Source organism: Rhynchophorus ferrugineus, unplaced genomic scaffold, assembly GCF_030347505.1.
Source record: "Rhynchophorus ferrugineus isolate W39M unplaced genomic scaffold, kcgeb_rfMv2 rfM1, whole genome shotgun sequence".
NCBI classification, from domain to species: Eukaryota; Metazoa; Arthropoda; class Insecta; order Coleoptera; family Curculionidae; genus Rhynchophorus; species Rhynchophorus ferrugineus.
This window is the reverse complement of record NW_027472580.1, coordinates 15,572,122-15,716,300: the sequence shown is the minus strand read 5'-3', so window position 1 is coordinate 15,716,300 and position 144,179 is coordinate 15,572,122. Positions and strand designations below refer to the sequence as shown.

Here is a 144,179-nt window from a genome sequence, read left to right as displayed (position 1 = left end):
CTTCATGGTAGTCACCCTTGGACTTACAGAAACACCAATTCTGCACCAGAAATAAAACCGTTCCTGTTTCCAGCATGAAAAACTATATGTCTGCAATGAATAAATGTTATGACTAAAAAAATCTAATCGATAGTTATTCCAACGTTTACCTTTTTCCTTGAACCTTTGTTGTCTTTATACTATATTACTATATTATCATCTTGCCAGGAGCCATTCTGAACCCAATATATTATTCTGAAATATTCATGGCTTTTTTCAATATCTAAATTGATGTAATTCTTCCTTGATTTTGTTATGTTTTTAAAAATTGTATTATTTTAAAAGCAATCTCCGGAAGTTCCATTAAACCCCTTCGTGGGTTATCTTTAAACCACTTAAACCCTAGATTATCCAACAATGTATGAACGGATGTTCTATATCTCTCAAATAGCTGTATATTTTTTAGCTCTTTGTGGATACTTTTCAGAGAAACAATTTTCTCGGAAAGAATTGTACTAAATTATGTTTCGATCGAAAAAACTACTTACGGTTTTATATATTTCATATATTTGATCTCTGAAAATCCAAGACTGATTTTGATTCTTCACCTGTTTCCCATAAACACGGTTTCTTTTTGGCGAATTTAAGGTTATATTATTTTTTATTTTTTGGGATATTTTACTGATCGCGTCCGTACTAATATAAAGTGCAGCTGCAAGGCGCAAAAAATATTTTCAACAAAAACCGCGGCGATTTCAATTTTATTAAAACAACGTTTGCCGGTTTATATGTCGCAATTATAATATTTTGAAGACTTTTCAGAAGTTTTGCAAACGGACAACTTTTGCAGGCTCATTCCATTACTTGTTCGAACTTCTCAAACAGCATTCTATCTCTTTTTAAATAGAATAATATGGCAAGGATAATATTGTCTGACTGTAACTGTAACACGAATTTACAACTTTAGACAGACATATATTGACACTGATGTCACTGCTATTTTGAATTGACTACACTTATATTTGATACTCTGAAGTTGTTGCAGTTTTGAAAATAATCTTAGTCAGGATATTTTTGTTATAACGTTTAGTGATGTAGTAGTAATTTAAATTTATTAATACTTTGTTTGTTATTAAAACTGAATGGATATTAGATTTAATTAAACGCCATTTAAAAAAGTTAGTCAGTGTTAGTTCTTGAGATAGTCTGCATGTATATTAATATACATACATATGTTACTCTAGTGTTATATATCAAATATATTACTAATATAATATTGAAAATATTGTCAAAACAAGTTTTAGTAATATTAACATATCATTTTAAGTTATATCATGCCGAAATGCTTTAAGTTCACACATTTAAACACAACATTTTATTCAACCCCAGGGCTGTTATTAGTATAAAATATAAGACTTTTATTTTCATATATTTAAATTTTTATTATACTAATAAATAAATAATAAACATTAAAAACAATATTACTTTACTAGTAAACTATTACCATGATTATAAACATCTATCTATGCTACTAATAACATCAACATTAATCCCCCAAAAATATTTTAATCGCTTTCTAAGCTCTTTCGACCTTCGCCTCATTGATCCTCAACTACACAACTTACTTTTGTGTACTGATTAAGATACATAGACCAGTGATATGAAGCACATAAACCATTGTTATTAAATATTAATTCCGTATTAAAACGGCTACTAGGAACAAGTCAATAAATTTTCGTGTAGATCAGTGGGCGTGAATAAATTGTTAGTTCCTATCTCCTTTTATATACTGACAATGGTTTCGAGTGCCTTATCAGTTATTTGACTGTATGAAATAACATTTATCAAAGAACGAATATACCCTTATCTATATGAGAATACAATAAAAATAAAATGATAGTCGCAATTAAAATCACATCTACTAATTTATGAGAGGTATTTGGGAACTAATAATAGTTACGTGTTATTGTTAGTTTTTGTTGTAAATTATTTGACATCTCTGAAGTAGGAACATAGAATAGTTTGTTTGTTATTACTTTTTTTTAGCTGACTTGGCTGGCGCTGCAGTCACGGGTGCAAATCCTGCTGGGGAATGAGTGTAAATTTATGATTATTGTTGTTTGTATGTGTGTTGTTGTGATTGTTCATAAGGCAATAGGGTAAAATCCGACAAAAGAAATCATCCCAGTAACGCCAGTAACCAGGCTGTGTAAGACTGGAGGTCTGACAATGAGTTGTACAATGATAAGTCGGCCACTAGGCAGTCGGTAGGTTCAATGTCGAAGGCCATGGTTCCTGTGTCAACCCTAGTTGGTAGAAAGAGATTATAGCCAAAAATTAGAGGACGCTTAATAGGGTAACGAGTAGAAAGACCACTGCAAAAATTGAGACAACATTTTTTATTTTTGCGATGTTCCTTTCTTTAGCTTTGTGACAGGTTTTTGTTTAATTAAACAAAAAGAAAGGACTAATTTAAAGTTATTATATGCTGCACTTGCACTTATCAAAATATTTAAAAATGTAACCAAATACCGATCTGTAAACAATTATTTACCTATGAGGCCAACTACGTTTGATCAGATTACAACAATAAAATATTCCTAATAACGTTTTTAAGGTGTGTCCAGTGTAGATTTTACTAACTAGCTTATTATAACAGATAAATTTAAAAGTCCCCTGCACATAGATGCTTCTACTAGAATTAAATTCATATGTTTTTTTAGTTAGCCCTAACTCTCAAAAGATGCATGTAAAATTTGACAGCTGTCGGATCATTAGTTTGTGAATTATAGAATTTTGAGTGAACCAACTTTTGTTATTGTGAATAAAATGGATAATAAGGAATTTCGCGGGTTCTTTTTTGAAGGAAAAAATAGAGTTGAAGCAAATACTTGGCTTGATGCCGAGTTTCCGGACACTGGCTCAGAAAAATCAACCATCAAAGATTGGTAAGCTAAGTTTAGCGGTGGTGAAATGAGCACCGAAGATGGTGAAAGTAGTGGATGCCCAAAAGAGGTTGTTACCAACAAAAACATTAAAAAAATCCACAAAATGATTTTGAATCACTATAAATTAAAATTGAATTAGATAGCAGACACTCTAAAGATATAAACTGAATGTGTACATCATATGATTCACGAATATTTGGGTGCCGCGCGAGCTCAATTTTGACCAAAAACAATGACGAGCTGATGATTCGGACCCGTGTTTGAGGATGATCAAGCCTAATAAACTCGAGTTTTTGCGTCGATATATGACAATGAATGAGACATGTCTCCATCATTTCACTCCGAAGTCCAATTGACAGTTATCCGAGTGGACTCCACATGATGAACTCGCTCCAAAGCGTGGAAAGAAGAAGCTGTCTACTAGCAAGGTTATGACCTCTATATTTTGAGATGCGCATGGAATAATCTTGAAAAAGGAAGGACCATCAACAGCGACTATTACATAGCATTATTGGACGTTTGAAGGATGAAATTGCCGGAAAACGGCCGCTTTTAAAGAAAAAGAAAGTGCTGCTTCACCAAGGCAATGCACCGTGTAACAAGTCAGTGAAAACAATGGCAAAAATCCATGAATTGGGCTTCGAGTTGCTTCTTCATCCCCTGTGACTATTTCCTGATTCCGAATCTGAGGCCTATTTTGAATCAAAGGACAAATCGTACTACAAAAGTGGTATCAAACAGTTGGAGGGTTGCTATAATCAGTGTATTACTCTTCAAGAAAAAACTACTTTTGCCAAAAAAATGTGTTTTACTCTGGTAGGCCGGGGATTTTTCAACTGATTGTTATATCTTTATTGTACTATCTTATATCTATTCATCTAAATAACACTTTGGATCTATTGAATAAATTAATTATATACAAAGAATAACAATTTTTTTGCTGTTTTATATTTGGAATCCGCATGTTACCCGAAATATAAACTAACGTTGCAGACAATGGTATATATATATATATATATATATATATATATATATACATATATAGTGTATATAAGAATTATAATGGTTTTTGTGTAATAAAGCATTAGAACTGTTCTATTGTAATTCATTCGACTTTGTTTCTAATTTTAATTATGACATTTAGTTATTTAATTTATTTAAATTTCACTATTTTAGTATGTAATGTTTAATTTCCTATGAGAAAGAGATATGAGATTATTTTCTTGATAAAGTGACAAAATAGCTGCTTTGCATAAACGTAGCACAATAAGAAATACTATACAATATCCCAAAAAAAAATGCGTGATTTCGCGAAGAGTTTTAAATCACGTAATATTTGTGCGACTTATAAGATAAATACCAACTAGTGACGGAAAACTAGCGATAGGTAGAAATGATATTAAATAAACAATATTTTGCGAAATAACAACTTAAAACATTTCTGACAAAAAGCAACTCTCGATTTCCCAGAGATTTTCTCCTATAATAATTTGATTATCCCGTCAAATGGGTGTCAATAATTTAAAACTGAAACGCTGTCGAAATAATGGAGTTAATGATCTGTGTTGTTTTAATGAACAATCGTTGTTTACTAAGTAGCCCGCCATGAAAATACAATTAAGAACGACGGTTTTAGTAATTGTATTAAAGGTAGCCTTGCTTTTGTTCTGTTCAATATATCTTTTTTGTTTCAATATCGTCAGACTGTTAAAAATATATTACCATTAATAAGACTAATAACTAAGAGTAACAAGTTACCATATCAATACTGATAATTATGTCGACATAATGTTTTTTCTTTTCTTTTAACCAGTCTATCCATGTTAGCTTGATTTCTTGATGAAATTTAAGGAAATTAGTAAAAACGTAAAAACGTCTATTAGCTAAAATATAAAAATTTAAATTCAATATATTTTTTTATTACTCTTCGTGAATCCACAATCTGCCCTATTGGCAATAAGTATTTCTTATGTCTATATTACATATACATGGCATGTAGAAAATCACTTGATTAAGCAATCTTTTGTATAAAATATTATCTTAATTAATTAGTCTTATTCTAAAGCTTATTCTAAAGTCTACATATGTCCAGTAATCAGATCAGGTGGTGTTAAACGTTTTAGTCTACGCACTTCACTATCACGTGGCATATTTAGCTGATTAGCGAGTACATTGGGATGCACTGACACTCTTTCGAAGTACTTCACACAAACACGTTGAATTACACTCGTTATAGGTTCTAGAGGAATATCGCGTTGTATCACTTTATTTGAAATATTGTACGGAGCATCAAGAATGGCACGCAACATCTTATTTTGGAACGGTTGAATGATGGATATATTAGATTTGCTAGCGGACCCCATAGTTGGATTCCATATGTCCAAATGGGCTTGAGCATTAACTCATACAGCAATATCTTGTTATTGATTGATTGATTGATTTTGTAGCTATTAGTTTCAGGCATTAGGCAAGTCTGCTGACGACGGTTGTGAGTAGACCAAGCATCGTACTCATTTGATCCATCAGTTTGGCCATCATGTTTTCTAATCTAGAGATGTTGCTAGTTTTAGTAGGTTGAGAGTTGTGCTGAACTATTTTCAACCATTTGGGCATAAGTTATGTCTGGTTGACTTGGTCTGGTGGGTAGACTGTTAGGTGTGTATTGTTTTTGTTGCTGTTGATGCCTTTTTTCCCATAAGGCAGGATAAAGTTTCTGTTGTAGTTGCTTGTGAACTGCGCAACCCTTGCAGTTCGCTGGATGATTTCTGTTACAGTTAGTACATTTCACTTTTTCATCGCGAACTTTACGAGTACAATCTCCTGTTTTGTGTTCTCCTGCAAATTTTACGCATCTATATGTTTTGCGACAGTAAGTCTTTGTGTACCCGTGCGTTTGACACCTCGTGCATTGTGGTATAATTCTTTTTATATGTGGTGGTCCGCATTTAATAATATTATTTTCCAATTTGGTAATTTCATACACCGCCTTATTATTTCCATTAGGTTTCGTGTTAATATAGAACATAGACAGAGGTTTTTTGCTGTGCGATGTCATATATTGTGAAAATTTACGACCTTGTGGCCTTTTTCAGCTAGTGCTACCTTGATGGCGTTAAAGTCCGTCCCGTGATATAAACCTTTAATACGAATTTAAATGTTCTGATGTTCGGATTTTGGCCTGAATGTATGGTATTAGGTGGTTCTTTCATCTAATTCTTTTACAAGAACTTTATAGTGATCCGCTTCGAACAATTGGATTTCATAGCTCACTGTTTTAGTTGTGTAGTTCGTAGTAATGGTTTTCAATAGGTCATGGATGTGTTTTATTACTCCTACCGTATAGACTGTTATTGGTGGTGGTTTGGGAACAACTTTTTCGGGCTTGGTTGTATATTCTCTTCAATTTCTTCCGACAGGTTGTTAAAGCTGTTTTTTGTCTCTATCGGTTTCTGTAACCAATAGTCACTGGTTCTTGTTTGTTTCCTCGTGATTTCTTCTTCTGGACTTCTCAACCGTTTTTTGTTAATGACTGTAGTCCATTCTGATGGTGGAGTTTGCGTTATTGCTGATGGTTTTAATCTTATATCAAAGGGTGCAGGTGATTTGGTTGAATCGCTGTGGTTTGCCATTTTTAGATTTTTAATATTTTATTTTATTTACTTCCAGAGGATAAAAAAATAAAATAAATACATTGTTTATTTCACGCACTTCATTTTTCACTTACGTTATTTTTTGCACTAGTTTTTGACCAAAAATACTAGAAATGAATTTCAAAAGGACTGTTGTAAAATAAGGGGAAATAATTTTAAAACACTAAATTCAGTATAAATATCATTAGCTATGTTTTACTAGGAAACACCGCTGGTCCTTCTCTAGTCGATATTAAGCCTGAAAATTATTGCTGTGAGGAAGACTGTTAGAAGAAGATCATATGATAGACAAAACCTGTTTAAATTCTTAGGAGCAGTGATGGCGGTGGCTGCAGTTAGTTTATAAATACAGAAGACCATTACTATTGAAGAATATGGTTAAAATTATTTTATCTTTTGAATAAAATGTTTTGCAAACGATTTATTCTATATTTATCCAATCCATCCATGCTTGCGCATTTCTGTAACCAGAAATGTCGGCTAATTATTTTGCTTTTTTTGTTAAACCTGGTATTTCAGCTAGTACCAAATGGTCTTTTTTTGATATCGCTTCAGTTCAGGGAAATTTGGATTTTCCGGGTATAACTGGGTTTGTCGTATTTCAGGTACCTACCGCGAATGGTGAAAAAGTGCGGCTTTAATCAGTGGACTTGCATATTTTCAAGGAAGAACATCATATTGAATATATTCATTACGTTTCTTAAGAATAGGACTCCTGACTTGAGATGGGTGTTCACATTCCTTATAAATCATGGGGCATTGAGTAACACGCGAACTCTTTGGATTGGAATACTTCGACTGGTGCAAACTATCTCTCGGAACCATATTAGTACCAAAACTGTACTCCATAGAGGCAGACTGGTCAAACCAGATTTTATATAGCGTTGTTTTCTGTGGAATTGGGAGTTTGCAGATAGTGTGATGGATTTGGGATAATTACTGGAAGCTGCGGTGGATGGAGAGGAAGATCGAGAAATGTAGCCTTCCCGAGAGCCAGGGGATAGGGTCTTTTTTGATTTGAAGGCATTACCCGCGAAGCCCCTTCGGACGATGGGGCAGAATAGCCTGAATTTTACACGGGTTGATCTGCCGTCGCCAGAATTTTGTACCATACGATCGCTTGGTTGAGTTAGGCTTAGGATATGTTTTGCGTTGCATCAGGATAGTATCCGCGAAAAATTCTGTGTCGTCTGCTTAGAATGCTGTGCTAGATTGCTTCGGGCGACGAAAATTGGCCATGTACAAATTGAACAGAACAGGGGCTAATGGAGAACCTTGTGGGACTCCAGTGTACATTTGTTTCTGAGAGGAAATTGCGTCTCCAGTTTTTACTTGAGTGGACTTTTTCATCGAAATATTAGTGATACTATAATTAAACTGTCGCACCAAAGCTTTGGTTGCAGTCCAAATTTTTCTTGAAATATAATCATTTTTTAGCTCTAGGTGATATACATATATTCATTTACAATTTCATGTGATGTACCATAAATAAATCAAAATCAATATCGATACACAAAAATATATATTAATTTTTTCACTGACAGCTATAGTTTAAATATTCTTAATATACTAAATTAGAGAATAATATTAAGTCTTCAGGTAAGAAATGTTCCTTTGGAATTGAATTGAATGAATTTTAGAACATACTTGAAGAGCTCAAAAAGAAAACAAACTAATATACATTGCTTTGACAAACCATGGCGTGTATCAAATTATTTATTTTCTCTTATGTCAATAGCAGAATGTGGAAAGTGTCACTTTAGTCAATAGTTTTATTTTTCTGCTTCAATTCATTAGTTTGGAATTAAAAATCATGCGGTAAAGTATTAAGGCGTGGAACAGGTCTACGGGTCAAAGTGAATAAAGAAACGAAAATTCAGGTGTCTATTTAAAATATTATTTTATTTATTCAAGAAAGATATGTTATCTAAGGAAGAAGTGTGCATTATTTAGTATAAATATATGTTAATTATTTTTAAGCTCTATACATGTGTCATGCCACAAAAAGAAAATTTCATTATGGTTACATTTGCTGGCGTCACTGCGATATTTGCTAATGGAGGCAATAGCGAAGACGCAAATAGAAAACTGCAACACGTGGGCAATAATATTAATAAGAGGACCCAGACATGGAGAATAAAAACCAATAGAAGTGAACCGCTGCATATAGAATTCACTTACAACCGAACTATTCATATAACAATAAATAAATGAACAATACTATCATCCCATACAGTAACAATGCTGAGTACCTTGTGAGTCATGTAAGCAATCTTGATGCAAAACTTCGTTGAAAGGAACATATTAAAAAGAAACGAAAAAAACAAAAAATGTACCCGTATATATTAAGTTACTGCTCTACAAGCGGGTACAATAATCTATATGGACCTGTGGAATTTACTTATGAGGATGTTCTGAGAGAAGCTATATCAACATAACCCCCTGTTTCAGAATAAAATCCTGAGAACTATTGATGATGCACCCAGATATTATACTACATCTTATTACTACACAGATCTTTACTCTACAGGTATTATACAATTATCATAGAGGAAATTAAGAGATTCGCAAAAAATCATGCAACAACAGTGCTGGAACTCTTGGATAATACTGAGCTAGGACGCAGTCACAAGAGAACCCATTCGTGTGATCTTGTATAATTGTGAACTGAAGTGCACTAAGTGGTAAACATACCGAAAAGTGTTAAGCACTTTTATTTTAGTAGATACCAAGTAAAGGAAAATAAGTCTTCCTAGATAAATATTTACTGTAGAGACAAGTTGTAATTCATGAAACCATATATAAAAAGAATATATTATTTATAACAGTATTAAGTATTGAAATATAATAAAAATGTTAAGCGCTACATCTATATTATACAAATCCTTTTTTAATTGAGTATTAAGTTAAATCACTAATAGAAGTAAAATAACACCATTTTTATTTATAGCCGGTATACAAAAGCACGTCCAAAATGAAAAAGGATCAAAGTTGCATGTTAGAAGCTGAATATCAATACAAGACTGTCAAATGCAATAATGGTCGTCCTATTTGAAAACAAAAAACACACACACATATCGAGTATAGCGATTTATTTCGTAACGAACGATATGTTCCGATTGCTATCAGATAGATTTGTCTGCGAACTAATGGGAAAAACAGATAAAATCGCGACTGGAGAGGAAAAAATACAGTCCCGCCGTGGATATGTATAGTGATGTCAATTTGTTGTATTAGCGCTTTCAAATGCATTAAAAAGCTTTTTACATATTCTAGGATAAACAAATGTAGGTTTATAAGTCGTTATGACTGTTAATTTCAGTTCAGTATTTCAAGGCAATTTGTATTTTGTTTTTCCCTAGTATTGATTAATCGATACTCATAATCAGCAATCCATAGCTAGAGCTCGAGAGGGGTTCTACTTTTTAACAAATTAGCTTATGTTAGTTAGCTTATGTAGTGTTATAGGAGAGAAATATTCTCCATAAAATCTCACTACAGTTTATTGTAAGTGTTCTGACTTGAGACAATGTTATTATTAGATCTGAATCGTTTCTCAGTCGGCTTGGTTGGCGCAGTGGTAAAGGCAACAGGATCCTCTTATAGTCGCGGGTTCAAATCCTGCTGGTGAATGGTAAATGTACACGCTAGTAACCAGGCTGGGTAAGGCCGGATGTTTTCTGGGGTGAGTTGTACTAGCAATACAACTTTAAGTTTCTCACAGAGTATTTTGAGATAAACTTATTATCAATGGAACTCTTATGTTGTTAAATTTTGTTGAATTAATAACAGAACCCAGTCTCTTTTGAGTATCCTTTTTACCATCTAAGATTGATTTTTTTAGACTAAATTTTCTCAAATAGTTTAGCCATAATCGCCAATAAAAATTAGAGCGGACAATATCTCAATTTTTGCTTTCTTAAATAGCTGAAATAGCACTAAGGCATTTAAAGTGGGAAACCAGTTAACAAAACACGATAATAAATATGGACTTGGTGCTGGAAGTCTAATTTAATTTTTCTTTCTAACTTAATTTTGAATAAAAACAAAACATCTCTATCTGCTTCAACGAATATTATACAGAATATGACTTTCATGTTTATTAGTGGCTTGCTTCTTTTTAATAGTAGGAGATTATAATATAAGCAGAGCCTAACAGCCTTGGTTGTACTGAATATGGAAAAACATTCTATATACATTTGTTTCTTGTTTTTTTTTTATAGAAAACTGGTTCTAATTTAGTTTTATGAACTTTTGGACCACTGGAAGGCTACCTAATTTACGGTGGCACCTTCGGTTGAAATATTGTTATGTAATGAGGTCTTAATCCTTAAGTTCTACATATTTTTTATTATTACTATTTTATTATTACTATTACTTATTATTATTACTTATTATTATTATTAATACTTATTAGTATTATTACTATTATTACTATTTTAGTCATCCACAATATGTCCAAAGGACAATAAACATTTGATTTATGTTGACATTGATGATGACATGTAGAAGACACTTAAATAAGTCATCTTTTGTATAAACTTATGTACTAATATTATACTTAAATTAATGACTATTCTATGTTATTATAAAAACTATTATATAGGTCTATTAATCAGGTCGAATGGTAGTAAATAGTTAGCCTATGCACATCACTGACATTCTGCATATTTAATTGTTTGACAAGTGCATTCGTGTCTACTGACATTCCTTCAGAGTACTCGTTATGGTTTCTAGAGGAATATCGCGCTAAATTTGTTTGTTACTGGTATAATATGGGGCGTCAACGATGGCACGTAGCACTATATTTTGGAAGCTCTAATGGATGGCTATATTGTATTTGCTAGTAGTACTCCACAGCTCCATACCATACGCTCATATATGCCTAAGAATTAACTTTTGTAATTTGTATTTACGCCCTATGAGTCAGTAAAAATTATATATAAATATTAATTATTTGCATATAAATTTTAAAGGAAAATTAATTAAAAGCCAGTTTTATCCACGGATAAATCTTACCAGGGATTTATTTTATTTTACATCATATTTTTAATTATCTTAAAAATTAAATTTACTTATACGAAAATATAATTTATATATTAGGGATATAAATTAGATTTAAAAATTTTTTAAACTGGAACTTTATTGTGTAAAATCAATACATTGTATTATATTTAAGGAGTTGTCTATCGATAGCTGCTATTTGTTCCAATCTCTTAGATAATTTGTGGATTTGATTTCGAAAGAACGATGTATCTTTTGAGGGTATTCACGGATCGAGCCATTTTTAGGTATCTCCATAAGTACTGAAGTGCTGTTCATATAGATGACGACTCGTATGTTTCAGCATGTAGTAATCATAAGGAGCAAGGTCCGGTGAATATGACGGTTGAGTTGATACTTCTAATTTCAATGTTTCTAAGTATGTTTTCACCGGTTTTACAATATATGGTCGAGCGCTGATTCTTCACCATGAATAACGATGTTTTATCTGCTCGATTGCAGCCATTTTCGCTCAATGTTCGACTCAAACGCATCGATTGCGATAGCGATCTCCATTGATGGATATATCGTCCAAAAATTTCATGTCGAAGATTTTCGGTGTCAAAATTACTATTAAAAAATGAAATTTTAAGATTGATTCATTTGAATTGAGAAGTAAAACTTCCCGCAAATGCAGTTTACTGGGTACACATTCAGATATTTTCAACCTACTAAAAAGCAATTTTGTTCACACTTCGATGAAATGACAAACTGAAAACAGAAGCGTGCCAATGAAGCTTCAACATGAAGTTGGTTACAAATATACCCGAAGCAAATTAAGACACAGTAAATATAAGATAAACGCAATTTGTTGTGGTATGATAACCATTTCCTCTATTAGATAATTTAATGAGATAAAAATTATATAAGCTGTGCTAGTACATATATTAAAAAACGGTTTTTAATCAAACATTTTGAATAATTCACCGAAAAATGGTATGTCAATCATTTCGAAATGGTTGCCGATCAGAACCGAGCACTGGTGTTTTTTAACGAATACGTCACCATCACTTCTTTTTATATTGCATAACGTATTAATGTATTAAAGATAATCATATATTTTCTGTTGATATTTCTATAAATACGTGAAATCAAATTTAATTTCGATATCTGGCAAAAAGTTTATGTCAAATGTAAAAACGGTACAAAGTTTATAACCAGCTACCTAATTTAACACCGACTTTCTTAAATACGGACGTGTCGTCGAATATATCATTTTGTCGAATGACCCCATCTACCAGGATTGAAATCGGAAATCGGCAATATCAACCATAAATAACGGAGGAGCTGACTTTATGGTGGATTTTATTTTCAAAAGGGCTTTTATCAAACAATACTCGTAAAACATGTCTAAGAAAAATATTAGCGGTCTCGTTGAATACATGTATTTCACATATCACATTTATTCTTTATTATTATGCATTGAAAGCAAAACAAGCTCTACTTATGCTGATTCGATCTGTTTTAAGGCATTTTGGTGTACTTAAGTTTTTTAAGTTTAAAGCTAACCAAGTTGTCTCACACACTAGTGGTTTCTGGCGTATACCATACTTCTCATATTTAGGTTTTACTTACTTCTATTCATCTCTATCGTTTGGGGACGCTTTTTATGGGGCTTAAAGTTATTTTAAATATTTATTCCTGTTGTACTCCATTCGTATCCATTTAAAGAAATACGGTATGATAGTATTCAAAAGTGAAAAAATTGAGATTAGGACGTAAAAAAATTATGTTGTTGATTTTTGTATAAAATAATAATGCAGTAAGTTATAACAATCCAATTATATCATGATAAAAGACGATGAATGCTATTTAACGAATGCTTAAAATTTTATTGAAAAAAAATAAAAAATGATATGTGAGGTACTGTTAATTCATTTGTCAGTTGAACTCAATTTAGAATATACTGAAGTGGTTTAAAATTGATTAAAATTGTGAATTAAATTAAAAGTAATTTATTAGCAAACGACGATAACAAACTCTCTGAATTTTTCAATTAATATATAGCAAAATGCAGCAATATATAGCAATGGCACGTATTAGTGGTATACTCGTTTTGGTTATTAGTTATTTTTTTTTATTACTCTTCGTGAGTCCACAATCTGCCTTATTGGCAATAAGTATTTCTTCTGTTTATATCATATATACATGGCATGTAGAAAACCACTTCATTAAGCAATCTTCTGTATAAAATATTATCTTAATTAATTAGTCTTATTCTAATGCTTATTCTAAACTCTACATATGTCCAGTAATCAGATCAGGTGGTGTTAAACGTTTTAGTCTACGCACTTCACTATCACGTCGCATACTTAGCTGATTAGCGAGTACATTGGGATAAACTGACACTCTTTCGAAGTACTTCACACAAACACGTTGGATTACACTCGTTATAGGTTCTAGAGGAATATCGCGTTGTATCACTTTATTTGAAATATAGTACGGAGCATCAACAATGGCACGCAACACCTTATTTTGGATCCGTTGAATGATGGATATATTAGATTTGCTAGCGGTACCCCATAGTTGAATTCCATATGTCCAAATGGGCTTGAGTATAGACTCATACAGCAATACCTTGTTATCTAATGATAACTTGGATTTGCGCCCAATGAGCCAATACATTTGATATAATTTTAGTCCTAGTTGTTTCCGTTTAGAGAGTATGTGCTTCTTCCAGGTTAGGCGTCGATCTAAGTACATATCAAAATATTTAACATGCTCTGCTTGGGGAGTTGACGATGATTGACATTCACTGGTGGACATGTTCTTCTACGCAGGGTAAACGTTATTTGCGTGGATTTTGATTCATTGGCTTTAATGCGCCATGTCTTCAACCATAATTGTATTTGCTCCAGGTGGGTTTGTAGGTTTATTGATGCTGTGACTGGATCTTCATGGGATGCTAAGATTGCTGTATCGTCTGCATATGTTGTCACAGTAGTTATTTTTGTGGTGGGCAGATCAGCCGTATACAGAAGATACAGTACTGGACCCAGTACACTACCTTGCGGAACTCCTGAATATATGGGATTTAATTCGGTATGTTCATCGCCTTGATTTACAATAAAATGTCTGTCAGTGAGATACGATTTTAGTAACTGATAGTCCGGATGAGGGAGAAGTTTCTTTAGTTTAACCTGCAAGCCCGTATGCCATACTTTGTCAAAAGCCTGAGATATGTCTAGGAAAGCAGCCGAACAATATCTTTTGGCATTTAGGTCAGCGTTTATTTGGTTTACAAGTCTATGCACTTGTTCTATAGTCCCATGCTTATTGCGAAAGCCAAACTGATGTTCTGGAATAATTTTTCTTTTTTCTATTATATAGTTTAGTTTTTTTTATGTATAATTTCTCGAAGACTTTCGAGATTATTGGTAATAAACTTATAGGTCGGTAGGAGGTCACATCTTCTGGTATTTTTCCTGGTTTACGTATCATTAATATTTTAGCTACTTTCCAGATACTAGGGAAGTAATTAATTCGTAGCATATCATTAAATATATATGTTAATAGTTTTATAGCCTTTTCTGATAGTTCTTTTAAAATTTTGCCAGTAATTAAGTCATAACCAGGAGCTTTTTTAATATTAATCTCTCTCATTATTGTATGTTTAACTTTTTTGACCGTAAATTTCTCGTGCGGTAAATCCATTTGAAATGGCGAATCTAGAAAGCTAGTAATTTTATTTTCGTCATCTTTATGTAGCTGAGACTGGAAAGGTTTAAAAACATTTTTTAAGTGTTTTGAGAAAATGTCGGCCTTCTCTTTATTGCTTCTCGCCCAATTATTTTCGCTTGTTTTAAGAGGTGGGTTATGCTGCTGGGATCTCCTAAGCTTTTTTGTTGCTTTCCACAACGAATAGTCTGTAGCCTCAGTTGATGTCAAGTTTTCTAGGTATTTTTGAATGCCGTGGTTCTGTTCGATTTGGATTAGATCTCTCAGCTCTTTTATGGCCCTATTATATTTTCTTTTATTCTCTTCAGTCCTTTGCTGTTGCCAATTTCGTCGTAACTTTCTTTTTCTGCTATCTTTTTCTGTATTGTACATGATATATGTGTATTTTTCTTGGAAATGTTTCACTGTTGGGAGTCGCGGAATGTGCTGCCTCCTGTATATTTTTTGTAAGATTTATTGCTGCTATTTCTATATCCATTTCAGTTTGTAGCGGTAAGTTTAGAGAGATATTTTGGTCTAAGTTTTCTCTAAATGATGGCCAGTTAGTTTTATTATTGCACAGAGATGGGGGTTTATCTTTGATGGTAATTTTTGAAGAAATTGTTACTATTATTGGTGAATGATCAGAAAACAGGTCGAAACATGATTCTGTCTGACACTTTTTTGGATCAATATTTTTTGTAATACAGAAATCTATTGTATCTGGTTTTTTATTTCTGTCTGAAGGCCAATATGTTGGTTCACCAGTATAGATATGTTGTAAGTTACCTATCCTTATGGCTTTGAGCAGTTCTCTACCTTTTGAGGTTATTATTCTTGAACCCCACATTAAATGTTTTGCATTATAATCTCCTCCTGCTATAAATCTATTACCTAGCGTACTGAAGAATTCTTGAAATTGTTCTGCCTTGTTGTTATGTTTGGATGGGCAATAAATCGCAGAAATTGTTAATGGTCCATGGGCTTCCTCTACGGTTATACTGGTGGCTTGCAGGTAGTCTTTGCGGAATTTTTCTTTTTCGAAATGCTTTATATCATCTCGAATTATTATGGCTGTAGGTTATTAGTTATAAAAAAATTATATTTTTTTCAAAATATATTCTTCTTTTTTTATCACGTATTAGTGGTATACTCATTTTGGTTATTAGTTAGCATTATAACATAACACAGTCAAATATACATTAGGTGTACAAATAATTTTTTAGCGACTAACAAAATTAAATGCAAGGAAAAAATTACATTTAATTGATTATTGATGCCCTTGAATGGATATATAGTAAGAAATAATGCACATCACATATATATTTTATATAATTCTTATTTTTTAATTCCACGTTATTTTCCATTATAATGAAATATTTTGGTATATAAAAATATAGTTATAAATAAGTAATAAAATTTGGTTCTAGAGGTGAAGTTATTAGCAACATAATTCTAGTTAGTTCGTAGTTTTTCTTTCCCTACTACTATCGGGGTTTTGCAAGAATTCCTTTTGACATTTCCGCCTTAGCTTTTTTGCTGGAGAAAATTATAATTATATTACTAGTTTTTTTATAATTTTCAGGAGGTAGTGGATATAAATTCGGATTACTGCAAGGGATTGGTTTTGGTCTGTTCGTATATACAATTTTTCTAGGAAACTAAAATGTCATTATTTTGCATGGCAGAGGTTACTGAGGCTTTCTCCAAATTACTAGCACCACTGTCATAGTCTTGTGAATATTTTCAAGTCAATATTTTAAAGTTCTTAAAAACTTGTACAATATATTCAATATATCAACTCATATATCAACCCCAAAATTATTTGAAAAGCTCTTTTACCAGATGAGTTATTGCAATTTATTTGTGGTAGTTTTATAGTAAATTCACAGGAAATAAAAAAAAAAATTCAAGAAAAAATATTTTATGGCCTAAAATAAAATAACAATTGTTATAAAATTATCTTCAACATAGAGATACATTTCACATACAGATATATAGTTTGTGCAAAGATTACCAATATGTTAAGATAGTAAATTATTGAGGTGCTGAATATAATAAAGTTTAAGAGAATACGGCATAGTAGTAAGGAATTTATTTAGGATTATTTATTTCTTTCTCCCTTAGAATAAGATCAAATTAGCTTTATATGTATAGGTCTTATTTAACAATATTTGAATAATATAAGGTAATATAATGGTGGGTACAGACCTGATCATTCGAGGCGAATTTCGTTGGAAAATTGAAAATGCGCATGAGCAGAACTGAATTCAGTGAACATTTGTGATGAACAGGTTTCAAAATTAGTTAAAAGTCGTAGTGTGCATGCACTGTGCTTAGTGGCAGTGTTACCACAATGACTTTCAGCGCTTGGCGACGAACAGAGTGCAGTTCCAGGAGCGACGGATCTGGCCAGCAAATTTGAGCGAACGTCGGAAAAACTGGCGGGATTATAAATGACATGTGTTTAGGTTTCGAGCAAATATCCCTGTTTTCCTTGTAATTTAATTATTACTATAAAGATGTTTTTGGATAATAAATATGTGTTTTATATCTATTAATGATTAATAATAATGCATATAATTATATAAAAACCTCATTAAAATAAGGAAAATAAAAATATGTCTATTTTAGTTACAGGAATCTGATTATGAAATCTGAAATAATATTTAACATTAATTCCTCTTTTGCAAATGGTAATTATAAAAAAAAACGTGTCAAAATTATGAATTGTTTTTCTTATCTTTCATTGAGGGGAAGTACATTTATTCATACTCTCCATAGTATAAACTTTATGGAATAATATGGAAAAAGTATTTCACAACTGGTGAGGGAAAATATGTCTAACAATAATCTCATGTAAAATAATTATTAACAACATGAAAATATTAAGTTTGCCAACTAATTTTATTTAATTCATAGAATAATACAAATATTTTAAAATGTGACGTGAATTAAACATCTCAACATGTAAAAATAACCACCCATTAAAGGCACTATAGTCAACAATCGCTTCTTAACTTCTTTCCAAAAAGAACCATATCTTCGACCTAAAATAGATATAGAGTAAAACTCATTAAACACAGTAGTTGTAGAGAAAAGAGTTTTAATGAAAATGTGTTACTCCTTCATTTTTCCCAAAATATATCTCAAATGTGCTCGTTAGCAAGTTTATTTTTTACTTCATAATTTGAAAAGATCCTAGCATACTATCCACTTATAAGAACTGTGGCTCATCCATCCAAATAATCTTGCACTTGTCAGATTTTAGTTTTTCATACTACTTAGCCATTATGTCTGAAATAATTTAAACCCATTTAACAGATATTTCACCAATACATCATGCATTAAATACAAATTCATACCTGTTTATATAATTTATGTCTTTATCATTGATGGATATACATGCAGCAGCTCCATTTATATATTTTGTGCCACCGAATAAAGGTAATATTCTTAACTAGCGACCCGCCCCGGCTTCGCACGGGTGCAATGCTGATACTAAATTAAATACACTACAGAAAAAATATGAACGTTGTATATAAAAACATAGCGGCCCGCTCTGACTTTGCACGGGCATAAAATATATATGCCTATGTCACTCAATGAAAACATGATTAAAATCGATCCAGTATTTTTGGTTCATTCATTACTGCCCTTGGCCTGCACGCATTAAATTTGGAGTAAAACAATTCCTCTTCCCCTATACTTACTATGAAGATTTCCTGCTATCTTTGGAATATCTAAATTCATACAATTTTTATTACATTACACATTTTTAAACGCAAATTTTAAATTTGTAATATCTCCGAAAATATTTGTTTAATTTACATGCTGTAAGGAACCATATTGATCTATATTAATTGCACACTGTATTTAAGGTACTTAATTCGATAAGGATTAATGCCGTATTGCTTAAAATAGCTTCGTAAATAAGCCATTTTCTCCCGTAAAAAGTAAACAATAAAAATGGTTAATGTGGGTTATCCCTAAAAGATAAACATATACCATCGCGGACTTTTTTGTAGACCTTTTTATGGTGTACAATACTGTAGTACATTAATTTGATCTAACTCGTAGGGTTAGGCAGCGTTTTTGCTAATTGCTAAATAAGCCTAAAAAAATAGGTTAATTTACGACATCATGTTAGAAACCTCTAAAATTAGCAATGTTGCCTTAGTATATTATGCATGTGTTATACACATAAACCTTCCTCTTGAATCACTCTATCTATTGAAAAAAACCGCATCAAAATCCGTTGCTTAGTTTTAAAGATTTAAGCGCACATAGGGATATAGGGACAGAAAAGGCGACTTTGTTTTATACTATGTAGTGATGTAAGGTTTTATTATATCTACCTCATAGTGAAATTTACACATATACATTCTTTTCTCTTGGGACTGAATATATCTTCTGGTGATTTTGGATCATTTTGTAATATTTACAGAATTGTAAATCTTTTAAATCTCTTCACGAATCTATAAATAGATTGCTGAACCCGTATAAACATAAGAGTTTTATGTTGTATTCTTGCCATAAATTTCTAACGAGTTGAATTTCAATATTATTCGTATTTTCATCCTTATCATATCTTATCATGTTTATTATATTACCGGCCATACTTATAATAAGATAATAATTAATTTGCCAATAATGTGCTACTCTTTTAAAAACGATTAGATGGTACATATTAATTAGCAATAAACATTGCTTTTTAGGAAAAGAACACTACACGTACCGTCGAAAAATGATTCACAAGACATTTTATTTTGGCATGCCATTGTGAAAAGTATGGATACAAACAAAAGAATACAGTGCCAACATTTCGAACCAAACGATGAAAACCGTCAAATGATTTTTGGAGACCGAAACTTTCCGAGAAGAACCGAACGCCCCGCGAATTGATTTCGATCAGCGTGAACGGAGAGATTTTCGCCGAATCCATGCCAAATCTTCGCGCAGTTTCTCGCGCAGACCCCGAACGTTCGTTTCGTTCAACTCTGTACTCACCATAATAGACAAAATACCACAAAATTCTATATTTACAGGGATGGACAAAATAGCATGAATAAAATACACAAAATATTTGTTTATTAATAAGGTATTGAGAAGTAATTTACTTTTAAAACCGCTACGTTCCTCGTGAAATAGATTCGTAGAATATTTGAATAGTTTCCAATGGAATGTTGTGCTACTCTTATACCAAAATATCCTCCAATGGCTAAAATGTTGTTGGAGGTGGAAATCTAGTTCTTACTGTGACCTTAATCTCGCCATAGTTGTTCAATTATGTTGAGGTCTAGTGATTGTGTTGGCTAGGGGAGATTCTGATGCTTCTCGTACGAAAACGGAACCTGTTTGTCTGCGTGTATGCTCTTCGAAAATTAGAATATTTAGCAGGGTCTTATGCTAGTCATATTAAGAATTTCGGCCATTTCTAGGAGAAAATGTAAACGATTATTCATTGGACTATACCACAATCTTCCAGTCATCATCCTGTATTCATGTGTTTTGTCCATGTTCTTTGGCAGCTTATCGTTGACTCATAAAGGGCTTCACAATAGCCAGTTTTCCATTAATGATAACTTTGTGGAGCTTTTGCTTTACTGCATCTGTACAGTATTGTTAGAAATAGTTTTACTCAAGTGAGAGCAGGGTTATACTCTTACCATTGTCGCAGTTGGTTTATGTTATCTACCCACAATCCTGTTTAATGATCGTTCAATTTCTGTCAGTTAATTTAATGCATGTTAAATGACTATTTACACAGAAGTAGTGCAGCCAAGATATACTACATTGAGTTATGTTCATATTGGCCTATTTTTAGTAAGTTTTAGTATGTTTTTAGAGTAAGAATAGAAAGCAGATGTATATTTTGGACAGTTTTAATTTTTAGGGTTTTTTTGAAAATTTTCAAAAATAGACATTCTTTCTTAATAAACTCACAATGCTTTATAAAACCGACGCAGCAGCATATCTAATAATTAAAATTGCTCTTTTAGCTAGGAATTGCTACAAAAATATTAAACCAAGCGATTAATTGATCACTTGTAAAAGGAACGTTACATAACTTAAAAATAACATCGACTAAAGTTTTAAAAACACTTGGATATTAATAATTTAATAGTCAACTCAGGAAAAGTATTTCCGGGAATTCTTTACGCCGAACAATAATACAATTATGTCTTAACCTGTTTGTATTATTGCTCTTTTTGTTTTATGTTTATAGCCAAACATAATCGAGAATTACGCTTTAAGTTATATCTTATCGCGGAAACGCCGGATACCGTACTCCGGAAAAAGTAGATCGGTCCTGACTCGTGTTTTCTTTCCCATTATCTGTATTCACCGTGTAGTATTGCGTAGGTTTATATTAAAGCACCAGGTCTGATATAAAAATAACGACGCTTATTTTTATTCTCGTTTTTTTCTCCACTAGCCCCTTCAGAATGTCCGCGCTGTTTTTTTATTATTTCTTGGAACCCTGCAAATTTTCTGATAGAATGCATTTCAACCGGTATATTATTTTATATAGATTTGATATGTTCTCTATAGAAACAGGAAATTTGACCGTATATTATTATGGAATATTAGTGTGTTTCCGGGTTTTCATACATGTGAAAGCCTTTGTCGTATTGATGCCGTTTTGGCAGAGTCACCATCATCATATTCAAGCCTTTTCTTTTTAAAGAATTAAAATAAATTTATATGCAAATACCTTTGTGTCAGAAAAATCACAAAAAATTTAAATGTTATTTTACATTAAAGTTGTGTTAATAGTTTGACCTTATCTAGAAGCAATTTGGAGGCAATCCATGTACAAAATTATTTTTGTATTTCTAACTAAAACCCCCGCTGATCACTTATTAGTAGCGGTGGGAACTATTGACTGAAAACAGTCGAAACAGTCGATAATCGCAAAAAGTCGAAACAGCCGATAGTCAAAAAACTAGCGACTGAAAATAGTAATTATTATTTTCAGTCCAATGCACGGATCGGCTGTTTTCTCCTATTCGTGATCTCAGATGAAGATATACGAATCCTTTCCTGTATAAATTGCGAGAGAGGAAAGGACGGAGATAATTGCTTGGGTCATTTAGTTTTATATGTGGTTATATTTTCCAACGGTAGTATAAGAGAGACTGAGATTTTTAAACAAAGTAGAATTACTTTTGTATTTGAATGTTCGGTAGATATGTAAAAAGGAATGGAATTTTTTTATGGAATGGAATAATACCCCACAAATATTTGATTGTATTTTAATGTGCTAATTACTATTTTTAAATAATATACTATAACAAATACACGCAATAGAACTTAAACAAAACCTAAAAATGTACAATAACCTTAAATACCATATAAAGATATACCTAATCATATAAAAAAATACTCCATGATATAACTAAAAATGATCTGAATGAAATGATATAAATGTATTATTTATTATTGAACAAATTAAATATTTTTAACAAAAATCGAGAGGGTAATCAAAATATTACCTATTATTGTCATAAAAACAGTCAAAATTATTTTACTATTTATCATTTACAATTTTAATCTTTTTACCTTATTACATTCATAATCTTGAAAAATATTTTAACAAAATGCTATATTATTAATATACAATATATTTTTAGTTACAAGCAAACTACTAAAAAATTATAAACTATATATATTACATATACATCTATATAAGCATAAATTGAGTAAATTTTAAATTTTTGTCAAGGTCGTGGCTAGGACGACAGAGCCAGAACGTTAAAATTCATTCGAATTAGACAAATAGAACCAAAAATAGTAACTAAAAGTACCACTAAAATAGTTGATAGTAATTAAACAAAATCAGTCGGATCGAAAATAGCGACTGAAAACAGTCGACTGAAACAGTCGGTGGTAAAAAGTAGTAAAATCAGTCGGATCGAAAATAGCGACTGAAATAGTTGATAGTAAAAACAGTCGATAGTTCCCAACACTACTTATTAGATATTTTCTAAAAACTTACTGGCATCAGAACCCAAAAATTAGGTTCATATTGCTACCTAATCCATTGTACACATTTCGCAAAATTAAGTGACGTAGGCGTCTTTTATTTGGTGTTTATTAAAAATAAAAATTCGACAGTTTCTTTGATGTTTTTGTTCGATATTTCTAATTTCGGTCAGGGTTATCCTTTAATCTGCAGTGTTTCGCTGATATCTTCTTCCACGGTTCATTTAAGTCGTTCTTTGGTTCTTTCCTATTCCGTACTGGCACCCCAAAGGTTTTTAAGCTGCCTTTTTTCTTTCGTGCGCTATAGTTGATCATATTAATCAAGATGCCTTCATTTTAAATGTACAAAGACCTATTTAATTGAAATGTTTTTTATAGTTACAGAATGGGACATATTAAGATTACTAAATTAATAATAATAAATAGATATAAATAGGTATAAATTCATAAATAATGCCCGTTTGTTAAGAGGCTGCTTGTTTGATTCAGATTGGTGTGAAGAAAAACTGCTAAGATTCGAATTCGGACATTATCAGTAGCACGCTGAACGTTTATTTTTTTGTTGTCTTACCGTAACGCTTACAAAGTAGTGCAAGGTCTGTACTATTGTGTGCTAGTATTAGATTCAATGTAAATGGATACTAGCTTTGTTACGAACACAGACCGCTGTACGTTTCATAGTCGTACTTATTATGTACTTGTCAGTAAGCATTGTTGCTCCTCTTAATTCGGATGATACCTGTAGCTGACTGCTTTGTTTCGCCGATTATTTAATGAAAATAAGACATCATCTATTTTTTTTTGGCCAAAATTGGTGATTTTGGTACTGATGAGATGGCTACATCTGCTTTTATTAGTGACGCTTCTCTCTAGGAGTCCTACTTTATATTCAGTAAGTTGGATTAAAAAGTCCTCGATTCTTAGGTTTGTTAAGTATTTTCAATGGACAAAAATCATATTGAATTTTGTATTTTTGGGTCAGTTTGTTAGAAATGTGTGATTTTTCCTCAAATTCAGATAACTCATGCCAGACAATTCTGCTTGACAATCAAAAAATTATACGGTACCTTTTATAATATACTAAAATACCAAGAGACATTAATGGTAAGCTTTAAATGACTCGCACTCTTTGATATAATGTTAAAAATACTTGATCGTTGACCAGAAAATTTTCAATGAAATCAAATTTCAGTTTACTTAATTTTTTGCTATATTTAGTTTTCCCACTCATACAAAATACCTTGAGTTATCTTTGTCTTGAGTTTGACATTTAACAAGCTTAGTTTCGTCTAAAATATAATTAATTTACTATTCAGTCCAATTTACAAAGTTAAGATAAATAATGGAATAGATGTTCACCAGGATGAAATTTCCTCAAATACCTGTTTGGTGATTGTTTGACAACATTCACATCTGTATGACTAAATGAACAAACAACCATATAATACCTAACTCTATATGTAAAATAAATGCATAGGGACAATACAAGTGGTATATTCAAATCAATAGACTAATCACTACATAGTATAAAACAAAGTCGCCTTTTCTGTCCCTATATCCCTATGTGCGCTTAAATCTTTAAAACTACGCAACGGATTTTGATGCGGTTTTTTTCAATGGATAGAGTGATTCAAGAGGAAGGTTTATATGTATAATACATGCATAATATACCAAGCCAACATTGCTAATTTTAGAGGTTTCTAACGTGATGTCGTAAATTAACCTATTTTTAGGCTTATTTAGCAATTAGCAAAAACGCTGCCTAACCCTACGAGTTAGATCAAATTAATGTACAACAGTACTGTACACCATAAAAAGGTCTACAAAAAAGTCCGCGATGGTATATGTTTATCTTTTAGGGATAACCCACATTAACCATTTTTATTGTTTACTTTTTACGTGAGAAAATGGCTTATTTACGAAGCTATTTTAAGCAATACGGCATTAATCCTTATCGAATTAAGTACCTTAAATACAGTGTGCAATTAATATAGATCAATATGGTTCCTTACAGCATGTAAATTAAACAAATATTTTCGGAGATATTACAAATTTAAAATTTGCGTTTAAAAATGTGTAATGTAATAAAAATTGTTTGAATTTAGATATTCCAGAGATAGCAGGAAATCTTCATAGTAAGTATAGGGGAAGAGGAATTGTTTTACTCCAAATTTAATGCGTGCAGGCCAAGGGCAGTAATGAATGAACTGGATCGATTTTAATCATGTTTTCATTGAGTGACATAGGCATATATATTTTATGCCCGTGCAAAGTCGGAGCGGGCCGCTATGTTTTTATATACAACGTTCATATTTTTTTTGTAGGGTATTTAATTTAGTATCAGCATTGCACCCGTGCAAAGCCGGGGTGGGTCGCTGGTAATATATAAAATTATTTAAAAATCTGTTATAATATATCTCAGCATATAGTATAATGATACATTGGCAATAGCACACAACACAGGAACTAGATAATATAAATAATAGCTTTATATCATTATACATAAAAAATCCAGTGATATTACATATCTCGAAGTTTCAGCGCCAAAGCGAAAATATATCCATTCCGCTGATTGGATAAAATGGTAAGGCCGTACATTTACGTGAAGACTGGCGATTTTAATTAAGTACTGACAAAGCATTATTAAAAGGAGCTATTATTCCGGTTTTTATTAGCATATGGCCCTGGCAACTGTCTGTAGTAGTCTGCAGTAGAAGTCGTCACAAAATTAGCTTAGGTGAATCACACAAATATGTTCTAATTTTATTACAAATTCAAATACAATGTCTATATTTTCCTACTATTTGATGCCCTTCTTTTAACGCATGAACTATTTGTTATTTTATTTATTGATGCAATATATAAAAATAAAAACATAAACATTTTAAATACATTATGGTTACCTATTAATCAGGAATAAACTATAACTAAAAATAGCGAATTTAACAAGAAATAAAGTATTTTTGCTTCACATCGCAGTTTTATCCATATTTAATTAGTAGTAACTCGTCAAGAATAATTGAAAATGGACTAGAAAAGCATATACTCAAATAAAGGTTTTTATTTTAAATGCTTTGAATATTTTTTAGCTTCGGCGTCTACCTTCATTGAGATATACATATTGTAAAGGTTCTGGTATAAGATCTAAGAATAACTGATTAGTTATGAAATAGTTATACCTTAGTCTTCATTGCCTTGTGCCTTAGAAACAGGAAAGAACTTACATATTACCTAAGCCGTCTAGTAAATTGCGAAATATACGTAAAGTTATAAGAAGCTTTAAGTTGTAATATTCCTGTACTTTATTACAAGTAAAACTTTAAACGAATTAAAAATTCGTTTTGAAAACAATTGCTTCTATTGAAGTGAATTAGACATTTTCGATTTTACAGAGAATTAAAATGAAAGTTAATTGACATATACATGGTAAACAATGAATGAAGAAAAAATGAATGAAAAGGAAATACCAGAAACTCATTAGTTTTTCTGTGATTAAATAAATATATTAGAATGGGGGACCTAGTCGCTTGGACCATTTTTCTAACAGGTTGAATATTTTATTTTAAATCAACTGATAGATCAATCATTGAGACTAGAGAGGCGACGATTTTTTCATTAAAATTCTAAGCTTTTATAGATCCTGTAAGGATTTTTCAATAAGGGCTGGTTGTTGCATCGGAATTAAACAACATATGGGTAAGAATTTAACGAATATTCATATATATCGTTATTATTAAGTAATTAACATAAAATACGCCTGAAGTTAATGGGGAAATAACGTATACATATTATAATATATTTAGAGTCCCCCCAATATACTTCTGAATCCGCTTCATTAACCGTAAGAACATTAAGTGATACTAGTATACTAAGACACCAAACTTGAAGGTTTACAGTTTCTGGCAAAATACGATGATTTGCTTTAGCACGTGTTATAATATTTATTCAGGAATACCAATGAATTTTATTTTTGAAATTATTATGCACTATTATTTTTTAAATTGCTGATATGTATCAATTATGTTTACTGATTACTGAGTTTGAATCCCAAGCGGAAAAATAGGAATATTATTAGATGTTTACATGTATATTAATGAATGTTATCTATTGGTTAAGGACCGTTAAACTTAACTCTTAAATTCAATGGTTTTGACATATTTTTATATAAAATAACAGCTAATTTTTAGTATTACTGAGTTATTCAGTTTGTACAGATGCTAATCATTGTTAAAAATGGTAAAAAAATCATTAGTTAAAAAAAAACGTTAAACTTTAAACGAATTAAAAATTAATTTTGAAAACAATTGCTTCTATTTAAGTGAATTAGACACTTTCGATTTTATAACGAATTAAAATGAAAGTTAACTGACATATATATTGTAAACAATAATTAGTGAAAATAATGAGTGAAAAGGAAATACCAAAAACTTCTTAGTTTGCTCTGTTTACATAGACATATTAGAATGGAGGATCTAGTGGCTTGGACCATTTTTCTAACAGGTTGAATCTTTTATTTTGAATCATCTGATAGATCAATCATTGAAACTTGGGAGGCGACGCTTTTTGCTTTTATAGCTTATATAGATTTTATAGTAAGGATTTATCAATAAGGGCTGGTTGTTAAATCCGAATGAAACAACATGTGTGTAGGAATTTAACGAATATTTATATATATCGTTATTTAAAAGATATATCAATACATTACCTCGGAGATCAAAAAAAGGTCTTTCATCTGGAAAATATATAGGTTTATTGAAAAAAAAATTAGTTTTTGATGCTTATTCTATATAGATTTATTTTTATCGATATATTGACATTGATGTTAATGTTCATAAAGTTAAGTGTTCTATATTATTGTTATTTCCGCACCAGCTTTTTGCGTGTTTAAACTCAAAGCAATATAATATTACTGATACTGTTTTATAGTGAAGCAATATGTTCCTTAATCAGTTGTAAGAAATAAGTAATTAACATAAAATACGCCTGAAGTTAATGGGGAAATAACGTATACATATTACAATATATTTAGAGTCCCACGGGATACATACTTCTGAATCCGCTTCATTAACCGTAAGAACATTAAGTGATACTAGTATACTAAGACACCAAACTTGAAGGTTTACAGTTTCTGGCAAAATACGATGGTTTGCTCTATCACGTGTTACAATATTTATTCAGCAATACTAATATATTTTATTTTTAAAACTACTTTCTACTATTATTTTCTAAATTGCTAATATGCATCAAATAGGTTTATTGATTACTGAGTGTGAATCTGATGCGGAAGAATATAAATATTATTAGATGCTTGTATTCATGTGTTTTGATCTACGTAATCTATTGGTTAACAACCGTTAAACAACCTAACTTAACTGTTAAATTCAATGATTTTGATATATTTTTAGATAAAATAACAGCTAACTTTTAGTATTATTGAAGTGTTAAGTTTGTATAGATGCTAATCATTGTTTAAAACAATTGCTTCTACTGAAGTGAATTAGACATTTTCGATTTTACAGATAATTAAAATGAAAGTTAATTGGCATAAACATTGTAAACAATAATGAGTGAAGAAAAAATGAAGGAGATGCTTTTTGCATTAAAATTCTGAGCTTTTATAGATCCTGTATGTGCTGGTTGTTGAATCGGAATGAAACAACATGTGTGTAAGTATTTAACGAATATTCATATATATATCGTTATTTGAAAAAGAATATATCAATTCATTACCTTGGAGGTGAAATAAAGTCCTAAAAAATAGGTTTATTGAAAAAAAAAATATGGTTTTTGATGCTTATTTTACATAGATACATTTTTATCGGTACATTGATATTTTATAGATATTTCATAAAACACAATTTAATAAAATATTTCATTCATGTTAAATTTCATAAAGTTAAGTATTCTATATTATTGTTATTTCTTTACACCGATCCTATACATTCTAAAATATTTAGTATCTATCTGGGAAGTTTGTAACTATAAATATTCATTGGTGAAAATGTCTTCTACTTATTGTAAGAGTTGCATTAAATTTTGTGCCATTAGCCAAAGTTCCAGCCAATTGTAGTTTATTTGCAGGTTTTTTGATGCTATTATTGGATCCTCATCAGATAGTAAGACTACTGTGTCGTTTCCGTATGTCACCATGTATTAATAGTTGTTGTGATTGGTAAATTAGCAGTGTGAAGGAGATACAATATTGGACCCAGAATACTGCCTTGTAAATTTCCTGAATATATTGTATGGTCTTCAGTTTGTTCTTCATATTGCTCTTTGTTAAATTATCTTACTGTAAAATAATATTTCAATGGATGAAAGTACATATGAGTGAAATAATTTTGTATGCGTTTCGTCCTTATTACAAGAATAAAATGAATGTTCATGGATAATATTCTATTATTGTATTAACGTCTTTGATGTACGATTCCTCAAATTATTTAGAAATTATGTTCAAGAATCTTATAGGTGCAACTTCCTCTTATTTATATTGTTACTCTTTATGATATAGGTGATTTAATTGATTTGGCAATATTCTTTTATATCTGTTATTTGTATACTATAGTGCGTCTTCACTTGGTGTATAGGCAAAGATATAGTTATTGTTATGAGTTCATAGCTTACCATTGAATGCCCTGGTTAAATGAGGTGGTTTGTTATTATAAGGAAATATCCTGTAATAACAGATGTTTTGTGAGAAATTATGATAAAAAATAAAGTAATTTTTATCACTGTAAATGAATATCTTAACTCAACTATCATCAATAATTTCAATCTCTATATGGCTAATAATCGAATGTACATTTAATAAGAAAATAATTAAATTATTCAGGGAGGTGATTAAATAACTAAATAATGTCTAAATTCGACATGAATATTCTAATATGATAGAAACGGGATCCAGCAACGCCTGTCAGGTAAGAAACGATTACTAATTTGACATGCGTGGTATTTTTTGTAATGATTGATTACTCTGGATCTATATATCTTATTACCGATGATCGAATACGTCGGAAAATTAATAATTATCGCGTAAAGATAAGAATTTAATAACATTCAGAATGGTGAAGATTAACGTATTTACTTAAAGAAATATATAAATTAAAACTGTAGAGCTAATAAAAGTCTACTTTACGCGTTATCATGATTTAAATTGCTTTTTTATATTAAACGCTGGAGTATAAACTTTCATTCGCTCTTGTTGGTGAAAGATCTTAACTTTTCATTTATTGCGCTCCGATATTTCGACGGTCATCAGAGGACATTCATAAAATTTCTTTGTGTAAAATGATATACTCCTACAAATATATATAAATGTATTATATATATATATATATATATATATATATATATATATATATATATATAATATATATATATATATATATGTATATATGTAAAATATGACGCAATTCTAAACCTATACAGTAATGCTAAACTTAACTGTTCTTTATAGTTTCAAAGATATTGAATCAAATAATTAATCTTATTAGAATTTAAGTCTGTTTAGCTAATTTCAAATAAATAAAACTATATTAATCTATGATATAATGAACTTAATATGGTATTAGAGGAACTAACTTTTAAACAATTAAAGAAACAGGAATTCACCACACCTTCGACCACAATTTATAAAGTTGACCAGGTTTCTCTCATAATAGGATAAAGAGCATAAATTAAAAATCAGATGTAGATATAGATTTCAGTAACAAATATCTGTACGTAAAATACATATACTAATTCAGTAAAAAAAAATTTAAAAATCAACAACGTATTAACAAGTTTTAATTACTACATCACTGAATATTATAACAAAAGTATCATGAGTAAGATTATTTTCAGAACTGCAACAACTTCAGAGCATTAAATATAAATATATATGATTTTTATTTGCTTTTATGTCATATCATAAACATGAAACATTAAATAAAATACTACATATTTGTATAACAACTAAAACAATAGCGAATTAAGCACTTTATATTTTACAATATATAAACTATATTAAAGTAATGTATTTATTATAATTAAAAGAACTAGTGACTTCTCAAAACGTAGGTCTATAAAGTAAGTAACTAAAATATTAGATTGATTGAATTGAATAACTAAAATAATTGATAGATCGTTTAAATAATAGATCATTCAAATAGCTGCATATTTTATTACAAATCGTTAAAGATCTTAACATTTATCAGTGATCTATTACAGGTAGCTATCTTTAATATGTCTTCTATGGCTTTTGTTAATCTGCGGCTTTCTACTTTGTCTTGTGTTTAACATGAAGTCTAAAGACTCTCTACAGGTCTACAAATTATTGTATTACCTGCAATATTTGGTTACAGCTTTATTATGAAATGCATTTACTAATCAAGCCTGAAATGGATTAGACGTTAATACTTATAAAATTTATAGAAATATCTTAATAAATCTTACAATTACCACTAATGTAACGCTAGACTATATGTCCAGAAACGTATCTCTTACTACCAGTTCTTAAGCGAAAGTAATAATTTTTCTCAATTGTTCTTGAATTCTTGAATTAATGTACAATATTATGAATACAAAAAAGCTGCTTGAGATAATCTAAATGCCTTATAAAATATACTGGATACTCGTTATTCTGGAATATTGTTAATCTATATAACCGTGTCCATATTTATCTTTCAAATAATCAATTTGAATTCAGCTTAATGCTCCTTATTATATTTAAAAATTATATACCTGAACTGAGTTTTAAAAGTTTAAGGAAAAATCAGAAGTCCGATGATGTTAAATCGGCCGGTTATGTGATGATACACGTTTTTTTACAATTTTTTTAGGTTCACCTGAAGGCATCATAGCTCTTAAGTAATATTCTTTGATAATGATTTAGTCCAGAATTCATAAGGAACAACATCACATTTTTAAATTTCAAGTATTTATGTATGGTAGTTTATACTTCAAAATATTGTAATAGAGGAATGCTTAATCTTTGCATGAACAAACATTGCTGACAAAACACGACTATATTGGGTAGGTAAAAATCGTAAATAACATATGCTTGGCAATGTCAAATTCTGCTATCTGAGTCAATATTCTTATTATTCTAATACTTTAAAGTATAATATATATTACATAAATGAGATTAAGAGCATTTACGCTAATAATTGTTTCGCTTCTTTAGTAAGATTATTGTGCATTATATATTCAGCAAAGTATTTCCCATAAGTTTCTGCAATTTTGCTTCATATATCTAGCAACATGGAGATACCACGTCAAATAATGATGCCGGTTTGGTAGCAATCCAATCATTGATAAATTTTGGTATTTCTTCAGCAATGTGAATCTGTGTGCGAGCCAAGCCATACTGCATCCATCTGAACAAGTCGTTATCAGAAGGCCCTAAGTCTAGTGGTATATTTAGTATTAAAACAGTGAGTCATTTACAAATTTTGCAGTGTATGACTAAGCTGCAGTAATAAAATTTGTGCTTTAAAAGCTAACTATATCTGAAAGATTTGAAATTGTTTATAAAAAGTATGAATTTCACATCCGACGCTATCGTAACTAGTCATTTTAGAGAATTTTTCTTTCTTAAATCTGTTTAGTTTTAGCTTTAGTTTCTAATTAATTAAAATAATGTATTATAAAAGTAAATGGATATGTATATTGCATCAATATAAACGTATAAGGATTGATTTTAATGCTTCAGAGGAAATTATTTTAACAAACAACATTTCTAGTTCTACAATACTAGAATGTCAGGAATTGGAATCTTAAACCAAATGAGATAATTTGGAACTATAATACTATTTTGGAACGTAGAGGAAGTATTCGCTTGAATATTAGAAAAAAAATTAAATAGAACATGTTACTCCTTGAATTTACTAAACGCTGTGTCTTGTCCACACAATATTGTTCTTTGATAGCTCCAAAGGAACTGTCTTTTTTGAGCATTGAGTGTAAATGCCGATTGTAAAAAATAGGGATAGTCATATATACTAATTAATGTACACAATTTTATCCAACAATAATATATTTATAGAAAAAGATTTAAAAATAAATTTATAGTTTCTATATTTTAAGATTTCTATTCCATTTTCATAGTATTGCGGTACATCACTCGTTTGTAATAGAATCTAAAATTTCAACGCATTCCTCAAACCCTCCTGGCACAAAAGTAAATTGTAAAGTCTACTAAGATAACGACCCTATATATATGCAGTATGTCATACAGATATGACATTTATACTACTGTTTTACGCTCAAAGTTTATGCAGATAATCTCATCAAATATTTATAAAGAATATGATTTTGACTTTGTTAAAGTACGTTACATATTTCAAAATAAGATCAGCAAGATTTCCAAATTTAAAAAATCTTGCGTCTTTGTACCGATCATTATGTGTTATTCTAGTAAGTTTTAAAAAATGTTTTATAAAGTATAGTATTGTTAAAAATTATTAATCTTAGACTGGTATTATGGTAATATTTTAAGATAAAATATGGACTTTTGAGTAGTCATACCACATTATTCATATTTTTTAGTTATTTAGATGATGCTAATAAAGAATAATTTTCAAGGTATTTTGGACAAAAACTTTACTTTATTTACTCTTCAACACTGCAGCTTTTTGATATTTTTTTACCGTAAATTAGTTTTATTTTGTCAATATAACGTTCATTAATAAATCATAGGGTGCATATATTTTTATAGGTGACTTTGAATTATATTTTCATCTGGTAATATTTGATCGTAGTTTTTTGTGTTAAAATAAATTGGAATCATTGAAATCATGGAAATGAATTGGAATTATCACTAAAAAATGATTATCTAACGAAAGCATCATTTCTTCTCTTCTTTAGCTCGGAGGCTGTAACCAGAATTCTAATGAAAATGCGAGTGCTGCCGATTCGTTGATAAAGCTGAGTAGCTGAAATCATATTGAGTGGCAAATGCCGCCGATATTGTAACTAATAGGGCTGCAATATTATGGAATGACAGTGTGGTTGCTGCTGGAGGTTATTACAACACTTCAATTATATCTAACTCGAATTATATAATTACTATAGAAATTGATCAAGATCGGTTTGTCAGTGAAGGGCATGAAGAAGAATTAAACTAACTAAATGTAAATTAAATGAAAACATGATAAAATATAGTAAAGGTAAAGTAGCAGTCCACTATTTTCTTGAATCCACCATTTTCAAAGGACTTCTACCATAACTAACAGAATTTTAATTGGTATGATTTGAAATTCTAGATGTATATTCTTAGATAAATGATACTGTAATGATAACTTTTACAGATAAATTTTAAGACTGACAAATAATTAGTAATAAATAATAACAAATAAAGATTAAATTTTTTTGTTGTTTCAATTGTTTTGTGTTATTATTTGTTAGACCATTTTTTTTTCTAGAAAATAATACTATCGCTAACAAAAATTGATTTTTGTACTATTACGTGTATTTTTTAATTCAATTTGATCATACTTGCAAGCTTACGAATATATTAATGGATTTATATAAAATGTGTTATTTATTATAGCAACAATTAACAAATTGAAGGATAAGACTAGTAGCTTAATCTACAATTCAACGACAAACTTATTGAATAATGTGTTATATATATATATATATATATATATATATATATATATATATATATATATATATATATATATAAAATGTATGGCATTTTAGATATAATGAAAATAAATAAGTATTACTAAGATTATTACTTTTATTTAATTAAAAACAGTCTTGAAATTTTATATAGGTTGGTTAGTATACTTACATAGTAAGATTTATATTTTGTTCCAATTCGAAGCTGATTATAATTTGTTTATGTTGAAAATTGTACCTTTAATATTAATTAAATATCAACCAAAGGTGAATCAGAACTAGTGGCCTTCTTGTCGATAGCAGATCAGCTAACAGATGTACAAATCAAGCATGTTAAATGCGTCATCGTCACGCTAACTCAACTTTTTCTTTGCAACCCACAGCGATTCACAGGCGAATTAATGCAAAAAATCTGTTCCGCCACCCCATTGGCCCGACACGGCGAAACGTCACGTACGGCGGTCGCTTCGATTGGCCAAAGACAATATAAAACCGAAAACGGTATTCCATGTGGCTTCATACTGTCGCTTTAAGAGTGGTGGCAACTTCCGACATCCACAACAACGAGCCAGCTATCCCCAGTCGGTCGCTTTTGCAGGTTGTTCTTCGCAGATTTCCATTTCATTTGGTAAGTGTCAGCATATCTTAAAACAAGACTTTACTCTTTACCTCGTTATCATTGTTAGTTACTGGAATACATTTTTCCTTATTTTTTTTTCAAAAATGTAAATTATTTTAATTTTCGGTATTGTTGGTGTACATAAAATCAATTTGTTGTTAAATATAGTTTGTATTAATATTTAGAAAATAACTACCTCTATTATTATCAAGATATAGATTTAATATAAAAAGTGCGAATCATGTATTAAAGAATTAGGAATTAATCTAATTTTTTCAAATATATTGAAGTTTAAAAATAATTACATTTAATTAAAATATAAGTTCATAACATTAATTTCATTGTTATGAGGAAGTGATACCTCTAATAATTTATATTATTTTATGTCTGATTATTGCTGATAGACATTATTATGAAACTCTAACATATGAAATATAGGTTATTGAAATTAATAAACAAAAAGCTGCTAAATATAAACATAACTACTTATAATTGTATTGAAATATGATTTTCTCTTAAATTATTATCCGAATATATATACAATAAATTATGTTAGTTTCAAACTTTTAATATTCCTTTTAATTCTATTCGTAATACTAAATCGTTTAACTTACGTTAGCTGAAAATATGTCCTATTAATAAACTAAGTAAATGTTAATAAGTAGCACGCTATATGAAAACAGTTTAGAGAGTGTTACTATTCATTCATACGGTATGCGTTAGTTTGTTTTTACATCAAATAATTGATGTTGAGAAAATAAAATGAAAGTGTTAATCATATAATGATAAATTATGATCAAAAATACTAAATTTTAAATGATTCAATTTAAATATAAATGTCTTTAATGCAGTATAATACCCTTTAAAATCTTTCAAAATTTTAAGGAAATTAAATTCATTCATCATTTATTTTACGTCAAAATGAAAATACTTTCTTTATTATATTCAATTGTATATGTACATAATTAAATTGGAGTATATCATTAAGAAAATTGATATTGATTTTATTTGTAGATTTTAATTTTTTTTTTGCTTATTAATTCATTAAATAACTTGAGATTTAATTACTTATAATGGACAAATATTGATATCAAATTATACATTATCTTTATTAATTTAATAGGTTTTTCTATAATGAAGTCAGACCTACTTTTATGAAAAAACATGTAGTTTAGTTTTTAATAAATTATGACTGAAATTATTAGTTAAAACAAAATATATTCAGATTGTTTCAAAAACAATTCTTACATTAATTATTATATTAGAAAGGACTACTTATAAATAATTAAAAAATTAATTTTTGTTTTTGTTCAAAAATATCCGTAAAATAGGTATTGTTGCCTATCTGAAAAATGAGAGATCTTTTGAGACTATCCAAGAATAATATATTTTGGTTAATAAAGTTATGCTAAATGAAGTTTAGCCAGACGATGTAGTGAAATAAAGGTGAAAATATTGACTAATGTTGTAAGATCTATGTTGTTGTTTTTATTTTTTTTATGTAACGACTTTATGTCTTTTCTTTATGTTCTTTGCAAAGAACGGTGTTTTAAATTAAAAAACAAGTAATGTATTTGGTGAACTTTATTCTTATCGTTGTATCAAAATCGTTATTTTAAATTAAGAGCAGGATTTTAAAAGTACTCTTGAAACTATCTAATAATTTTTTGTTGATCATAAAGGTAATGCTCAAGTTTTTTGTTTGGCTATAGAATATATCGCTCGATGTTAATTATGAAGATAAAAACGATTTTTATGTCGACGTAGTTTATTTTTTAATATATCATATATATCGAGATTACGTATCTATATCATAATCGTTTTATTTGAAATTATAGAATAATGAACGCCACGGTAATAAACTTGATATATTATTTATAACTGGTTGTATTTCATTGATGGGTTTGCATGAATGTATTTCATTAATAATTGTTATGACAGTTATTTATGATATTTAATAATGTGCTTAACTGAGTGCTGACAGATTTATTCTTATAATCTATTAGGTGTTTACGTTGATTCGTTTCCCTTTTTTATAAAACTTTTATTTTCAAAATTATATCATACAAATTAACACTAAACATTTTGTTCATCATTTGTTCATACTCCATTTTCTGACAAGTCGTTGTATTTATAAAACTTCTCATGAATGAATTGATTGAATTCCATTCATCTCTATAAGAAACTATTATTGATGCAACAGTTTATATAACTGGCTTTAAAATGTAGCAAAATCTGAAGAATAATGAAGGTGGATGTTAGTTGAGTAGGATGTTATATTGGGGCGATTTAAAATGTTTTAAGCAGCTTTACGGTGTACAAACAGTTACCGAAAAATAACTAATGTCTTTTGGAATATTCGAGCATTTTTTCCTCATTGCTTGATTGTAGCGATAGCTCTTTCAGTTTTCTGTCTTCAAAAGCTCATGATACACTTTTCTAATTTCTAATTCTATACATATCAGATTTGCATCTAATAAAAACAGGTTTCTCAATAGTTTTACTGCTCATGTGAGTTAGTTTTCCTTGACTCATCATCTCTTCACCATCCATTTTTGTCGGTTATCTGGTTTTCTGCAGTCGTTGAATATAGAACAGCTTTCCACACTTAGTTAACTAGCGCATCACTGAAATGAAGAGGAGTACAATAAGACTAGTTAAAGACTTTATTTAGCATAGAATGAAACATGTATGATAAAGTATGCAGCATTGGTGTTTATGAAATCGTTTTTAACCCTTGATGTTGATAATCTATACAAAAATGAAGGCTTCCGTGAATAAATAATATTTTAATACCTTTCAGAAATATTATTAGCCGTTTTTTATTATATGCTAATTATAATGAAAACTTCCAACAAACGTTTTTAATACCGCCTAGGTCTGATTAAATGATATACTTAATAAGAAATGATATGAAAATACCTCTTGAAAATGAAAAGTGATGTAGAACAGGAGAGTCAGATATCAAATTTGATAAAGCTGGCCATAATTTAGGTCTGACATATTTTGCTCTCAGTTTTTTTCATGGTCGTTTTTATATGTCGTTTTATATAAAATTTTATAACAAACTACTTAGATATAACTTCTGGACACTAAATTTTGCTGAAGAGGGATGGTTATCCCGTGATGCCATATTTATTATTCATTTTAGGCATTTACGAAGAATTCTATTATATGAAACACTTTTTTTATTTAAATATATTACCTACTTTTCATTGTTATTTATATTTGATTTATTTATTTTTATAGATTAAAACTTTTTTTAAATTATATACTACTTATCATATTTTATTTAAATTTGTATAAAAGGTTTCTAAAATATGAAACCAACCAAACGTAAAGCAAATTTCCCATTGCTTGATAGTTGGGTTTAAAGTTGGATATCTCTAGTAATTTTTAGTCTATGAATTAGTACAATTTCAAAATAAATTGATTTTCAGTGTTTTCTTATCTAATAAGAGCCTGACATGTATACACGTTTCCACATAAAAATAAATATTTTCAGAAAATCAAAAGTTTATACTGTTGTTATTTTGACGGAACGTAATATATTTAGTTTTGAGGTTGACACCAGTAAAATAAAACGACTTAATTAATATTTATTAAATCATAACATTGAATAAAGACTGGAAAGTAATTACCGACAAAGCGAGCATTTCTTGGCTATTTTCAATTTCTATCTCAGATTTGGTAGGCTTATATTATTTTTTTCTATTGTGCTGGTAGTGGTTTCTTTATTGTGCTTATCTTATCTCTTATCCCTCTTTTACAATGATGCTTTTCTTAATGGTTTATCCCTATTTTCTTGTTTTGATTTCAAAGTATTTCGAAAATTACTATTCGAATTCATATTCTTCCCAACTTCTTTTCTATTTTGTGTATGAAAAGTTAATATACTCTAAAACTTAGAGCTAAGAATACTTATATAAAATAACCCTTATTCCGAACTTTGTTAGTATTTATTTTCTCGTAACTTGTAACATATCTATAAGTTCTCCCTCGCTCATACGTTCTAACCGCCCTGCAAAATCTCCGTTAGATATGGAGCCATTAAATATCACGCTAGAAATATTTCCGAGCATTTTCGAGGTTCCGAGACTAAATGTGTATTATACACAATAGACAGTGAGAACATGACACCACTGATTGTTTGATTGTGAAGCGAAGTATTCCAGATAAGTTATTATGATAATATTTAAATTACGCCTGTATCCTTTGATGTTACCATATTTATATTTGCGTATTATCGTATATGTTTTACTACACTGTAAATAACGAAAAATAATGGAATATTTATTTTATTGATTTCTCCACTCGTGTATTTCTAATAAATAAAATTTATTGTTTATGTTATTTATAATATTTAAATATAATAAATCTATCTAAATAGTATTTGTAATCTTATATCTATCTATGCTATATTTACGATTTCGAATCTCTTTGAGACGTGGGACTTTTTAGCTTTTGTTTTTGGTCACTTATAGCTAACAGAATATAATTCAACAAGGATCAACTGTAATAGTACCAATAAGCGGTTTGGGATACTTTATATGACATCTGGGGTGGTTTCTAAGTTAGTTACTTCACGATCACAAAGATCAAACTCAAAATCTTTTTTACGATAAATGTACATGAACTAAAATGAATAAAAATATCACCAGTTTAGGGTTTCTTGTGATATTATTGGGTGGAGAATAATCCTAAACTTTCTTTAATTTGATTTATCAATTATTTATCCCTATTTTATTCTTTTGCTTTCAAAATATTTTGAAAATTACTATTCGAATTCATATTCTCCCCAAATTCTTTTCCATTTTGTGTATGAAAAGATAGTATACTCTAAAACTTAGAGCTAAGAATATTTATATAAAATAACCCTTATTCCCAACTTTCTTAGTATTTATTTTCTCGTAACTTGTAACATATCTATAAGTTCTCCCTCGCTCATACGTTCTAACCGCCCTGCAAAATCTCCGTTAGATATGGAGCCATTAAATATCACGCCAGAAAGATTTCCGAGCATTTTCGAGGTTCCGAGACTAAATGTGTATTATACACAATAGACAGTGAGAACATGACACCACTGATTGTTTGATTGTGAAGCGAAGTATTCCAGATAAGTTATTATGATAATATTTAAATTGCGCCTGTATCCTTTGATGTTACCATATTTATATTTGCGTATTATCGTATATGTTTTACTACACTGTAAATAACGAAAAATAATGGAATATTTATTTTATTGATTTTTCCACTCGTGTATTTCTAATAAATAAAATTTATTGATTATGTTATTTATAATATTTAAAGATAATAAATCTATCTAAATAGTATTTGTAATCTTATATCTATCTATGCTATATTTACGAGTTCGAATCTCTTTGAGACGTGGGACTTTTTAGCTTTTGTTTTTGGTCACTTATAGCTAACAGAATATAATTCAACAAGGATCAACTGTAATAGTACCAATAAGCGGTTTGGGATACTTTATATGACATCTGGGGTGGTTTCTAAGTTAGGTACTTCACGATCACAAAGATCAATCTCAAAATCTTTTTTACGATAAATGTACATGAACTAAAATGAATAAAAATATCACCAGTTTGGGGTTTCTTGTGATATTATTGTGTGGAGAATAATCCTAAACTTTCTTTAATTTGATTTATCAATTATTCATTAAATATACAATTAAACCATTTTAACTAATTATAATGAAGAGGTATATCATGATAAGCCACATTATGATCATGCAATATCTTGGACTTTGGTAATGATAGTAATTATACTTACAATACATTTTATAGAACATTCCGTCTTATTGCAGAAAAAGGACTAATTTTTAATAAGTAATAATAGTACAGCTAATTTTATATGGTGAAACCTTGTATAAAAATTTCTTTTATTATATTGCTGATTTAGTTTTCATATAACTTATATTTGAACTTATATTTGAAAATATTTTATCTAGATATATATATTATCTGCTAATAAATTTTATAACAAAAGTGATTAAAGTTTTACAACTAAAAATGACCACATTTACTGGAAACTACTATAATGCGACTTTATGAACAAGATTTTGCTATAAATCGTTATCTAAATGTAATATAAATAGCTAGGAAGACTAGCTTGTTCCAATAGATATTACGACAAACTCAATTTCTTAGAACGACCTTATTCATAGTAATTGGTCTGGATAGAATGTATGTCATTCAATCGATTTTGCTCTGTATAAAATTTCCGAAGTACACTGCGATAAAATAATAGTTGTAATAACTTTTTTAACACTTGGTTATTCTATTATGGGATCATATATTAATAAAATATAATTTCACCAGTGTTACTTACTAATACAGTGTCGCTGTATTAAAATATTGAAATAAGGGTTGCTGCTAGTGGCTTAGTTCGTACTCTTAGGTGGTACTAAGCGTACAATTAAGTCGGATTTAATAAAAGTTCAATCTTACTTGTTATATTCAGAAGACATTGCATCGTATTTCTGGCAACTGCTTGTTTCAATTCAAGATCAATCTCTCTGAGCATCACTTTATAGTGTATAATATTATAAGTTGGCACAGTTCATGGGTAGGTTTAAAAAATTAACCATTTTTTTGAAATAGTATACTTACGCTCTAAAGAAAATAAGCGAAAACAATGATGGATATTAACATATGGATATATATGTGTATGTATTAGTCATTTCTTTAAAAAATGTATTAGTTAAGTTTTAAACCATGTTTATTAATCTAAGCATTTCGACAATATGACCAAAGCATGGTTTGAATTAGTTTAAATTAACAAGCGTCTGCTGCTTTGTATAACGTAGGTTACTGATAGTTCTTTAACTTGATAATAGTTCAAGGGCATTCCAAAATTGTCTTTATTTGACGAAAAAGCTGACTGGACTATGTAAATATATAAAATATAGATAAAATATTGTTTTAATGGTTTTAATATATTTACTGTTTGTTCTATGGGCATGGAATCAAACAAAAATGTATTGTGAAAAGATATAAAATATTGCAAAATTGTAAAGTTATGGAAGATGTAAGCAACAGGTGTACCGGGTAATTTTCTCGTTAATAAATATAGAATTACACTTATTTATTGTGAAATAAATGTTTGAGTCAAATATGAGGGGACATGTTAAGTTGAAGCACTTATTACACTATTAAATCATCACATGCCAAAAGTACTCTTGAACGACCTGAAAGAGACTGTTTGTGAGAAAACCCTTTGAAGAGATTATGACTCTAAGATTTGTTCTTTTAACCGTTAATTAAAGGACCGTGATGATCTCTGATGATTTTGTTTTGTTAAAATACCAAAGAAAGAGATGACCGTAAGTGAAATAATTACTTCAGATTGATTCATCAAAATATCAATTCAAATATAATTGAGAGTAGACGAAAAAACTCTGTACATTGTTTAAAAATCCAATAACTTACATAATTTTCTATTATGACTCCATCATTATAAAAGTTCACTTATGGTTCTTTCAATAAAACAGCTAATGCACGTCATCAACAACGTCGAACGTATTGCCAAACTCGGCTCATTAAACTGTAAAATTCCTTTTAAAGGTGAAAAGTATTTCTTTCTCAATTTACTAATTAACATTACTCTTGATAAAAAGAGACAGAATGAAATCAACGTAAAATTCCTTTTAAAGGTGAAACATATTTCTTTCTCGGTTTACTAATTAGCACTACTCTTGATAAAAAGATACAGAATGAAATCTGATGAGTCCAAACTTGTAACCAAATCAGTCTACAAAATTCAATTTGTGTTGGTAGTGATCGACACCGTTGTGATACTTCAATGTATATATAAAAAAACCACTCTATCCTACAAACTATTGTGGCTATTTAATTAACTGTAGTTTAAGTCCTTCAACAGATATGCATTAAAGGTATTAAAATGTTAAAATACATTATATCTTATATAAAGTAATTTTTGTTTCATTATTATATTTACATTAGTATTTTGTTGTCAGAGTCAAAATAAATGAAAACTTAAAATTGCTGCGGCAACGTTGTTGGTTATTTTATTGGAAGGACTAGAAATTAAATAACATTTCTTACAAATCAAATCCGGACAAAACTCGAGACATGTGAGGAACCAATATTCGTCGATTAAACTGATTCGAAAAATTTTGAACTATTCAGATACATTATGGAAATTCGTTCGATTCCTTAACACCAATTTTTTATTCATCGAGCGAACGAAATGAAATTTTGACGCCCGAAAATGTACATTATTAAATTTGTCGCTTATACGCATATATATTGAGGAAAAATTAAATGCGAACAGCTTTATCGTGATGCCGTGGAGCCGCGAGAAATAAAAGTAATGAAAGAGGATAACATGTAACCTAATATCGCGTGAAAAATTTGAACAGTGACGTAAGCCGGAGGCGAAAATATTGAAATTGGCCGCAAAAGACCTAAGTGGGAAATAAATAAAAATGCGATTGAATAATTGTATTATTGTAATACCCTGGAAAATAAAATACAATTAACTGGTCGTTATTATACTGAAATTTTATATCACCTAATTTTATTTTAATTTTTTATGGATACATTTTTTGAAATAAATACCATTAATATAGTATCAATTTATTGATCTTCGGGGTGTTTCTATATTTTTACATTTTATAGTTTACATTTATATACAAAAGGTAATATTTATTGTAGTAAATTATTTACCTATTTTGTGTCCTCTATGTCATGTAACTATCCCTACCAACCGAGTTGTCTCCTTTCTATGTAGTCTTCTATTGATTCAATATTGAGATTTTTTCTTACTTCTTTATTTCTCACTCTGTTCCTGACCAAATTCTTCTGAGATATTTCATTCCGGCTGCTTGTATCTTACTTTATATTTCTTTGATAATACCCACGTCTCTCAACCGAATCTTAGGGTTGGTTTGTAAATTGCTTTGAACACTTTTTCAAAAAAGTAAAGTACAAATTCATGATTTTTTCAATCCTGACAATATCATTTCCATCTCCTAGCTCCTATTAGTTTTAATTTCTATGCCATGACATTAAAATACAATAACTTGTTCTGATTTAACAGAAATAATTTTTTTTTAATAATTTTAAATCCTTTATAATTTTTAATACTTAAATTTGTATATTTTTTACTTCTGACTCCCGCATTACTATCACATTCGTTTTACTTTCATTAGTATCATATTCAATCTGTTTTTGGTCTATTGGTGTTTATTATTAGTGGTGTTTCTCTTTCTTACATATTTTTAGTCTTGCTATGTCTATTTGACATATCTTTATTATGTAATCTATTAATATTGTAAGGAGGATTAGATTCAAACTTCTGCCTTGTCTTAGTCCTGCTTGGATATAGGAAGTTCTTGATTTCATGTTGTATGTATACTAAGTGTATGATCTTCTTCTTTCGGAATCAAGTCAGCGAATTTGCTAGTTCTCTTAATTTTTATAATATTTGCCATTAGGTATTTCATGTCTCATATGTTTTTCCAGAATAGAGCTTTCCTGACCATTGTGGTTTAATAACTTAAATATTGTACACTCTGATTTCACATCCAATAATATTTTCAACCAATAAATTCAACTCTTCAACATAGATCTCCATTACTTCTCATTGTGATTTACTTTGGCCTCAAAAATAATTTTAAAGGATTACCATAGCAATAATATAAGTAAAGTTTAGGCTAATAATTATAATATATAATATATAATAATAACTATAATTTAGGCTAAAGGGAAATTGAGGCTCTTGTTTTATAGGAGTTTAATATACTTTGGCACTTGTTTAGGTGTACTAATGAAGCTAAGTTTAAAGAAGAAACTTAATACTTAACAGCGTAAAGCAGTAGTTAGTTATCTTATCACTCCTAAGTGTTACTATTGATATATACCTTTCTTTTTGAAAAGTCTTAAATATATAAACCTCAATATTTTTCGTATGACATTAACTATTGCTTCAGACTTCTACTTAGATAATGTAAAATTTGAACACACCAAACAACTTCACAGTTACTTTCAACGTGGAGATTATCTTGAATATTTCTGCATGTTGAATAATGTTATATATTGGCAATTTATTGAAGAAATTTGTCATGAAGGCAATGTATTTTAAGCCGCTTTAATGGCTTCACAAAGTCATAAGATCATATTGTCGTTACTGTGGATTGATAACTAATATCAATCATCGACATTCATTAGCTGATCTTATGAAGACAACTTCCACATGGTAGATATCTATAAAAAATTAAAACTTTTTACTATATAAAATAATTACTAATTATTATTATTACTATTATTTTATTTAATTAACATGTTATTTTTATATAAAAATATAAATCATAAAAATAATTGCCTCTTTACGTTTAGGTTTAATCAAGTTAATGTTATTTTAAGTTCATTAAGTCGATAGCAGACTTGTGTTGTTTGAACAATTTTTATAAATAGATGAAAACGTTTGTAGATTATGTTTTTGGCTTTATAGTTTATATAAATATAATGTTCTGGTTTACAACAAATAGTTAAGTCACAAGCAGACGTTGAAGCAATTTTGTTTAAGTTGAGTTGAATCACAAAAACCAAGAAAGATTTCAAACAATTCATAGGTATATTATAAAAGCCGTTTAAATTTGTATATTTTCTCTAACTAAAATTAGTAACATACTCTCTGGTCATATTGAACATACGGATCTCTAAATATATGTTGCGTATTATGTAAAGTTATTTGTGCTTATACTTATTCTTAATTTTTTTTAGTTTCCAAGTTTCTGAATGAAATATATATAATAATAAATATTTTGATGCTCTATTTAGCTGGGATTTTAAAAATTTTCCATAAAATGTTTAATGTTTACGATTTTATTGCATTAGAGTTCTCTCGTAGAATATCCAGAATAACTGAATCAAATCGATGTTATCCAGAAATTGCATTTAAAATGTATCGAGTTTCCAAACAGACAGTTTAAAATTAGGTTTCATATTTGATTTGACGTATTTTTGTATATGAAGTAGAATGATGCTAAAATATATGTTTTTAATTTAATGTATATGTTTATAGGGTTCATCAATATATTTATAATATATGAATATTCTTATAATATATAATACAATATAAATTAAAGACTGGTTATTTTATTCATAATAATAAATAAAATAACCAGTCTTTAATTTTATTCATTATAAATTAACTAGCGACCCGCCCCGGCTTCGCACGGGTGCAATGCTGATACTAAATTAAATACACTACAGAAAAAATATGAACGTTGTATATAAAAACATAGCGGCCCGCTCCGACTTTGCACGGGCATAAAATATATATGCCTATGTCACTCAATGAAAACATGATTAAAATCGATCCAGTATTTTTGGTTCATTCATTACTGCCCTTGGCCTGCACGCATTAAATTTGGAGTAAAACAATTCCTCTTCCCCTATACTTACCATGAAGATTTCCTGCTATCTTTGGAATATCTAAATTCATACAATTTTTATTACATTACATATTTTTAAACGCAAATTTTAAATTTGTAATATCTCCGAAAATATTTGTTTAATTTACATGCTGTAAGGAACCATATTGATCTATTATATATATTAAGGTACTTAATTCGATAAGGATTAATGCCGTATTGCTTAAAATAGCTTCGTAAATAAGCCATTTTCTCACGTAAAAAGTAAACAATAAAAATGGTTAATGTGGGTTATCCCTAAAAGATAAACATATACCATCGCGGACTTTTTTGTAGACCTTTTTATGGTGTACAATACTGTAGTACATTAATTTGATATAACTCGTATGGTTAAGCAGCGATTTTGCTAATTGCTAAACAAGCCTAAAAAAATAGGTTAATTTACGACATCACGTTAGAAACCTCTAAAATTAGCAATGTTGCCTTAGCATATTATGCATGTATTATACATATAAACCTTCCTCTTGAATCACTCTATCTATTGAAAAAAACCGCATCAAAATCCGTTGCGTAGTTTTGAAGATTTAAGCGCACATAGGGATATAGGGACAGAAAAGGCGACTTTGTTTTATACTATGTAGTGATAAATTAATGAATACCATTTGATATTTTTAAAGTTTACCGTTATTTCCACTGTAACGATTATAATAAAAATTATAAATAATTTTCACTTTTTCACTTGACCAAATGGATTGATGGAAGGAATTAAATCTATTATTCGTCTTATGGATATATGTACTTAGATTTCGTCAGAAATTGAGATATTGAGATATAAGTTAATATAAAAAGTGGTGTTATATAATGTAATAACAATAAAATGTAACTGTGATGATATTATGGGTATTAAACATGTAACATAATGTAGATATTATAGTTATTCAATTGAATATTCTATTTGCGTATGTGGACATATAACCTGAAAATACTGTCGACATGATACATAATATTTGATTTTTATAGCAATGATGACCGAAATAGGTCTCAATTTTAATATCTAACAAAAGATACGTATACATGGTTCGTAAACACTGATTCTTAGCGGCAATGTCCAAGTATAACGATTATATATAGAGAAAAATATATACCAACATCCATATTGTCTTTAATTTTTTATCTTTCTGTAATTTTAGTTTAATAAATTTTAAAACAATGATGTGTATTTCGATGATAATAATTATGTGTATTAAAAAGGACAACATGTTAGACACAATCAACTGAAGTAAACAAGGCGTTCTACCATCTGTAATATATTGATTGATTAATAAAACTTCGTCATAATGAACTCATTAATCACTAACAGTTTTTTTAGTGGGCAGACATCAGAATAATTTAGAATTTTCAGAGAAATTGTTTAATAGTCGTGTCACATCGTTTATGAATTCATTATTAAGTTATAGGTAATCATTTTAGAAGTTTTAGTTTCCAAGAATATTTTTCGAATAAAAATGTTAAGTTTAAAGAAACGAGTCAAATATGACATGTAATCGTTTGCTGTAAACGCGTTTTAATATAAATGAATGTATTAATTAATTATATAGAACTTCATAATACAATACGCTAATAATACACTGTATAGGAATTGTATCTGAAAATTTATTTTGCAATAATATCATATTATTCCACAATTATAAGACAGTCTAAGGGATAATTGGAACAGCTGCTTTTTATTATAGAATATAATAGACGCGTTTTAATGCGAATTATAATGTAATTAAGAAGATTAGGGTAAAATTGTTTCAAAATATAAGAGTATTATTATAAATGAAGCGTGAAGCTAGAATAAAAATTAAACAATACTAACTACTATTACCCTACTTGTTATGCATATATAACATATATCATTTTATATTTTTAATTTATCATGTAACAACATCAAGAAAAATTGCATTAGATCTTTCCTCCGTGCGTTGGTATTTCAGTATCATTTGCAGCATGTATTCTGAGATTGAGTTTTTATTGGGTAATATTATCGAGATATTAACCCTACTATTAATTAGCAAGCGCCTTCCTGCCTTCCCATTTTTCGTGAATAAGCAACCATTATTATTTGAAGTATAAGGCATTGTTACCTCTTCTATTTCTGTTTCTGCCTTTTTATTTTGGAACTTCTATTTGCACAATTTCCTGCATTTTTCTGGTCTGCAATTATTTCTATATTATCTCCTTCAAAAAGAGTTCCACCAATACTGCAAGAACTAGATCTGTTTCGGCTGTGGCTTCTCTTTTGTGATTGTCGTCCTTACGTTACGGCGCAATATTGCGATTGTTTTATATCAGCTTAGAGTTTACAGAATCACTAGTCCTATAATAGAATTAGTTTTAAAAATTCAGATTTTACATTAATGCCAAATGTTTTATCAGATCATCCAGTTCTTTTATAAACTTTCGTATCTAATAATCAGGATAGCTATTCTATTTCTAAGAGATATTGTTCTTATATGTCAAGATTTGCCAGTAATTTCATTCGTCTCAAAAATTGGCTTGGTTTAACTACACCTGGACTCTATCTGGTCATAAGACTTTTTAATATATGCGAACGCTCAACTTGTTTTTAAACCCAATTATGTATATACATACGTACTCTTTAGGAAACGAGACTCCAACTTAGATACTAAGTGGAGAAATTTAGCTTATTGTTTGAATATATTTAGGGAAAGTTTGCTTCCACCGGATCAAACCAATATTTTGGCTTGTTTGTCCAGAAAGAGGGAAGTTTAACCAAGCTTAGAGAAAACGTTTAGAATTCTCGATTTGGTTTATATACGTATCTTCCACATATGTTATAGGATAATTAATCTAAAATTATCGAACATGGACACACACTAAAATAAGTAACATAACATTATAAAATAATAAACAATAGCGATGTATATATGCATCTTTTATCCCGACAAGTTAAACCACAGTAGCTTCTAAAAGAATAGAGCTGGCTTTTAGTATTACAGAAATGTACACTTTTATAGTTTGTAGCTTTACTTTCTGAGTTTTACAAATTTTTGGAAAAATTTACCCACAATATCTCATAATACTTAAATATAATCGAGGTATTAAAATAATTATCTATTCTTCCATCCATCAGGCTTCTCACTTTTTTGGTTCTCAGTCATGTTAATAATGGGGGTAGTAAGTTCACAGGTAATGTGGATTCGACCTGATGATTATCTTTTCTTCCATGTATTATATGTTTTTTAGTTTCTCAGTCATAAGAGTATAATAGCACATGGAGGAGGTAATAAGCGCGAAATGTGTATATTGTGGCTTCTAGAAGCTTACACAAAATGCTCAAAATTAATCGAGACATTTTTCGAGTTCTAGAGTATTATACTTTGGTATTTTACATGCTAGTATAGACCATAAATATTATATATTATATGAAACTCCATTTACAGTTTGTAGAATATTATACTTTGTGTAAAAAATAATCCAGATTATTAATAAATTCAAATATTATTAATTCATTGAAATTATCTAGTTCAATCCAACTATTTTAGCACTTATCAATTTGCAATATATTATTGTAAATCTGTTTAAAATTAAAATATTAGTCATGGAGTTAGTAACGAAGTTAAAAGATTTATTTTGAATTAAGGGCTCTAGAAATTTAAAGAAATCGATTTTTATTTTTCATTAATTATATGACCTTAAGAGTATTTTTCAAAATTTATGTTACTCTCGGAGATATAGCTATTTTAGTGATATCTAAATCATGACATCTAAAAACTAAATTTTAATACGTTAATACGTTTTTCTTTTTGCTTTTTAATTTATATTTTACAGTATTTTTAGTTTAGTTAAAAAATGGTAAAATATATTAGTCGTAATTTAAGGAAATATTTTTGTTTAACTGTTTTACCTTACACGATGGTAACTTATATTATTGTTTGTTTTCTTATTTCACATGAAAAATATTCATATTTCTAGATTACAGCACCCCCTTACCTTGCTAAGACTGCCATAAAAATTTATGAGCAGTAACTTCATTTTGTTGTTCTTGATTTTGTTGATACTAACAATATATCAGAACAGTCTTGATGATATTGTACTATAATGAAATATATTGCAAAATTTGTATATAAACTATTAGTTTTATGTATACTATTGTCCATTGGAACACTCTATCCATTATTGTTAATTTGATCAGTTGATTCTATTTTAACGAAGCACGATATAATACTGTTGGCACAATTACGAGTCGAGTTTTACTTTTAAATGTTATTTATAAATATTTTTTTAAACTTTCGACAGTTCTTTTATCTGCCTTAAACTATAATGGATTTATAAAATAATTTATTATTTTATTGTTTATCAATAACAATATCCTAATTAGTAGGTCAGATATTGTTTTTTTTATATAACGCAGACCACATAAACAGATGGAAATGATTGACTGATTGATTGATCGGGTCTGTTTCAGTCAAGTAATTATGAAAACCGATGATTTTTTCCTTAATTTAGGAATCTAATATTAAAGCTAATAACTTAGACGTTTTAAGGCAACTTTAAGCTCATAATCTTGGTGTTTATGATGGACGTGTCAATTAACAACTCGTATTAATAACTGGGTTAATTCATTGTTTATCAAAGTTTCTTTTTGTTTCATTGACATATCGATAAGTTGTTTTACCAAGAGTTCTTACGTCGTGCGGTTTTAATTAAATTTTTTTTAAGTTAATATTATTTTTATTACTCGGTCGAAGCTTATTGCTTTTGGAAAAGGTTTTCTGTTGCCAGCATTGATTGTGTGGCAGTGTTTTAGACCCGATCGATCGTTAGTCATATTTTTGTCATGTAAGTGTTCTGACGGCGTGCTCTGGCCTGTTTGCCTGAAAGCTTTCTGTATTTTATTGACTTTGTCATATGGTTCCATACCAGTTGTTCCAATTTATTACCTATTTCGAAACTGCTGATGTTTGCAACAAACGACTGGTCGATAAGTAATGTATTTTATTTGAAAAGAGATTTATTTATAGGTAACACCTTGATTAAATCAAGATATGAGATATGACGCTAAAATTTAGAGAATAATTTTAGAGAATATTTTTTAAAATAATCTAAAATAAGTATGAAATAGTATATTCTATGGCGGCATTGCTGTTATTTGTTAGAAAAAACATATTCTGTGTATTACGTTATTGTAGACCTTTATTAACCGAACTTTTTATAATTGTTATATCAGTTCATAAAACAATATACTTTCTTGATTTGAACTCAACTTTTTCATCATGACTGTTGTTGATTGTTGCCAATGGGACTATTAAAGTCTCGTAATCAGATATATTTTCTGTATTAACTATGTATCAGTATTTTACAAATCACTAAACACTCTTCTAAATATCTTTCTTTCAGACCAAGTCATTATATGTTTTAATTTCTTTCCTGAATTATTACCTTACTGCTTTTTATTATATGAATGATTATTTTGCGGCATAGAAGTTGCGCCAATTCCAACCGTTACATTCGTTCCTTATATTAGATTTTCTCAAGACCATCAAACCAGGGGTATGATTCAATGATGACCCGGCGTATGATGATGAATGAATTCTTTTTCCATCCAACTATTTCTACTTATTTGGAAACAGAAAATAGTTCCGGTGTGATAAATCTGGTTATGCGAGCATTCAAATGAAATAACATTGATCGGTCAACATTTTTTACCAGGGGAAACCCATTGTTTTGATTGTTCATTGGTCACCGGTGTTTCGTGATGTATTCGTGTTTCATTAACGGGTATGAAACGGCTCAAAATCTCCATCATATTATACGTAAATACCGCCAAGCATTTTCTTGAACTAATGGTCAAGCCACTCGAGGACATACCACCTGGGTAATATTTTAATATCCACATATTCATGTAAAATATACTGTACCTGCTCGAGTTGAGATGTTTATAGCATCAGCTACTTCACGTACTTCAGTTAACCGCTTCTTAACCATTGAAATTAATAATAGTGTAAGGTCCTCTTAATAAATGCTATAACAAGATTTTATTTAGATTTAGCGTTGTTTTCTTTTTGCAATAATAATGCTTAATTGCCACATGACACAATGCTGTCATGGTACTAATAGTGTTAAAGGTTGTCAAACATAAACTAAATGATGCAGCTTGATCAAAAATTGTTGAGGGCACCAATGACGCATTTTAATTTAATTTCTACTTGGGGAATTCAAGAAGACACTAACTTATCAAACTACTCTTATAACTCTTAATAAAGCATTAATTTGCTTTAAAATTATCCTTATCATTTATATTAAGTTCTTATCTCTAAATTCCTTAAAATAGTCATGAGATTGGAATTGGCTATTCTCGAATTTAATCAAACTTGCAATGATTTTTGAAGTTAATCAACTTAAAAATTTTAGTTACTTATTAATTTAGTGCTCCATTTTTTTCGGCTATATGTCAATTATTAATATTTAGAGTATTGCAGCCTAAATACATAACAGCATAGTACTATTAAATAAATAATTAAACTTCAGTACAAAATCATAATTTTGAAAGCAATAAGTTCTCCTTTTATGTACATATATTTTTAATGAAAATGTGTTTCCGGATAAAGCCAATTATACAGTACTGGATGTATTAAGGATCCATTGTCGAAACCGAAATAAAATCATCGCTAACCATCCTTACTTTTTGTTAAAAATAGAGCAAAGGTTCACTTCACGCCTGGTTAATTTTTACCTCTGATGAAGGTATAACGCTCTTACTCTCTACAAATTACCTCTATGTTTTTAGGTATAAAAAGGGCCGTATAAATTAGAAAAGAAACCGAAAATCAACAGTTCTTTGTATTTTTTGTATGTTATTTTACAGCGTCTTACCTTTAAAAATCAATATTTTTGCGTTGTATGCCTTGCTGTATTCCACGTATATATAACTGTTATTTTATAATTATTGTATATAAGCCATAATTATTGTTTAACACAGTATGTAGTAAAATATTATTGGAAATAAATATATTATAGCAATAAATAAATAAGAATGAATATAATACGACTGAATAGTTAAGCAGATGATTTCATTTATTTTAACTATTATTTTGCTCTACATAATTATGTATAGTTTCTTTGTTAAGTTACCTTTACTATAAATTTACCTTTACCGTAACAGCCTTTAACATTTTTCAAATTATACGTTTTATGAAATATTATGATATTTCATTGAAATATATGCTTGATCAGATTTAAGAATAAGACCAAGTTAATACTAATTGTTATTCTTCTACAGTGCTGACAGGAATCAGTGTTGAGTTATCTATATCCTTTTTTGCGTTATTATTAGAAGTTTACACTGCTCCATTTGTGTCTAATGTCAGTTAATGAGCTACAAATATCTATATTAATAATATTTTTCGTATTATCGATATTAGTGTCTGTTAAATCGACATTTAGATCAGGCGCACAACACATAATTTCGTTTAAGCAATATGATTGAGCTAGTGATGGATGAAATAGATTAACATGCGAAACACGGCGAAAATATAACGGATGAGTGCAAACATTTGTTAAACAAACGTGTAATACTGTTAAATTGGATGGTTTTAACATATTTCTAGATAAAATAGCGTTTTTTCTTTTACTATTATTAAGTTATTCAGTGTATACTGTCCCCGATATTCTATACTTTTGTTGTTTGTTTAAAAAAAATTATTAGAAAATTAATAACTTTTATTTGTAAGACTTATTAGACGCAAAGATAGGTCGAATACTCAAATCAGTTTCATCAATTGATGAATCAACTGTTTCTAGATTTTTGTATCCGATGGAAAAGATTCAAAGGAATGGAAAATAGAGTTGACTTAACTGATGTATTTCGAACAGTTGCAACATCGCGTTTTCATTGCCTGGCAGGATAAAAAACAAGAATTTTCTGTGACTTATTGTATCTGGTAATGAAAAATTATAGGTTCGCCTATTCACGGCCATAAAGTCTTATCATATGTATGTTGGCAGCAGCAAGGTATAGGGTTATGAGCTGTAAATGTCTATCGTTTTCAATCGAACAAATTGGATGACGGTATCGTGATGTTGCAGAAATGGGAAAATATAGAATTCCAATTATTTTATAGAATTCCATATTCTATAAAACTATGGAGTATATATTAGCCAATATATTTGAAAATTGAAATAAAAGCTATTCAAAATGAAATAATAATGAGAATACATAAATATACCTTATATCGGAATACACAAAAGTTAGAAAAATATATATTGCTAAAGAATTTTGATTTGTAACAAGAATAAGATTAATTTATGGAAAAATAAATAAACTGTAAAAAACCGATATCAGAAAACCTCAAATAAAGTTTAGACGCTCGAAGACAACGTATAAAATAGCTAATTAGATTTTTAACTTCTTATACAAAAATCAACTTTGTTGTTTTTCTAATGTTGTTTTAAACCGACAAAAGACTGCTAAGGGATTTTTTTATGTAATATATAAACATAAACTGAATACAATAAACGTCGATTACTTGTTCATACATGTAATGGCATTATTGTAGCATAACATTGGCAATAAAAATAAGGGTATTTTCTTGGGAAAATATCGATAGTCAATTATGAGAAAACAAAAAAAAAACTGAAACATTTAAGCCACGAGGAGACAATTTGAGTTTATTTCAAAATAGGAAACTTTAGTCTAAGGCGCCGATCAAAAGGGCCTTTTCACTTCCTCTACGACAAGCCACGTATTGTATTATTCATCGTTTGACAACTTTTCATAACGATTAAACTTTCGAAGACAATTTTTAACTACTTAGTATGATCCGCAGCAGACAAACTTTTTATTGGCTTAACGATTTCGTAAAATTCTATTAAGATATGGTAATTGACAAAGTCTGAATATTAAGCGGCGTCGTAACTGTTAAGTATGTATTCAAAGTAGGACGATGGATATAATAAAAAATCTCGACATCGAAGATGCCTGCAATCTAATGGCGCTGCATATTAAAAAACAATGAGGTATATTAGTAAATTGAATTAAAAGAAAAAATTTAATGTTTTCTTTTAGTATATAACTGCAAAGAATTTATTAATAGTTATTATATTTAGTGTATAATAGTAAGGTAACATTTCAAATAACATATCAGGTTGATACCTATTTACATTATGGAATTTGAAAGAGTTTAAAATAGCTTTTAATTTCCGTTAATATACAATTTTATTTAATAAAAAAGAGGCAACTTGTTGATTGGCGATAAAAAGCTACACTGAAAATTTATATATATTAGAATTTAAGCCAAACTGCTTAAGACCAGACCTTAAGACCTTGTCTTCGAAGTTTTTAAGTTGTCGTAGTCAGGCTCATATTAGTAGTAAAAAATCAGAAGATTCTAAGTCGCCGACAATTGGGTGGAGGGAGTATTATGTGTTAAGTTGTAATAGGTTTTGAAGTAAAGACAGAAATTCATTTCCGAACAATTATTATGTTCATACCGCGAAACTCACTAAAGACTATATATCAGACCGGCTTGGGCGGTACAGTGGTCAAGGAAACAGGATGATGCTCCTATTGTTACATGGTCATAAATTTATGTTTATAATTATCTGTAATTGTAACTGTCCAAAAAGCAAAATCCGAGAAGGAAATTGATCTCAGTCACGCTGTTATAATAACTGTGGGTAAGACTGTTTCCTTGCTGTCTTCTTCTGTAGGCGTAATGCCGAAGATGGTTGTTTGGAGCCCACGTTAAGTACTAGGTCCACTCCAAATAAACTAATTTCTAAAGAATAATCTGTAACATATAACAAAAAAATTAAAGTCAGCTAAAAAAATGCCATCCAAGATGACTCGAAGAAGATAGATCAACACTATGTTAAAAATCTATATGAAACGCTGCTTTTTGAAAAAAGAATGATTAAAAACGTGTTATGAATAGGGGATGATGTACACACTATTGAAAAAAAATATTGATCAGTTCCTTTTTTGCTTAAAAAATTAAAAGCTAAACATTTTTTATTAAGAGTAATGAAAAAGCTGTGGCGTGTTAAAGTTTTGTCGTGTCTCAGGTGCCATTATTCGTTGATTTACTCAAAAATTACTCTGAAACTGACATTCTGTAAAGCACTTCTTATCATCGCTATCAACTCGTTTTTCTACTTTCGAAAAGGGAATATACAGGCTTTGTTATATAAGCGAATATATTGATTACAGTTAAAGACGAAACACGTTTTCGCCGATCAATCATTGAAAAAAAATCATTCGTGTTTCATTCTAAAAACTGAAAATATACATAAACATATTTCCTTTCACGAACATTAATTCACAACTAAACATCGACTATAAAATAGCTTTAAAGTATAAAACCGGATGGCAAAAAGCTGGATTACTTATAACTATAATTTGGATTCCATATTTATTTGCATTAACAGTAGATTTATAGGAAGTGGATTATGTACGATATCAAATCGCCAAAAAGTGTGTGCTCTATCTCTGATTTTATAATTGTATAAGCTACTCTATTGTTAACAAATAATGGAATTGATCAATAGAAAATACACGGTCTTCAGTATACATCATCACAAAAACATTATATCACACTAGTGACACGGGGAAACTTAAGAGAGACTGGCTGGAAATTTTGAATGCATCCGCTGTATAGTCCAAACCTCACTCAACACGGCTACTATTTTTTTTCGGTCAAGGTAAAGCTCCCTAATGGCAAAAAATTTTTTCAGGTTTCAAAAGTGGCTTGTGGTAATTACTCAGATTTTCTAGAGTAATGCAATTAAAGTTTTACCAGAAAGTTGGAAAGAGGTAATCAGAACTAAATTTATATATCATTGAGTAGTGTTTGCAATATATATGAATAAAATTTCTCTGTAAAACATGAAAAAATAAACAGATATTAACTTTTTCATAACCTATCATATAATTATAAAGTTTAAAGTTTAGTTCTTGTCAAAGCCTTAATATTTTCCTTTTTATTCTCTTCTAATTCTAGTGGAAATTTTACACAATTTGGTCTGCAAAACGCAAGAAAATAATTATTTTAGATTAACCCAATTAAATAATAAATGTTGGCGTGTTTAAGTAGTATCAATTAAAATAACTATTAGTAATATTAGGCACAAATTTAGTTACAAAATTGAACTACATTTCTGCAGAACAGGGGGAGAATTCATTCGAACAATAGAACATAATATATGTTAGAGGACATAAGTCACAAAGAGCGTTCTTGAACACAATTATGATTATTTTTCGCGTTATATTATTTAGGTTAAGACAAATCTACAAGTTAATAATATTTTATTAATATTGTTACAATATATGAATATATATTACCATTTGAGAGTTGTTAAACCATGTAGTCTCTTTAAAAAGAAGTCATTGTAGGAGCTTCAGAGTGACCGAGTTGATTGTTTTAGTTGAGAGTTTGAAAACCCACGAATAGTGAATCAAATACATAATCCAACGATATGATGTTTTATTGTTTAAACATATCAAATCATTCTATAGCAATTATGAGACAACCATCCCTAAACATAACGTTTTTAAATATTGGTGATATCTTCTAGCCTTTATACCCCTACAAATTTCGTCCTTGAGAGTCTTATTGGCAATGAATATAATATTAGCCAGTTAAAAGAGAAATCTCCCATTGCGACTGGAGGGTGATATAAGAAGTTAATTAGTATATTTGTTTCAATGTCTTTCAAGAAAATGCAGGTCCCATTGTGTAAACCTTTGTTTTACGTTGTAATTTTTATTTTATTTTATATATATATATATATATATTTATTTATTTATTGTTTATTTTTTATATGTAAGTTTTACTAAAATGAATCTTATGGACGATATATTGCTTTTGTAAAGATATGTTTGATTTTTATTAAACATACTAAACATACGGCTTAAGCTTTGATGTCTTAGAATTAAATCAAATAAACCATTTATTTAATGTACTAATTAATCAATTATGTGGAATTTAATACTAAAACTACTTTCAATTATATACCAGTAAGGCAAAATTCGTAAGAAGAGTTGTAACCTTCAGAAAAGACTATGGTGAAGTCCCATGGCTTGCTAATCGTAATTAGCAATGAATACACTCGATTTCACTTGAAGATATTGATATTTTCGATAAAGATGATAATTAGCCAACCTTACTTGAAAAAGATATAGGAGAACTGCAAAGGTATAATCTAAAAAATATATTAGTTACTTATAAAAAAGGTGCTTATTTTGATAAAATGATATAATGTTGAAAATAAAATAAAATCATTTGATCGACAGTCATTCCTGGATCAATTTTTTGAATTTTACACACAGAACATTCATACAGAAAAATATGATTAATGGGATTTACAGGTGTATATTATTCTAGGAGCTGTTAAGAAAAAAACTTAGTGAAAAGCAAAAAAGCGGAGATAATTGTATAAAAATGAATATTTATCAAAAATTCCATAAAAGGGGTCAAAGGTATTTCTCCAAAATATCCTACCTCAACCACCATATTCATATTAATATAATGTACCTTCTATATTGTGAAAGGTACATATGAAGAGCACATGATCTATAGCTCGTCCAATAAAACACCCGACTCACGTGATACATGACATCGAATATATTGCCAATTGCAGTTTGTAAAAATGAAAAATTGGTTTTAGCTCAGAACATATTTTTCACTCTGACTTTAAAGTAGTTAGAGGAAAGTAGAATACTGTCCGATTTCGATGATTAAAATGCTACAAGCGATATTCAACTTTTTGTGCGTGGAATCAATGTGTAGATAGAAATGTGACCAATGGATGGTAATATCAGACAAATTTTAGCCTCAATATGAAATATTTTTTAATTTAAATATATACAGAAATGAAAAAGTTGGGGTACAATTTAATTAAATATTAAAATAATGAAAAAGCAATTATTTATTATATTTCCTTGGATTAATTATCAACAAAAGTCACTGTGATTATGTTATGGTGAATCAAATGACGCCTATAGATTTAGAGATCGTAATTTAATATTTTTTATATCAATAACTATCAAATTTACTCACAAATGATTTGACATAATGAAAAAATAATAGAGAGAGCCAGACATGAAATAGAGCATGTGAATATATATAGCTACTTAGACTAGTCATGTTGAATAAATTTTAATATTATGGTAGTTTATTTTTTTGGAGAGAGAGGAAAGTTTGACGGGTTTTCACAAAATTTTCTCGCTCAGAGATTTTCTTGTGGATTTCAGGAGCACGGAACTTTTCTCGTGGCCAACAGATTTATAGTAAAAATGTACTGTGTGTGGCAGACTATTATAAATTAATATTACAAAGGTTAAAGTTGGGTTCCAATTTTAGTACTGTAACATAAAACTATAAATAATGTATACGCTTCGATGTATATCTATCAAAGGTTTAGTTAATATTTTGAAGTATAAAATTTCATATTCTGAATATTTAGTCTGGATTATTAAGCACTAATCAATATTAATGTGTTTGATGCTTAATTAAGGTCAACCACTTGATTAATATAAAATTATCAGCTTCAAAACATTAGGAAGACTGAACATCTATTAACAACTTAATTTTATAATATCAGAGACTTTATATTACCTTTTTGTTTCTTTTCTTCTAGTCGAGTTGTAAGTTTAGCCAGCATCCTTTGAGTCATTTTGTTTTGCATCTTAAACTTGCAGAGAGAGCATAAATATGCAGATGAGTCACAGAGAATATATTTAGACATCTGACTACAATGAAAGCAGGAAAAATATGTTACGTTAGTGGTATAAAAAAACAAAGTGTAACAGTAAACTATAAAGTATATTACTGATGTTGAATTGAATGTTCAATCTAAATTAACCGTTAATATGTTTACGCCGATAACATATTCGAAAATGAGATGGAGTGGTCTTACAACATAATAACATTGGTCACACATTTAGAAATCAATGAATATATAGCTGCTTAACATGTTTAAATAGAAAGCTTTATTTTAATTATTTTCTTCGCCAGACATAGCTTCTTCCAATTACATTACCTACTTGAGCAGCACTTTGCTCAAAATTGGATACATTTTTGGGTTCATTTATAGATGTTAATTTTTTTTATAACATTTTTATTAGATTAATTTATTACTAGTTTTCCTATATACTTGGATTAATTAACAAGCAAGACGAGTGCGAGAAAATACATCAGTATGTATTCCTCAATTATAGATGTTAAATGTTAAGGCTTTTTAAAAATTATGAATGAAAATTGTAAATATATTGTGTATTAAAATACATTTATTCATTAAAAGTGAACTAATTCTTTTGTATAGAATTTTCAAGTTATAAAACAACCATCATTTAAATTTATTTTAATTTAACTACTCATGACTATATTTTGATATACCTTAGTTTAAAGGCTTAAAACATGTGTGTTTTTCTGTAATGATAAAATGAGGTCAGTTTCAAGTTGAATAATTATAATATAATAATGATTACAGTGTTAGCTTTCATTATTTTTGATTGCTATAATTGTTTCGAAATCTACATTAAACAATGCTTTTTTCGGTGAAGTTTATGAGTCTCGTTCTTAAATCCTACGTGATAATGATTGATTTGTCAACGCTAATGATGATTTTATTAATTATATCAGTACTCTTATATATTTTTTGCTTTCAAAAATACTTTTATTGAGAAATTTGATATATGATGTATTAATTATGCAAAATATTCCATTATTATATATTTATCACAATTTTCTATAACCTCTTTCTGACAAAATGGTGATTCCCTGCCGAAAGAGTGATTTTAGTTTGTTCAGTATTCAGCATTTTAAAACCGTGTGGCTGCTAAACCATGTTGCATCGATCTGAAGAAGTGAAACTCAGAAGGAAAAATGTCTGTCATCCCATTCGAGCTGTAACAACATATCTTTCGCAACTTTTGCAACGTAGGAGGATGCCTTTGCGTTGTTTGTTATTATATAAAGATTGTTCAATTTGTTCCATTGATATTGGTAGATATCTGCAATAACAGCTTCATTAGGTTTTAGTAGCTTATAATACACTACACCTTTCTAAGCACACTATAATCATAGCAAAACTTTATTATGATCACGAATCCAAATGAACATAGTCCGAACTAGTGAACTAATGTTAAATCTTGTCAGTGAGTCTTAACGATAAAATAGCATCAAATAAACTAATCAAAAGTTCATTTATAAATGACCAAAGAGATGTTCTTTTCTTCTTAAACCTGTTACCTATCTATTGTTTTTATATTTATTTTCCATATTTCTACAAACAATGTAAACAATATCTAAATAATGTAGTATACATTTATATATAACAGATACGTGCTGGCGTATAAACCAACATATATAGATAGATATTATTGTTTATATATGACTTGACAGAGCTTAATTAAGTTAGAAAGCATTGACATTACGTAATCACCTTTGTGATAATTCGGCTGATTATTATCAACGTTCAAAAGTACTACTGTACAAACGCAGCCACGGATGTCAGTAACAGTTCGAACATTTCGATCTAATTTAAAAAAGTTTTCAACACAATTAAAGCGGTTTGTTTGCGGTATATATTAAAGCGGAAAATCGATTGTGAATAAATTTAATTTTTAAAGTATATACGTTAGGGTTAAATGGTTTAGTGGATATTGTAATGTCTATTACTTTAATGCAGATTATAAAAATAATACCTGCATTACAAATTGTAGTATAGGCTTGCTCTAAATATAATCAGAAGCTACACTTAATCAATTTTGTTTGAAGTATACTTTTTTGCTCACAATTTAACCATCTGACAGATTAATTGAAAAGTCCCCGGCCTACCATATTAAAATACATTTTTTGGCAAAATTAGTTTTATTTATTCATAATAATTCCCTTCAAGGGTGATACACTGCTTATAGCGACTTTCCAACTTTTCGATAGCATTTTTGTATTACGATTTGTCCATTGCTTCAAAACAGGCCTCAGTTTTGGCAATCACCTCTTCATTCGACGAAAATTTCCTCCCAGCGAGCATTTTTTGAGATCTGAGAACAGAAAATAGTCGCTGGAGGCCATATCTGGAGAATAGGGTGGATGAGGAACCAAGTCGAAGCCCAATTCATTTTCACTGAGTTGTAACACAGTGCATTGTCTCGGTTCAATAACGCTATGTAATAGTCGTTGTTGATAGTCCTACCTTTTTGAAGGTAGTTAATGAAAACTATTCCATGCTTATCCCAAAATACAGACGCCATAAACTTGCCATCCGACTCTTACGGCATCCCACGCTTTAGAGCAGATTCACCATGTGCAGTCCACTCGGATGACTGTCGATTGGACTTCGGAATGAAATGATGGAGCCATGTTTCTTCCATTGTAAGATATCCACAATTTAATTCTGCAATTTCTGCAAAGTCTGCAATTTCATTCAATTTCAATTTATGGTCATTCAAAATCATTTTGTGGATTTTTAAATATTTTCGTCAGTAATAACCTCTTTTGGGCGTCCACTGCGTTCACCGAATGCGGTGGTCATTTCCGCACGTCTAAACTTACCATACCAATCCTTGACGGTTGATGTTCCTGGGAAAGTGTCCAGAAACTCGTCATCAAGCCAAGTTTTTGCTTTAACTGTTTTTCAAAAAGCAATATATTATCAACACGCGAAATTCCTTTTTATCCTTTTTTTCACACAAATAAAAGTTACCTCACTCAAAATGCTATAATTTACAAACTAATGATCCGATAGCTGTTAAATTTATACACGCATCTTTTGAGGATTAGTGGTATAACTAAAAAACATATATATTTAATTCCAGTAGTGCCATCTATGTATCAGGCCGGGGACTTTTCAATTGGCCTATTAGTGCTACTGTCTATAAAGAAGACAATATTTTCATTTCAAAAATTCTACACTAAAAATTACATAATGACAACTTGGTAAGCGCACTGGTCGAGGTAACAGGAGGGTCCTCTTACTGCAGTAGTGGTAGTACTCCTTATAGTCGCGGGTTTGAATCCTCCTGGAACATGCTTGTAAATTTATATTTATAAGGCAAGAGGGCAAAATTCGACAAGCAAATAATCACAGCCACGTCAGTAACCAGATTGTGTAAGACCTGTTTGGATTACCTTAAAGTTGGTAAATTGCCACTCGGTAGTTAACAAGCCTTATTTTTGGCAAAAATGTGACCGTAAATATCAAAAAAAATTTTAATATAGCAACTTTTAAAGGATGGTATAAAAGGTTAAACATGTTATTGCAATATTATCCGATTTATTCACATTTTTAAATACACTATATGCAATAATTTTTTATATCTGCAACCTTCTGCTACCACTGCAATAAAACAAATTTAAACATTGTTTTTAATTTTATCTTTTTTAAATATTGGCCATAGTTTATCTAAAATAACTTTTTCGTGTTTTATATAGCGACAGAGTTATATTCTGATATTAATTTATACTAACTGACAATCGGTGGTTGAAACGAATTTGTATTTAGAATAAATTTGTTACATAACATACAATAACACGAATGAAAAAGACATTTATTGCATATTTTTTTTGAACATTTGAGTGAGCATCATAACTTAAGACACTAAAGATATTACTTTATGCTCTTAATAACGCAAACATTCAATAATGTAAACGTATTACGTATATCACAAAATTCATATATTCTCCAATTAGCGCAGAGTAAAATTATTTTCTCTAACTAAAAATTTGTTATCGCTGTTGAGATGTAAGTTTATTTTGTATTATATGAATAGTTATTAACCGTTTCTTTTAATAAAATCTTTAATCATTTAAATCTTAAATTACTTTCGTTTATGTAAACATATCGACAATGTGAACTACATTTGGTTGAAATTAATTCACATTAACTAGCATTTGCTCTACATTAGTACAAGTTGGTTGCTTTATTTTTCGCGGGTTATCGTTTTGTTTGTAGTCATGTTCATAAGCGATGTATTTTAAGTAGTAGCATAATATTAAAATGCCATATAATAGTTAGCATAAGTAGTCAATTTAATTGAGTAGGAAATTCACAGTTAGTGGTAAGAGGTTAGAGGAAATTATATTAATTAAGTCCTTTGGTTTGTTCGGATGTATATTACTGTTAGAGAATATAATATCTGCTGTTTGCACAGAAACATAAAAGAGCAAAGTGTTATTCACACCGCATAATGAGACTACTTCTTGCCTCTATACATACCTCTCCGTAATGCTTCTACTACATCAAACAATAATCAATCAAATAATAGCAAACAATGAATGTAATAGTTCCATATCTCCTCGAAAAATCTAATATAAAATAACAAGACCTTCAAAATTATATGAAAATAACGGCAGGCAGAATGTAGTGATAAAGCCACACTTTTTCTCTTATATATGTAGTATATGGACTTATTGTTAGATTGGTAGGAAGCTGCTGTCTAAGCCCGTTAAATATTACTAGTGATCACCCTTTGGTCAAAATTCGACCACATTTTTTTTTAAATTCTACCTTGTACCAAGTAGGGTTTATCTGGACTGGACCTACAGTTTAACGTGGCCTCCGAACCATGATCTTCGACAGTAAACCTACCAACTGGCAAGCTAATAATGTTTCTCTCATAATAAAAGAAATAATTTTAAAAATGATATGTTACTAAAACTTGCTTTCATAGTATTTTCATTATAAGATCAGAAGTGTATTTAATATGTAACATTAATTAAAATAATAAGTGACTATTTGTTAAAACATATTAAATTATATACAAACTATCTCAAGAAATGACAGTCACTAACCATTTTTAAACGCGATAATTAATTATACCTAATTTCCATTAAGTTTCAATAATAAAGTAATCAAGGATTGATAAGCTTACATTACTAAATCACTGAACATTATAACAAACTGTATATAAATATAAATAGGAACCATATAAATTACTACCAGTCCTTGAGCAAGAACAGTTTTTCTTAGCTATTATGTTTTCACCAAACATCAAATTAAATCAAAATCTGATTTTAAAAATTTTTGTATCTTGCAAACAAAGAGAAAAGATGATTTTAATTATTCCCAAATTTTGTTAATCTATGTTGGAATGACATTTTCGCATTTGTCGCATTGTTCTTTTCTAGCATTCCTTATATTAGAGCGGATATCTCTAATTTATTCTTTCTACAAATAATGTAAAATATACATTAGCGTCGATAAAACTATTCTTAATCCTTCTTAATTGTTATTTATCCAAACTAGCCGAAACTCTTTAATAATTCCAATAATACACCGCTGAAAATTAAATAACTTCATTAACAATGTTTTAGGTCACTAACTTTCCATTCTAATATCGGTCAAAGATTCAATTTGGGTATATGTTTTCGGATTTAAAATTTCCTTGTCAGATTTTGATTCTAAAAATCACGCGTCTGTTTTTGACTTAGGTACAATAGAAATTATGAATAATCTACCGCATAAGAGTTGAATAATATAGAATTCTATAAAACAGGGAATAGACCCTAAATAGCCCAAGTAGGTAATGTGTTACTAATAAGTCAATAAATTAATATATAACAATGAAAAATGGTTTGAAACGTTCATGTCTATAAAGGCTTGTTGTATGATATGACGATCGAACGATGCAAGGCAATAGCAGGAACACCACCCCTATACCTGGAAGCCGAAATCCAGGGATGGGTTGCAGAAAAATACGGATACCCCAATGGGCCAAAAGGATTAGAACCGAAGAAAATACCATGGCCATGGGAGGAACCGTGGGAAAATCGGAAAAACAGCGTCGAAAACACCAAGATATGGACAGACGCTAGTGCCAAAGAAGGAAAAGCAGCCATAGCAATAGTGATACGGACAGGAACAGATGCCCAGGAAGAGATAAGTCTTAGAATAAAAGACGAATCGAGCTCCAGAGCGGCAGAATTCGTGGCGGTACAGAAAGCCATAGAGCTGGTAAGGGACAGAAGCCTCCCGGGACCAATCACCATTCTAACGGATAGTAGGATGTCCATATGGTGGGCCAAGTACGCAAACACACCAAACAAGGACATAATGCAAATCAAAACTCCTTGCTAGATTTGCAGAAAACCGGCAGTGAAATATCGTTAAGATGGTGCCGGAGAATGACAACGGAGGAAATGATAACCGCGGACAGACTCGCGAGAGAAGCCATCGGAAAGAAAGAAATAGGGCTGGAAAACCACGGATGGATCAGCACCAAAATCATCAATTGGATCAAAGAAGGAGGGGTAAAAAGAAGGTGGCAAATATATTGGGAGCAATCCATTAAAGGAAGAACCCTTTACAAATACTGCTAACAAGTAGGGAGCGGAAACATAGGACTGAGTAGGAAGGCTGTGCAACTGATGACAGGCTACGGACATATGCAAGCTTACCTGCACAGATTCAAACTGAAGGAGACCGATGGACTCTGCGAGTATCGCACGGGACCAGAAGACACTACGCATATCTTGGAGACATGCGAAATTGGAAAAAGGGTAAATGCCCGAAACAGGAATCGGACAGTTGACCGGATAGTCAATGAGGAAACTGTCACAAGGATCAACGTTTGGGCCGAAATGGCGATTGATTTAGATGAAAGTAATACCCAGAATGGCAGCCAAGAGGAAACAAATGCTGGCGCGCAAGAAAGTGGCCAAGCTAATATCGCATTTAGCTTGCTCACCAGATATAGTGCCATCTTATACTACCTAATCAGAACGATCGAATCAGCATGGCTTGACTGGTGCCCGAGTTCGAAATGCCAAAGAAGTGCGAAAATTTATCGAAGAAAGATTCTAGATATTCTCGAAAATATTGTCAAATTTACTTTATGGACGACGAATATGAAGAAATTAATACGAGCTGTTCATACAGCCGCATAGAATAGATGGAGGAGAAGGAAAGTGTGGTAAATTTTTTTGCAAAATCGTTAGAAATTGGTCCAACAGTTGTGCCTACTCTATTTATATCTCGATGGAAAAAGGAGAGAATGTTCGGTCATGATAACGTCTGTAACCTGTGAGTTATACTAAAAGCAATATTTATATTGAAACCCATATAATAATCCAACTATATTGCCAATTATATCATATCTTTTTAAGGAAAAAAATGTGATTAGAATAAATATAGTCACCTAATAACATTGAGAGTGTTGCGTTTCTGCTAATTTTTTGATAAAAACACACCCGAAAATGAATTGTGACTGATGACTGAAGATTAGCTTCCATAGATTTTCTATCTCCCTGAAGGCGTATTGATAAATCTCTGTAATGTTCGGCCGGCAATGACATAAATACGTTTTTGATCTCCGGTTCAATTACATTAGTATTAAGTTGAAAGGTTCCGCTCCGGGACTGCAATATTAACAGCGTGACTTCGACTTGACACGTTTCTGCGTTTTTAACGAATGAGAACGGGTCTCGTAATCAAGAGAAATGGCCAATTACGGCCGTCACATTTCCATCGGACCTGCAGCCTCATTACGCGGTAATTTCGTTTCGGCTTTGTATTCATAAAGGAAATGATGTAAAATGACAAATATATACTTTTATCTTTATTTGTTAAAGAACAGCTTAATCGTTCGCCATTTATTATTTCACTCGCGGCTATAAATGGAACAATAACGGAAAGTGATTGTTTTATTGTCACGATATTATGGAATTAAATAGAATATATATATATATATATATATATATATATATATATATATATATATATATATATATATATACATATATATATATATATATATATATATATATATATACATATATATATATATATATATATATACATATATATATATATATATATATATATATATACATATATATATATATATATATATATATATATATATATATTAATAATACATATTATAAAATAGATATCTTATATTGTTATTTATTTTACGGTACTATATAACCACTCACAATTATCAGAATCTAATATAACTTTTAATTAGGAAAATAATCTTATTATCAACTTCGCAACATCTGATATTCAGTGTACCTAACCAGATGTAATTAGTCAGTTGGTAGTAGCAAAAATAATATCGTAAATAGATAAATAGGTTTAAGTGGGTATGAAGCCAAATTGTATGTACTAAAATAGAATAAAAAATATGTGTAGTAGATAGGTTAAATAATGTTTTGGTTTATTTTTATATAGCTATTACTATTATTACGTACATATTTTATTTCAAAATCCTTTTCTTTGTTAAAATTTAAGTTTGATTGCTTTTAATGTTTAGTGAGTTCCCAATTTATTTCTTGAAGTCGCTCTAAGTTTTTTTTTAATTATGTCTAATCTTTTTGTTTGGCTATAGTCTGATAACGTCACATTAAACATAATATGGGTCTTGGAACGTTTTTGTGCTGTCATTGTGCTTCCGAACCATTGAATATGCAGAGATAGCATTGCAATATCTATTCAAAGTGTCTTTGTTATATATGTGGATGTTATATGCTCGCTAAACATGGAAAAATCAGGTCAAATGCACTAAAATATGCGTATTTGCAGTACTTTGGTTTTACTGTATTGAACACTCATAAGCCATGGGTATTGGAGGGCATGCTATCTGGATTTGCGAAATTTTGTTGATTTTTGTGTCTGTGGGACAGCCGTGACCTACGGATAATTGGTCAGCATTATGTGAGAAATGCATAGCCGAGTCGTACCCATTATGAGCCAGAACAACAAAATATGTCCTGCATACCACTTGTGAAACCATATAACATTCTATTGCCACTTCTTCACATTAACACTGCCTTTAATATAATTTTTGTCAAAGCTCTCAATCATGAACGACCGGCTTTCCGGTACTTAAACAAGTTGTTTTCAAAACTGTCTTACGCAAAAGTTAACGAGGGAATATTTGTTGGACCTGACATTTGAAATCTGTTGGCTGACTGTAGTTTTCAAAATTGCTTAAAACTCGTGTTCGCCACTCTTTCGGCAAACCAAAATCATTGGATTAAAAGTACGTAATCGACAATTTGTTGCAAATTTACCATACGATATGAGCTCGAATCTGCCACAATATATTTTCTATAATTAGATCTTGACTTTTTCTCATAAAATTTGACGAACGCGGTACGAGCTCAGTGAGGAGGGCGGCTACACCAAGATATATCGAGAATAGAGCGGCGATACTAAGGATTATGGAACGAATGTATGATGAGGGTTGGACCCCAATGAGTGAAACAGATTCCAATCTATATAAAGGACTCAGTTGAATAAAAAATAGTAAAAAACAATGAATCTATTGAATATTTCGGACACTAAAACCAATTTTAGAAAAGGGATGTTGATCTGGATTCAGCTTCCCTATATATCTTATAAACAGTTTTTGGTTACTCAGGTCCATAAAGTAATTGTTCATAATGTTTTTAAACTAAATGTGGTTTTATTGTAAAAAATCGGTACAATGTATGTTATGAAATTATTGCCCATCGATAACCGCTACTTTTTCTCATTTTTTAGTAATTTCACGGTTTCCATCTATATAGATAGATACAAATTTTGATCCAGGAATCGGTCCATATTTTAGTATATTCATAAGAACTGAAGCACTCGTCAGAGGTGTCACGGCTAGTACTTCGAAACAAGTAGTAATCTAAAGGAGAAAGGTTCAGAAAATACGGTGGGTGGGGTAGTACCTTCCATTCTAATGTTTCCAATTATGTTTTTACCCTTTTTTTAATATATGGTCAAGCGTGTTGATGCTGAAGAATAACATTCTTGTGTCTTTGCTCGTACTTCGGTAGTTTTTCGCGCTGTGCTTAGGTCAAATGAGTTAATTTTAGTTAGTAGCGATCCCCAGTGATGGTTCCATTGAGTATCGCCTTCATATATTACTAACGCCTTCATATATCGAGTAGCGTCTTCAATTTTTCTAGCTATCCAGAGAGCTATATGTCTACAGTGTCAATATCACAACTTTTAAAACATCCCCCAAATGCGATATACTCGATACAAATTCAGGAATTTTCAACGCACTGAAACATTTTTTTGTTCAATCTTCGACGTAAAGACACATACTGAGAAGTGAAGCCTGTTATACATTTATGCTAAATATAAAATAATAAATAATAATAAATATACCTGATGCGATTTAATACATAGTAATGTAATTTGTTGTAAAAATAAATAATATACTTTTTTAAAATTATTTTCTATTGTTCTTTGATTGATCACACAAATTTACAAAACAAATTTGTTTACAGATTAAATTGGATTCGCAGACATTACGTCCGTAAATGTTATTGTTTATTGGAACGCTTATTATATTATTTGAACTTAACTGAACGGTTGATTTTTACCATTAAATAGAGTAATTTAATTGTGTTTATATTATTTCATGACTTTCAATGAACTTGCATTATTAATTATACTTGTGCTAATTCATAATTAATTTTAAACCGGGATATTGTTAAATAAATCATATCAAAACAGAAAATATTTAGTATTATGTCCTTGGATGTATTTTGACCATTTTATTGCCATACTATTTCAAGGTCAATCGTTAATCATTAATACGTTTAGCGTTATTTTAAGGTATTAATCTAAAATACAAATTTTAGTTAAAATATTTTCCATCATCTACAACTTTGTCTACTTTTGTTGGTAACATAGCCAGCCGTCCCAGTATCAATATATTTTCTCACTTTTTTAATAGTTCGAAACCTTGTACCGGATGAGGTGCCAATAATAAACCATTATGCCTGATGAGTACGCTGGAAGCAGTAGAAATTCTCATGCAACTTCGAACTGCAAGAATGTATTCTTCAAAATTCGTACAAGGTTATTCGCTATTTTTACAACAATACTGCATTAAATTTATTTAATTAACATTGTTGGGCATCTGCAGTAACACCATATGCACGCCAATGGCCCTCCTGGACTAAACCACGACTTTTTGCCCATTGTAGATCAAGTTTTCACGGGTAGTCACAATGCACCACATAAAGTTCTTCTTGCTTTGTATGACAAGCAATGAAACGTAGTTTAAGCCGTCTAAAACTCAATTTTCGGTAAATTCAAGTGGTAATCTCTCCGATTACATCCCTGCAAACACTTGATAAATAGTTTTTCAATTATCGCATTGTACTTAACCATCTTTTAGAATTTAGAATGGGTAAAATAAGCAATCCTTATTTTTTTTTATCTCACAAAAATCGTTTTTGTTATATATCAAGAAGAGATTAAGAAGCATTTTGAGCTTCCAGTCGGCTTGACTTTTTCGGACATTAATTCGGACATTCAAAAATTACCATCATATTTCAACTGATTTACACAAAACCTTAATAAGCTATGAACCTGAACCTACCTTATGAATCATTTCATCTATTGCTGGAAACCGCACGCTAGTCTGTTTAGTCGTTGGGCTATGTTTTATAATAACATATGGTTTCTTTTGTTTTTAACCGACTTCGAAAAAAGAGGAGGTTCCATGTTCGACTGTATTTTTTAATGTATGTTCGCCGATTTCTCCACAAATTATGGATCGACTATCAAAATTATTTTCTTTTATTTGAAAGAGTGTACTTTCGAGGTGGTCCCATTGGAACCAAATCAGGATATGTTGAGGGGAAGTTATATTTAATGTTATTATTAATTAATAATGTTATTGCTAAGCTGACGTGATGGAAAATCGGGAGTCGTTCAGTGCAGAAGCCATTCAGTTTACTTTTTAAGCACGAACTATAGCAAATAAAACCTCGTAAAATATTGCAGACTGCTTCTTCTTTGGTGTAATGGTTAAAACGTTTAGCTCGCAAACGGACGTCGCGCGTTCGTCATTTGTCAAATCACCTAGGCTGGATAGCGGATTTCGCGGCCTGAAGCGATACACATTTTCTTTTTTATTTTCAATCATTTATTCTTTATTCCTATTTTTCCTCATACGGGCTGCACCTTTACTTGACCCACCCATTGAAATATTAAATAAAATAACGGCGTAATTTGTTGATTAAATATCCAACACTAAAAAGAGAAAAATAAAATATTCCTAACAAAATAATTGAACCGACTTCAAAAAATAAATAAGGAAATCATTAAAAATTAAGAAATAATCAAACCTAGAATTATAACATAATAAAATCATTTTAAAATAAAATATGTACATAATAATCGTAGTAACTAAACAAAAATATTCAAAAACCTTATTTAACCCATCTTCTTGATGTATTTTATATTCTACCATTTAGTCGATATTCAAGCCCAAACAATACAAAAATAATGCTATAATTTTGTGACATAAACAAAAAATTTAATTACCAACAAAACAAATCGAAAGTAATATCACTGTTTGGGTTCGGCACCGATTTCAAATTAGTCAGTTGGTAGTAGTAAAAATAATATTGTAAATAGATAAATAGGTTTAGGTGGGTATGAAGCGAAATTGTATGTACTAAAATAGTATAAAAAATATGCGTAGTAGATAGGTTAAATAATGTTTTTGTTTATTTTTATATAGTTATTACGATTATTACGTACATATTTTATTTCAAAATGCTTTTTTTTTGTTAAAATTAAAATTTGATTGTTTTTAGTGTTTAGTGAGTTCCTAATTTATTTCTTGAAGTCGTTCTAATTTTTTTGTTAATTGTGTCTAATCGTTTTGTTTGGCTGTCGTCTGATAACGTCACATTAAACATAATATGGATCTTGGAACGTTTTTGTGCTGTCATTGTGCTACAGAACGATTGAATATGCAGAGATAGCATTTCAATATCTATTCAAAATGTCTTTGTTATATATGTGGATGTTATATGCTCGCTAAACATGAAAAAATCAGGACAATTGCACTAAAAGACACGTATTTGCAGTACTTTGGTTTTACTGTATTGAACACTCATAAGCCATGGGTATTGGAAGACGTGCTATCTGTATTTGCGAAATTTTGTTGATTTTTGTGTCTGTGGGACAGCCGTGACCTACGGACAATTGGTCATTATTATGTCAGAAATGCATAGCCGAGTCGTACCCATTATGAGCCGGAACAACAAAATATGTCCTGCATACCATTGAAACCATATAGCATTCTATTGCCACTTCTATACATTAACATTGCCTTTAGTATAATTTTTGTCAAAGCTCTTAATCGTGAACGACCGGCTTTCCGATACTTAACCAAGTTGTTTTCAAAACTCTCTTACGCAAAAATTAACTAGGGAATATTTGTTGGACCTGATATTTGAAATCTGCTGGCTGACGTAAAGTTTTCAAAATTGCTTAAAACTAGTGTTCGCCACTCTTGGCAAACCAAAATCATTGGATTACAAGTACATAATCGACAATTTGTTGCAAATTTACCATACGATATGAGCTCGAATCTGCCACAATATATTTTCTGTAATTAGATCTTGACTTTTTCTCATCAATTTTGACGAACGCGATACGAGCTCAGTGAGGAGAGCGGCCACACCAAGATATATCGAGAATAGAGCGGCGATACTAAGGATTTTGGAACGAATGCACGACGAGGGTTGGACCCCAGCTGATCAGCTTCCCTATATATCTTGGATAAAAAATAGTAAAACAATGAATCTATTGAATATTTCGGACACTAGAACCAATTTTAGAAAAGCGATGTTGATATGGATTCAGCTTCCCTATATATCTTATAAACAGCTTTTGGTTAATCAGGTCCAAAACCATGCAAACTTTTTTTGCCCAAATATGTAAGGCTTTTACTGTTTTACTATGTCATTTACTTATTATGTTACTGTGTTATTTTTAATATGTAATTGATTCTTCTAAGATTTATTAAAAATAATATTAAGCTCTAAGTTTTGAAACTGTTCCCAAAACATTTACAAACTTTCCTTTTTTTGATTTTTACCATTATATCTTTGGCTGTTACCATAACCAGAATCAGCTAATAACTAGAATTTTTTTTACGGCAATTGTTTGTTGAATTTGCGGTACTGTATTTAAACTGGATCTGCTTGGATAGTTCTTGTCAGTAAAATATCGTTCTATTCTCGTAAAGAACTTTCCGTTAAATTAATTACTTAATACTACACTTACAAGTACTATATTTGCACAAATTTGTTGTTGTATCAAATACGTTTTCAAATCTGTGCATGTTTCTCATGCATCAGCTATCCATTGAATATCCTTTACCTATTGTTTCCTCTGCAAACCTCCTCGTTCGAAAACCATATTATACAGCATGGAGCAGCTGCCTTTTCACATTCTCTCCAGTATCTTGGCGAAAATTTAGGTTAGTGGGTTTTATAGGCATTCAATTGGCAATAACAGAACAATTTTGTTATTTTTACACGGCTTTGTGCCGGAAAATACTATTTGTATTTGCATTAATTTTAATTACATTTTGTGGAGCTACATCGATACATTTATAACGGATCTACAAGTTAAATTGTAAGAACCGTTTTCCGGTAAACCAACAAAGCAGATACACTTTCGATTGATGGGTCTGTTAAAAGCAATATTAAAGACTTTACAGCATAAAACATTTAATTTGGTCGCATATTTTCGTGGCAATTCCGAAGCGATAAACGTAAACTCTCAATTTAAAAGCAGTATAAAGGCTTTGTTTTCAGTTTGAAAATGTGACGCTATAACTGTTTTATATCAGCCTCTATTACTGTATAATATTTTATTTAAAAATGGGGTTTTTATACTTTTTATTATTAAAATTATTTTAAATTTTTGGTCCCGGAAAATAATTCGCATTTTTATACAACGATAAATCGAGGAATATACGACAATAAATCGTTATGGAACGGTTTAATTAAAACATATCGGCTGAAAAGTCCTCGTTTTAATTAACAAATATTTTTTGAGATAGGCCAATGTAATGGAGAACAAGTTATTTAAGTTTCTTTGTAAATGAATTTATTTATGTACATCTTAAGTACTAATAAATGATATATCGTTTTGATCGATGACGATTTGCCTCTCTTCTAGTAAATTCTTAATTTTGTCTGAATTGAGTGATTGAATTCAGTAATTTTCTATGCACCATTAAGAAAGTTTTGCGGCGATTAGTAATACAATATTTTCGGATGCAAGATCCGAGTTGTACTAATATTTCTCCGTAATTCTCATCATCTGAAATAAATTCTGGCCATTTTTTAATAGCCTGTTTCAATTTCATTAATTGTTGACAATAGACAGTCGAATTAATGGTTTCATCAGGTTCAATCAGCTCACGATATTTTACTCCTTGTTCTATTAAACAATTTACTCCTAAATCTATTAAACAATTTAACAACGTCTTCCTTGGTATTAATGTAAGATTTTACCCAAATGTTACGCTTCCTTGTAAATCCAGTTATATGAAATGTTTTATAATGTTTAATTTTTTGTTTTATGACTGATTTTTAGGCATATAGTGATGTAGCTAGAAGAAAAACGTCGACATACCTAATATTTTAAGGATTTTCATCAACTCTTTTAACAAATAATGTTTCAGGACTGGTCACACCATTAACATGGAGATATCTCGAACGGGAACGAAAAAATAAATTTTTATATTGGCTCTAACTATAAAAACAATTTTCGATGAAAGAAAGCAAAACTTGACAAATAAGAATTTATGAGTTCTTCGTTCTGAGTTTAATAACATTTGACTGTAAACTAATTAGTTTATATCATTAAACTCACTGTATCATGGATTCATTGAATTAACATTATTTTAAATATGTAATTCTTTAAGAAAAAATAAAAATTACTTTCACCCCGATCTTATGTTATTGAATGTTGTTTTTCTGAATAGATATATAATCATTTTAACGCAACTATAATATTTACATACATTTAAACAGTTTTTTTTTCGAAAGGTATTTATCTAAAATGTAATATATATAATTTCGAAATAATTCTATTCACCTCATTTAGTTCTGATTCATCCATCTGATTTTTGTTTAGACTTCGCGACCACAAAACCGCTTTGGGGAAACTATTTGAGATGATTGAAGATATTAAAATGGAGTTGATTGAGATTTACTTTACAGTATTAGAAAAGAATCAGCTTGAATCAGGCTAAACTATTTTGGCTGGAGTTCCACAAGGTATGGCAACCGATAAATTTCTGCCTAAGGCAGTAGAAAAAGTACAAGCGGCAGTCAACAAAATCTAAAAATGGACTAAACATTGGAATATTCAACTAAATAGCTCCAAATCTGTTCATTTTAATTTTGCATTGCGGCGAAATAATAAAAACCTAATTATATCATTCAATCGATGCCCGATTCCTCAAGAATAATCAGATAAATACCTCGGCATCCATCTTGACGGTAGATAAAATTGGAAACATCATGTAAGACAAAAATCAAAACACATTCTAATGTCTAACTAAATAACCAAAAACTAACTAGAAACAACTACACTGGTTAGTCGGAAGATACTCTCAACTTGATCGAAAATCAAAGAGATTAATTTATCAGTAATCATAATGCCAATTTTTACCTATGGGGTGCCAATATGGGGTTGCACTACACGTTTAAATCAACTAGTCATCCAACTCTGCCAAAACAAAATTCTTCGATTAATTACCAATGCCTATCGCTACGTAACTAACGAAGCACTGCAGGATGAACTGGAAATCAAATGGATTTGCGAAGTTGTTCAATATTTCGCCTTAAACCATGAAAGAAGATTACTAAAGCATATTAACGTGGATGCAATACAATTACTGGACAACCCGCAAAAAATCAGAAGATTGAAGTGAACCAAACCATACGAACGTATATAAAGTGTACACCTTTAGTGTAAACTATAGCTTATGTTATTATAATTTTATAATTGAGGAATACATATTGATGTATTTATCTCTCACTCGTCTTGCTTGTAAGCTAATCCAAGTACAAATGAAATGTAGTTATAAATTAATTTTTAATTAAGATTGTACTAAGCATATCTAATAAAAACAAATTGAAGTATTATAGTTCAGATTACAATTTTTATTACTAATATATTATTAAATAATTAAGAAGTGAGATGAAAAATGTTAATAATAATATGTAGCATTTCTTCTTACAATATTTAGTAAACAAATATAATTTTATAATTAAAAAAGATGGTATGGTATCTTCATATTAAAGCTCAATTAACTAATATAAATGTACAATTATCCAAAATTAATTACTGTCATAATCCACGATGAAACCGCTGAGACATCAATTATCCGGCAAGTCGACTGCATATTAGTAAGAAGTTCATTGAAATCAATTGCGCATCAGAGATAATGCATTGTACATGCAAACAGAATAAATTTCAGTGTTCGCAAGCCCATACTCGACGTTAGCTCGGCATGAATGGCATTTAATATGCAGAAGCCGAGAAATTAAGTTATATAAAGAGATACGGTTTAATTTTGTCTAAAGTATAAAGTTATAAACACGAAATAATTTAAGCAACTAAAACTTGAACCCGTGTATGAATAAGTTATAATAAATTGGGGAAAGTGATTCCGCTATATTAAAATTTAATTTACGTTATTTATAAAATTGTTACTTAGTATTCAAGTAAAATCTGTTTTTAGATACAAGACAATAATCCTATCAACAGGTTGGGGAAAAAGTAATTTCTGTTTTCTCCATTTTTTTTAAAGCAATTGCTTCAAAAACGACTCAACGATATATAGGTTTATCCGTTCCGTGTAACAATATGAACGGTACTGTCTATCCACAGTTATTTTGTACATACGTCATCTAAATTTATGACGGCAAAACATCGCTATGTTGCCGTATTAACTCTGAGATATAGTTCAGTATGGCTTTGGCAAAGAACAAGATTCTAATTTAAATAAAATCCGGCTTGGTGGCGCCGTGGTATAGACGATGGGACGGTCCTCCTACAGTTGCGATAGCCGCGGGTTCGAATCCTGCTGGGGCATGGTCGTACATTTGTGTTTGTAATTGTTTAATATTTGTGAATGTTCTAGGCAAGAGCGTAAAATCAAGAGTGTAAGGAAAATGATCTCAGTCACGCCAGTAACCAGGCTGGGTAAGACCGGGTGTCTTCTGGGATGATTTCTGAAAGTTAGTCACTCGTTAGTTGGTAGACTTAATGCTGAGGACCGTGGTTCGGAGCCCACGTTAAACTTTAAGCCCAGTCCAGATAAACTCATAGTTGCTAAAAAGATACTTTAAAATATATTTTAAAAAAATCTGAATAAAATAATTAAATAAAAATACTATTATCAAATATATTTTATCTAAACATTTTAATAGGTCTAAGGTATAGTTTATCAAAGAAAAATAAAATAAATAAAACTACAATTAAGGAAACAGTTATAATAGTTTGTAGGTTAGGGTTGTTTTTAATTATATTTACATTTAACTCTCTTTGACGCCACCTATGTGTTGCATTTAATGCATATGCCATATCTGCCAAACAGTTCCTATTATTTCTCTTCTGACACATTTTAACCAAATGCATATGTATATTCTGAACAATTACACACATCTGTACACATACATATAACTATATACTATATACTCACCTTTACATGTTTCCATTTCAATCACCTCTCTCGATACTTTCAGACTCCAGTTTCAGAACAGTTTCCTTTCAAATAATTGTATTAAATTTAATCTCTGATAGAGTCAACATCAAGCAGATCATCCGCTTCATATAAGGACGATTTTTTTTCAGTGAATTCAAGATTATATTTTAAATTTTTTGAGATATATCAGTGACTGTGTCCATACTAATATTCAATGTAGATGCAACACGTTAAAAATATTTTTAATAAAAAACAAATCAATATTTATCAGTAAAAATGTTTACCACTCGAATTTGTCCTCCATTGTCGCGTTCCTGTTCAAATGATTATAAATGCAATCAGTTCTGTCTGCTTTCGGATTTTTTAATCAGTGTAATAATAAGCAGCTATTTGTAATTTATCGAAACAAGCATAGTATTAAAACAAGTTTGCCGGTTTCTAACCTCTTATCGCTGTTGTTCTTGAATAATTTTGCATACGTTTGACAACCGGAGGACTTTGACACGCTAGTTCGGTTACACGTTCGAACTCTTATCAGACAGCATTGTGTCTCTTTTACACTAGAATAAAATGAGAAGGAAAATATCATCTGATTCTAAAACGAATTTTTAAATTGCGGCCGGCGACTATAACATATACTTATTATTTATTTATTAATAACACATTGAGCCACCATTTGCTTTTAAGACAGCTATAGCATCCAATATTTCAATAGCTTGATAATATAATAATAGTCCAATGATTTTCAATGGAATTTTATCCAATTCTTGTATTAAAACATCACAATTCTTATCTTAAACAAGAATACTAGTCGTTGTAGCTATAGGTCATTTATTTTAACTGTCGCAGTACAAAATATTATTGGATAAATTAATACAATGATTTCAGATCCCTGAGAACTACAACATAGATATATATACATCAAAATTCATTTGAAATGACGTTTTTCGAATAAAGCATATCCTAATGACTAAGACGACAGGACAGGCTCTCAATTGATGCAATCTGCATTGGCATTTTAATGTATGTTTATGATTAGGCAGTACGTTCAATTTAAACAAGCATCAAAATCACAGCTGGTTAAAGAAAACTACAACATATAATATAAAAAAGTAATTTGTTGTTTAGTTAGGATATGTGGATATAATTATTTTACAGGTATTTTCACAGTCTTTTTTTATTCATATTGTTGAATATTTAAGAGAGGCTTTTAGGATTCTATTTATATTAATACTAATACCAATCTAAGGTATTATATACCAATATAAATCTTATTATTATTTTTCTTTGGAGTTATTTATAGAAGATAAAGATATTTGTTATATTTATAAGTACATAAGCTTAATAAAAGCTATAATATCAACAAATTAGTATATTAATATTATATTTTTGAATTTGCTGTTTATCTGATAATCTTGGGTAGGTTTTTTGAGTATAAGAGGTCTGTCTAAATGATAGCGATTTGAAAGTTTAGTTCAGATCGCAGTGTAAATAAAGGGTTGCATTCAATGGGTATATGATGTATTAAGTACTATAAACCACAGCGGGGACAGAAGTCCTTTACCTGATGTACATCGGTGATATTTCTGGGTTACAACTTATAAAGCAATGGGGAATGAGTTTTAATGAGATAAAAATCTGTCTATGTCAATTTTACAAATAATATCATTCAACACAACACCATCAGAATAAATGATATCCAAGTTTCATATGCTATCATAGGAAAATCTTTAAGAATGACGGCTATGCATGTAAATTAGAAGAAAGAAGATTTGGATATTCCATTTAGAAGAATGTATTTGCTATTTGTAGGAAATTGTTGCCCGTGTAGTATAAGCAAATCTCTAAGCTCATATATGGTATTCAAATATACATATATAACAAAGCAGCGAGGATTACTGCTAATGCCCTGTAGTACTTCAAAATTCCTATAAAGGTTTAGAGAACATTAAAAAACTTTTCCAGATTAATGAACAAAACGTACGGAGATAATTTATAAGGACTGATTCTTCTAAGCTGGTGCAGTTCTGTGTTAGTAAAAATATCGAGCACAGTGCTATAAATGTAAACAAGTTGATGATCACTGATATATTATTTAATAATAAAAATATTTATATAAAATTGTGCATTATTGAAAGGATATGTTCAATATTTACGGAAATATATATGCATCATTTTATTAAACATTCACAAAAGTAAATTTCTGCATGTGCAGTTCATATATAATGAAACGGCACAAGCATTAATAATTATAAGCAATAATATCTATAATAAGTATCTCGGAGTGAATCTTCAAGCAGTACTTCGCGGGAAGGAACATGTAAAAAATAAAAGGAAAGAACTGGAGTTAAAATATAAGAAAATGTATTGGTTAATTGGAAGAAAATCAAAATTTTCAGTACATAATAAATTGTTATTATATAAGTAAGTATTGAAGCCTATATGGATATAGGGAATTCAATTATTGGGATGTTCCATGAAAATTAATATAAATACAATAGGGAACTACGGGACAGATTTTCCAGAAAAAGTCATGAGAGGTACTGTAGGTACATGGATAAACTACAGGATGGATTTCTTATATCGACACCTTCATATACCGACTGTCACCCAGGTAATCAAGTGAATTCCAAGGAGGCATGAGGACCGATACAATTCTTGGATAACATCAGAATAGGACATAGTCTCACATGTTCATTTAATACATAAAAACAATAGTTTTAATAAATAAACATTATTACACCAGAGACTAAGATGGGACCGATAGACTCTCTTGGGTATATACCAAGTATTATGTAATAAATATATTAAAAATATTGCAGTAAACTCTAAAAGTCGTTGAAGGAAAGGTGTCGTGTAAGATGACACAAAAAATTTTTTTGTTATTTAAAACCCGCGACTTTTTACCCGACGTGAATCTAGAAACCCATTTACTTTCCCACCTCCAACAATGGAAAGGCCAAAAGCAAAAAAGCACATTTACGGTATTCGCCGAATTGGCGCAATAATGCCGCCGAAAAAATATTTAAAAAAACATACACTTAAAATTGGCCACAATAAAAGAGCGAAAGTTGTTCAGTAAAAGATTTAAAAAATGAAAAATGATTCCGACCGATCGGAACGATTCCCGACACCCTTAAAAATGTTTTTTTCTCGAGGAAAAGGAAAATACAATTTGCGGAGGTTGTCACGGGGGTCGGGGGAGAGAGGGACGGGTGAATAAGTGCTGTATCGTACTAAATTTTGCGCATTTTCTTATCGGAGTACGGATGTCATCATGCCGTATTGAACGCAATATCAATCAAATGTAAATAGAATCGTTAGGTGACAATCGGAATAATAGGCATGAATAAAAAATAAGGAATATTTCTCACAAATATATCTGTCTTGCTAAGTGTAGCGTAGACCTCCAATAGTTCAATGCATTGTTAAAAAAATTGTAAAGATATTATCATACAAGCCCAGTCGTATATGCATTATGGATCAAGAAATATGTATTGAAACTGGCGCATGTGACGAATAATCTATTTCTTCGTCATATTGAGGTTCATATTGAGGGTTTGTTGTCGAGAGTAACAGGTATTAATTGTTTTTCTGGATTTCAACAGTTCATAATATACGACATCAACACAGTCCCACCAGACACGTGGAAAGTATTATGGCTTCGAGAGATAATAACCATGATTTTTTCACTTGAAGAAACTATTTTTGACGCAGCATTTCATTGACTATTTTTCAATTTTTTAATTTTCTATCATACAATTCATGTTCATCTTCCCATATTTTTGACTTTGGCTCGCATTCAACTTTTCTACTAATTTCTTGAGTTTGTGTTGCGTATTTATCTAACAAATTCTGCAATTATGCATTATTAACCTTCAACTTTTCAATCGTTATTTGATTTGTCGAAACTGTGTTAATAAAATTACATATACATCATCAAATTATAACATTGCATACTTAAGGCTAGTGAAATCTATTGCAAAACCCAATACTCTTGGTACACTTTTTGATATTATTTATTTTCGCGTTTAAAGCTGATATCTATATAAACTACCAACAGATTTATAAAATGTCTCAATTAGGATGGGCTGATGTTGGGAGCTATGCTGCTTCGATGGCACTTTTTTGATTAAAGGTTTATTAAGTAACTGATGTATCTGATCCTTCGTAACTTAAGTTTCTTGATAAATTCGCTTTCTTAGTGAGACGACTATATCGACTGTTATCTGTAAACTTGAGGCCCTTTAGATGTGATGCTTAAGAAATATTTTACACATATTCATATTCAATAATTCATTTAAGATTACCATCAGTGCACAGTTGAGGAACAAATTCGGAGTTGCACATTGAGTTACTTTGTCGAACGACATAATTTCTTACAGAGTCCTAGAGCGAAATTGATCTTTTGTGTGGAATTTGTAGTGAACAGTTCCAATAAACTCTCTGGGAAATAGGATACTGCTACTTATGTTCGCAACTGTGGCGAGGTGTGATGAAGAATTCGAAGTTTTGTGGCATAAACAGCAGCGTGGTGATTGAGATACTTTCCTAGATTGAAATATGATGCTGATGATGACAGTATCAATGATACCGGTTCCACAATAGTAACTAATCTGCATTTTTCTAATTGTGAAAATATGAAGGAATTCATACGGGGTCTGTGGATTGATATATGGTACATAATTGCTGATTAAATAAATAGTCATTTATATTACTGAATTTGAATTGTTATTGCAATATTATTATAAATTGTATATCCTTGTCGATAATACTAATTTGGTGACTAAAAACTAGTGGTGGTTAATGGTTAGATCAGCTTGAAGTGAAGCTTCTCAGTCAGGTTCCTAGTGTGGAATGCCATTGGACTAAAAGCACTGGTTAGCTGAACATTTTCAAGCGATTGACTTAATCGCAACATATCTATATTCTTTATTGTCTCAATGCGAAATTTTCATTTTGGTGAATATGTTATTTCAAGAAAGCGATGAATGATATGCCCTAATTCTAATGGTTTTTAAATAAATAAGCATTTATAATACATTTAATTTTGAAATAAAATTTCGAGACACATATTATCAAAAACTATCCTGTGCTAACAAACAGGTTCTGAAAATGGTGCATCATATTGGCTCAAAATTATTAAAAGTTGAAACAACAGTTTTTTACACTTATACTTACACTCAGACGTATAATTTAAACAGAGACTGGTCTTTGAGACGTAACAAGAAGTGTAACTATGCTAATTTATTTGATGTAGTATAGCATAAATTACTTGAAAAGTAGCAGATTTGACAAGCTTAATCCATGGTCCAAGTAGAGAAATTGTTAGGTTTTATTTTATTGAAAATTGTTATTTATAATTTATGACACTCCATGCACTTTTATTTCAAACATAATGTGGAATATATCATTTTATTGAGAGTTTTTATTTATATTACCAATAATAAATAACAACAAATTTACTAAAGGGAGACATTAGCATGTATTTGTGCATTAAATTGGTCCCTTGAATATCGTCCTTATCCCGATTTACATATATAACAATGTGTCGTATGATGTACCCGCAAAATTAAATTTGTACCTCTAAGACATACACCCCTACCATAAAATTGCCTCTACAAATAGTCAACTAATATTAGGCTCCGAACTAAACACATGTAAATATGGGGGGAAAAGAAAAAAACAGCCACAAAATATATGCATTATCGTAAATACCCTTAGCGGTTACACTTGGGCTTTTAAGGAAGATGGATTTTTTTGGGAATTCTTAAAATATAGACAACGACGAGTAAAGAAACGTGGATAAAACAATTACATTTATTTTGGCTGTCAATTGTTATTATTCTTAGTCAATTTAATTTTCTTCAGACATATCTGAGGAATATATAATAAATAATTTTTGTATTAATGGAAAGTATCGACACAATCCCTATATTTTTAGTTTTTCTTGATTTGGATCGAGTTTTTTGTTTTAATGAACAAAAAGTTAACTTAAATTTTCTCATATTCAATAAACATAATCTAAAACGTTTTTTATCTATATTAGTAAGGCTGGATATATACTTCATAATTAGTCACCATATGGTTTTAATGATGTTATAGATTAGCTATGAAATATTTAGAACAAAAAATGTTCATAAAATATTAATTATAATCAATAATTAACTAAACCTTAAAATATTTGTTCAATGTTGTGTTCAATTTGTTCAAAATCTTATGTATTTTCAATCACCATATTAAGTCCTAATTAGGTATAGAGCCAGAAGTAACTTCCATGTTTTCTATAATTTACATTTTTAATTGGTTGAAAACTTGGTATTCATTATTGGGACTCTTGTTGGCTCTTCTTTGAAGTTTGTTGCACTGAAATTTATGGTTTTCTGAATTAACAATAAAATTATTCTACAGCAGCTATTACCAGATTTGATGAAAAAAGTTTTCTAATTAAAAGTATATTTACAATTAGTAAAATATTTCTTCGAAAGTGCTTATCCTGTATAATTCCTTTTGCTCAGTTAGTATAGAATAATTGACAAGTGCAAATCAGCCTTTTAAGATTTATAGGGAGAAGAAATATGCCTTTATAGGTCCCTTTCATTGCTAATCTTCAATCTTATGCAAATCATCAATAATTACGAAGACTGCAGCGATGCAAACGAGGTGCTGCCGATTTGCTTGAGTAATAAGCCATAAACCTTTTATATTTTTTTCTCATTAAAATATATCTCACTATTCAATATAAATTTCTTATTTGTTGGCTTGGTTGGCGTAATGGTAAAGGCAATAGGAAGGTCCAGTTACTGTTGTCGTAAATTTATGTTTTTGATTGTTTAATATTTGTGATTGCCTTAGAAAGAGTATAAAATTCGACAAGGAAATTGATCCCAGTCACGCCAGTAACCAGGCTGGGTAAGACCGGATGTCTTCTGGGATGATTTCTAAGTTGGTAACTCGCCAGTCGGTAGGCTTAATACCGAGGACCATGGTTCGGAGCCCACATTAAACGGTAGGTCCAGTCCAGATAAATCCTCGTTGGTAAAGAGGAGACTTTAAAATATTAATTAAAAAAAAATTCTTATTTATTACTTTCCAGCGTTATTTTGAATATTTATTGTTATAATACATCTAAGCTAATACTAATAATATCTTTGTATATTTTTAGATCAGCCAAAATAATATCTGGTTACAAATATATGAAATGTGTATTTTATTAGGAGAAAATAAATATTAAAATATATCTTTCAGATATTCGGTGATATTTTAACGAAACTTCTCTATACATGAACCAAGTTTTTTTTCTGATTTTTATATTATTTCTGTATAAATTACACTACTTCGTCCGGTTATATATATCATATTAGCTCGGAAGATAATTTTTTATTTCGCTATAATGTGAAACTATAAAAATAACCAAAATGAATTTTTTTGGTCAGCCATGTCCCAAAGCTTTCTTTTCGTTTTTAAATAATCTTTTAGTAAAAAAATATGAGACTGGAAAGTTGTAGGTTTATAATAATAAAATACAGAAGGGTGTATTCTGTATTATCTATTTCAAGGCTTTTTTAAAAATATTTTTTTGCTTATTAATACATTTTTTATTTATTAATATGTTGTCGTTGCTGACTAAGTTTCATTTCGTTTCTACAGTTGGAATCTGAAGGTCTCTGTGTGAGTACTTGTCCCTATCGTATCTGGGTGCATCCACAATACTTTACAGGATTTTATTTTGAAATATTTGCATCTTGTTAATATTACTTCTCGAAGAATATATGGCTGCTATATGTATGTTAGTATTCGCTTGCAGAGCAGCTGCCCATATATTTTTTGTATTTTAATTCCATTTCTTTTCTTTTATTTTTGATATTCTTCATAAAAACATAATAAACAGAAGAACACTGTTTGTTTATACATGAATATTTCACTCTTATAGACCTTTGAGCAAGTGTTTTTAGTGTATTGGCTTTTACAAACATGAGTTCCAGCTGTTTGGAATGCTTCAAACTTTTCATATATTAAGCACGTCCAATATACTTAAATAACAAACACAATATCTCATGAGAACATCTTGCGAGAAAAGATTAAAAAAATTTAAATCAATTAAAAAAACTGAAATAATTGTATAACGAATTAATGAATTATTAGATATATTTACACGTGTCCTATTTAATTCAAGACCAATTATTGTGAAAAGTTGGAAATTGTTGGAAACAGAGTAAAACTACTCCAATAAAAAATATTAAAAAAGATATTTTAAAAACGGTAATATCGAACTTATTGACAAAAGAATCATTACTTGAATAATATTCATGCTTAATGCATTGTTAACAATAATTTGTTGAAAATTAAGTCTACTAACTTTCCTTAACGTCGTCTTCCAGATTAGACTACTACAAATTATTTAGATTTTCTAAATTAATTTTTACGGACACGGACACAGTTGTTGGATGTTTATAGTTATAATAGGTCTCAATTCATTATGGATTTTATGGAACCCTGTCTCTAAGAATCTCTGGAATCGAGATGGTCATCATTTGTAAAATGTTAATTAGTATGATAATGACCGAAAATTTGGATGATCTGATTTGATGGTGAGTGACAGATCTGGTCTGTCCATGCCAATTCAATGCGTGTTTTTTTTTTATAACATACGTAGATTCATTAATAAATTGCCTGACAGGCAATAAGATAATGATGTTGAAACATCTTGAGTCAGTTCTTGTGGTAGCCTCTTTTGGTATTTTCCTTCATTATTTCCATTACACTGCATGCCTAGAAATAGGTTACTCATTAGCTGCTAAGCTACTTGAAAGTGTTTTGAGAGTTTTCTTCTAATTAGTCTTGTAGCTCATTACCTCCAAACTTTTATGGCCCTCCAGGTCGCTCCTTAACATTATTCTTAATATCAGCACTTTTAAATGTAGAGAAATGTTATAACATTGGAATTTAAGAGTTGCTCAACAATTATTTACCTTGATACTTCACATTTTCACTAACTTAACTAACTAACTTTTCATTGACTATCTTGAAGAAGAAAGTGGTGCTTCACCAAGACAATGCATTGTGTCACAAGTCAGTGAAAACCGTATTCTCCAGATCTGGCCCCTAGCGACTATTTCCAGTTCTCAGATCTCAAGAAAATGCTCGCTTAGAAGAAATTTTCGTGGAATGAAGAGATGATCGCCGAAACTGAGGCCTATTTTTGAAGCAAAAGACAAATCGTACTACAAAAATGATATCGAAAAGTTGGAGGGTCGCTATAATCGGTGTATCAAACTTGAAGGGAATAATGTTGAATAAAAAACTAATTTTGCCAAAAAAATGTGTTTTACTATGGTAGGCCGGGGACTTTTCAATTAACCTGTTACAAAATTCTGCATAGTTTTGATTTTGAAGTAAGAGCTGTTGATTCAAAATGTATGACTATAAATTAATATAAGATATATTTATTTATAAATTAATATTAGAAGATACTTTTTAAGCAACTCGTTATATTACTACCTTTTAAAAAAATAACATGTATAATAATAATTCAAAAAATTTCTAACAGTGTATTGTGCAGTCTTAGAATAATGTAAAGTTGTTTATAGCATACTATGAACAAAAAAATAAAACTAGCTGTATCCAGGAAATTGGTTTAAAAGTAAAAAAAATATTTGTGTTCCGCTACAGCATCAATTGTCTCCAATTGTCTTCTATAAAACATTGGATGCCTACACAATTTCCCTATTATGTTTATATTACATACCCAAAAAAACTCCTTTTGATTGATTTATCTTCTTCAGAGACAACAAGCAATAAATAATAAATTGAACTTGGAAAAATTACCATAAAAAACTTGCCACTAACCCTTCTTTATTAGATCGTTCCTTTGAATGTCCTTATTTTTATGTTATTACAGTTTATATTAAATGTCGTAAAACTTTGTCCGCTTTATCTTCGATTATGCAAGCAAAAACATACAAGTTTTTTTCTCATTCTCTCAGCTCCGCCCTCTTGGATCGGAGGTACGGGTCTTTGAAGAGGTATAACAATAATTGATAGCCTTTTTTTTACCAATGCCGTCGAGAATCATGAATTTTTTTTGCGTGCTTTGTTTTTCTTGCAAGACGATCTTACGGGAACCGGAAGGTTAAGATGGTTTTAAGATTAGATCTACAGGAGGTTTTCATATATTTAAATGTTTTGTTAAAATACGGGTCGTAATGTTGTATAGGTAAATTTGGAATAGCTTTTGTTTTATATTTAATGTTTTGTCAATAAACATTTATTTTTCAAGCGAGAAATTGATCCTCTCTTGTTAATAAAAGTGCATTATTATATTTTACTCACTTTTATTATTAGTAAAACTACATTTTACATTTCTACACGCATTTAAATTTTGCATTTGAAAACCAGCAAAGAGTCATTGTTGGGGAGAAGCGTTTCTCTATAGGTGCTCATATATAGCTCCCGAAAAATACTAAAATTTATTCTTACTTTTTAGTTCCGGTTGAGTCCTCTATTAACTGAGCAGGTTTGCCTCGAATTTATAAAGTTTTAAAATTAGTTTCGAAAAGGGAAAGAAGTCAATGAATGCCATATTAAGGGAATAACAACATCGGTTGTTCATTGATAATTGTTGAGTTCTAACTAGGGATTGCTGACTAAGGAATATTAGCACAAATGTTCTGTTCTAAATCAAAACTTAAATAACTTCTTTATTATCTCTTCTGTGTCTGGAATATCCAATATTGGGGTCTTTTTGAACCGGATCCTTACTAAAATAGGTTTTTTCTTCCTTGTTGGTCGAGAACGGATATTAGGGTTTACATTTTAACTTAGTTGAAAGTTGGCTTGATTGTTTTTCGTATAATTTCGACGCAGTATTTTATTATTTGAAATTGGGTAATATTATTTAATTGTCGAGTAATTTGAATAATAATATAATATAATATATGAATAATAATAATATTAGCACGAATGTTCAGTGTTACTCAGTTCCAGTTTTAAATATTTCAAAATTCAACCCATTGACCCTTTTCGGTTATTATAGTTGGCTTACAAAAGCATTCTATAAACAACCAACATCAATTTTATTGTCAACAAATGATAAACAAAACAATAAACTTTCGTTTACGTTGTTGTTTCCAGTTTATGTTTCAGATAAATAACACTTGATCAGATATTAGGCTTGATAGAAATTGAAGTAATTCTATTTTTTAGAGTTTATTGTAATACAGCATACATTATTCAAAACTAGCTCGCAGTTTCAAGTTGTAATTTAAAATATTAATATCAGCTTTTCTCTCTAGATTTCTGTAGTTTTTTCTTTCATGAGACATACAAATGTAGGGACTATTAGAACTTAAGTCAGAACATCTATGTATTAGAGCAGACAGAAGATGATAAAGAATACGGATATTGATCTGCTTTTATACGTATGTTGTTTATATATATATATATATATATATATATATATATATATCACGAAATCACCAATCATATCACGGAAATTCGGAAACAACAAACAATAGTTGCAAACTTTGTTATTCAGTATTTTATCTTACTCTAATAGACTTATTTCAATTATAAGTCTTATCGGTTTTCATTTATTTAATTTTTGTGATACAAGAAAAAAGAGAAATAATCGAGAGTTATAAAAATTTCTAGATCTATAGTTAATCCAAAAAGGTTAGAATAATTATTTACCAGTTTATATAATAGAATTTTAAAGAACATCAAGTCGTGTTGCAGTTTTTCAGATTTTTTCAGACTTATATAATGACTTATATTTTCTTATATAGGATGAATATTGTCATGGCGTCGAGATTTTATTTTACTGTTAATCAAAATATGGCGCTTTGGACATTTATTGTACAACAAATAGAGTCAATTCATATAAAGTTTAATAATTTACATAGCCAGTGGTTGAAACTAACATAGATATCAGCTCCCACTTTGCCATTGGACAAATAGATATTTCGAGACACTTTGCAATAAAACTCTTTTAAAAATGGTAGGATCTAAAGGAATTCCGGGATGTTAAATGGACATATCTTAGGGCGACAATATGTATATAGAGATAATCTGTGTTGTCATCAAAGCGAATATATCTTTCGCTCTTTAATTGATAAAGTTAACTCGTCTCTTGTTTGATCAAAGTCCTCTGATAATACAATCAATTATCAATAATATAAGCAAAATTAGTGATTAAAATTGAAAATTATTCTTAAAACCTATCGTTAACTACAACTTGTTGAGAAATTACTTTTTGTTTTGTACCACATTAGAATATGCTTTCATTTAAGACAGTATTTCTAAATACTTCTAAAAGCAATCGAAGTTCTTCTTAACAGCCCAATTACAGAAAAATATGTATAAAACCTAATAAAATTTACCTATATTTACTTTACTATTCTATTACCTTTCTAATATTTTTTTATTTAATATTACTATTTATTTATTTAATATTCCTATTTGCATAATATAATATTTAGTTGTCGAATTATTTGCATATTCATTAAATTAGCAACATTATAGTATGTTCTCATATATTAAAATAACATTTTTAAGCATTTGAAATAGTATTTTAAAAACTTTTTCTATTTTATGTATGTGTGTATCAGGATATAATATTTTCTGTCTATATGGAAATTATGTTCACGTCTAACTCCAGAAACTTTATTACAGTTTGCAACTGTTTTTATCCAGTTTAAAAGCAAATATGAATCAATCACATGCAATAAAAACGGCATTTATCATTCACGCGAAATTTCAAAGATAACATATTGCGAATTAATCATTCGTTCATATCTGATTCATCGATTAATCAAATAATTTCTGCACCATAAATTTGATCGGCTCTTAATATATTTCACAGATGATTTATCTGTATTTATTTGGTTATTTAGTTGTAATTTCTTATTTAATATTATATCCATGGGTCTATTTCTATCAGAATTGGTATTGATATTTCTTCGCGTCGCCCTTGCATATTGCATCATTAACTTGCGTCAGTAATGTTCTTACCTTTTTCTTCTTCTAAAATCTTTTTAGGAAACATTTTAAAATAGTAATTGCTGTATTTTAGCTATTTATAGATAGTTGTGAAGCACTGATAGATATTTAGGGTGTTTTAAACGTGTTTTTCTGTCAGTATATTTTTTGTAAGTTGTTCTATAATGCTTTTATTATTTTCCATTGCTTTGGTTAGTTATCTAAGTATATATATATATATATATATATATATATATATATATATATATGTATATATATATGTATATATATATATATATATATATATATATATATATATATATATGTATATATATATGTATATATATATATATATATATATATATATATATATATGTATATATATATGTATATTTTGTTCCCATATAATAAAATCGCATTTTAAAGCAAATTAATAGTTTTGTGTATTAATGGTGTTCATGTTTCATAACTGTTGCAGTCGGTAGGATTCCGGGGAGATTCTAAGGCTGCTCTCTTTTGCTTTCGTTCAATTAACCGCAATAAAAGTAATTATCAAGAAAATAAATCAAGTTGACATTGGTAATCGCTTCCCAGTTACTCGAAGTATTTTTTGGGGTAGTTAAGTAAAGTTGAAGAAAAAGTGTGGCAGCTCAATTTGCAGGTCACGAAAGGTGGAGCAAAAGTACTCAAAGATAAATAATACAACTAAGAAATATCCATGCTTTAAAAAACACTCCAGTTAACGGATTGAAGCTGTTCAACGTGAGAGGTCACGAAATGCGGACTAAACTTGCTCATGTGTAGGCTGTCGTCTAATCTAGAGTCATAATAATTTCGAAATTTCCATACACGAAATATGAATGAAGAGGAAATTTGGGTAGGAGTAGTACCATTTCGAAGACTATCAAACGCAAACTGGCGGACGAGGACACACGTGATATACATAAATAAATTTGGTTCAAATATAAATTGTTCAGATAAGATATCCCTATGATCGTTTGTTTAGGAGATAGGTCAACATTAATTGCTTTCTTCTAATATATGTTAAAGAATTCTTTTAATAAGAATAAGTTTTAAATGTTTTGCAACCTATTATCTTTTATATTAATATTGACCAATATTGACTGTCAGATAGATATTGAAACAATTTGTAATTTTATTCATTGAACTATTTTTGAAGGTGTGTTATCTTGATGAAAAAGTATTTTTTCTTCTCTACATTGGTTCATTTTCACGAATTTTTGCTGCCTATTTGGAATACGTATTTTCAGCCTAATACTGAAAAGATAATTATGTATTTGTTACTCATTGTAGTAGATCATTAAAGTAATGTAATATATAAAGATAAGTTTCACTATATCAAAATAACCCTTGTAATCGATATTTAGTTCATATATTCCAGTTGCTAGTTGCTGAAACTTAACTTTTCCTACAATATACATCGCAGAACGTTGACAGATTTTCAATAATGGATTCAATTTCAAATCAAACTATTCATCATTCCGTATAAATTTACTAAATAAACTGACATAAACGTTTCGGGAGTCTTTTGTTTTCGTGTCCATCACATTGCGCTAAAATTAATATCAAAAGGTAAATAGTTTTTGCACCCTGAAATCGAGTCACTTGAAATAAAACTTCGCACGTTGAAACGAATGCGAATATTCATCTTAATGAAAGCAAATGCGGTTAAATCAAAACTTAAATAACTTCTTTATTATCTCTTCTGTGTCTGGAATATCCAATATTGGGGTCTTTTTGAACCGGATCCTTACTAAAATAGGTTTTTTCTTCCTTGTTGGTCGAGAACGGATATTAGGGTTTACATTTTAACTTAGTTGAAAGTTGGCTTGATTGTTTTTCGTATAATTTCGACGCAGTATTTTATTATTTGAAATTGGCTATTATTTTTTAATTGTCGAGTAATTTGAATAATAATCCAAATATTTAGTTATGCGATAATTATCGTAATTGTTGTTGTTATTACTGTTAGCTAACAAACTAAATAGCCGTTTTATTTAATTCGTAATGTAATGTAATAATGTAAATATAAAATGCAAAATGTAAATGCCTAGTTTCACAATGTTTGTGGACATTTTATAAAATATTTTTATAATATATTAATTATTTCTAGGAGGTGTAATCTGTCTCTAAAACTATTAGGTGCTTGCATGTACTTTGATCAGCGGTATTAGTTGGTGAATATTCGAAGTATTAACATAAAGGACTGTTAAATTCGATGGTTTTGAGACTAACCTATATAAAATACCAGCTTTGTATTATAGACTCTTAAGCTGTTCTAGTACTAGTTCAAGTACTAGGAAGACACATTGGCCTTTAACTAGTCTTTAAAAAAATAAAATAGAGGTTGATAGCACGTTCCAGTGTTTTTGCTATTTATTACATTTCACTAGAAAACTATCCACCGTCCTACTTCAGTGATATCCAAGATCATCACTTTGGTGTTAACACAAAAGGTGAGTAGTTTCTCATATCTTATTGTGAATCTCTTAATTTCCTCTATGCACTAGGAATCTGAAGGTCTCGATGTAAGTAATTGTTCTTATAAGTATCTGGTTTACCCACAATACTTCTTAGGACTTTATTGTAAAATACTTGTATTATGCTGATATTACTTCTCGTAGAATATCCTTATTACTGAATTCCATAGGTTCATATATGTCAATTTATTTGCTTTACAGTGGCAATTTATTATATAATATTTAAAAAAAAACATATTTTTTTGGTATTGAAAGTGGAACTCTTTTCTTTTCGTTTTTATATGTTCTTTCAAACGAAATTTTGCATCAAGAATCTCCCATGTTCTTAGTTATCGAAAGTTAGCGCTACGACCGAAATTATAGATGAGCAAACTTTTTTCTCTTCTTAGGCTCTTTTAATAATGTCTCTGATTTTATGGATCTGATCACTTGTTGAATGTGTGTTTATAACACCACACTGATATACGATAATTTTTTATGCAAGGGATTTTTTCTATCTATGATTTTTTTATAACATCTTTATTAGATATACTTAGTACAATCTTAATTCTACACTAATTTATTACTACTTTTCATTTATGCTTGGTTTAATTCACAAGCAAGATGAGTGCGAGAAAATACATCAATATGTATTCCACAATTCTATCTATGATTGATTTTAGCTTTTTTAACAGGAGTTTTCTTATAATTTGGATATTATTGGTCGAGATTTACTTTATTTCGTGGTTTTCCAGATTTCGGATTCATAATAACTTTAGCTACTTTCCAAACATCCGGAGTAAGTGACGCTAATCCATGGTAATTTTTTTAATGGTAAATTTCGAAACTTTGTTAAGTCATGCTGCATCGATCATATTATTACCACTGGTTTTGTTTATCCTTCACAACTCAACTAATGAAGGTATAGCATGCAATTTTATGCAGTCCATAATTAGTAGCTCTAGTCACTGAATAACTAAATAATACTAAAAAAACTACTATTCAATAAAACTCTTATTTTACATAGAGAAATTTCAGCATCATGGAATTCAACATATATACTATACTATATAACAGTTGTTTATATTAATACTTCGCTTTTTACCAACATATAATGCTGATCAGAATACATTCAATCAACATGTGGGTATATAGTACCAATTATATAAAGATAAATATTCGAAATTATAATTGTCGTAAAACGGAATAAAAACATACCCATGAAAGAAAAGTCTCTCGATTTCTTTCAAGTTTATACGAGGACTACAATACTTCTTCATAATGAGAGGCAAATGCGGTTAAATCAAAACTTAAATAACTTTTTTATTGCGTTCTTTGTTTCTCGAATATTAAAAGCAGGAGGGCCTTTTTGGACCGGATACTTACTAAAATAACTTTTCTGTTGCTTATTTGGAGACAAAGGACATTAAAGGTTACAACTTAACTTAGTTATAAGTTTGACATCAGTTACCGGAATTTGTTCATAATGATCACTTAAGAACATTTTCTTATTATAAATTAGAACATGGAGGTTTTCAGATACGTATGCACTTTGTCTTTACATTATTTTTACAAGAAGTTATATTATTATATTAATACTTCACCTTATATATTAATATTTATATAGCAGTTAGCTACATTATTCTACAGTTTTTAGTGTTAGTTTACATTTCACAGAAATAAAGAAACAAGGCAATAAAATGACAAGTAGAATTATCTTGATACATTTAGGAGACAATGTGGTTAAACTTATGCGATTTTTGTTTTTTTGAATAAAATTGGCTAACTTCAGATTAAAAATTCAAGAAAATTTAAATGACTCAAGCTTACCTCCTGGTATCCTTAATTTTGTGGGAGTGGTGTGCTATAGCAGGTTAGTTTACTATAAATCTTTCTGGTAGTCGAAACAGCCTAACCAGCTTTTGAAAATTGAAGTTTTTAACATTTTATATTTTGAATAATTGAGTTATTGTGTATATACAGAGTTTCGAAACTCAGATTTTTGACATTCGTTGTTTCTGCTGTCTGAAATGTGCAGCTAAAAATCATCGTCAAAGACAAGAATCGATCCAATTTCGAAGACAATATAATGTAAGATTAAATGAAGAAGTTTGAATTCTCACAGAGTTATTATAATGTTTAGTTGTTGTCAAAACAACATTATGATTAGATGCCATGAGAAAAATCTAGAAGGGGGGAATATAGATACCATATAAATTGACTGAAAATGCCATTTCGAATTGTTTCCATACTGAGGTTTTGTTGTTAAAGTAAACTTATTAAGAATACACTAATACCAAAAAGTCATAGGGTAGCCCAGGAAAGCTATACATATCGATTTCGAAACGGATTTTTCATGATCATTTATTCTTGTTGTGCATATGGTGGGTCTACAAAATTTGGTATGTTACAAACTGCTATTACACATGCCTATCGACATCAAATCATCATCATCATCATCAAGCATCAAACATCAATCAATTTAATGACGTATTATTGCAAGAAAAGGACAGGAACAGCATGTAAAGTTCCCAGAAATTTATGATATTGCCATATATATTGGCAGAAAGATAGGAAAAAGATGAAAAGTTAAAGGTCTGTATTTATTAACAAACAAGCGGAAACATAATTAGAATATAAGTTAGCAACTAATAATATAATAATAATTATAAAATAATATAATAATGAATAAATGTTTTCAAGTAACGGACAGCATGCAACTTAAAGGAACAAAAGTTGTTCAAAATGAATATGATCATAATTTTGAATCAACATCAAAATTCAGGGCCAAATAGCAAGTACCATCAAATTAGTTCTTTGTTTTTAATATCCGATGCCGATCTATAGATTTGGCCAATCTATTTTACGAGTAACGTGGATTCCAGCATATGGAAGAAAGAGAACTGTGGCAACTCTGAGGAGGTTTTTGCAAAATTGTACTTAATACATAACATAATATACAAGAAAACGGCAAGCACGTTATTATCATTAAACCAGACAAAGTATCGTTTGTACCAACTGTTTATAGAATATACGTACCAACAAGTATTTTCTTTTTTTTTGAATACTTTAAAATCTCCTTTCTACCAACAAAATTTACCTTGACTGAAAAATTAACAAAAGAATTAGCGCGATGAACTTTTTGCATATATCACTAAAAGTCCCCGTCACGTGCAAAAATATATTCAAGACGCCTAGCCTTTTGTGCTTGAATGCCATCGACTGGATCTGTTACATTTACGTGCAATTCAAACTAAATGAAATTAAAAGTTGTTACCAGGTCAAACATCAATGCATCGCCATGATACCATTACAATGTGTGTTCAAACGAAAATCAAACTCGTTTATAAATTTGATTTCACATGACTCGGTATATATAAAATGAAAAAATTGTTTCTATATAATATAAAAAGTTTACTTTACGTTTTCAGCCTTTCCCCTTTATATAGCAGTTAGATGTAGACGTAAACACAAATAGCAACACAAAAGCGCAATTTAGCAGAGGTATAACTTAATTTTATGAAAACTTATACCGACAATATTAGACCTGTAAATCCTGTAAGGCCTATAAAGAAGGATTTTTTATGCTTTAGGCTACACTTACTTCTCGAAAATATAAAATAGGATCAAAAGTAGGTCGGCTGCGGGCGCGGGGAACTTTTCGTATACATATATCTTCAAATTGCATATAAACTACTATAACGGCATGAACGTAGTACTGTTGAATATAAAACGATGATGGGAACGAAAGACAATGACGTATAACTTTATTCTTGAAGCTTTATATTCAGAATGTTCCATTCCGGGAAAATTGGAAAATATGATGTGCGATATGCGGGAACTTTGTTCATCACTTTATTAGCTTAAATGTTTTGAAAATGATTGGTATATTTCTTGACTTCTCTATTGTTTAGATATATATTCAACAAAATAAAAAAATACAGCAAACATTTACTTAAAATAATGTATAAGAGGAATAATACTTAATTTACAGTTAGAAATTATGGATAAAATTAATATTGGATAAAATGCACAAAATTAGTAATGTAAAGAGCTGTTAAATACTATGGTTTTGACCTTTATCTATTTAAAATACCAATTCTCCAATTCGTAACATTGAGTTAATTAATGTATACATTCGCTAATCATAGAACCCTTAAAATTACAATTGCGATATGAATTACTTTTTTTTGTTCATTTGAGAAAATCTACTGTCAAAGCTCATCAAACATTTATTTTGGTTCTACCTCGTCTTTTTCCAATTTCGATATTGGTTTTAACGGTTTAACACTGATCATTTTGAGGGATTTGAAGACAATGAATTATAGCATTTATATAGCGAAGCAACGACCTTTTCGACTTTGAATAAACTAAACTAATTCTTAACAAACTTTGTACGTTTAAAATTTTAACAATATATTCATAAATAAAGTATCTCAATAATTTGTTATGATCTAATGTAATAGAACTATCTGACGTCAATATGACGATTATGATTATGAAATAATTCTGTTCTTTTTGTATTACTTCAATTATAAACATTTCTTTATTAGATAATTAAATTTTTTAAAGTAATACAATATTTTCTTTTGATATGTTATTGCTTCTATTAGGTTATATTATAAAGTAAAGAAAACTACAATAAATTATAAATATAAACATAATTACTGTGTTTTAGCAATAGTAATTTTGATACTACAATATAAAATGCATATGGATCTGAATTCTTATTTGGGCAATTTTTAACTTGTCCCTCAAGCAGAAAGTACAAATTTCTACTCTACTCTTTCTATTCTAAGAAACCTTGTTGGTATGTGATGAAGGCCCTACAAATTGAGGAGTTCAGAATGGTTAATTGTTGGAATGGGCGATGTGTGACGTAGAATAAAGGTATTTATCTGTGTTGGTTTCCTGCCAACCAAACTTGATATCGTAGCTGATCATTATTCTTTCGTCAAATTAAAACATCTAGGAAAATAATTTTGGAATTTTTCACATTCTCTATTGTGTATTATATGTTGGAGCTAGGAACTGGTTGAGCTTTTTCATTCCATGGTTCCACTTACAAGTATATATAGTAATAAGATAATGAGATTTTAAGCCGCAGACAGTTGGGTGGAGGAAATGTAACATATTGTGCTTCTATAGGTTTTGAAGTAAAGACAGGAAGATAATTCATTTCTTGAAAAATAAATAGTACACGAACAGTTAGCCAAGCATGAATTGTCAGATAGAGTTTTGTGCTCAAATGATAAACTATTTAGCAATGTTGAACAACTATAAAGTGAGTGGAAAAAAACTAGATAAAAATTTTGTTAAAGGCCTATATGACATGCTGCCGAAGGAGCTCATTGAAGGTTATGAATAATATAGAAGAGAATCTACTCATCTCTATCTCCATATCACTGAAGTAAATGTTGAAATTATTGATCAGTCTTTTTATTTCCTTTTATTTTTATTTAAGTTTCTTTGCGAAGTGGGTATAAACCAGGTTAAAGATCACCAAAACTCTGTACATGGAAAGGCTATATGGCTCGCATACTCCGCATCTTGCTTATAAAATCAGCAAACTTGTTAATTTGACACGAATTGGGACTTAATAAAACAAGCTCAAATATGAGGATAGCGGAAGTACCAACTCACCTGTGAAATAATTTTTAATGATGTTATTGTATATGATATGATACAATTATTTAAAATAATCTTGGAGATCTTTCATAAATTCGAAGAATTTGTCGCAAAGTTACATAACTTAAGAAAACATGTTTCCAAACAATGTATAATTATTAATTTTAATTTGGTTAATATTTTATTAAATAATCAATATAAATTTTATTTAAAAACTACTAGTAGAGAAAATTCTCATTGCATTGATTTCTATAACATTGTTGATGAAAATATATAAAATTTTTGGAATATTATTGTATCATATTCAGTACCCCAAAATTGACGTGAAGTTCCAGGTATATCGAAATGTGTACTTATTTGCAATATTAAGCTTCATTATTTCATAACTTGTAAAATTAAGTTGCATAATTACATTTTAAATAATTATGATATTTTTATATTATATCACTTTTCTTTAATTCTTCTTTCTAATTAATCTACACAATAAAATAGTGAGAATATATAAAGCGGACATGTAAAACAATTTTAAACAATGGCAGAATAACCCCCATGGACCCTGAATAGTTTACCTAAGACCTGAGTCGTAAACGCTGGAGATGTCGTTGTTTATTCGGCATAAACACAACCCTTAGTTACTCGAGGACCGTGTCAACTGAGGTGGTTAAGGGATCACGAGAGGCTACGGTAAAATTATAATGTGGGTTAAATTATTTTAATACGTTTTGGAACTTTTAAAAACTTATTTTTAACATTATTTAACAGAATATTATTCTGATATACTTTTTGTAATAAATATTTATGCATGTTAATTTATATTTGACACTATCCTTTATTTTTTTCGTGATTTTATTATATACGTATGATGTTGGGGAAAAAGTAATTTCGGCCTTTCTTAATATATAGCTTTAAATTTCTAATAATTTCTAATAATATTTATTCAATGAAGCCACGTTGATAGATGACAGTCCATAGAACATTACATTACTTTAGAATCACGGGTAAGAAGCCTTTTAGTTGTCTAGTCCTGTTATTTTTCAGTGAGAATATACTGTTGTATCAGTTAGCGCTCGGTTTTCTAAATATTCTTATATGCCTTTTGTCTATCCATTATTATTTTTCTCTTTCGGTTCTTTAGTTGTTTTCTTTTGTCCTTGCTCTTCGCCAGGCATTGTTCAGTTTCCTCTATTATGCGAATTTCTCAGCGAATCTCAGTTTTGAGGGACACGTTTAAGGATAGGCTTGGTTGGCGCGGTGGTCAATGTTATAGAATGATTCTCCAACTTTCGCGTTAGTCATGGGTTCAAATCCTGCTCGGACATTGTAGTAAACTTATGTTTGTGACTGTTTATAATTGTGATTATCCTTAAGGCACGAGTTCAAGATCTGACAAGGAAAATAATCTTAGTCACGCCAGTAACCAGGCTGGGTAAAATATTTTCTGGGATGATCTCTCGTCTCGTCTGCGGTATTAGTCGGTAGACATAGAAGAAGACATGGATTAAAATCGCACACATATAATAGATATAAAATATATAAATAAATTCCCTTTAAAAACACAAAAGAAACTGTTTTTTTTTCTCCAATCCATTATCGGAGTAATTAATAATTGGGAAAGAACAATATGATATATTGTTTTCAATATCTTGCACTCAAAAATGTTCTTCATAAAGATAGTCTATATATCTATGTTTAAAAGGTTGAAACTAAGAATCACTTGTTTTGTGCATAGAATGAGCCCATTTATCGCAAGTTTTTGAGATATTTTCAACAACTAAAATTAATTTATTTAAATTTATTTATTAATATTTACTAAAAGGATATATTAATGATAAAATGTATCTTATACTAATAACTAATAAATTATATTAATTGTAACAATAATATATACAGAATTGAAAATTAAAACTACTGCAATTAAGTCGCTTTGTCTTTTCTACGTTAACTAGACTGCATTATCTGATTTCACTACCTAGCCTTTATTAATGCTGCCAGTGAAATAAAACCTTCATATTTTGTTAACATTAGAGGTGCTTTGAACAAGAAAACGCCCCGGCTTCGTGTCGGTAAGAAAGAGAAGGTGCAGACAGCTGAGTAAATAAAACTGCTAATAATTCATTATCGCAGCTATGCAGAAGCCTTCAGTTTAGAAATTGGTAACAAAACAAAATTTGTTTTTTTTTTATTCAGTCACGTTTCATCGCTTAACATAAATTTACAACGGTAAAAAAATACATTACGACAAATATTAATTTATACATTACGTAAATTATTGTTTACTTTTTGGTTTATATTAGAATTTAATTGATCAGTATCATTTTGTGCACGGCAAACAAGAGTCGTCACTTTTTTCCGTATAAGGAATAATTATAAAATATATAGGGCTATTTTAAATCCATGGGGGAAAATAAACATTATATTCAAATGAAACAATATCTTAGACTAATACAACGGAGATATCAATATAACTAACGAACAGCTACTTAAACAAATGGCAAAATAAACAGGTGACAGATCTGAAATCGAAATGGAAACTACCTGAGCAATCAATTTTCAATGATAAAAGTAAAATTAGGAAAGCACATGAAGACATATACTTCTAATGTTAGGAAATAACTAAATACAATGATACTGGCAGTTAATGTAACTGGCAGCTAATAGTATGGGTAATTAAACATACTGTTGGATAAAAGTACTGATAAATAATGGTATCAATATCAAGAAATCTGGAAATTCTCTTTGAAATAAGAAAAGGGGATAAAATAATAATAATGATCAATTTTAGATAAATAACTAGAGGACAATATATAAAAAATTACAAGAAGGTTTAATAAACAGTAATTCGGAATTCAAAAGAGAAAAATTGAATGCTCTGTGAAGCAACTTATAATTTGATCAAATTCAGGTTGGCAGCACTGAGCATTAAGTCTTTAATCAACTCTTATGATGTTCTAACTCTTGGAAATGCTAATATATGACAGTTGGTAATAAGTCATTCATGATTATTATTTCTGGTGCTCTCTTCGCAAAGGTGACAAAGCTCACAATTAAAAAGAAGCGGCAATCAAACCTTTAAAAAAGCATAAGTGACTCAAAAATAAAGAGGTCTAAAATATCAAATTACCAGATGGAGTCGAATCATAGATATTCGAAACGATTTTTAATTTACTTGACAGATATGTACCATATATTTTTGTCTGCGTTTTAAGAAAAAATATATCGAGAAAAATTAAACAAATACAACTAGGTTTTACAAATAAAAATTTCTATGGTTTTAAACATTTCATCATTCATAACTGGTTCGGAAATACAATCGGAAGTATTCTGGGGAGATCATAAATAGAGTTGTCATATATAATTTATGAAAATCCTTAAAATTCCAAGCCAATTTCTCCAATTTGGGGCGAAATATTTGCTTATTACCTACAAGTTCCGTTCAAAATTTTAAGAAGTGAAGCAACTCTCAACAGTTTAGATAATATTTATTTTGTATCTTTTCGTAATATGGAATAAAGTGTAATGTTATGAATTATAACGTTAAATTTTGTTCCATATTTTCTATCACCCAACTTCTTCATTCTTTACCTTCTTGTCATTAAAGACATTACAGTATGCATATTTAGTCAATGCGGACTCTTTTAAATTGTTTAAGGACAATATACAACGACAGTATCAGAGTAGTAAGGACAATTTTTATGTTATTGAAAAAACATTCTCACGCAGTATTTTAAAGGCGAATCACTTTACCCCAATATCATTTACCATGAATATTATCAATGTTCACCAATGTTATCTTCAGGAATTCATCTCGCGAATCCTCTCATTTTTGTGCTCTCACAGATTTATAATCCACCGGAAATTGCTTCAGCACTGATACCAGTGATTTAATTTGTAGCTGTTCATAATGGAACATGTCCATTTGTAGAGGTTCTGGATTGAAATCGCGTGGTAATATCAATGTAAATCCTCAACCTACATGACATCTTCCATAGAAACCTGCAATAACAGCACAATGTACACATTCACCATTTTTCAGATTTTCCATACTTTCTTCAGTCTTTAATCTAATATATATTTCTTTTTTTTTTTAAACAACGTTTTGCATATGTTTAAACGATTTTCAATGTCTCTCGGTTTCAATTCCTATGGCACAAAATATCCAAGCTTTTGAACCATTCCAATGTTTTCCGTGCGAGTGGAACAAGTTTTCTGTGTTTCTCCCAACAATTCTGCATATTCTTGCGTTTTTTACCCATCATCATTGAGTAATGTATTGAAATATTCGTCATCAAATTTGTTTGACTGCCCAGAACGCAAAACACAAATTTTAAAATATCGGAACCAGCATTCATTTATTGAAATCCATGGAGGTTTCCACAAGCTTCACACACTATTGAAGTGAATAACTAAAACCCGTTAATCCGATTTGCTCGGTACAAATGCAGACATCTTTAAAATACTGAAATATTTTTTTATTATTATTTCATACGTAACTTTGACGAAATGGCACATACTGAAAAGTAAGTCTTGTCTTAGTGGGTTTCAACATGTAATTGATTATTAAGGTACCCTATGCGCTTATATTACACAATAAAACCATGTATTGCAAATGTTTTAGTAATAGTAATAATTTTATAACATTAATAGTTTGAGCAAATTGGAAATGATATGTTCAATGAACAAAAATATATTTAATACTTTGCTGTGGGGAGAAAATGAATATGATGATTATCACTTGAGCTAAGCAGCTCATTTCTTGTAATAAAGACACTGTAGATTGACGATGACCACGATTCGTCGACTTTTTAATAACTTCGAAGGACAAATCTTTTTTCCGCGCTCAAAGTTAAAAGGGTTGTCAAAAATACAGCCGAAATATTGATTTTTTGTAGCCTTTTTTACGACTCTGTTAAAATAAAGCATGCATTTTTATGAAAAACGCTTACTCAAAGTCCTAATATTTTATATATATGTATAACACCAACAAAAAAGTAATACACCTTTTGCATACAAAAGTTTTAATACTATATTTTGGCGGCCGCCTTTTCATATTTACAACTCTAGATTTAACTTTCCGTTAAAGCCATAAAAAGAAAAGTTCCAACGGGATTATTTCTTTTTATATCAAAATACATTCACGTAGTAGTATCGTAAATGTTCTTACAAACATTTAACTCGGAGAAAAAAACGTAAATTTTTAAATTTTTATATATTGAGAACGTTTTATAATATAATATTTTACATTTTTTTTCTAATCTAGAAGAGTAAATAATTATTTTCCAACTTGGTTGGCGCATTGGTAAAGGTGACAGGTTAGTCACGTTAGTAACCAGGCTGGGTAAGACCGGCTGTCTTCTGGGATGATTTCTGCATTCGGTTCGTGTTTCGGGGCCCACGTTAAACAGTCCGGATAAACCCTCGTTGGTAAAAAGAAGACTTTAAAATATAAAAAGAAATATTTATTTATTATTAAATATTATCTCAATGATACTTTTAAAATTCACAATACATTAAAAACAATACTTGTTCAATGAGTAATATTATATAGTCTTAACTTAACGTGTACACTAATACTGTGCTATGCTTTTTCACCAGTATCTCGCTAGATTAGCTTGAAATGCGAGTCCTCTTGAATCGCCTTGTCCGATATTATTTACAATTTTATCGAGAAACTAGACTGCCTCAACATTAAAATGGTGAGGAGATATTATTAGTCCTAATTTTCTGAAGTACCATGGAGATTTAACAGCATCTATAATATTTTATTATGAACCCGCTTTATAATGTCCAGATTACTGAGTTTCTTACATTCTTCGAAATTTAATATCCAGATTTCAGTATCTTGCTGTATTAGAATACGACTTTTGGATATCATTTATTCTGACGGATATGTGTAGATTTCTGTTACCTATAAAATTGACGTGCTTGATCTCTCCGTTGCTTAGTTTAGTTGTTAATTTGTGATTGATATTTGCAAGTTCTTGCTCCTTCCTTGTAGTTTTATTTACAGCTGATGTAGCAATATTGTCAGCAAAATTAGCTATTGTACTATGTTACAACTCAGAAACATCATTGGTGTATATAATGCAAAAAGGCCTCAACACACTCTCCTACAGAACTTTCGCTCATGATTATCTATCGTTGAAAGCTCTATCCGAAATATAAGATTTTAAAAAGTTTGCAAACTGGCTGCCTAAAATATTGCTTAAGTCAAAATAAAGTCTAATCATATAATACAGTAGAATAATAATTAAATAATGATCACCAATAATTTTTCAAATTCAAATCAATCAATCAATCAAATAAAAAATGTGGGCTGTTAATATGTAACTGTTAACATGTTATAATAATACTTGTTCCATAATGAAACATCTTCCAAAAATACTATTATAAAAATTGTACCAACCTGACCTTGTAAACAAATGTTAATATATATTTATTATATTCAATATGTTGCCAATTTACCACAATATTACTAAGACACTATTCATATAGTTTCATTGAATTTACAGTGAATTACATTTTAGGATAATAATATTTAATCAAGATAATATTGACTTAATAAATTGAAATATTTTCTATTTTTCTGTGTGGGTATCAATCTGTGTTCCATTACCACTTATAATATAAAGTAATGAAGTTCAATAAATAAAAACGAACTGGTGCATTTGTCTAACAGGACGATGCATCAAATTGTGATACATATATATACTGCAGATCAATCAAAATGATTTATGATAATGGATTTTAAGTTCAGATGCAGTTCTGGAGTAGATTTTTGTGCCATAATAATATTTAATGCTTTAAAATAATATTTTAGAATGCTATAACCGAATATTATTTAAGAATAATATCGTAATGTAGATATAATTTTTAGCACAATTTTGATTCGATACTGTTTGGATCTTAAAAAATCGCCTGTTATCAAATTACAAACACTTTGGTGATTATTCTGTTAATAGAGATGTATTCTTGTAAATATGTATTCTTTCGTACAACTGGGAATTTTTTTGGTTTGAACAACTACTAATATAGCTCTGAAAGGATGATGCTACTTATGGTTCACTGTTATCAAATGTTATACATGAATAATTGTTAACATACTGTTTTCGGATATCTTCAAGACATCAGATGTTTAAAGTAATTTCACTTTATAATTCTTTGAAGTGATTTATTGACTTATATTATGTCTTCCAAAATATCCGCGAATTTTCATTTACCTGGTTGTAACACTGTATTTAAATTAAAATAAAGCTTGCAGTAAAAATTATAAAATATAGTCCTGGATACCACATCAATGGTTGGTGGAAGTATGGTAGAAGAACAAAAATGAGATACTTCGTCATAAATCTGATTTAATAATGATAACATTGTTTGATTCACTGGTAAAAATGTTGTGGTGCTCTTCACGATATAGTTCGCATCACAGAGCCATATGGTTCAAGAATTAATGAAGAACACATCAAAGAATTAACAATTGACCGATTTTTTGATTTATAAATTGTTCTGAGATGTACGGTATTATAAATGAAGTTTAATATGGTATTAGAACTGAAGTTACTCCTATAAGATGGAAGAATAAGTTGCATGGTAGAAGAAAAAATCCATATGCGAAGAGTATTTTTATTTTAAATATGTTCACCGAACGGAAGACGAATTAATTCCTCATAGGCCTTTGTAGTGGAAGGTGCGTTTTAAATACAAGGCGCTGTTCCGAAGAAGACGTGAATAAATATAATAGAAAATCATTAAAACTGCCTGAGACCAGAACGCTTATCGCTGATTGTCAACTCTGACGAGATTTGGTGAAGGATACTCGAACTCCTGTGGAACCAATTGCATATATTGCAATAATATATATTGGTTGGTAGAAGAAGATGATGATGATAATGACACGCCAGAACGATTCAGAAGGTCGGAGTTCTTAATATTGGTCTAATAATTGTGTTTAATTTAACTCTTCTGTTGGATATATATTATTAATTTAATAATATATTATTAGTGGCTGTTGTCGACTAACTTACAGTTTGTCTCTACAATCACTTAAAACTAGGTACCTATCTTGGAAGACCTTTACTTAGTCTCTAATAAAATAATAAATGTTACTATCACTTCTCAGTATTTTGACTATATAGTACACTTCACTGCATAACTACAAAAGATCTCTCGGTTTAGTCATCTTGAGTCTGCGTCCTAGTTCAGCATTATCCAACAATTACAGCACTTCGGTGTTTTCATGGGAGTGGAATTTTCCTTTATGTCTTGCTGTGAAATTCTTATATGTTTAGATTTTTTTCCAAATAGCTAATGCATTTTTGATATATTAAATCTAGTTTCGTTCTTTTCTTTTTAATATGCTCCTTTCAATGAAGTTTTGCATCAACATTCACCCCAAGTGCTTAGCATGGTTACTGGATAGGATTACTTATTTTTATTGGTATATGAATGGTTTAGTTGTAGGTGAATTCAACATTTACTGATTTATTTACTTGATTTTTATTTTCATTATTTGGGCTCACTTAATTTTATTAATGAATGCGTATTGTAGTTTTCTGGTTAGTTCTTCGCTATTGTATATATATATATATATATATATATATATATATATATATATATATATATATATATATATATGGAGTAGATAAAAAACAGGATTTAAAACACTATCTTAAGTAATATCGGCCTTTAATTCTTTCATTTAAACACAGGGGTATTAATGTATAGCTTCGGAAAATTTGTTGGAGTTTATGCATGAATCCCTCGTACCAGGCTTTATCAAAGGCTTGGACTGAGTACAAGAATATAAATGAGCTGACTTTCTTTCGCTTTGTGCTGCGTTATGTATGACAATTGTTTATTTAATAATATTTTTGATTTTACAGTAAAATCTTAATTTGGTAGAATGATACCAAAATTCCCCTCTTTTCTCTCTATTATTATCTACGAAATTATTTTTAAATATTTAAATTAATTTATATTATTAACTTTTGAATTTGTAGAATTTATTCATGAATTTACAATTTGTTTGGTTGCAGCTGAACTCTGCGTACATGTATATAACTTCATTCATATTAAAATTACTTCTAGATTGAAACTTTGCTTACAACATATCCATAAATAAAACGAGAACAAACGCTTACGGAATTCAATTCCTCCAGAAGCCGCCGTATTATTTCGTATGTACGAGTGTTCTTTCGCGTCGCCGTCTCCACCAGATGCACGTTGCAATTATGACAATGCAGCGGGGCGCGACTCCAATCCCGAGACGCGGCGAACATGGCGAATTGCGAGCGGTCCCGTCGAAGTTCCAAGGGATATTCCCGCTTTATTACAGGGCTTTAAGTAACAATTCTGATTCGCGTTAATTAGTAGGCAGAAAACGGTGTGTAATTCGATTTCGGAGGCCACGTCGCCGGGATCCTCGGAAGGAGGGATAATTGAACGAAATTATTTTTCGTTAAAAGCCTGATGCATCCAACGTTGGACGTTACGGTAATGTTATTGAATCCCCGCCATTTGCGTAATAACATTTTCAATACAGGCATTAATTCTTATTATATAATTATTTCATATTAAAAATAATATATTTTTTAGTTTATTTGTTTATTTATATCTGATCATAGTTATATATTTTTTTATTTTATATATCTTTTGAAATAAAAACACATGTATAGTAAACATAAGCTAGGCGAGTACAGGATTATTATTATACACTAAACAAGTTCACGTGGTTTGGTAATCTTCTGATTTATTGCGTGTTGTCCAGTAGCTGCAATGCTTCCACGTTGCTTTAATTTAGCAAACTTATCTCATGCTTTAGAGCGAAATCTCGGATCACTTCGTTTATCTATTTGATTTCGAGGTTAATACCAATTTATCGTAGAATGCGTTGGATTACTATTTGGTTTGATGCTTTAGTACAACCCCATATTTGCAACCCGTAGATCCAAATTGACTTTATGATTGACTTATTAATCAATCTCTTTGATTTTAGGTCAAATTGGGAGTATCTTCCGATTAACCAGCTTTGAGCTGCTTGACTTTGAGTCTAATCTATATCATGATAATCATCGAGTCTATAGAGTCTATATAGGTCTATCGAGATATATTTTGAAGTATTTAAGTGATTCTGCTTGATCATCCGTCAATGGATGTAATTAGTTTCTTGTCATTTCGCCACAACGCAACATTAACATAGACAGATTTGGAGATATTAAGCCATATTTTCCAGTCTTAGACAGAGATGCATCTTTTGTCATGATAACTGTGTCGTCGGAGAATGTTCAAAGTATGTTACTGTTCCTTTTGTTGTTGGGATATCAGTTGAATAGAGCAGATATAGGAGTGGTCCCAAGACACGAATGCCTTTGCAACAATCTTAATTTGAGAGATGCCTTTCGAAATGTAAAAGTCCAATAGGTCTGGCATTTTATTACTATCGATTTGTCAGTAGGTGAGTTCACTTCCTGAGTAATTCGTTTCCTTTTCCAGGAGTTACTAATCGTGAACCCCAAGCTGTATGTTAAACATTAAATTCTCCACCAATAATAAACCTTGTGCTTAATTTTAAAAATAAATCTCTGTACTCTTGGTGTGTTCTTTTATATTTTATTGGACAATATAAAACTACTATGTTTATTTCAGCGCCATTCTCTTCTATGTTAAATACCATAGCTTGTATTTCTTCTTTGTTTATCTTGTAATGTTGTCCAATATGCGTCATAACCCCGTAATGTATTGTTTTTATAATAATAAGTCTCCGACATGAGAGCTATATTTATGTTATTTGTTCTGACAAAATGTTTTAGTTCCCGAGATGGCGGATTTAGCTCATTTGCTTTCCAGTTATAATTCTTAGTAATTTATTATTTATTTCTGTTTTTCTTTAACTTGTTTTAACATTTTTATAATTTTTCTACCCTGTTTGCTAACTGGTTCAAATTTTGTTGTATTTCAGTTTGAATTTCACTGTGAAATCACATCATGTCGACGATGGTTGGCTCGCTGTTTACACTTTCCGTTTTTATAAATGGTGCTACACAGCCTTTATAAATGACAGGGTGTCATTTTCTATGCTGTTGCGTTGCTTTTTAAATTGATTTGTGTGATTTTTCCTGCACACTTCACTCGTCTAGGTTCTAGTTTAGATTTCGAAATCACCACTCAACAATCGACGAAGAAAATAAGTAATTTAATTAAGTAAGTAAGTGTTTTTGAGATACTAATTAACTACAGCTACAGTATTAAAATAATTATTAGCTACAGCGAAAATATTGTTATCAGATGGAATCTGATTATTTTCATAAGGAAATTGCGAGTCTTGCATGAAGGGGTATTCTTAATATTTAAACCTGTTTTGGCTAAAATCCTCCATGGTAGTGTCATGGGAGCACTTCTGTATCTACTTTACACCGCTGTTATCCCAATAACTATAGAAACAGTTCTTCGAACATTCGCCGACGACTTAGTTATTATGGCAAAAAATCTCTACTCAAGGCTATAGAAAAAGTACAAGTAACAGCTAATAAGATCTACAATTGTACTAGAGATCGCAATAACTCCAGATCTGTCCGTGTTAATTTTGTGTTACAGCGAAATGACAAAAAAGCTTAAATAGATAAATACCTCGGCATCCATATTGATTGTAGTTTAAGTTGGAAATATCACATTAGGCAAAAATCAGAGCAGATGACGTTCAAAAACAAGTAATTGTATTGGTTATTCTTAATATACACTCAGTTTGACACAACATTAAAGATGTTGGTTTATCAGTCAACTACGGGGTTCTACTAAAATATCAACTAGTAATTCAACTGTAGCAACGAACTACGAAAGATCTACTATTAATTAACTATTGTAACGCAATCAATGAAGCTGCACTATAACCTGGAAATTAAAGGGATTTATAATGTTTTGCAAGTTTTCGTTTAAAAGCATGAAATAAGGTTACTAATCCACAGTAGTGTGGAAACACTACAGCTTCTCTATTATACAGGAAATTAGAAGTTTGAAGCAAACTAAACCACACGAACTTTTATAGTGTATGGTGTTACTTTTAACTTTAGCTTAAGTAGTTTGATTTTATTTTAATTTGGGAAATACATACGCTTTGCGTTTATTCCATACTCGTCTTACTGGTGCATTGGTACAAGAACAGTAGTAATACATTAATGTACAAATTAAAATTACACAATTTAGATATGTTCTAAAGTAAGATGTAATTAATAATAGTTAGAAATAAACTAAGAACCACGAGTTAAAAGGAAAAATTTTAAAATTATTAAAGACTTAAATCAAAATTAGCAAGAAAGATTAAGAACTAGATTAAGAACTACACCTATTTATTACAATAAAAATGTATTTTATTGTTCCAGATCAAAATGCAATACACTGTCTCCCAGACCATCGTTCGATTCTTCATCACTTTCTTCGTTTTAACATTAGTTGCTGCTAATGCCAAGCCACCTCACTTTGCCGAAAATAGCGCAGTAAGTGTAACAGGATATTTGAATGATGTAGTAAACTGATGATGGATTATTTTCAGGTTTATAGTGATCAAGAATCCACTGGAAATAATTTGATTGATACCGGTCTCAGGCCATGGCAATTAGAATTACTTGCTCAGAGAATGGCTGAACTAAATCAACTTGGGTAAGTATATATTTTCCGCTATTGCTAAAAGTTACCTGTTTTAAATGCCCTCTGGGTTAATATTATAGCATATGGCCTGCAAAAGCTTTAGAATTCTTTGAAAACTATTGGTGGAACTAATACATACAAAAACAAATAAGAGGATACATTAAAACGTTCATAATTTTATAATTTTGAAGTAAACAAACACCATTCACTCTTTAATAGGAAACATTCTTACAATAATATCATACAATTTATGAGAAAGTAAGGAAGTGAGACTATTGATCAACAGTTTAATAGCTCCTTTTTTATATAATAAATTTAAAATTATTAATTAAAATTTTGAAGTAATAGAGAAGAGAGCAACATGTAAACATTCAAGACTTTGTGGGCTTTCGTTTATTTCGGTCTGGAAAAAATATGCTGCAACATATATGTTGTATAGCTCTTGATAGAAGGATTTAAAAATTGAGATAACCCATTTTCTGTTAAATAAAAATTAAATACGATTGTTAAATAATAATAATGATCTCTTTTGGTATTGACTGAAAATCACCATTGGGAACTGCTTTATCTCCATATGACTTGATTATAATATGATAGATTGAACAACTATCAGCGACATGTTACATTTACTGCCTGTTAATGACGACCTTCTGAAATTGATTTTTGATAAACTTGTTATTAATTTATTACTTGCTCGCTTTGCGTACTTTTTGGAAAAACTCCTGTTTCAAAATCTAATTGTAAATTGTAACTCCAGACCCTCATCACCTTCATAAATGCTTCTGTTTTTTAAATTTCGGCATTTCTCAAATTTAATTCCAGAAATATTCGGAGCTGCAATCGATAGAGGTCGTGAGAATCGAATCATTTAGTATTTTAGGCATAGCGCATATAAGACATACATAATTTTATTAAAATTAATCTAGAGTCAATTCAAAATAGCAGTGAAACGTCGCAATGTTGCCGGAGCTACTCTGAGTTTTAGTACATTTAGGTACTGACATATAACAAAACTTTAATATAAATAAAATAATTGAACAAATATTCTATTAAATATAATTTATTTTAACATTATCATCAAATACATTTATTATCGAAGGACTTAAAACTACAATTAATTTTACAGCCACAATAATTTCTAGATTTATATTACAGTTGTTTTATTATATACACATTGAGCTTTTTTTAACACTAGTATCGGTAGGGTTCTAGACGCGCTTTTATATGTGGTGGTATTTCCCGAAGGCCTAATCCACTTAATTAACAATTGTATATCTGAGTAATGTATTTTACCTTCATTAGAAAGCATATGTATGTTTTACGCTTAGTTCTTTTTTCTTTCGATGCAATGTATCCTTGTAAAGTAATTATGTTATATTATATTTTTCTTTAGTTTGTTCTGTTACTGTCTGTATACATCTTTCTTGATAAAACTACATTTAATCACTGCATTCTCCTTAATTCATTTGCCATATCTGCAAAACACTTAGTGTTATTTCTCTACTCGTACATGTTAAGCAAACGTTCATGTATATTCTGAACAATAACACACATGCTCATAAAACTTTCACACTCTGTAATACAATTCCCTACAATTAAAGTATATTAATTTTATACTGACCTTTGGTGGTTTCCTCTTTCATCACCCTGTCTTGGTAATCGTCAGCGTTGAATCATAAACCAATATGCATAAAGTATTATTCAATCGCAATCACTTTCAGAAATACTAGTCAAGTTAATAACCAAGCTGTTTATTTCCAATCTATTATAAACTTGCTCAAGATTCTACCATTTGTCAATTTCTTCTTCAATGTGTTTGATCGAGCTTATACAAACCAAAGGTGTAATTTTCGACAGTGCCTCTTTCCATAAATCCAGACAGTTCCGGTTTGAATATCCTCCTCAAACTGAATATCTATTATAATAATTCTTTGCAATACCCCTTATCAACTCAATTGTATTAAAAAGGCAGTAATAGGAAGGATGATATAATACTCTGTGGCCATAACATTTATTAATCTGATCTAATATGTATCTTTTCTCAGGTTTAATTCTAAAGAGGTAAAATACATAAAATGCAATTAAATATTTCATTTATATTTAACAAGTAATAATTTGAAATAGTTCATTCTTTAAAATAATTTCCTCGGAACATATGTTATCTTTAAGCCATTCCTTAATTGCAGCCTTTGTTGATGAACTTGTTAGGAATTTCTCCACCCGTGTACTATATGGTGGATATGGTGCATTGTACATAACAATAAATACAGAACAACGCAACTAAACAAATAACAATACCTAATGGTTCCTCCAAGTTCTTTAAAAGCTGACTTTCAAACTACTGCAAAGACAAATTATGGCTCATTTCTTCATGGTAGTTACCCTTGGACTTATAGAAACATTAATTCTGCACCAGGAATTAAACCCTTCCTGTTTCCCGCATGAAGAACCATATGTGTGCAATGAATAAATATTATGACTAATAAAACCTAATCGATAGTTATTCTATGGTTTACCTTTATCCATGAACCTTTGTTGTCTTTATACTATATTTAGTCCTATCTTACCAGGAGTAACCCAATGTACCATTCTGAAATATTCATGGCTCTTTTAAATATATAAATTTATATAATTCTTCCTTGACTTTGTTCCTTTAAAAGCAATCTCTGTAAGTTCCATTAAACCCTTTCGTTGGTTATATTTATACCACTTAAATCCTATATTATCCAACAATGTATGAACGGATGTTCTACATCTCTCTAATAGCTGTATATCTTTTGGATCTTTGTATATACTTTCCAGACTAACAATTTTCTATGAAATAATTGTATTAAATTTTGTTTCGATTGAAAAAACTACTTACTGTTTTATACATTTCGTATATTTGACCTCTGAAACACCAAACACCTTCTTTTTGGCGAATTTAAGGTTATATTGTTTTTAATTTTTTGAGATATTTTAGTAACCGTGTCCGTACTAATATAGAGTGCAGCTGCAAGGTGTAAAAATATATTTTCAATAAAACCCGGGGCGATTTAAAATTTATTAAAACAAAGCGTTAAAACAAAGTTTGTCGGTATATAACCCGTAATTATAATAATTTTAAGAGTTTTCAGAAGTTTGGCAAACGGACAACTTTTGCAGGTTCATTTCGTTATATATTCGAACTCCTTTAACAGCATTCTATCTCTTTTTAAATAGATTAAAATGACAGGGATAATATTGTCTGACTGTGAAACTAATTTACAACTTATACATATATTGACACTCGTGTCAGTGCTATTTTGAATTGACTATATATAAAAATTACTGCATTTGTAAAATATAACTACTAGTTTTCTGTTGATAGTTATATGAAGAATAAAAAATAGAACAAAACTGATAAAATTATAACAATCAAATACAAATGTTTAAAAATAATGTTTAAAACATATAGAATAAAATCAGTTGCTTCCATGAAATATAGTGCTTTCTCTTTTGTTTAGGCAACTCAACAGTATGGCCGGACAGGAATATGGAACCTTTGATCGAGCTTTGAGAAGCGGTAATGAAATTAAGCGCCAGAGCCGTTACCGCCTTTGCTACTTCAATCCCGTGTCCTGCTTCAGGAAATAAGCTCCGTCGGCCTGTCGATGACATTGCTCTATCACCTATTTATAAAAACCAACCAAAACATTAACAAACACAAAAATAAATATTTTCTCATGTATCTTCAAGTATTTGTTCGGATAACTGTAACAAACAACGCTGTAACGGGACATTTATACAGGGTGTTTCGGAAACGATGGTAATACATTATATTTTCATTAAAAACGTAATCTAATAGTGGAATAGGATGTTCTCGAAAAGCCCTGTATATTTATGCTAAACGTAATATTAAGGAGGTAATTGGTGTCATTGTTCTGTATTTATTTTAAAATTCTTGGATTTTTAAATCATATATTTCGATGTACTGCAGTGAACTATTACTGGAGAATTTTAATCTTATCTTACATCCCTACAGTGTATTGTTAAGGAAAAATCAATAAAATTATATGTATGATAGTTTAGTGTTTGATTTTTTATTATTCGTAAATTTATTATGTCTTTGTTTCCTCGTGAAACAATCTTATCACTGTTTTAGTTTATCTCACACTTATTAGAAAAATACTACCGATCAGTTACTAGCCGACACAGTGTTAACGAATTTTGTCCACCGGTAATAATTACTTTATTATTTCATAAAGAAATATATGAAGGAAAGAAAATAAAAAAGATTTATTTTAAAATGTATTAAAATACAACCACTCAGACTGTCTCATCTCCTTACCCTGTCATTAAAAATGGCAGGTTGAACGATCATCGTTGACCATTGATTGACACCGAGGTATCTATCAAAGTCGTTCCTCACGCTCAAGAAATGAAACTGTGTCTCATCCTCATGGTTGCGACAACTCTACTTTTGGGCAGAGAGATTGCGAAGATATACTACAGAAATGATCCTGTGAAGTATGATCTTGATTAAATTTCCGAAATTTTCCTCTTTCGTACTCTACCGTATCGAACACAGTGGGCTACAGGTAAATAAAAGCGCCATCTATGCTGTATATACGTTTATAAATAAAGGTTCATGAGAATTATACCTACCTGTCACCGGTTATTAACTTAGTTTAGCAAAATATTCAGGGCTTTGATAATTGAATGACCCGCAATTTTTTTGCTTTGATACTAGTATCAAAAACAAAATAATGAAAACATAATATATATAAAAATAAATAATTTTAGAACAGTTAATGAAAAATGTTAATCATATATTAAGTACTACAGATGTTATTTTGTGAACCTCTTAGCTATATTGATGTTTACACAGTCTCATTGCACTCCTTTAGACCTATATACAAAATAGTAATATTAAAATTTACTAACGATTAAAACGATATCAGTAGTAAAAGGAAATAAAATAGATAAAATGAATAAGAATGCAGATGACTGACCAAAATACCAATATATAGCGATGAATAATTGGTTAAATAAAAATGCCTAACCAGCAAGGTCATCAGTTTAGTTTTACTATATTCCTTGATTCGTAAGATGTTGAAGTAAGCGTAAGATAGTGAAGAGAAGCCAAAATTTTCAAGTTATAAGCTTAATTTTTGATGATCAAATGTTAATCAAAATTACACTAAAATTATTTAACTGTAGATTTTATTGTAATATATACGACATCGATGTAAAACATTAAGAATGAAATGGCAGAAAAACCGTAAAATATAATAAGGTAATGGATTAGACTCTCACAAGGAGTTAAAAAATTTTAATTTTTAAAGCACATATTTCGACGTACCGCAGTTTACTATTTCTGGAAGATTTTTAGTATTATATTACATTCCTACAGTGTATTTTTAATGAAGAATCAATAAAATTATATGTATGATATTTCAGTATTTGATTTTGTGATGGTTCCTAGGTCTGTAATATATATGTTTCTTTGTAAAACAACAATAACAATGTTATAGTTCCAGTCATTTATTGGAATGCAGTTCTGTTCAAACGACCGAGGGGTGCAGACGTACCTTTCAGAACGCTCGATTGTAAAAAAAAAGTCTAGTTACTACTGGTGTTATAAAAGTGCCAGTGATAAAAAGTGAAAACTTAGTCTCAACTATTGTAGGGTGAGAACGTGATTTAAAACGTAAACATTTGAACGTCAAATTTAAAATTTATTTTTTATGAGCAAGACTGTACCTTCTAGGAATTTTCTTTCCTATTTTCGGAACAGTAAACGAGCAAGTAAAATATGACGCGTGCACAAAAAAAATTAATTAAACCTTTAATAACTATTAAGTGATCTGTACGGTTAATATCAATACATAATGGCTAATCCACAACACCTTTCTGTCGATTTACCAATTGAATCCACAACAAAAAAAAACAACCAACAACAATTCCCAGACCACCACCAGTAACAATACGTAGTAATTACACAATAAAAACAATCGAATCTGAAAAAATTGAAGATTCAAATGTTTGACAACACTACAAAGTGTTAATAAGAGAATTGGACAATAGAAGGACACAATACCATACTTTTTGACCAAAGTCCGAAAAAACGTTTAAATTCATCATAAAAGGGCTACGTCAACAGTTAAACAGCAATTAAAACAAACACAATTAAAACAGCCCTAGTTGAACATGTCCACGAAGTTGTAAGTATACACAATATCAAACATAATGCAACAAAGAAGCCACTGCCTATGTTTTATATTAATTTGAAACCAAAAAAACAAAAACATGTTTATAATATTAATTATTTGGATCATAATGTCATTTTATGTGAACCATCATACACAAAAAGAATCATGCCACAAAGCGCCAAGCATATGGGCATACCAAAATATATCGCAAGTTATGTGCCCAAGTATGAAATGCCCAGGAGAGCATGTGACCATCCTGTAAATTCTAGAGGATGCTTAATCCATAAAGCATTGCAACAAAAATTTGATCCAGCACTGAGAGAAAAAGAAACTTACAGCCACCAAGACAGCCCATACTATTTAAATCGCCTAAAGCACCAATACAACATCCGCATATATCATAGGCACACGCAGTAACCAACAGTGATATACCCAACCTAATACGCAGACAAAGCCAGTCGCCACTGAACCTGTAAGTACTATTAGGAAATTAAAGGAAATTATGAGTAAACTTATGGAGCAAATGAGTATAATGCAATGAGTATATATAATACTCACCGTCGTCGTTTCCAAGCTAGCCTAATGATTGATAGCCATTACAGCAAATACAAAAGAGCCATACCAGAGAGCTTAAAATGTTCTTATATGAACAAAATATTGATATCCCTAATAGCAGTTAGTTACGGATTCCGAAATACAAGCTGTATCACACAAAAAAACACTCAGAGTGATAAAGCACATGGAGGAACATCTGCAATTATCCGTAATAACATAACACACTGTGAAAGAGAGAATTTCAGCAAGGAATATTTTCAAGCCACCAGTGTAACCGCTAAAGAAGTGCACGGGCAATTAACAATGTATACTATCTCTTGTCCACCTAAATACAATAACAAGGCATTACAATTCCACGGTTTTTTAACACGCTGGGTAATATATTCATTGACAAAGGAGACTACAATACAAAACATGTAATTATGGGGTTCTAGATTAATAAAAGCAAAAGGCGGAGAATTAGTTAAAGCAATGAAGGCACATAACTTACAGCATATCTCTACTGGTGAGCTAACATATTGGCCGTCAGATAGAAATAGAATTACCGATACCATAGAGTTTTGTGTTACAAAAAATATTGATACCAAAACATCTGATCACTCAACAGTTATTATAACAATTAACTCAAATATTCTCAACAAAACAAAAGCACATTCTTTGCAAAACACCAAAACTGACAGGCTATTATTTAGGGAGAAATTAGACAGTTTAATATTTCTAAATTTACCTCTCAAAATAGAAAGAGATACAGAAATAGCAGCAAAAATTTTAAAAAAATCTATACAAGAGGCCGCATGGTACGCAACACTTAATAGCGCGACATATCAAAAGGATGATTATATTTAATCTACAATTAAACAAAAAATTGCCGAAAAGAGGAAACTGCGAAAAGCCTGGCGACAAATCAAAACAGAAGAAAACAACAGAAAATTCAACAAGGCCACAAAAGAGCTGAAAGGGCTAATAAATAAGGAACGGTATCAATGAATTCAAAACTATTTAGAAAACACCTATTCACGCAACGGAATATTCTCTCTGGAAAGTAACATAAAAAGGCAAAAACATCAGCATAATCCACCCATTAAAATTGACAACGATACCTGAGTTAAGAATGATAAAGATACAGGGGAAGTTTTCTCTAAACATTTAAAAATTGTTATAAGCCGTAACCGTCTGAAATTTCCACAACAGAAGCAAATAACATAGTAGACTTTCTCAACACTCCGTTTCGAATGGATCTGCCACATGAGAAATTTACTGTTAAAGAAGTAAAACAAACAATACATAAAGAAATTAATTCTAAAAATGCTCCTGGATTTGACCTAATACAAATATTTTAAATTCTCTTAAAGAGCAACCACTCAGACTGTCTCATCTCCCATACCCTGTCATTAAAATGACAGGTTGAACGATCATCGTTGACCAATGATTGGCACCGAGGTATCTATCAAAGTCGTCCCTCACGCTCAGGAAATGAAACTGTGTCTCATCCTCATGGTTGCGATAACTCTACTTTTGGGTAGAGAGATTGCGAAGATATACTACAGAAATGATCCTGTGAAGTATGATCTTGATTCAATTTCCGAAATTTTCGTCTTTTGAGCTCCATCGTATTGAATACGGTAGGCCATTGGCAAATAGAGGCGCCATCTATATTGTAAAAAAGTTTTTTAATTACAGGTTATCGGGTTCATGGGAGTTATACCTACCTGTTATTGGTGATTAAAACGGTTCAACAATATCTGAGAAGTTTTGCTTATTGAATGACCCGCAATAAATTGTATTAATATAAAGATTATTTGAAAAATTAACACATAATATAACATTATATAAAAGTAGACAATAATATACCGATTGGAGGAAACTATTAGTAATACTTTAAGTACTAGAGTCTTGTTTTGCAACTGTCTTAGATCTATTGTGCTTTAGTCTTTTCCAGTACCAGTGCAGTGCGCAAGACCAATATATAAATAGACCCTTTTTAAGACCAATATATAAAACAGTAACATTAATATTAATAATTAAAAGACCATTAATACTGAATGTAAATTAGACCGATAATACAGAATAAGACTGAAGATACTAGGCTAGTATACCAATATGTAAGGACAAATAGGAGGACAATTTAAATAATGTTAAGACGGAAATAAAAAGAATATCAATATATAGGGACAAATAAAAGTACATCCTAACAAGAAATTAAAACATAAAACAAAAATAATATTTTTTCTAATGAAAGTTATATTCAGGCATAATAAGAGCAAACTGAGGTTCTCAACACTATGTATGAGAAATCGACGAAGGGATGTATTCCATAGCATTTTAGCATATACCATATAGAAATTCGTGTTTCGACTTTGTACCTACGCGCTATTTTGTTCCATTTTTCTACATACGGCATGTTGTTAGTTTTAACCGGGTATTCATTCATAATCATCATGTAGCTGAATTTGGTGATATCAAAAATTTTCAAAGCACAACATAATAGATACTTAACAGTTTTTGTGTTATAACAAATATGTAAAATGTTATATTAGCCTATAAATATAACTGTAAATGGAAAAATATCTAATGCTTACTCTGTTACATATGATGTAAATTATATCCTGTATTTCCTTCATTTAATATGACGAAAAATTAACAGTATACATTAGCACTTTGAAAATACACGTAATTTTTTTTCTGAAAACTGACTTCACACTTATAGAATTTCAGGAGAAAATTAAAAAGATATATCTTTTATTATTGTACTTATCAAATATAGAAAATTGTGCATTGGCACAACGATAACTCTTGACATGAGAATAAACCACTGATTAATCTATGTAACATGATTGAATTTTTATTTCTGAAGTATTTTGATATTATGTTTCTTGTGAATATTTAACTGAACATTATGAAAAACAAAAGTCTTTCTTTCTGACTAATGTAAGTATTAATTTCTAATTCGAAGAGATGTTGGGAGAGGAAAATTAGTTGCTATTAACATCACTATATTTTTTTGATGGTCGTTTATTAATGTTGAATATATCGATCATATATAATCAATAAATTAATATATTTTGTCAAAGAAATAATATAACTATTTTTAATTGTATTAAAGAGCAACCACTCAGACTGTCCCATCTCCATACCCTCTCATTAAAATGACAGGTTGAACGATCATCGTTGACCATTGATTGACACCGAGGTATCTATCAAAGTCGTTCCTCACGCTCAGGAAATGAAACTGTGTCTCATCCTCATGGTTGCGATAACTCTACTTTAGGGTAGAGAGATTGCGAAGATATACTACAGAAATGATCCTGTGAAGTATGATCTTGATTAAGTTTCGGACATTTCCGTCTCTTGAGCTCCATTGTATTGAATTCGCTAGGCTATTGGCAAATAGAGGCGCCCTCTATACTGTATATAGGTTTATAATTACAGGTAACCGGATTTATGGGAATTTGACTTACCTGTTATTGGTGATTAAAACGATTCAACAATATCTGAGAAGTTTTGCTTATTGAATGACCTGCAATAAATTGTAACAATATCAAGAATATTTGAAAAATAAAAACATAATATAAATAAAAATAGACAATATGTACCAATTATAGAAAATATTAATAATACTTTAAGTACTAAAGGTGGTTTTTGTAACTGTCGTAGATGTATTGTGGTTTATTCACTTTCAGCACCGGTGTCCCCTTTTTTAAACCAATATATAAAACAGGGACAATAATATTAATCATTAAAATACCATCAACAGTAAAGTAAATAAAACAGATAAAATAGAATAAGACTGAAGATAATAGGATAGTATACCAATATATATATATATATATATATATATATATATATATATATATATATATATAAATATAGTAGCAATTTACGACCATGCCCCAGCAGGATTCTAACCCGCGACTACCGCAACAGCAGGAGGACAGTCCTGTCGGCTTTATCACTGCACCAGCCAAGCCAGCTGCAAATATAATTAATTGTATTAGGAGCAACCACTCAGACTATCTCATCTCCATACCCTGTCATTGACAGGTTGAACGATCATCGTTGACTATTGATTGACACAGAGGTCTTATCAAGGTCGTTCCTAATAAAACTGTGTCTCATCCTCATGGTTGCGATAACTCTACTTTTGGGTAGAGAGAGTGCGAAGATATACTACAGAAATGATCCTGTGAAGTATGATCTTGACTCAATTTTGGACTTTTTCCAATTTTGTGCCCAATTTTGTTGAATACAGAGGGCTGGAGATAAATAGTCGCGCCATCGTATCTAAGAAACAAATATAATTGATGCAGTGATGTATTTTATTATATTTCTGCTCATTAACTAAGTGATTAATACAGTTAATGAACTCTAACTAAGATAACAGTTCATTAAGTAAGTATTGTGTAATAACTGTAGCTACTAGTTACTAATAACTATGTAGCCTAAAAAATGTAGATAATATATACTTTTTAATAAAAGTAGATAATATATATTACTGTATAATAAAAAATAATTAATAAATATGAAAAACCAAAAAAAAAGAAAAATTACAGTGATATCACTATAATTTTTGATGATCAAAATTGTTCATACAATTTTGAAATATGTTGGTCAAATTAATCAATAAATTAATAGGTTTGTTTGAAAAATATTGCGAATATTTTTAATTGTATTAAAAAGCAACCACTCAGACTGTCTCATCTCCGTACCCTGTCGTTAAATTGACAGGTTGAACGATCATCGTTGACCATTGATTGAAACACAGAAGTATCTATCAAGGTCGTTCCTCACGCTCAGGAAATGAAACTGTGTCTCATCCTCATGGTTGCGATAACTCTACTTTTGGGTAGAGAGATTGCGAAGATATACTACAGAAATGATCCTGTGAAGTATGATCTTGATTCAACTTTGGAAATTTTCCTATTTTGTCCCCCATTTTGTTGAATACAGAGAGCTATAGGTAAATAGTCGCGCCATCTGTACTGTACAAACGTTTCTAAATTCAGGTATCAAAGTTCATGGGAATTAGACCTACCTGTTATCGGTGACTAAAACGGTTAAAAAAATATCTGGAAAATTTTGCTAATTAAAAGACCGGTAATAGTTTCTCTAGCATGAATACTAATATCAATAATATTTAAAAATGAATATATGTTACAAATAAATATATGTAAATATATATTAATAAGAGTTATTTTTTCTAACTTTGTTTTGGACCTATTTTTAATTATACTTTCTTAATGTAGAAACATATTTTATAGCTCTATTTTAGCTCTATATATTAAACATAAACTTAAGCATTAAAATAAATATAAAATAGAAAAGGAATAAAAATAGAGGTCTAGAACACCAACAAGACATATTTGTCCGTATGTGCCAAAAAGGCAATTAATATAAATATAAAACATAATATAAAAATAATAAATTTCTTCCTTAATGAAAACTATATTTTCCCGTAATAGGAGCAAAGTGATATTGTCAATATCAGGCGTGAAAAAAAAAATTGGTGAAGTGAAACTGTGAAGTGAATAGCTCTCATGCATTTCATAATTTTTCATTTTCTTGTAACTTTGTTTTAGACACGAAGACGATTTAAACTCGCGATAAACGAAGTATAAAAGCTAATAGTTAGTAGAAAAAGTAAAAAAATAAGAAGAAAATAGGCTAGAGTATCAATATATAGGGACAAATAAAGGGACATCTCAACAAGAGCTTAGAACAAAATGAAGATAACATTTTTTTTATAAATTCCTTGTATATTTTAAAGTTTTCTTTTTACTTACCAACGAGGATTTGTCGGGACTGGACCTACCGGTTTAACGTGGGGTATGAAACACGGTCCTCGGCATCAAGCCTACCGACTAGCGAGTGGTCATCTTTAGATATCATCCGGTCTTATCCAGCCTGGTTACTGGCGTGACAGGGATCATTTTTCTAGCGTATTTTACACGCTTACCTAAGGACAATTACAAATGTTAAACAATCACAAACATAAATTCACGCCCATTGATTCATGATAAAATTTGTTCATATAAGATTTCATATTCATATAATAAATTTTCGGAACAGTAGGAGGACCGTCCTGTCGCCTTTACCACTTCTCCAACCAAGCCGGCATAGTAATTTTTGTAGTAATTGAAGTTAAATTTTACTATTATAGGAGTAAACTGATTATCTGAACTGTATGTATGAGTAATTGAAGTGATGTGTTCTTGTATTTCCGCACATGTCAGGTAGAATACAGTTTCTCGTCTCTATAGCTATTGCTACTTTGATCGCTCTTCTAATAACGGCATGCTGTTAGCCCTCACCAGGAATTCATTTATAATTACTAGTTTTGCAGCCGAATTTGTTGATATTAAATATTCTCAAAACACAAAAAATACATCTGGCAGTTTTTATGTTACACAAATTTGTAAAATCTTTTATTAGCCTAATAATATAATTTTAAATGGTAAAATAACTACAAATTTCTTTTTACGTTAAATATGACGTAAATCATAACCTATATCTAATTCGTTTAACATGATCAAAACAATTTATATATCTACAATATCATTTAATATAAAAATACATGGGTATCTTTGAGAAAATTTACTTCATGTTTATGACACTTTCGAAGTACATTAAAATATGTATTTTTATTTTTGTACTGTATTTTATGTATTTCTTTATTATATATATATATATATATATATATATATATATATATATATATATATATATATATATTTTATTTGAGAAATAATGTTAATATTTGTAGGCATATTTTAAAGCCACTGTTTAACGTGGGCTCCAAATCACGGTCCTCTGTATTAGCTCTATCGACTGACGAGTGACCCACTTAAAAAGCATCCCAGAAGACGACACGTCTTGCAATTCCTGGTTACTGGCGTGAGTTGAATTTTTCTTGTCGGATGTTACACTCTTGCCTAGGACAATTACAAATGTTAAACAATCACAAACTTAAATTTACGACAATGTCCCAGCAGGATTCGAACACGCGACTACCGCAACAGCAGGAGGACCGTCCTGTCGACATTATCACTGCGCCAGCCAAGCCGGCTATAAATATATTAATTGTATTAAAGAGCAACCACTCAGACTGTCTCATCTCCATACCCTGTCATTGACAGGTTGAACGATCATCGTTGACCATTGATTGACACAGAAGTATCTATCAAGGTCGTTCCTCACGCTCAGGAAATGAAACTGTTTCTCATCCTCATGGTTGCGATAACTCTACTTTTGGGTAGAGAGATTGCGAAGATATACTACAGAAATGATCCTGTGAAGTATGATCTTGATTCAATTTTGGACTTTTTTATATTTTGTGCCCCATTTTGTTGAATACAGTGGGCTGGAGGTAAATAGCAGCGCCATCTGTACTGTACATGCGTTTCTAAATACAGGTAACAAAGGTCATGGGAATTAGGCCTACCTGTTATCGGTGATCAAAACGGTTCAACAATATCCGGAAACTTTGCTAATTGAACGACCAGTAATTATTTCTCTAGCATAAAAACTAATATTAATAATATTTAAAAAACAAATATATAATACAAATAAATATATGCAATTATGGATAAAATTCTAATTCTAATTAAATTCTAATCAGTTATATTTTCTAACTTCTGTTTTCTGTTTTAGACCTATATTTAATTACACTTTCTCAATCTGGAAGCATTTTGTAACTAAGCTGCGCCAGCCAAACTGCTTTTTATATTAAAATAATCTCAATGGTAAAAGCAAATAAAATATAAAATAGAAAAGGAATAAAGACAGAAGACTAACATTACAATTCAAAAGTCCCCTGCATGTCTCATAGATGGCGCAACTAGAATTAAATCCATTATGTTTTAGTTAGCCCTAACCCTCAAAAGATGTGTGTATGAATTTGACAGCGGTCAGATGACTAGTTTGTGAATTATAGCATTTTTGTTATTGTGAAAAAATGGACAAAAAGGAATTTCGCGTCTTGATAAAATATTACTTTTTGAAGAAAAAAAATACAGTTGAAGCAAAAACTTGGCTTGATGCCGAGTTTCCGAACACTACTCCAGGAAAATCAACCATCAAGGATTGGTATGCTAAGTTTGGACGTGGCAAAATGAGCACAGAAGACGGCGAACGCAGTGGACGCCCAAAAAAGGTTGTCACCCACGAAAACATTAATCGACAAAATGATTTTGAATGACCTTAAATTGAAATTAAATGAAATAGCAGACACTCTAAAGATATCAACTGAACGTGAACATCGTATCATTCACGAATATTTGGGTATGAGAAAACTCTATGCAAAGTGGGTGCCACGCGAACTTATTTCTGACCAAAAACAACGACAACTTGCTCCATCATTTTACTCCGAAGTCTAATCGACAATCATCCGAGTGGAGTGCGCACGAGGATCCCGCTCCAAAGCGTGGGAAAACGCAACAGTCTGCTGGGAAGGATATGGCGTCTGTATTTCATTGACTACCTTGAAAAAGGAACAGCGACTATTACATACCGTTATTGGACCGTTTGAAGGACGAAATCACCGAAAAACGGCCGCATTTGAAGAAAAAGAAAGTGCTGCTTTACCAAGACATTGCACCGTGTCACAAGTCAGTGAAAACTATGGCAAAAATCCATGAATTGGGATTCGAATTGCTTTCTCATCCACCGTGTTCTCCAAATCTGGCAAAAAAAACTATAGTGACTATTTTCTGTTCTCAGATCTCAAAAGAATGCTAGCTGGGAAGAAAATTTCGTCAACTGAGGAGGTGATCGCCGAAACTGAGGCCTATTTTGAAGCAAATGATAAATGGTAATACAAAAATGGTATCGAGCAGTTGGAGGGTCGCTATAATCAGTGTATCACCATTGAAGGAGATTATGTTGAATAAAAAAACACAATTTTGCCAAAAAATTGTGTTTTACTATGGTAGGCCGGGGACTTTTCAATTCACCTGATGGAATACCAACAATACATATTTGTCTGTATGTCTTAAAAAGGCAGTTAATATGAATATAAAACATAATATAAAAATAATAAAATTCTTTCTTGTTGAAAACTATATTTTCCCATAATATTTGAGCAAAATAATATGCTCAGTACTAGCCATGAGAAAATAAAATTATTACAACGATTATTGTGTACACATTTTATTTTCAAAGTTTGTTTCTGTTAAAAATCTAAGATTGATTATTTTTTAATTTTTAGTGAGTTCCTTATTTATTTTTTGAATTCAGTTACATTTTTTTGTTAAAAACATTTCATTTTTCTCTTTTTATTGTTGGATATTTACCCAATAGATTACACTATTATTTTATTTAATATTACAATGCGTAGGCCAAGTAAAGCTGCGTATAAGGAGAAATAGTAATAAAGAAACAATGATTGAAAAGAAGGAGCGCTTCAGGCTCTCGGGATCCGCTACCTAGCCTAGGTGATTAGACAAATGTTCTAACTAAACAACAAAAAAATATTGTTATCACCGGATATCGAACCCGCGACCTCCCCTGAGGAGCTAAACGCTTTAACCATTACACCACGGAAGCAGTTGTCTACAATGTTTCTACGAGGTCCTATATGCTATAGTTTGTGATTGAAAAGCATACTGAATGGCTTTTTCACTGAACGACTTCCGACTTTCTGTCACATCAGCTCAGCAATAACATTATACACAAATATCTGATTATTTTAGATAAAAAATCTGTTAAAACTTTATACGTGCTTTTGAAATTTGAGCGCTACCCTCGATTTACAGCAGCAGATCCTAATTTGGTTCCAATGGAGTTCACCCCAGAGGGGCACTCTTTCGAATACAAAAAGAATTTTGAATTTTCTTAAAAATACGAAGACACGAATATATTTACCAGCTCTGAATAAATTCAGATCACATTAAAGATAAAAATAGTTTAGATATTGATTAAAGTCATGTGTGTTTTATATAAGTCCAAAAAAAGTTCGAAAATATTTAAATTTTAAATAGCATTTTATTTATATAATAATATGTGATAATATTTTAAAATATATTCATGAGATGCATATGAATATGGAAAAACATTTTTACAAAATAAAAAAGTAATTTTGCATTATTTGCAAGCGCTTATATAACTTTTGATATTATCTCGTTATATAGAGTAATGACCTGACCTTTTGTGTAACAAAACTTATTATCAACTTTAAATTAGGCTGCTTTGCAAAATTTCGTAATGTGCAATATGCTACGAATAAAAATGCAAATTTTAATAAAAATATCTTTTGTTATTATGTATTTTATTATATTTTAATATAAATTATGTACGATATTATTAAACATGTACGATATATGATTTTAAGTTTTAATTTTGTTAATATCCTATATTAGATTTTTACTAGATGTATTTAGTACAACTTAACAGTAAACAAATGTATTATTACACTTACATTTGGGTCAATTAACAAAAAAAATGGATGAATATATATTCCCAACCTAAAACTAAATTAGACTACTTAAGTTAAAATTAAGAGCAATATTTATATACTTTACAGGTATTCAGTACCTGCACATTGACCATTGCATTCTATAGAAACCTACAAATCACACTTGGAAATATGTTAATACTACGCGACGGATATACGCGACGGAATGGATTCTATAGACGCAAAAATGGCTACCACACGAATTAGCTGAAAATGATTTGCTAAAATTCCTTACTAGATATAAAAGAAAAGGCTTTGTGCTATATAGGATTGCGCATTGTCTGAATTACTTGTATAATACAAATACATATTTGATATTTGTAATTGAAGTAATTCTTAAAAATATAATATGTAATTGGTATTTCAAATAATTGATGCTGAGGTATTTACAAGTTAGTATTTAATGATAAATATATGATTTATGACGATAAAAGAGCCAATGTAGAAAAGAAGAAGAATAACTAGTAGATGGTGCTGTAATTTGTATCGATATTGTTAGAAAATGTATAAAAGACCAACGATGTAAATAAAGTTTCTCTTTTGTTCCAAAGCCATAAGATGTGTTACTAATTCCGTCCCGTTTCGTAACCGTAAAGTGATTCGTAACGTTTGCAATACGTAACAGGTCAATTGAAAAGTCCCCGGTCTACCATAGTAAAGCAAATTTTATTTGGCAAAATTACTTTTTTTTACGATTCAGTACAATTTGTCCTTTGCTTCAAAATAAGCCTCAGGTTCGGTGATTTCTTTCCAGTGAACTAGCACTTTCTTTTTCTTCAAAGGCGACTGTTTTTGGCGATTTCGTCCTTCAAACTATCCAATAATGGTCCTTCATTTTTCAAGGTAGTAATTGAAAATTATTCCATGCTCATTCCAAAATACAGGCGCCATAAACTTGCGAGCCGACTGTTGCGTTTTCCCACGCTTTGGAGCGGGTTGGCCCACTCGGATGACTGTCGATTGGACTTCGGAGTGAAACGATGGAGCCCTGTTTCATCTATTGTCACATATCGACACAAAAGCGCGGGTTTGTTACGCTTAATCATCTTCGAACACTGCTTCGAATTATCAACTTGTCGTTGTTTAGATCAAAAGTGAGCTCGCACGGCACCCACTTTGCACAGAGCTTTCTCATACCTAAATAGTCGTGAATAATATGATGTACCCGTTGAGTTAATATCTTTAAAGTGTCTGCTATTTTATTCAATTTCAATTTACGGTCTTTCAAAATCATTTTGTGGATTTTTTTAATGTCTTCGTCGGTAACAACCTCTTTTGGGCGTCCACTGCGTCTTCGGTGCTTATTTCACCACCTCTAAACTTAGCATACCAATCCTTAATGGTTGATTTTCCTGAGATAGTGTCCGGAAACTGGGCATCAAGCCAAGTTTTTGCTTCATATCTTATATTTTAATATCTTATCAACACGCGAAATTCCTTTTTATCCATTTTTTTTTCACAATAACAAAAGTTACTTCACTCAAAATGCTATAATTTACAAACTAATGATCCGACAGCTGTTAAATTTATACACGCATCTTTTGATGGTTAGGGCTAACTAAAAACATATAAATTTTATTCTAGCAGCGCCATCTATGTGTCAGGCCGGGGACTTTTTAATTTACCTGTTATGGCTATAAAACATCCGCATGAAATAATGTTCGATAACTTTGCTAAGAATACGCTTACCACTAGTATGTTCTAATAATCTGTAAAGCTGTTAACATACCACATGCACTGTATGTCAAATTGTCAAGTGTATTCTCAATTGTCATTTTCATTCCTAAACGATTATTGTTACGAAACTTTTATGTATTCATTAATTTTGTTAGTATTAATATTATTACAAATAGAGTAACAATTGTTTATATGGAAAACGGCCTATTTCAATCTCAGCTGCAGAATCGTAATTTAAGACATATTACTATTACTGCATCATAACTAAAGGAGAGTTTAGAAAGCAGATTTGATAAGATTTTTCAACTGTCACCTGAAATAAAAGGAGTCGTATTGGCGTCGTGCTACCAGCCTACATATAAAATATGTTGTTTGCCAGAAAGCACCACAGCAGGACAAAGGCAAATCATTTAAAACCTTACAATTCATGCCATAATATGACTTAACAGGATTGGCAGTACTAATAAAGAAAATGATTATTTGAATTGATTGCTAATAAGGCTAGTGCCCAACCACAGAAATACAATAAAAAGTTCCTAAACGATAAAAACAAAATGTTTATTACACTTGAAGGCTATTCAAAGACTCTGTGCTTGCCATGATGTCATTCTCCAACATTAGGCTGTTTATTTGTTTGTACACTTATAACTCAAATGATTAGCAGGCTGGTGTGGATTAATGCCGGTCTATTTATGTAACCTAATATGTGATTGTATTTTGTAATTTACATTTTGTATTTTAAATAAAAATAATAGTTAAAATTTGTGTTTTTTATCGGGTAATCAGCAATATGTAATGTATTACTGCTGCTGTTAGCTGCTAAATTGAATAAAATTGTTACTACAAATGTCTAACATACTGACGTCAATTTAACAAACTAAAAGACGTCTAGTAGCAAAAGGACAGCGAAATGTTGCAAGAGTTGTGAAGGAAGACTGTACATCTCGAATGGAAAGTTCGGAGATAATAATATCTATAAAAACTAGAGAACATATTTACCAAATTTTCTCAGTTAATGGAAGTGGATTAAATATCAGAACACATGCAAGACCTTAAAATTTATTTGTAGTTAATTGAAGTGAAATAAGGATTTGCAACTCTTTCTTGTAGTTAATTATTTCCTACTGTTCGACCATTTAGGCATTCGATTTATATCCGGTGCCGTTAAATAATTAGAATATCTCCAAAATAATCTGGTTCTATCAGTAATAAAAATAACGTGAATTGCACTAACCTAGCTAATCAAACTGTAATTATTCTACTTCCAAAATTCCGATTTTAAGGATTAATCATATACTATGGCGTCAAATTTTTAGAGAAAATTTTCCAATTCATTAGAATCGGAAGAATGAACCAGAAGATAAAAATTAATCTTTTACGCTGTATAAAACTTGCTGGCTTGTTATTGTTACATTCAGTTCATTAAATTTATTAGTTTTTTAGTTTAGTTAATTTTAACATTTTGATTTTCATATCTTTACAAATATATTTTCATAACTAAGTTAAAAATTTAAAAATAGAAGCACATGAAAATGTCCCTACTACATATTTAATGCCCTAGGATTTTTAATCACAATAGTATGTTAAAATTATATGAGAAACAAAGTGTTAAAATTCTATTTATTGCCATCTTTGGGCTGAAATAGTATTTCCAATTAGTAAACAAAAATATGGCGATATTATAGGAACCTAATAATATAGTTTTCTATATTTGTGCCAATTATTCTTTATTTAACATTTCTTTATATATTAATATTTAAGAGATTATAGAGTAGTTCAGGCGACTGCATAAGGTTTTATTTAAAATATATTGTTGTTGCTGATTAAGTTTAATTTTGTAGAGTTTATTGGTTGCATAAGTGTCGGATGTTTAGGAACCTTCTAAAAAGTACGTGCTCTCTTTTGAACTCCTCTCGCCATCTAGCGTCAATCTCGATAGTTAATGATACGGGACAAGGCAGGATGAGCGACAGGTAGAATAAAACGTTCTTCAGTACTTTTTATTGCATTGTTTACTGTTTTATCGTAAGATGGGGGAAAAAGGTTCATAGTTATATAAAATTTAGGATGTAGTAAGTATTATTGCAGTTTTATACTGCTCTTCTCTCAATGAGAATTAATTTTTATGTGGATTTTTTTGAGCAAATTCAACCTTTTATTAAATATATAATAAAATTTATTTGCTCTTATTATTTTTACCTCTCTTTGTAGTCATTTGCATATTCGAAAACTGTAAATACTTTTATATTAATTCATGGTTAACTATTATGTTAGAAAATCCACTGTTATAGATATTTAAACGTTTGTTTTGTAACATTTTGAATTGTAATTAATCGGTAGACGAATTCGGTTCCTGTTGTCTGCATTAGAATTTCAAATATAAAGATCTCCACCGCATGCATTAATAGAGCGGGGTTTATCTAGTGCTATAGACGAGTTTAATCACGCTATGCGGCGTACTAAAACTGACGCTCATTTGTTTTGCAAATGCAATGTTGCTACCGCTAAATGATTGACACGAATACTGACAGATTACTAATTAGGCGGGCCTTTGGACGGATGAAGATTGTTGCTTTCGACGTCGGAACATTCAGACATTGTTATCGTATCATTTGATTCAGCGTGGCGCTAAATGTATTAAGGTATTATTGTAAAACGACACGTATTGTATTTCACGTTGAGGATTTTGATTTGTACGCGTTGTCAGTATAATGGATGGCACAAAATTAATGTGTAGGGACTACAACAGCTGTGTGCTCCTTTATAAATTCGGTAATTAATTGAAGAAGATATACTTTATTATGTTGCTTTAAAATACCAACACATATTTTTGCAATTCTAAAAATCACGATGAATAATAATGAATTAATTTTTTTTAATAATTGGAAAATTATACATACGTAAAAGTATTGTACCACAATAAATTAATTTTTGCTAACTCATTTTGTTATGTTTTTAGGATCTCAAACCAACGTAATACTTATTTGAAGCTGTTCGAGGCTAACTTTCGTCAAGGAAGACGCCAGTATAAAAATTTTTGTTTGCTCAATATTACGCAGTCGACTTTTTTTTGCCATTGCTTTGACCACTGCGTCTACCAAGACCTCCGGAACGACTTCATTGCCTAAAATCGTGAACATTGTCTATTTATACCTGTTATTTTATAATGAAGTCAAAGTCCTTATAAGGCAATACGATATTTTATTAATTAATCACAATTTTTATTTCTACGTTATTCGTGTATTAGTTATTTATATAAAGTTTTAGTATATTTTCATTAACTATAGGAGTATGTGTTTGAAGTTTTTATTGGTAATTGCCGGTATTAAGTATTCATATTCAAATATTTTATTCTTATTTTTATTTCCAGCTAAGCTTAAGATAAAACTTCCCGCTATATTTAAATTATACTGTGATGTTGATATATTTACTAGCTATTAAGTTATATGAATGTACTGATTAAAGCGTTTAGTTATTTTTTTCGTCATTACAAACAGTTTAAATAACATTAACAACAGCTGGAGTCCGCTTAATTATTTTAGGATTTAAACATGTGATAATACATCATAACTAGTCGTTACCGACTTATGTTCTGTCTCCACAGTGACTTAGAACTAGATACTAATTTAGAAATATTCTCATTGGACCTTACTTAGTGTGCAATAAAATGAAATGAAATAAAAGTTAGTAGCATTTTTTAGTGTTTTTACCATTTAATATAATTGAATAACCAAGTACGCAAGATTACACTATTTGGTTATTTTCAGTTTTTCTCCTAGTTCAGTGTTATCTAAGTTCACTACAGAACACTTCAGTGTTGCAACACATGGGAACGGAGCTGTTCTTGATGTCTTGTTGCGAATATCTTAGTAGGTTCTATGACCGCAGGTCTCGGTGTAACTAATTTTTCCTATATTATTTGGTTTTATTATAACTAACTTATACTTATATTAACATAGTATTCGCATAAAATTTGAATACATAGGTGCATATTACATTTGCTTGCACAGCAACGACTTATTACGTAGGGATAATTTAGATTTTTATTAAAATAAACAAAGTAATTTTACTTGTATTTTTACACTAGATCTCTTTTTCTTTTTAATATGCTCCATCTTAGGAAGTCTTTTAAAAATGTATTTTATAATCTCCTTTTTAGCAACTAGGGTTCATCTGTGTTGAACCTACTGATTAAAGTGGCTTTTGAACCCGGAAGGCATCCGGTCTTTCCCAGCTGGTTACTGGTTTAACAGGGATAATCTCCATTTGCATTGCATTAAGGACAATCACAAATGCTAAAATATCGCAAACATAAATTTTACGATCATGTCCCAGCAGGATTCAGATCCGCGACTGTTGCAATAACAGAAGGACTTATTTATATTATTACTTGTGCTTTGCGTGATTCCTAGTTACTTCTTTGCTATCTTTCCCAATAGCAAGTATCGCAGTGTCATCAGCAAAGCAGCATTATATATTTGTGGTATGTCACATGTAAGTAGGTAAGGAACAGGACTCAAAACAGTGCCTTACGCTATACCTGCTTTTATTTCCTTCATTGTTGAGTAAGCTTTCTCTTTCTATAAACATTATGGTTGAGATGTAAGAATTTAAGTGTTTAGCATATTACCTTGGTAACATCTTATAGAGTTTGTACATGAGCCTTTATGCCAGAATTTACTGAAGGCTTGCGCTACGTGGATGAATATAGCTGAGTAAACATTTTTATCTTCATACAATTTTGAGTGAAGGATGCTTCTGTTGGCAATATATGATATATGAGACAGTAATGTATAAGGCAGAATAACAATTCAATTGAAAAGTCCCCAACCTGACACATAGATGGCGCTACTAGGATTAAATCCATATATTTTTTAATTAGCCCTAGTCCTCAAAAGATGCGTGTATAAATTTGACAGCGGTCGGGTCATTAGTTTGTGAATTATAGCATTTTGAGTGAAGCAACTTTTGTTATTATGAAAAAAATGGATAAAAAGGAATTTCTCGTGTTGATAAAATCTTCCTTTTTGAAGGGAAAAAATACAATTGAATCAAAAATATGGCTTGATGCCGAGCTTTCGTATAGTGGCTCAGGAAAATCAACTATCAAGAATGGTATGCTAGTTTTTGTGGTTCAAGTTTAGACGTGGTGAAATGAGCACTGACGACGGTGAACGCACTAAATTATTAAAAAATGTTGTTACCGACGAAAACATAAAAAAAATCCACAAAATGGTTTTGAATGGCCGTAAATTGAAACTGAATTAAATAGCAGACACTCTAAAGATATCAACTGAACGTGTACATCATATCATTCACGAATATTTTGCTATGAGAAAGCTCTGTGTAAAGTGGCTGCCTCGCGAGGTCACTTTTGATCAAAAACAACGATGCGTAATAAACACGAGCCCAATCGACAGTCATCCGATTGGACTGCACACGATGAACTCGCTCCAAAGCGAGGGAAAACGCGACAGTGGGCTGGCAAGTTTATGGTGTCTGTATTTTGAAATGAGCATGGAATAATTTTCAATGACTACCTTGGAAAATGGGGGACCATAAACAGCTACTATTACATAGCGTTATTTGATAGTTTGAAGGACGAAATTGTCGAAAATGGCCGCACTTGAACAAAAAGGATGTCACCAGACAATGCACCGTGTTGAAAATCCATGAATTGGGCATCGAATTACTTCCTCATCCACTGTATTCTCCAGATCTGGCTCACTATTTTCTGTTCTCGAACAAATGGTCGAATCGGTGATCGCCGAAACTGAGGCGTATTTTGACGCAAAGGAAAAATCGCACTACAAAAATGGTATCGAAAAAATGGAGGGTCGCTATAATCAGTGTCATCACCCTTGAAGGGTTGTTTGTTTTACTACGGTAGACCGGGGACTTTTAATTGACATGTTACTTTTGTATTACAAATACAAATTTTTACCAAGATGACCATAAAACGGAATAATAATCAATAGTAATTATCTTAAGGTTTTGAAATTTGTGCGTCCTTTCCTGAAGACACTGAAACGGTGATGCGATAGCAATGAAATTAAAGGCGAATTACCTTATCTAAAAATAGATTTGAAAAGTTGCCCGGATATGCTTAACAAGTGAATTAATTTTTTAAATGAGAGCTTAAAGAGGAGAAAAAGATTTTTATTCCAGAAAATAACTCGACTGGTTTTAGGGACGTTTTTTGCCAAGGGGTTTCATTAAGGCACATTTTAATAGTTTAATGTCGTTATGGGAGATGTAAACATCTTGACGACTAATATTTAGAAAGTTCTTTTATTTTATAAATTTTCTAATTTATATTACTGTTGGAAAAGCATTTCAGGGTTTTCCTAATGGACAGTTTTAAATTTTCGTATTCAAAACATCTAAGTTTCAAGTAAGCATCATTTGTCTACTCAAATCAAAGTTATTGAGCTTTGAAAATTAATATTTTAGAAGGTAAATTTACTCATATGTTGCTTTTCAACTTCCCAAAACGAAAAAACTCTCTAGGTTCATCTAAAATTTGTTGGTATTTATGAATGATCTATGTTAGGTGTTTGGTGCTTGCTGAATATGGGAATTAATAGAGTATATTATAATAGCAAGAATGTATATTTAAATAGAATGAATTTCTCTAAAAGGGCACCTTTCGATACCATTCATCAATTGGTTCGTTTTTTTTTATATCTTCGTAGTTGTGGATGTTCTATGCTCTATGTTTTGAATGTTGTAATAAAACGGAACAATGTCGGGTGAATATGATATTTTAAACATAACTCTCAATATAAAATATTTTGATGGGTTTATTAGATCAATTCTTTTTTTTAATTTAGTCATTACAAAACAATGACCACTTTGCTAATCACTTGTTCATTTGAGGCAAATCTATTTCCTGGAATATTGTATTGAGATGCGGAAATAACCATTTATATATGTAATATATGGTTGGATTCAAATTTCGAACTTAAAACCAGATTGCTATAATATTTTGGTTGCAACTTAGAATTACCAGATTAATTTATTGTGAGTGACTAATATATTGGCATATAAACTATCTTTATCTTTAGAACAAATTATGTTTACCCCTTACCTTACCCTTACCCCCTTGATCCCTTACGAGATTGAAGTTAAAGATAGTGTAGATCAATATATTTAATTGTTCTTTTGACAATAAATCTATATCAAGGGACCTATTTATTCTCGCCGTGTTGACTTGAAGACTGATTGTAGGATAAATGACCTTACAAAAATGGTTATTCCAGAAAATATTAAATCTATAACTGAAGTGACATTGCTTAGTGAATATGTGATTAAGAGTGAGACGAAAATATTAGTGGATTACAAATTAACTTAAAACGGTTTGAAAGACCCGTCAGTGATGATTTTGAGGGAGAATATTTTGAATATATGATAAAGAACTCATTTTGTATTTTTGTCCCGAAATATAAATGGTAATTCCCACTATTCACTGAATTTTATGCAAAATATTAAGTTGAATTGAATAAATGATAAATGATAAGTAATTAACATTAATACAAAACTGATTTAGCAGATGTCAGCTCTGATTTTGATTAATTTTAATGCAACTTGAATAAGTAGTGAATTTTGATAATTTTGATTTGAATGGAAAATATTTTGATGTGTAGTGAATACTTAACATTGAGATAAATTGGTTTAAATATTTTAACTCCGAGATATAAAAGGTAATTCTCACCTAAGTAAACTGACATAGTAGTTTCAAAGAAATATTCTAGAAATGATAATAACGCGACAGTTTATATCGACAAGAAAGATTATAAACCCATTTAAGGCGGTTTATTAGTTTCTCAACTCGGTATTAAATGCTTTGTTCCCCATTACGGAAATTGTGTCTTTTGTAGCTTCGGATAAATATCTATAGACTAAAGTTTGCTGCAAAGTAATAATATAACGTCCCAGATTAACATCCCGTTCAGACAGTATGTTTGGTTAGTTCAGATCTAGAGTTTCCTTTTCTAAAACTGTTTTATTAAAACTTAACACTTATATATTATTCGATTTTTAATTTTATTTCGAATTCTGTTCGGGTTTAGTTGGCGGAAATGTTTATTCTCTGTACTAATGTGTAACTAAATATTTTATAACAATTTTGTTTCATGCCTGCAGAAGCTAAAGAGGATCTATTTTTAACAGACTTCAAAAAAGGAGCAGGTTCTATGTTCGACTGTTCACCGATTTCTCCGTCCAAATTTCAAAGGCACGTAAAAAGTTTTCACATATTATTTTGGAAATTATCTCAACGCACAAGATACTGCGCAAAGGCACTGTAATAAGAAAAATAATAAATAATGGTTGCTTGTTCTGGTGAATGAAAAAAATAAATAGGATTGCAAAGGACAAACAATGGAAAATTCTGTATGGATGCATATAATATGGATAGTGTCCAATTAAGTATTAAGTACTATAAAAATATACCAAAAAGAAAAGGAGGTTTCCTAATAAATATTGCAACATATATTCATTATATTAAAACAACAATAATTTTTAATACACAAACAGACAAATAATTTTTTATTATCTATTTTTTTTACAGGGTTAACGACGTATTTTGAAAATGTTATATACAAATTTTAGTATTTAAATAAAGAAATTTTAGTATTTAAACAAAATATTTTATTAAAATACTATTTTCCAATTTCCCTACGTAATATAAATCATATTTATTTGTTCTGGCTTAAATCCAGGCGATGGAATACATGCCGCATAGCTGATCTCGGAGACTTGCACTGGAGTGACAAGTTTAACCGGGTTATGTGGGACTGCCTTTGGCCTTACCAATACACTAAACCAAAACCACCTCACCGTTGACCCCTGTAGGTTGTTACTACTACTGCATTCAATTTGAGGATACGTCACCCGCTAAATGGGCAGCCGTTATTGGGCACGAGGACCTGTCGAAAAAACAGATAGTGAAACTAACTATAAATTCGCCAACTTAGCTAATACAGCTAATACACGACTGGATGCTGCCGTAGGGGTTAGCGGTGACACGGTGCTAAACTCGTAGCATGTCCACCAGCTCGCGAACAAACGCGTTTTCAGAAGAACTTGAGTTGAGTTGTTGTTTGTGGAAGGATTGAGATACGAAGTGCGAGAATTTGATTATTTCTGACAAACAATGGAGCGTTTAAGATTCTTTTTACGTTAGTCAAGAGCATGGTGGATGTGTGCGGCCAGACTGTTGGCCTAATGGACGGGTGTATGGTGAGAGCGAAAACCGAATTGTTCATCAGGAATGATGTTGTTTTCTTTTGTAAAAGAGTTGAGAGCGTAGAGTATTGCCCGACAAGTTTTGAAATGGCACTGAGAAGGCTAATTGGCCTGTAGTCTGTAGTCAGATGGAGATGATTTTGCTCATTTCTTGGGAATAATCGCTATATGCGCGTGTTTCCTAGACGCCGGGAAATGTTTCAATCTCATGAAGGAGTTAATTATGTTTACCAGTTCCGCGAGCTGCTTATGTGGAAGCCTTTTTAATTGGGTTATCGATATTCCGTTGAAACCCAGACGATTTTTGTTTATAAGTTTGCCGATCATTGTCTGTAGAGACTTTGGAGACACGAGATGGTTGTGCAGAAAGGCTGGGGTGATCGGTCCTTTGATGGAGTATGATTCGTTGGTGACAGTGTCGTTGTTTTTAGCTTTGGTGTTTTCTGCGGGAGAGAGGCAATTCATCAGGGCCTCGTAGGTCTCGGCGAGGAGCTCGACCTTTTCTTGATCATTGAAGAAGAAATTTCCTCCATTTTCCGCTGACTTCAGGGGGGACGACCTTGTGCGTCTTCCCAATGAGGCATCTAGAAACACGCCAGAAAGATGGAGCACCGCCCAGCCTTTGGTCCGCGAGAAAAGAGTTCCATTTAATCGCTCGCCAGGTCGAGACGGCTTCCCTGACCCCCTTGCATGGTCAGTAATATAAATAATATTTTTAATCTTATTTTTTAATTTCCCATTGTAATAAAAAAACCCCCAGGTGGCTCGGGGGAACAAAACTTTTTGGACTTTATACATTCATATAATACGCATTCTGTGCCTGTCAATTCAGTGGTCATGTAAGAGACTATTTTTTGATTTATTTTGTCAAGAATACGTTATGACGTTGATAGACATCTATAGTGATGGTTTCATTTTATTTCATTAATTCGTAATACATTATATCTTGTCGGTTCTACTATTTGCATATACAAAAAGTATATGACTCTGCTGCAGTTTGGACTATATCATAAAGAAGCCTCAACATCAGATTGATTAAGTAGTTTGTGTACATATTGGCGATTACATGATCGAACTTATGTAACATCATTTTATCTCTTTTTAAATATAATAAAATTAGAAGGATAATATTGTCTGACTGTAAAACAACAAACGTTATTAATTTAAATAAAACAACTCGTCTTTGGGTATTTATTTACTGAAAGTAGAGAGAAAATAAATTGTATTTAAAAAACAGACTCTACTCTAACTCAAAACGAATTATATTTTTATGGTAAAAAAAGTTCATATATATATATATATATATATATATATATATATATATATATATATATAGATATATCTATATATAGATATATCTATATATATATATATATATATATATATATATACATGAACGAGAAAGAGCCGTTTCTTTAGACGGCTCATAATAATTTACCGCTCCATTCACGAGAATCACCATTCGAAAGGTAAAGCTCTGGAAAAAAGCACGAGATGCAATATACACAAGCAGTCCCTTTAAAAGATACTCTTTTCAGTTTTTTTCCCAGCTTTTATCTCACAGTCGGCATCACTACATACAGTCCTGTAACGTTATCTAAAACAAAGGCGTAAAATTCTGCGCAAATAATGGTCTCCTTTACTCCTGCGGTTTCGCGAAATTACTTTTTCGTAAAGACAAACATCGAGACAACAAATAATTGCGCGTTTCCCATTCAGGCCGCGGCCCAAAAAGAAAACTTTTTACGTTTTATGTTTGAATGGACAATGTTTCAAATGGTTTCCTTTATTCGACTCAAGCCGGCACGTCTGGAACAAAGCAACGTCTGGAAATTATCCAGATCGACAATTAGGTTTTATTAATATTTTAGGGGATCTACTGTAACGTTGGGACTATTTTTGTTAATGTTATTTTTTGGGGAGAATAAATATAGGAGAAGTGCGGAAGTATTAATTTTTTAGTAATCAACATTTTATATCTACTGATACATTACTTTGTATAACTTAATTAATATAACGTCTTGTGTGGTTTTGAAAGGACTGGGGTAATGTTTCAGAACACTGAATACCAGACCGTTACTTCGAATTACCTAAACTCTCAGAATAGCAATTGAGAATAGCAAGAACAAACATTTTGATTGATTTTTTCGATTTTCTTAGTTTCCCAAGGTTTGTTCAAACCTTTTGTATATAAAAATGTTTTCATTGAAGTTTGGCCGAATGATAATTTTAAGATTTTTCTGATTAGTGATAAATATGAAATATTTTTGACAAAAAAATTGAACTAACTTTAAAAAACAAATAAAAATCCTACTTAGATTTTTAACACAAAATGGGTTTTATAAAATTAAATTATTAATATGTAATGAAATAAAAAATAAATAAGAAATGTATTTAACGTATCTACTAAGCGTCAATAATTTGTATTCTACTATATACACACAATTCAGCTTAATACTTACCTAAAGCTATTTATCTATTTACAATATTATTTTAACTACTACCAACTGATCACTTTGACGTCAGTGCCGAGCAAAATATTAGATTTGTTTTGTTCGTAATTTAATTATGTGTATATGGTACAAAATTTTATTATTATTATTGTATTTTTTGAGCTCAGCACCGACTTCAAACTGATCATTTGGTAGTAGCTAATATAATTCAAAATTCCATAATTGACGGAGAAATCGGCGAACATATTTTAACAAACATTAATAAAAATATATATACAGCCGAACATTGAACCTCCTCCTTTTTTGAAGTCTGTTAAAAATTATTGTTTTATTTAAAAAGGGTGCGGTAGTTAAATAATTAATAAAGATTGATTGAGAAAATATAATATAACTATTAAGAGATGGTTATTCCATTTCTCCCTAAAATCATATCAATCAGTCAGTCAATTACAAAGGTCTTATTCTACGATAGGCACTAGGGGCTTAATATCTATGTCA

The 144,179-nt window shown here is 30.3% G+C and overlaps 1 protein-coding gene, 5 non-coding genes and 1 pseudogene across 6 annotated transcripts; 1 reads left to right on the top strand and 6 right to left on the bottom strand.

Moving 5' to 3' along the window:
- The first annotated feature begins 35,371 nt into the window (after nt 1–35,371).
- On the top strand, nt 35,372–116,890 carry AstC (Allatostatin C). Its single transcript, XM_076402245.1, has 4 exons — nt 35,372–35,501; nt 112,863–112,976; nt 113,033–113,139; nt 116,613–116,890. Exons 1-4 carry the CDS (start codon nt 35,382–35,384, stop codon nt 116,740–116,742), a joined length of 471 nt encoding a protein of 156 aa, XP_076258360.1. The 5' UTR covers nt 35,372–35,381; the 3' UTR covers nt 116,743–116,890.
- Nucleotides 116,891–117,409: 519 nt separating this feature from the next.
- LOC143189355 (small nucleolar RNA U3) lies at nt 117,410–117,625 on the bottom strand. Its single transcript, XR_013003817.1, has one exon. It is a non-coding gene; the product is annotated as a small nucleolar RNA U3 (small nucleolar RNA).
- A 3,586-nt stretch (nt 117,626–121,211) lies between these two features.
- LOC143189350 (small nucleolar RNA U3) lies at nt 121,212–121,427 on the bottom strand. The gene has a single exon (XR_013003813.1). It is a non-coding gene; the product is annotated as a small nucleolar RNA U3 (small nucleolar RNA).
- A 1,535-nt stretch (nt 121,428–122,962) lies between these two features.
- LOC143189354 (small nucleolar RNA U3) lies at nt 122,963–123,177 on the bottom strand. Its single transcript, XR_013003816.1, has one exon. It is a non-coding gene; the product is annotated as a small nucleolar RNA U3 (small nucleolar RNA).
- A 678-nt stretch (nt 123,178–123,855) lies between these two features.
- LOC143189356 (uncharacterized) lies at nt 123,856–124,053 on the bottom strand (annotated as a pseudogene).
- A 481-nt stretch (nt 124,054–124,534) lies between these two features.
- LOC143189352 (small nucleolar RNA U3) lies at nt 124,535–124,751 on the bottom strand. Its single transcript, XR_013003814.1, has one exon. It is a non-coding gene; the product is annotated as a small nucleolar RNA U3 (small nucleolar RNA).
- A 2,196-nt stretch (nt 124,752–126,947) lies between these two features.
- Nucleotides 126,948–127,157, bottom strand: LOC143189353 (small nucleolar RNA U3). The gene has a single exon (XR_013003815.1). It is a non-coding gene; the product is annotated as a small nucleolar RNA U3 (small nucleolar RNA).
- Nucleotides 127,158–144,179: the final 17,022 nt, after the last annotated feature.

What these genes read in the sequence shown, in the direction of transcription:
- AstC (XM_076402245.1), top strand. Translation starts at nt 35,382, where the DNA reads ATGTGGCTTCATACTGTCGCTTTAAGAGTGGTGGCAACTTCCGACATC. An exon ending in ACTTTGCCGAAAATAGCGCA is followed by an intron (nt 112,977 to 113,032) that starts GTAAGTGTAACA and finishes GATTATTTTCAG; the next exon opens with GTTTATAGTGATCAAGAATC. An exon ending in GCTGAACTAAATCAACTTGG is followed by an intron (nt 113,140 to 116,612) that starts GTAAGTATATAT and finishes TCTTTTGTTTAG; the next exon opens with GCAACTCAACAGTATGGCCG.